We start from the raw sequence: 144,179 nt of genomic DNA, 5'->3' as shown, positions 1-144,179 counted from the left end.
AATTTATTATATCATTTTTTGCCTTTTTCGAGTTTCACAAAGAAACATCAACAGAAAACCATATTCATTCTCAAAAGTTTGTTTTGTATTTACATGAAGGCTACTCATCTGGACTCAAACAATTGCACACAAACCTATTGAAATTGGCAGAAAGAGAAAAGAACACACAGTTGCATACTGCACTAGTAACAATATGCTATGTTTGCAATAAATACCACAGAAAAGGCGCAAACAAAAAAAGAATGTCAATAAATGCTGTAGAAAAAGATGCATACAAATACAGAATAGCATTCTGCACTAATGACATCTTTTGCTCAAAATACCTGTGTCAGACACACATTCCACTATTACTGTACACGTATCTCTCACGCAATCACCGCATCAGCGCGCCAGACCGCAGTAGCACAGTTCGTATGGGACGAACAAACAAAGTTTGGACATGTACCCGGGTATATTGTGGTGAATTTTGACACACTGTCCGAGATCCAAGTACTGAGCCTTCTACTTTGAGCAATTTCAGTTGGTTCAATTCAAATGATCACCAATGTCGATGGACATTTATACAGCGTGCATTATGATATTCACTCCAATGTTGTGTAGACCTCCAAGAAAACACATGAAAATACTGATAGCGTGGAAACACATACTGTACAGAATAGTATTGATAGAAACCATCATCTTTCAGAGTCAGGTTATCATTAGGCCACATATCAGTTCCTTCATTCATGCTTGACTAGACAACCGGAAACACACATGTTGTTTTTGTCCACACCAAAGGTATAAATATTACATGCATACATGGGTTCAATAGAACCGCCAACTATAGATCATCTACAACAATCACAGCCTTTCAGGACTCACTTGTCTGGCAAAATATTTCTTTTTGTCACACTTCAGGGCCGTGAGAATTTCAAAGGGGTAACAACCAAACTTCCCAATAAAAAAAACTTGTTTTTAAAGACACTGGACACTATTGGTAATTGTCAAAGACTAGTCTTGACAGTCAGTGTATCTCAACATACGCATAAAATAACAAACCTGTGAAAATTTGAGTTCAATCGGTCATCGAGAAGTTGTGAGATAACTATGAAAGAAAAAACATCCCCTGTCACACGAAGTTGTGTGCTTTCTGATGCTTGATTTCGAGACATCAAATTCTAAATCCGAGGTCTCGAAGTCAAATTCGTGGATAATTACTTTTTTCTTGAAAACTACGTTACTTCAGAGGGAGCTGTTTCTCACAATGTTTTATACTATCCACAGTTACCCATTACTCGTAACCAAGAAAGGTTTTATGCTAATAATTATTTTGAGTAATTACCAATAGTGTCCACTGCCTTTAAGTATTACTCTTCCTGCATGAACATTTTCGCTCCAGATTTTGGGCGATACCTAAAAACGTGACCAGCTTTTACAATGCCATTTTCACAAATGTTAATTTTTAAAGGTTTACATCTACATTCATATTGGATTAAAACAATTGAACAGTTCCAAAAACAAAAGCAACACTTTGCCTTTAAACAGTGACGTGTATAGGGAGCCATAGTGAACATTGAGATTATCATGATGTGGTAGTCGAATCTTATCTAACAACAATAAAGTTTACTGTCATTTTCTGAATTGAGAAGCAACTGAAATGTAATTGTACTTCCATCCTAGCCTTCACTCAGTTTTCTGTGGTTTCTACTTTAAAAAAATACACCTCCATTGTTGTTCTTTCTTTATCGCATTGTAATTTTCTCAGGAAAAATCTTGTTATTATAAAAGTAAAAATGCATTAACTTGAAAGTGCAGAAAATTTGCTTTCTTTGTGGAGTTAGGATCTTGGATGTCAAGTAGTGTATCTACGTGTACGTCAAGGCAATAACCATTTTAAATGATGATTGGTCATTTTCCCTGCCAAGATACTTTTACAAATCATTCCAAATGGGTCAAAAAAGTATTTTTATTACTTTTTCATGATTCAGTAATGCACAAAGACAATTTGACTAGAGCTGGATGTGAACCAACTACCTCAGGTTTACCGTGCTATTTAATAATCATTTAGCTGACGTTTTTTTTTTCATTCATTTTTTTCTCGCAACTTCAATGACCAATTGAGCCCAAGTTTTCAGTTTTGTCCTTTTATGCAAATGTTGGAATACTGTTGGGATGTTGAGGAAACTGGTCTTTTACGATAACCAAAAGTATACACACACTATGCCTTTATCCAAACATCTACATCAAAACATAAAATAAGCTCAAGTTAGTCAAACATTTCTATTTGTTGAATTTCAAATACATTACATGTACACCCAGAAACCTAAAACGTAGATTAAGATTTATTTATGTATGCAAGGTTTTCTGAATAGTCATCAACAAACCAAACATCTGGGCATACATAATGTCACTGCAGTGATTGCATGTAGACTGCACGGTACATCATTGTACATGTTCAAATGGTGCAGGGCTGAATATACGAAGTATGGGGACAAAATTTCATGATATTGTTGTCATCACAAAATCCTGACTACATGTACAATGTATGCACTCCTTATGAATCTAAAGGCACTGGACACTATTGGTAATCAAAACAATTGTTAGAATAAAAACTTACTTTATAACGTGCAATGGAGAGCTGTTGATAGTATACAACATTGTGAGAAACAACTCCCTCTGAAGTAACAGAGTTTTTGAGAAAGAGGTAATTTTTCACTCAAATAATCAAAGACTTTGAACTGGCCTGAATGAGAGAGCATACCAATTTTTACAACAAAGATGTTTTGCCATTCATTTTTCTCTTAATAATAATTATAACATGCATTTGTACAACGCTGAATACAAGGTTTCTAAGCGCCGAACAGGAAGTGTAAGATAACAAAATAAGATGGCAACTTCGATGACCAATTGACTAAAATTGTTCACAGATTAATTATTTTTCGCTAATGTTGGGATACACCGTGTGAGAATGGTCTTTGACAATTACCGAAGGTGTCCAGTGCCTTTAATTAACAACAGTGATTGCATGTAAATTAAACTGCACATCATGTCCAAACCATGCAGGGCTGAATAAATTGAGTAAGCAGACGACAACTTCATGATAATATTGCCATCAATGATTCTGACTACATACATGTAACATGTACACACCCTCCTGATGAATCTTAACAAAAGAGCACCCAGACATGTCGTTTGTACCGCTCTCCATGTTGCAGATGAAATGTGCACACGCGTTAACTCTACTAGCCTCATGTAATCAAGGACGAACCAAACTGATTAATAAGACTGGGGATGTTTGCCTTAGACATAAGTGATCAATTATTAAAGTACATGACACTCGCTACGTTGCTGGATATATTTGCAAGGGATGATGGCTACATCATGTGATTAATATTAGGAGAGTTTATAGTCTTACCAGATGACCACATGATACAAAGGAGTGTGATTGTACAGAAATGATCAACCCTAGAAATTGATACGGTCACCCCCTAGTTTACAGGTTGAACCCCTCACATTCCCGGATGTCTCATTTTAGAGAGTTTGAGGTTTGGACACAAGGCTACATCTTCCTTTCCTCTATTAATTTCGACAAGGTTCAAGGTGATTTCTTAACAAAACATCTACATATTTGACAATTCCCAGACATTGTTAATGTTATAAGAGGCCTGCATTTGTGTATTACCTCAAACTCCACCAAAAACTAACAGAGCATGAACGTATCTACATTCATGAGCATTCCATCTGGTCGAACTGACAAACCTTCTGTAGGAATTTCTCTCCTTTTTTGAGGTCAAATCTTTCGACTCACTGCATCTACATTCAGATGTTTCTTTTAGAAACATTTTTCAATCTATTAATGTGCCTGAATCATGACTGAGCCAGGTTGTCAACTTTGAATGGAAATCTCACATCTCAATGAAAGTTTGAAATAGAGGACCATCCTTCCCAATACGCCTAAATCATACATAAAACACAGTAAAGCCCGGTTCATACTTCCTGTGAATGCTTAGCGAAATTGACGTGAACTTGACGTCACAACTCTCCTTTCGTAGTGTTTTTCTTAAGTGAGTTGAGCAATGTTGGCCTGCTGCGAATTGTTTGTTGCGAATTTGTGCTGTCAACATTCGCTTCGGTTCGCATTCGCAGGAAGCATGAACCGGGCTTAGGTAATCAAGCATGGCCATTCAAACAAAACTTCCTCAGTTCCTGTCAAAAATTGAGTGTAACAAGACTTAAGAGTAAAATATTTCCTAAGTTATTACCTCCTGTGTCCCTTGTCTGGGTGTGTTGGGTGGGTCCACAGAGAGTATAGCAATACATTGGTCCACATTGCCCAACCATCTCAGATTGGAAAGATCTTCAGAGCCTGTACACTTGGTCTCATTGCGTCTTGTACAGCTACAACATCATAAGGAAAATTCAAGGGGAAAAAAACATAATTAGTCTACAGCATTACAAATATGTTAATATTTAACAGCTGAACTTACTACTTTAAAGGCAGTGGACACTATTGGTAATTGTCAAAGACCAGATTCTCACTTGTTGTATCTCAAAATATGCATAAAATAACAAACCTGTGAAAATTTGAGCTCAATCGGTCATCGAACTTTCGAGATAATAATAAAAGAAAAAATACCCTTGTCACACAAAGTTGTGTACGTTTAGATGGTTGATTTCGAGACCTCAAGTTCTAAACTTGAGGTCTCGAAATCAAATTCGTGGAAAATTACTTCTCTCTCGAAAACTATGGCACTACAGAGGGAGCCATTTCTCACAATGTTTTTTACCATCAACCTCTCCCCATTACTGGTCACCAAGAAAGGTTTTATGCTAATAATTATTTTGAGTGCTAACCAATAGTGTTCACTGCCTTTAAAACAGAAATCGGCAGCTTATCAATTGCGATTTGGGTTTTGTAAAAGAGCACATTGTGGTATAACAAAATGTTCAACAGATATTTATTCTTTGATTCTATTGTGCATGATTTATAAGTACAAGGGTTGGCCTACATGTACACATGGTGTAGGCTCTTACAGTTACACAGACTTTTCAGCCTATTTAATAACAATTTGTCAGGTTTTTTTTTTTTTTTTTTTTTTCAGAGGCCCCCAACAAATCAGAAATAAGACCCCCAAAAAGAACGAAAAAATATAATGCCTGTAGAGAGAACGATAACTCAACCCAGACACAGTGAGTGGATTTTACAAATCTAATCATGTGGGGTTCCTGCAGATGTTACATCCGCATGGAAAGATCAGGTTTTCCTTCTAATAACATGAATGTTATTATTGTAAACATTCATGTACGTGTATCTCTAACAGCATGTATGTATATCAAAATAATTGCAGTTTTAATCTGACTGGATAAAGCGCAAACGCTCTGCTTGTGGTCATCCTATACCAGACTTGTTCAATTTAACAACAGTGTTGTTATTTCTGTAACAACAACAGTGTTGTTATTTCTGTAACAACAACAGTGTTGTTATTTCTGTAACAACAACAGTGTTGTTATTTCTGTAACAACAACAGTGTTGTTATTTCTGTAACAACAGTGTTGTTATTTCTGTAACAACAACAGTGTTGTTATTTCTGTAACAACAACAGTGTTGTTATTTCTGTAACAACAGTGTTGTTATTTCTGTAACACCCCACCCTAACAAATTCAGCAGATTTTTGCAATCAAAACAAGACTTTACTTTCATGTGTAACTGCAGATTTATATAAAAATATAAAATTAAAAAAAATAAAACATCACTTATTTTTATTTAAGGAGAGGATAAACCTTTGGGAGTTACTCAAAAAGTCATTGATCATACACTGTAAAAACTTTATTTAGTAAGAAGCATTTACGGTGACACATAAGAATTTGGGAAACAAATTATTTTTTTATGGAATGTTGATTCAGAGAAAGGGAATCAAACAAATTTCAATCTGAGAAACATTTCTGCTTAATACATTTCTCAGACTGTGTATTATCCTTCTTGCATGGTCAAAACCGCTCCAGTGTTTTTATTTAGTGATATCTCAAAATAAACACCTTTTGAAATAAATTTTTCACAGGTTAGTTTGATTGTATTTTGACTAGGTTTATAAATGCCTATGATGAAGTTTTAAATATTAAAATGCAGTTACAAAAGGTACATGTACAATTGAAAGCTGGTCAACGATTAACCTTGGGTACAGCATATTTAATAACCTTGAAGAAAAATGAACTGATACAAAAACATATTAATGTGAAAATGATTACTGCTTAGACATTAAATAATGTTCATGAATTATAGGCATACAGTTTTGAAACCATGTACATGTAACATGAACATGTTCAACACCAGATGTACATTTCTAGTTCTCATTTGGGCTGTCTTCACTTGGCACATGGCCCAGAATTCCTCCCAAATGAGTTGCCCTAATAAAATCCACCACATTCCAACATGCATAAACTCCATGTACACATACTGTCATATTCATGCAGTCGGTAGTCCCTTTCATAAAATGGTAACCAACCCCTCTAGGCCTCCAGGTATGTATGTATTTCTAATGCATATATCCCTGTACATGTATGTCAGCGACGACGACAACGAGACGGAGCCAAGATCCAACCCCTGACCTGCCAGACTCAGGGATGTTGTCAATGACTAGTAACAGTCTGGAGTACATTACAACAACCCAGTCAGTACCTAAGCAACTACCTGGCTAACAGGCCTGGGGGGCAAGCGTTTCCCATTTCTATATTTACATTTCCAGGAAGTTAAGAATTGTTTCCCATATTCATGATCATGGAGGAGGGGGTGTTGGGTTATTTCACTTGAAGCAACCTCCTGCTGTAGAAGCCATTCTCTGGCCTCTTGCTACTGTTATTAGAGTTGGATGAATGACAGCTAGATTACTGGGTCTCCAGTAGAGTAGGAATGTTTACCTTCTCAAGGTAACATGTGTGTAGTATGTGTAGGAAATCTAAACTATGTGGATAACAAAATCAGGGAGCTCATAAGTTTAAACGACTCACATATAATTTTAAAAAGCACCCATGTTCCTTTCTGCAGTAATTTTGAGCTTCGTTAATTCATGTATTTTTCACACATGGTACATTAAACCTTAGGAAATGTTAAACCGTTCAAACAAACTATCAACAAATAATGCATCAAATTCCAGTATTAATTATTCTACTTCCTGCATGTACATCTCCCTGCTGCGGATTTTCTGCAGTAACTCTTAAACGCGTCCACCTTTCAAAATTTTCACAAGTTGGGTTTATGGTTATTATGTCCTATAGGATTAAAACAATCAAATGGTGCAAAAAAAACAAAGTAAGGTAGAGGCCCATTTTGCCCTTAAGTAGGAAGAATATTATGCCTGACTGAGTGGTAAACCAACTATTACATCAGGGTCCAATTTCATGGCTCTGCTTACCGAAAGAGGCACTTACGGAAAGCAGGGAGTTCTGTGCTTACGGCAAGCGTATTTTAGTGGTGGCGAATTTTGGCTTCTGCGCGTGATTCTCCACGTTCCTAGGCATTCTAGGCTTACGCAGAACTTTGGCGCTTGCATGTTAGCTGGGAATTGTGATTGTAAGCGCAGAATTCGGCGGTAAGCAGAGCCATGACATTGGTCCCAGGTGAATTGGATCAGTGTACTTTTTAATGATTTTGCTTCCAGACCAAATATTTTGTCTTTAAATGAGAGTCAAGAAACCAAGTAACTCTTTTCAATTTAAATCAAGTTGCTTGCTTTGTCCAGAAAGAAAAAGAATCAGCTATCGACTCATACATCAGTTAGGCCTACTGGTTTACAAAAGCACTGAACTACAGTCAAATTTTCAGATAATCCTGGAGAACCTGTCCGTCTGGGAGATATAAAAAAAAGCAAGACTTTAAAGTGAATTTTTTTATTTCCAGTGGCACAGTTGAGAAAGTAGTAAAAACAAGGAAGTCAGTTGATGAGCTGAAAAGTGGCAAGCCTGATGATCTGGCGCCTGCCCATTAATGACAGCTCATAAAAGACACCCAGACTCATCAATCATGTACTGTACCAGCAACCCACTTAGAGACCCAGATACATAACAAGATTCTAAAAAATGCAGGATGTAGTGGTTTAGAGCATCGAATTCAAATTCTGGTGTTTAAGACATCGGAGTGTGGGTTCAAATCCCCATCATGACACTTCATGTCTTTGCGCAAGATGCTTTACTGCTTCTCTTCACCAAAAGGTATAAATGGGTACCTGTTAGGGCAGAGATGGTTCTTGTGATTGATTTAGCTTTGTGCGCTACATACTCAGCAACACAGGCTGTATACTCCCAAGGGAGCTGAGATGGTTTAATTAAGGAGTGAAATCAAATGGCCAAGCGGCCAGGGGTAATGTTGTTGAAGCGCGATGAGCGTCACTAAGTGACGAACCTGAGCGCTTTATAAGAAGCAGTTATAATTTTAAGCTGATAAATTATACCTCTTTTGTAGAGAACACCAGCCACAATAGGGATCTCCAGTGCCGTTTCCTACACCCAAACAGCTCTCACATGAAGTGTATTGAGAACAGTTCTCCACTGGTATCTTATGGATCTGCACAAAGCGGGAAAAATACAATAAAAATGTTATTGATAAAAATATCAATTAATGAACTAAAAGTTACAGTTATAGATTCACATAGTGTGTATTGAAGACAGTTTACCTTCCCAACATTTTACAAATCAATTCTGGTTTTTAATTAATTAATTAATTAAGTGTCTTGCTCAATGGCACAAGTGTCATGACCAAGATTCATGGCCGGGTATCGAACCCACACTCTGCTGCTGACAACACCTGGGGTCCATTTCACAAAGAGTCAGGAATAGTCCTAGGAGAAATCCAAAAAATTAAGGCTAGTCTTAAGTTAGGACAAGTAACTCGTCCTAACCCGAGATAAGACTAGTCTTAACTCTTTGTAAAATCCACCCTAGAGATTGGGTCTAGTGGATCTCTCCTCGGTCACGACACACTACAAAAGGTTGATATGATAAAAGGTTGGTCCTTTAATAACACTTGGAATAACACTTGGTATGCTATTGTACCAAGATTCCCCTTTAAATTATTCCAGACATGATCAGTGATGACTTGCAGGCGCTGCATGTGCATCATCCAAATATTTCCTGTGTTGAAACCAACCACAGTGGCTGCCAAAAAAAAGTTACCGCTTAAAAACCAAGTAACAAACAGGTCTGTGTATCCTTTGTTGGGGTTCCCACCCCCCTCACAACATCACTTCCCTAATTAATCTCCCTTGGGTCACCCCCCCCCCTTGCCATCAAGTATAACTTCCCCTCCTATAGTCAGAATCTAGAGAATGCCAAGGAGCAATCATGACATGGATTGTTGTGGTATTGGCCTTTTTTTTTCTTTTTTCTCTGAGGTGGTGACCCAGATGATGGTCTTGGGCTAGTCTTGGTGCAAGACATTCTCGTCGAGCTAGTCAACCTCTATAGTTAGGCCCCCATTCATTAAACGCTACACACGCCGCGACACCAATAGAGGGTGTCTACGCCCCGATCCCGCCAACAAGTGGTGTGGGTGGGGTGATCTGGAAGTTCTTAAACAACGCCCGATATCGTCCGGTGTGCGGCGAGGAGAAGTAGAGCGGAGCATCGCGATAGTTGAGTGATAGTAAATAGCAACGTCTTGCATCATGACTAGTCCTAGGCCTCCCTTGATGTTTGAAAAAGGTTACCTTGAATACATTTACCCACACCATTTTTTTCTTCCAGGCAACCTAGGTCCCTAGATTTAGGATATCCTTCTGACATTTCAAAATGCCCCCAATTTTTTCCCCTTAAATTTATTACATTTCCTCAGGTCTCTAGGCAACCAACAAAAGTAAATTGGTGACTATCCATAAATATAAGAAAACATGTGGCAAGGATGGTTGCTGTACTCGACTTGGTAATATCTTTAAATAGCAATAATAACTTTCTTTTAGTTTGTTTTCCAACAAAAAAAAACTTCAGTGATGTGACACTGGGATAGCATTAAGCTTCTCTTAAATGGTTATTTTGTTAGTGTGTTACCGTTTCTGAATACTCGTCGCCCATTAAAAAAAATGGGCATTTAAAAAAAACGAAACAAATCTTAAAATACACCATAAAATAATCTTTTTGTTCATTCGTGGTATTCTAAATCATTCAGTAAAATCTTGCACTTTTGTACTTGTAATCTAAAATTTCTGTGAAACTGTGCTCTATCGCCCCGTGCTGTCAACGGCTTTGCATACGTGCCAGCAATGATGTATGTTGCAGTCTCAAGGGGAAAAAAGGTCTCTCCAGAGCATGCGCAAATTGGTCATGGCATTCGTAACTAGTTTTTGTGTGCTGTTGCATAATATGCTGGTATATTTCACCAATGTTGTGACTGCAATGTGGTCAGAGTTTCCCATCCCTGTCAAGTGAATTGTTTTTATGGTTGTCCAAGCCATAAAAAAAATCAATGATTCATTATTCATAAATACCTCAGACAGTTTCGCTATTTCTATTGGTGGAGAGCGCGTCACGTGGGGGTGTTTAAACCTTTGATAATGACCAGTGTTTATTAGCTGTTGTGATCAGATACTCGGGGGCTAGTCTTGGTGCAAGACGTTTCTTGTTACGGCGGTGCGAGCCCTGTCGGTGAGCTGGCCGCGCTGAGTGTGAAAGGAAAACGAGAACGTGTTGCACAAAGACTATACGCGCACGAACAGAACTGGAAACTGTCCGAAATAGGCGTCTCAGTCATAACAATGCAACACACGACAGCGTACATGTACATTGTACATACAGAGCTCAATCGTGTCGGAAACGGATAAGTTTTTTACTTTATTACGACTTTTAACCAAAAAGGCATTTATGAATGGGAATAGCAGAGTAGTGACTCGTTCTTTAATGGCCGTTTCAAACCTTGCAGGGTTGTTGCCGTGTGATAAAAGCCCTGCCGGCACGGCAACGACCCTGCCTGTATTAAATGGCTGTGAAAGAACTGTCGCTACACTTTTATTCCCTTATTCAATCCCTGTGTAACTGTGTAACTGGCACAGGCTTGTAGAAGTTGCATCTGATCAATTTGTCTTTATTGCTGACAACAAAATAAGTGTGTAGACTAGTCACAAGTCTTTTTTGCTACAAGGACATTCTGCTTGATAATGAGAGCTCACTGTCACATTAAGTTACATAGACCACCATTCACATGTTGTATGTCACTATGTTTACACGTACATGTAGTTTATCAAAGAGCAAAACCTACTGTAGCAGGGTTGCTGAAATTGTTTTTAAAGTAAATTGCGATTCTATCATAGTGTCATGTTTGTAACTGTTCAACCATGGTTCAACATTCCTCACTTAAAGCATGGGTAGAGCTGCTTACATGTAGAAAGACTCCAGTATTAATAAACCTGAAGTCCATGTGCACCAGCCAGGTGGTCATCATTGTTTTCTTAGCAAGGTTCTACTGTATACCTTCCCTTTAAATCCTTCAGGGTATCGCTTGGTTGCCACCCTTCCTTTTCTCATTTCGCGACATCCTTCTCTCTCTCTATAACTTCCCCCAAGAGATTTTACAGATCCAAAAGCCATTTCCAATGTTCTTTCTCATTTTGTGGATTTTCGAATCCAGCCAATACTTATATTGCTAGTTGCTGTAGCGTAGAATTATATTTAGGAGTGGATTCACCATTGAACAATGCTTTGTATGATAACAAGATTGGTTTGCTAGCATCCAGCTGAGAAGACCACTGCATTGTTTACATTGTATTTAATGATAGACTTTTTCTTTTTATGGTTCCTTTTCTTGTTATGTGATTCTTTGGAATATGGAGGTTCGAAGCAGACATGAAGCCGACTATCTGAAGTTGTCACATCTTGTTTACAAAACCCCAACTTAAGAGAGGTACATTACATTTGTAGAAACCTAAAGAATAGAGCCCTGATAGCTCAGTTGAATATTCAATTTGTAAAATGTAGAGCCTGACTACTTCAAAACTGCATCTCTGTGACTGCCATATACATGTATGTACACTGTACTGTAGCCCTTTTTCGAAACCACGGCTTCGGCCGCTAGCGGTTGTTTTAACAATTGTGTGTGTTTCGCGAAAGTGCTCAGGGCATCAGACGAGAGAACGGAGCCTGAAACCGAATCCAAATCCGAAGTCGGTGATTCGAAAAGGGCCACAGTATGGACTAAGGCCGTGTCCGAATTGGCGACTTCGGCTACAGCTACGGCTAGGGCCCGCGCGTCTGCTATTCTTCAACACTGACAGACGCGCTGATCTAGCCGTAGCTGTAGCCAAAGTCGCTAATTCGGACACGGCCTAACATAGGTTTAATTCAGCAGGAACTCATAGATTTAAATGATTTTTCTCCTATGCTACTTTAAGTTCTGATTGGCACCCCTGAACCAAGATATTGAAAAATAAGGATCCGCCAACATAGGGATCTATAGCTCAATTGGTAGAGTGCTGGCACGTTAATCTTGAGGACATTGGTTCGAATCCCGCTCTAGTAAATTTTTCTTTGTTGAACCCTAAATGTTTTTAAAAACCTATAGTTTAGCATAATGTAATAAGTGTGTACAGGAACCTCCCATTCCATTGATTTAAAGGCAGTGGACACTATTGGTAATTGTCAAAGACTAGCCTTCACAGTTGGTGGGTCTCAACATATGCATAAAATAACGAACCTGTGAAAAATTTAGCTCAAGCGGTCATAGAACTTGCGAGATATGAATGAAAGAAAAAAAAATTCTTGTCACACAAAGGTGTGTGCGTTTAGATGGTTGATTTCGAGACCTCAAGTTCTAAATCTGAGGTATCGAAATCAAATTCGTGGAAAATTACTTCTTTCTCGAAAACTATGGCACTATGGTGCCGTTTGTCACAATGTTTTATACCATCAACCTCTCCCTATTACTCGTCACCAAGAAAGGTTTTATGCTAATAATTATTTTGAGTAATTACCAATAGTGGCCACTGCCTTTAAGCCTGACAGACATGCCTGTGGATTTGGCACATAACACAAGCCTTGGATCAAGGTTTCTGAAACGACATACCACATAGCTGAGACAAAGATGTTGAAGAGATCAGTTCCTCTTTGATGCTTTTCATATGATTTCAATCAAAAAGGTGCATCCTGTCTAAGATATCCATTTGGACTGATCATTCAAAACTTCATAATTGCAACCATTTGAAGGTCAATTGTAAAAATGTGTTACCACACTGTGTGGTGATACCACACTGACTCCTGGACATCCCCTGGTTATGTTTACTTGAAACCTAACAAACATCACATGGCCTTGGCATATTTTTTTTCCTTTCTAATATCCACCTCAGATGGCCAAATCATAATGGAAGGTCCTTATTCCATAGTGAAACCATGGTGAAAGCCACTGGCCTTCAAGCCTGAAGGAACAACAAAGTCTTTGATGCATTTCTAGTACACAGTGCACCACTTTCAGATTTTATGGTTATTTACTTTATTTATGTCCTTTTTCACATCCAACAGCACCATTAGTGCCAGATGTGGTAGACTGAAAACTCACTCGCCATGCAAGGCTCCCGTCTGAGGCAGGATTCGAACCCGGGTCCAAAGAGGTAAAAGACAGGGGAAAGAAACTGAAACCTCATCCCCTGTTGTACATGTAACGTCCATTTTTTGACAACAGTTTTATATACGGATAAGCAGGTGAAACTGGTTATGTTTCTGTCTGTTTGCTTGTTTTTCATCTTGGTAATTACCTTATGAAAGAGACCATATTTGCAGTACCCTTCTGTGTCCACTTGACATAAATGCCCACAAAAACAGCTCAGCTGGTAAACATACCCATTCTCCTCCAAACCCATTTAAAAAAATCAAACAAATCTTTATGTAAAAATTATTCACAAATCATACATACAACTTCCTCAAAAATTTGGGGGCTGGGATGCCCTTCTATCAAAGAAAACCTTGCCTTGCCCTTACAAAAACCAAGTTTTAGTATTGGTGTCTTTAAAACTAATAGTGCAATACAGTCCAATACAGTCTTGTAATACAAGTAATTTTAATGATAGTGAGACTGGCAGTTAGTATTTCGTCAGACTGAGGGATCTGTTTCTATAAATAAATAAAAATCAATGAAAAACATTTTCAATTTAATCAACAATGGTTTTTCTTCTGGAAATTGGAAGCTACTCTGACGGAATAATTAGAAGCGATGATTAATACTCATATCAATTCCCCCTCAATATCGAGTAAGGTTGCCAACTTTGCAGACAATAATCTGATAATTTTAAAAGCAGACACTGGCTGGCATAGATCTGCACTTTCCACCCATGTTTTCTTCATGAGGTTGTGTATAATGAGTAACGATATAAACCATGATCCAGAACGTTTAAATGGCACGTTATAAAATATGCAAACAGACTGATGAGGAAACAAGATCTAGAGTAGTCTTTTTCCTTGAATGTTGACACAGTTATTTCTCATGAAACTAAATAAATTGTTATCATGCCAATGTGCGTATACAATAAGAACTATATAAAACATGAAAGACAAATGTATATACTCAGATCCGATACGTGCACACATACTGTGTCAAAACCAGGAAGGAAATGGTTAAATAGTTATAATTTTCATGCTCTTTTGAACACGACGCCTTTAAAGGTAATGATGTATGCAAATGAGCATGGATTACTCATCTTGGCTAGCCCATAAATGAATTATGGGGGTATAGGAACAGGCTCTGGATACTCGGTTGTGGACAATCTAGGCACTGCCTGTCCCTCTATTTACACGCTGACTGGTGGTCAATGTGCCAATTATGGTGTTTTTACATATGTCCGATGGGTTATTAGATCTCGTATCACTTAATCCATAGGGCAAGGAATGCTTTTAAAATTTCTAAGATCCATAAAGACTACTTATCCACTTTGACCAGAAGCTTCAATGAAGTGGAACAAATGCAGATTTAGAGCAAAACAAGAACTATATTATTAATATTACATTGGAACATTCAATAGTTGTGACCTATGTATCCATTCTGAATACTTCTATAAATAAAGCTTTGTTGATATTATTTAATTTAAAAAAAAAACCTCTTCAAATCATGTTTTAAGTCCATCCATTCTTCCTGCCAATAAGAACGAACAATTTCAACAGCTCAAAAAACATTTGCAGCGTAAACAGAGCTGTGGCGTCAACTTCAGGAAACATGAACCAGGCTATAGAATGCATGGAGAAGTTCGCTCAACACATCCCAAAAGATCACCAAATACCAGATCTACATTGTATATGCATTGAGATATTGTGTAATCAACTGAAACGAAAGTGATCTTCCTAATGCCATACTTCCATGAACAACAAAATGCTGGTTCTCTGCTATTATGTAATGTTGAAGAGCCATTCTCTCAATCCACCAACAAACCACCGATTCACATTTATTTGTTTTACCTGAACAAAGAGGTTTTTGAGTGTTTTTTTCCAACCAGATAATGTGGTCAAGTATTTACTCAGCTGCCCACAGGTCACTACCTATAGCCATGCTCTAGCCATTACCAAATACAATGGTGACACAACCTAAGCACAACCCTTGCTCTATGGTTTAATATGGACTTCAATGCATTGATCATCTACACCTGCCGCCGTCTTACAGGTAAACTGCTGATGAAACAATTAAAAACGCACAGATTTGTTTGCGATTTATACGCGCAGCGCATAGGACCTCTAGGTGAGGGCGCCCTACTCAAATGACATCATATGCATCAGATAGCAATCCTATATCACAGGGAACGATTTCAGAGTATGTAGACGGAACAATTTGTGTGCACACTCAATGCTAACACTGAGTAGCAAATGGTACGTTTTGAGTAGCAACTGACCCATTTTGCGTAGCAAAATGCAAGGGAAATCAGTCACTGTATCAGCCACAGTATGGGACTACAACAAGACCACACTGAAGACTGGAAACATACACATAGCCCTCTAGCTGTTCAGTAGTTCTGTTTGTCATAAAAAAAAAAAAACCAGCCATTCCTTGACCACCCACTATGCATTTTTGTAGAAGAAAAAAAAAAACAGTTAGCTCCATTTTGCTGGTAATTGTTGTCGGTGGATTTGAGATTTAAAAAAATCAAAAGTTGAAAGAATTCATGTAGTTATTTTCGACTTGTGGTTGTGTTATTTAAAGCATTTGGGTTTAATAATCGCTACTGACCCTATTCACATGAATGATATCATCATCAGAATAATCTTGGATGCACCATTTTGGTGGTCAATGTCAACGTGCGTTAATAAACAGTGAAGTGCGTTTACACGCAAACCTATTGACCACCAAAGATGGTGAGCATGGCACATTCGCAGCGTGTGATGTGCGTGCAAAGGGTCAATAGCGAAGTCTATATTTGAAAGCAGACTTGTTGTTATGAAGGTATTGTTCGTATTCATCATCCAGAGACACAGCGATGTCTTCAGGAGGACTACATACAGTGTACATGTACATGTATGTAAATCATGTTGTATATATCATCACAATATGAATACTGTGTCGGGATAGAACTGCACCGAAAGAACAAGCAATTTTTGAAATCTCGGATTCAATTTAACCGGGTGATATTCACAAGTGTACATGTACTAGATTCTCATGGCGGAAGGTGTATTTTACTTCCTCCATGGTATTACCCTACGTACATGGACATTGTAGAAATATTTCTACCTTTTTGGCATTTAACTAGCAAGTAATAAGTGTTTAAAAGAATATTGAGGAAAACATGTTCTGCTTTAATTCTATGCATCAACTTGTAATGAGAGCAGAGGGCTACAAATATACAAGTCCTCAAGCTGTCATTGAATAATCTGTTTGTTTGTACAGGTTACAGTGTTACACTCTCTGCAGACTGCAGACATCTTTCATTACATTGCAATAACATTAAATTCAAATGTCACTTTTGGCTGCTCTCTCACTACGTATTAGAACCATCTGAGACATTGTGATAGTTCTTCAAAACGCTCATCATTCCCACCAGACACATCTGGCATGACAATCATATTTATTCCGACCTGGGTCTTATACAATTTCTAGGGAACCCATGCTTGGCCGATTGTCCATAATTGCCCCAGCGCAAAATGTTTGTGTTCAGGGCCCCTGCTGAAGGAAAAAGCTAATGATGCGTAGATAATACTACACAGGTTGCAGAGCTTAAAATCTTGTCTGACCTTAGGCAGGGGGGAGACTGTGGTTGGAGTCTGGTTTGATATTTTGCGCTAGCTGCCGCTTTTAAGGGATGAACATGTGCAAGTTTGAAAACTTGTTGTCAGAAGGATTTCCAACCACTTTGTCAAAAGAATTCTTTCCTGTCAATGATTTAGGGATGTTTTGAGAGGTTCCAAAAAACCAGAAACATGCATTGTGTCAATTTTGGATGTTGTTGGTTTAATTGAGAACAAGTCAGGCAGCACAATGCTGTACACTTGGTGTCTTTCAAAAATATATAAAGGATATAGGCCTACCTGTACCTTACATATTGGTAAGATTGTCAAGTGTAAATTTCATTCCAAAAGTTCAGCAAAACAAGCAACAAAAATTTGTGAAAAGTAGGGGGGGGGGGAATAAACATTCCGGCCTAGCAAAAATTGATAGCTACAAGAACTGTTGGGTAGTTAAAATGTTCTTGAAACCTGACCATTGGTTTCTGAATATGCAAAAACTACAGACAGGGCCCTATTTGCTAAACTCTCCCTTTAAAACGGCATATTCAGTCACTTCAGATTAAGGCTTTCTAATTTTTGCCTTTTCTGGAAAGTTTTGGCAGATGTTTTCTGTGGTTCAATGTTTGCGCTTCCTGCCCCGTCTGGGGACTCGGTAAACATTTAACTCTGACTGCATTTGACATTGGCAAACAAAGTCAGTTGGAAAACCTGCCCTAACTGATTTGATGGCCGGACCCCGAACACTAACGCTTAAATTTGATATAGTTTGTTATCCTGGTAATTGATTTATTGATGAGCTGCGGTTGTATTTCATCTGCACAAAAAGGAAAAGGGTGTTGTGAACAAATTGTTTAGATGTATGAATAGGCCTATAATATTACACTACAAAACATTGCCTAGACCAACAGTAAAGTACCAGTAAGTTCTTAGCCAGAGAATAGGCCTATGATGTTACACTACAAAACATTGCCTAGACCAGCAGTAAAGTACCAGTAAGTTCTTAGCCTGATGACTCCCCGTGCAGTGAACTGCAAACAAGCAAATCACCGTACACCGTCAAATTGTCATATTTAAGACAAACGCATGCCAGCTAAAAGAATTCATTTAAAAAGGGTATCCGATGAGAGGCAAATGAAAAATAATGATCACTAAATTGAATAAACAAAGAGAAATTCTTAAAAACCTTACTTGCTCATGAGTATTCCGACAGATGACCAATAAACGATCTATTCACACATGTGGGTCATTAAGGCAAAGAATACACATGTAAAATTACTGATAAATAAAACACAGTTAAGGCAATCAATTTAACACAAATTATTATTTTCACGATTTAATTCAAAATTTACTAGCCTGGAATTTCATCTTCAAAAGAGGGCAAGGCCATTTTCATTTTAAAAAGGGCCCTTCTAGTGGGAAATCTTTAAGTCTGTTGGGAACATTTGAAGGAGCAACAAGGCCAGGACCAAGAGTGGACATCCGAAATGCTGGACTGAAATGTCCACTAATCCACCTGTTGTGGCTGCGGCCAACAATTACACACATAAACAGAACTGGTTTTCTAATCAACTGTTGATTTCTCTTGGTACTGGATTACCATGGGTATAGCCACTGGGAGTGCTGATGAGGTATTTAATCAGACTTTAACTTGCATCTCACTAAGCTGTTCACCATGAAATGTTGGACCAGGCTTAATCAGTAAAACTACAGCTGATGGGCTTGTTTGTAGAGGCTTGGCGTATGCTCAAATGAAAGTGGACTGTGAATCAGTTTTTATGGTTTGGTTAACTACTTCTTTATAAAAAATAAATAAATAAAAATATAAAAAAAGTCATGCATGTAGATCAGTAAATACCCCAAAAATGTATTATGTACCATAAAAACTTAATAGGTGATAAGCACTTCAGCTGCTGATAGTTCAGAATGAACAATGTGAGGGATTCCCCTTTAAAGTATTATAGTTTGGATAATTTGTTGACCCAAAAACATTTCAATCTGTCAACACATCTTCATGCATGAATTGTTACTCAGTTTTCTGAGGGCGGCCAGAGATGCAGATGGAACCCGCTGTCACCTCGCTAAATGTGGATGGATTCAACATTCTTGTGAAAAAACTTGTGATACTTTTTCTGTTTTCTCAGCAAGTAGACACTGTAATCAGCTGAAATGTTTACTTTTATTGTACGGTGTATCTTTCTTTATAATTTTGCCTATAAATCAGCATAACTCGAACCAATCTATGACTCTAACAAAGGCACAAGCTTATATCAAAAACAACTGCCGAAATTCCTTGCTTAACAAAGGTGACACTAACCGTTAATAAAAAATAAACATGACCAGATCTCTGTGGTGTGATCGCAGGTTTCCTATTCAACTGTAAGATTTGCATTGTGATCCAGAAAAACAGGTCATCCATGGAGTCTTTGTTGAAGGTACATGTTTGCCCACTTAACAATATGATATTATACATACATGATCAATTTGGATGTGAGTAAAACTGTGTATTCTGATTCTTATTCGCATGAGCACTGTGAAGGTTTCACTTTCGGACTATATTCTCACACACCTCAGACAATGGCGGCAAAATAAATCCAATCATTTCAAATCTTGTTTGGGAAAAACAACTCTGGTAATGTTACAACGTGCAAACTACATGTACATGTACAACACAATTTGGACTTTAGACGTGTCAAGAATAGGCCTACACAAGTATGTAATCAATCATACATATAATATAATGTACAATTCATTTTGCAATCATGTCTACAGTTTTGTTTGCAATTGTACTGTACAGGTCGGTGCTAGTGTAAAAACAAAATACACTGTATGAATTTTGATTTATGGAAAACAACAAAATGTCCAAAATATTTGTCAGCAGTTTTCCCAGAAGTGTAACAAAATACTATAAAAACTAAATTGGTTTGTTTGATCAAATTATCATTTAACAATTTAAATGCACACAGTATAAACTGAATTTGGGTTGAAGCAAAGAAACAACACAGACTAGAGCGGGAAATGAGCCTGCAACTTCCTGTTTTATGTGCAGGCGCTCTAAGAACTGAAAGATAAACCCATCAGAACATGGAGGAAAAAGAATTTTGTCAAAGAAACTTTCTGTCGATTTGGGGAAACTTGGAAGCTCTACTGTATATGTAAGCTTAGATACACCATAGATACACTGAGGCAAATATTTGGTTTAACTCATCACAACATGGAAAAATGTGTTCATTTTCAGGAAACTTTCTGCACAATCATGGACAGTTGGCAGCTTTGTGTACTAAGATTAAATCCACCAGGCAACTATTCTTTTAACTCATCAGATCATGGAAAGATTTATTTATTTTCAGGAACTTTTTGCCAGCTCTGTATTACACTATTTAGCATATTGGCATGGCCTTGAATACACCTGGACAAGTAATCATTTTAATAGTGGTCACGATCTAAATAGGTCAGTGGTTTGAACTTTTCACTAAATATTGTATTTGTACGGTATTAACCATTTAGCCACTGTACCGCCCAGCCGCCTCTATGCGGTACGAGGAAACCTCCCTAGCTTGTGTTTGTAGAAAAAAAGGAACATCAAAAGAAACTCGATAGTCATTAGTAGGTCTACGCATTTGTTAATATATCTAGTTGTTATAGATCGTTATTAATTCTCCCTCCACAGTTGACTTGTCGAAGCTAATGATGATGAAATAATTTAGCTCTTACGAAGAAAAGAAAAACGCTCATTAGTAAACAGGAAATTGTTCATCATTTATGATGATAGTGTCGAAAATTGACGCCTTCGCATTCAATCAGTATGAGCATTGAGCCAGGCAAAAGCCTTGGAAAGCTATTGTGTCCATTTCATCCGTGCACAAAAAATATTTGCCATAAAAATTACCGTAGACGTTTAACGAGAGGCATTTATTGTTCCCATGAGAACTTGTACTTTTATACAAATATTACCGAAAGGGTAAAACATTGTACATACATATTAAGCCATGGCTATCTTTTAAAATGCGAACTACGATTCAGTAATTTACTGCAAGAATCTTGAGAAATTGGTTTTCAGCAAACTCGGGCGGTGCAGGGACTAAAGGGTTAAATAATCTTTGTGTGAAGCGATGATTATGTTTGAGTTGTGATGTGTTTTTGAGCCAAGTTGCCTTGGTCACCCTATACCTTCCCATTCTGTCATACTAGAGCTATAATAAACAGCGAGTATGTGTGTGTGTGTGTTTATCTGTCTGCCCAGCGGGGACAGCATTTCAACTCATTCATTAAAAAAACTTACCCTTCAAGGCAATGGCAAAGCAGCTTAGAAACTGCTGGAACAATACAGTAGCATGCCACTCTCTCCCCTACCACTACCCTTCAACCCTAACTTAGCTCTCAGGAGCCACTGGGAAATTATAATGTGTACAAGAGGGGGAGCGTGGCAAGCATTTGAACTTGCCCAGTAAGGTCAGGTAGCATTGCTATTTCTGAGCTCTCTGTGTACGTCAACACCAAGGAGTTGAATGGCATTTTCATATGTGGAGGCTCTCTAAATATCAAAACTCTAGCGCAGTCGTGCTATGTACACATGTAGATGAATAAAATAAGGGGCCTCCATGAAATGTGAAAGTTTCAGGCTTACAGTAGGCCTACAGAGAGGAGAACGTTCAAATTCATTATTTCAGTGCATTACATTTTGTAACAACAAACAACAAGTTTGGCCAAGTACTATATTGGAAGTTTGGGTGACGGATAATAGTTCAAATGTATTTCAAATGTCTAATAGTTCAAATGTCTGTTTTTGTTTATTTACAGGATATAAATGCTGGTTAAATATTATTATTATTATTAAATAGCCAATCTCTCTTACACAAAAATTGGTTGAAAACATCTATGATTATGAATTGCACAAATCAAAAATTGTAATATTTTTATTTTAGTCTTTATGAAATCAGCAGTCAGTTTGATAGGATTGGAACCCACAACCTTGTGATTACATGTCCTCCAGCCTACCACTGGGCACTAGAGCATCCCAAAGATGATGAGGGACATAAATTAACTCAGGACAAGATCATTTGCAACACTCTTCTTGCAACTTCATTGTACATGAATCATGTATGCATAGCCCACATTTTATACGCTTACAGACAGTACTGCAGTTCTGTAGAGGCACAATGCATGTATCAAAACAGCGCCAAAAATATAACCTCCTTGGTAAAACATGCCTAGCTACATGTACCATACCAGATACAAATAAATTGTTGAAAGCATGAAGTATGTTTTGAAGCATTATATCTGTACTGTTTATCCCAAGGGTGTTTTAACTGCTGTTTTCCATGTGGACTCTGCTACCACATACAGCCAGACAAGGGATCATCTAATAAACTCAGTACATACACAACCTGTGATAATCAAGTCTGCATAATTCTCTATGGTCTACAGTACGCTGGTTGTGATCAGACATTCCAATCAGTTTTGTAACTTAAAGAATAGACTTGTTCCACAATTTCACATGTCAAGAACGACTTTTGTGGCAAAAGAGCAAGAATTCCTTTGAATATGTGTCATTCTTTTAAAATGTATTAGTTGGTAGACATGACAAGTTAAAGTGTACAGTATATATAGGTGGATTATATCAAACAGCATGCATGATACGGATGTGTACAATGTCTGAATGTAAATAATTACACACACTGTATGCGGGTAACACTTGTGTTGCAACAGTTCACAATTTAGCACTTAAATGCAGTGAACACTATTGGTAATAACTCAAAATAATTATAAATTAGCACAAAACCGTATGGTAACAAATAATGGGGAGAGGTTGATAGCATCAAACATTGTGAGAAACGGCTCCCTCTGAAGTACATGTCCGGTAGTTTTTGGGAAAGAAGTAATTTTCCACAAAGTTGATTTCGAGACCTCAGATTTAGAATTTGAGGTCTCAAAATCAAGCATCTCAAAGCACACAGCTTCAGGTGACATTGGGTGTTTCTTCTTTTATTATTATCTTGCAACTTGTACAACCAATTGAGCTCAAATGTTCACAGGGTTGTTATTTTATGTATGTTGAGATACACCAAGTGAGGAGACAATTACCAATAGTGTCCAGTGTCTTTAAACATGTGTTATATTTTTATGCCAGTGAAAAGTCTAACAAAATAAATGTATGCCTAAAACTACATGATGTACAGCAGGGTAGTTTAAAAGTTGATATTCAACACAACATGCAATTTAGTCAAGCAACACATTTATGGCAACACATCAATATTGAGTATCGAATCATCATTTTTGACTAGCAACTGATACAATTTGTCTAGCTGTAGCTCTGCTATACAAGGGAAATCACTCGCTAGTACACTACTACATGTAGTATGTAAATGTTTGTCTAGTTTCCCAACGGAGCATTTATATCGAACGTACAGTGTACACACTGAAAGCGGACTACATTGTATATTAGCAGTCAGTCACCATGAATAATCTTGTCAGCACTTGTAAGCAAAACTTTGACATTGTTGTGAGCTTCAATAAAAACTGGGCTACAAAACTCCCATGATACATGTACATGTAGCAGTTCAAACATACATAAAAGACAATGCTAAAATGGGTCAGAGGAGCCCACATGAGCAATCTTATTGACCTACATGTGGAAGGAGAAGGAAGAATTAACAAAGATCACATGGCATGTCTAATCCACTGTAGTTGTCTTGTGGAACGACGACAACTAACAGAAAAACTGTCAATGACAGTCTATCTATAAACAGCTTTGTACAGTTATCAAAACATTTTATTGTGCACCTTTCCCCAACCCCCAACCCCCTCCCCCCAAAAGAGACAAACAAAAAACGAGCCACTTCAGGCCTGATACTTCACAAAGGCAACGAAGGCGATTGCCTCTATGCCCCCTTGTCATTGCCTTGGTGCCCTTGAAATGCTATGTAGAAATTTACGATTTTCTGATACATGTACATGTACATGTTCATGTAGGGTGCCCTTTTTACCAAGTAGAAAATGACTTGGTGCCTTTGCCCTTTCGAAAACAAAGCGTACAGGCCCCCAACTTCTTGCACCAACAATTACGAATATAACATGCTAGACCTGGCAGGTGTTGACTCATCATACGTCAACTTGAACAAACAGCAACCCAAACCCCTCTGAAAATTCCAGGTATTGACTCCATTGTGAGTCCTTCCATCAGTTTAAAAAAAAACAGTTGATTTTGGAAATCCCCAGAGAATGTCCCCTACTTCATAAATGAACATACATGTACCCATAACACTCAACTGTTGTAGACGGTGCATACGGAATTTCAATGCAATTTCATGAGTGTACAACTGGGATCTTCATATCAGAGGAGTTTACCAACATGATGTAGCAGGGCTCAAGTATGGGTGAAACATTCACAAGACCAAAGGGCTTGTTGCTCAATTGTTCTAACAAGACTTCAACAGTTTAACGTGAAGACTTCTTTTATTTGAAGAAGTTTTATCTCATTTGTCTGTGGGTATATTTCATTACTCAATAGAATTGACATTTGAACATAACTTGTTTTTGTCTAAGCTATTACACAGTGTCAGTGAGATGTTTTTTTTTAATTCAATTGAAAAACGCAAGACTGCTATTTTTTATTAATTATTATTTTTTTTTTTTTTTGGGGGGGGGGGGGATTTCGTCAACTTACCTTCCTAACAGTCATGAAGTAGATAAAATTCTTATCCACGCTGAATAAAATCCCGTTCTGTACGACTGGCTTCTGGTTTGCAAGAATAACTTCTTCTTCGTACAACTCAGCTTTGGAGGGTTCAACTACACGAAGCTAAAAAGACAAAATATAAAGAAAATAGACAAAAATAAAAAAAAAGGTTTTCAGACTCATTTCTTGTATACATAAAGCTTCACCAATCCTACATGTATAACATTTCAGTGATCACAAAATAAAGGCTAAATGTTTTGTTTGTTAAACTTTACTCAGTAAAAAAGTTGATTAGAATCGTCACTTTCTCTGAATAAAAAGTTTTAAATTTGAAAATTGCCCCCTGGTTTAACGGCGCTTTTGTTTTCGTTCATTTTCTCCCTCAATGTTCAATTCATGAAAATCCAACAGATGGTCACAGGTTCAATACCTGCTTCAGTAATTTGGATTTGTTCAGATGTCTACACTTCTCAAATCAAGAATTACCCTTTTCCAATCAAAGGTTTTACCATTTCCCAATTGAAGTTTAATCTTCTCTAATCCAACGTCCACCCTTCTCTAATCCAAGGTTTACCCTTTTCCAATCCTAGTTGTACCCTCTCCCAATTGAAGAACAACCCTTTTCCAATCCAAACTTTACGCCGCCCCCCAAAAAAAAAATATATATTAAAAAAAAATTAAAATTTTTTTTAAAAACTTCATGAAACTGATGAAAACATGTAGGACAATGATCTCGTAATGTCCACCCAACCGACACCGCATCAATTTCCCTTGCTAGTTAACTTTACCTTTTTCAGATGGCCATGATGATCTCCAAGGAATAAAACGGTCTCTTCAAGGTGTGCTGTGGCTGCAATCGCTGTGAGAATTGAGTTATCTGTATAGATGGCCTGGGCTGGGATGGGATTTTTACCACCAAGGGGATGAGCCTGATCCCATGTGTGGCAGTATTCTGTTCCGGCTGCATCAATATGGTCTACCTATAGCAGTTTAAAATTCACAAACAAACCAGAAAAACAATGATTGTATAGTTAGTCAGCAAGGGACGGGGAGTGTATTCTAATAGTCAGTGTCATACCAAATTTCTAAGCCCTTCAATGAGCAGGCCACTTTATTACAAAATAATTTACTATTACCGGCTGTAAATACTGTGTCTTATGACATAAGGACAAAATCAAAGCACAACTCTATTATCAAAACAATGTTTATTTAACAAATGCACAGAGGTAAAGTGTACTTATTTGAAAATGAGGGAAACCTTCACTGTCAAAGCTGATTCTAACCTTATCAAAACATTGCATGTCAAAATTGTACAACTAACGTGTTCAGGGTTTTGACGATTCTCCATAATTTGTAGACAAAATCTAACAGTACTTTTACGATATTTTCCTCTCAACTATAAAATAAATTTAGGAAAATAAGTTTAAAAACTTTCTTGGAGGAATGAAATACTAACCAGATAGGGGGAATCTTCACAATCAGCATTGCGTAGCCAATTGAGATCTGTTACGGCCGTTTCTCCTTTCGCGCATTCTTTCCTGCGATCGATAAAATATTGGTTGATACTTTTGATAGAGTACATACAGACGGCGGATGCTTCCACAGGCTCCAGTTGGTTCACTACCGACTCGGAAAAAGTGACAATCAAGACTCTCTCCCCAACTTGAAAGCCATTTGCCGATGCCAACTTGGACCCAATGGTTGTCACAGTGGCAGACTGTGCAACTTTGTAATCTTTTCCTCCTTTATAGCATGCTAAGGGTAACTCACTGTAGGATGCATATTTATTATCTTGCTGACAGATCTGGACTATTTTTGTGTAGTAAGGACTTTTCATTACTCTGTAATCCAGTGGCTGAACAGCAACAAAGTAACTAAAGTTGGTATTCGAAAATCCATAGATGTAATAAATGTTGAAGGGAACACCTTGCCCTGCTGACAAGACTTCAGCAGGAACGTTAATTTCTAATTTACGTAGTTCCTGAGTGTTTGTCAGTATGGAAAACAATGTAGAGACGTTATTCTCTCGTGGTAGTATTCGGCTTGACACAGTTGGTACTGCCTTGTCAAGCCAGTCTGCCAATGATGTAGCAATATAAAGTACATTCTCATTATATGGTCCTTGAGCTATGAATCCGACTGAAGTTCCATTAGCAGTATTTGGGACTATTTCTTCATAACTATCGTTTCCAAGAAGACCTAAATCATCCAAACGCCTGATGTTACAGCTTCCTTGGTAGATGCTGCCACAGACAAACAAACGATCCTGATCTACTACCAATAGCTTATTGATGTTATCTGTTGTTTCCCTTTCGAACGGACAAGATACAGGTGGTGCTACACATTTCGTAGTGTCCTGCCGGGGACCAGTAGCAATTGTTGCCTCGATGTCAAGCTCCCCTGAAAGTTTGTACAACCGGTTAACAGAACCAACGTACAGTGCACCGGTGCTGGGATCTAGAACCATGTTCTTTAACTTAATGACATTGTTCTCTGGTTGGTAAGCTTCCTCAAAAACTAAATACTGATGCTGAGATGCAACTATCGATACAAGCAGTTGATACAACAACAGACACCTGGTGAAAGTTGGGATTATGTTCAGGCTACAGTCTGCCATTTTGAATGTTGCTCTTCTTACTTCTTCAGAGCTGGGTGATTTACATGGGGAGGGGGGGGGTCTTCACAACCCTTGAGAATAACCTGTGTGGTCACTGAAGCACATCAGCAAGTGAAGAGTACATCAGGTGGAGTCATCACAAGGTTTTTGCAGCCCCTGTCATGGAGTCAGCTTCACTCGTCGTCTGATGTTTTGTCTCTGTAAAGAAAAAGCAAACAAAGTTAACTACTGTACACTTTCTTTCAGCATGAGGAAAACAAACAAAAACACAAGTTCATAGTGTACAGGCCTTGAATGAACCACTGGCATCGACAGCAATGGGAGACTTTCTGGGACGATAGAGGGCAGCAGACTTACCGGGGAAATCCATTGTTCTCAGACTTATGCGCATGTTCAGAACTACGTAAACAATGGAAATTTACCCGGTATGTCTGCTGCCACCTAGCGTTGGAAAGTCTCCTATTGGCATGCTGCCCTTCGCAAGGTTTCAATTAAAAATTATTATTTTCCTTATAGAAGCGCCCCTTACCCGAGGAAAAATTGCTGAGCCCCTTCAAGAGCAAAATTCAAGGCCTTGTGTACTACATGTATAAGTAGGAACTCCATGAATATCAGTTTGCAATAACGATTGGTCCTTTCTCTATGGCAATACAAGTTTTGATATTTTCAAGACTACTTCTTGGTGTTGATTGAAAGCGAGGAATGATAGCAAAACCAGATTTACCAATCTACAATGATTGATAGACTGCTTCCTACATATCATCACTTTGTAAGTTATACCTGCATGATGTGCCAACCATTCTCATATAACTTCTACTCCAGGTCATTGTCTCATCTGGTTTTTACCCTTGGATGAAGCCTCACTAAAAGACAACCTTTTATTGTTTCAAACTCAGTGCAGATTACTGCAAAAAGTCCCCGAGTGGGTGATTTGGATTGAAGATTTGCTTGTAAGTAATGTAGGTATCAAATTTAAGGGATTTAAAAAATAATGCGGTTATTACTAATGACTCAAATAAATCATCAAACACTATTTTAAAGGAACATGTTGCCTTGGATCGGTGGAGTTGGTCTGTGAAAAGCGTTTGTAACCATTTGTTATGAAATGCACAATTGGTTAGAAAGATGTTTTAAAAGTAAAATACAAGGATCCATACATACATGTTTTTTTCTTTTACTTTGCGAACTAACACAGTCGGCCATTTATGGGAGTACAAAATTTGACTCCCATAGATGGCCGCCCGTGTTTGTCAACAAGGTAAAAGGAAAACCACGCAATTTTGAGTGATACTTGTGTGGATCATTATATTTCACTTTTAAAACATCTTTCCAACCATATGCATTTTATAATAAACGGTTACAAACGCTTTTCAAAGACCAACTCGACCGATCCAAGGCAAGGTGTTCCTCAAATACCATGTGGTTACTAATGGTTAATCGAAGTGACGTGGTACAGTATACAATTGTTGCACATTGTGACGGGGTCCATGGTGTTTTGTACATTCGAGGGGGAAAATGGAACCCGAGGCGAAGCCGAGGGTGCCATTTACCCTCGAGGGTGTACAAAACCAATAGACCCCAGTCACAGCGTGCAACAATTGTTTTGTTATACCTTTGTATAATTTTTATTCCTCTTCTCGAAGTTCTGTTGTCATCTTCAAACATTATTACGAAGGACTATTCATTGTTAATTTAGCAGACGAACGAGAAACAATTCCCTCGTACCCGCTGTTGTTTCAGACACAGCGCTTCAAATCGACCAACGCTGTGAACGATCAAGGTGATGTACACCGCTGTACATCACTTTGATGTACACCGCTGTACATCACATTTCATGTTACCCGGCCCGTCGAGCCATGTAACATGCGTTTTTGTTGCACGTCACATGATTGGTTCTCGACCAATCAAACTTCACAGTTTGTTACCGAGGTATCACAATGCACAATGTACATGTAGGCCTACATGTACAAATAAGATGATGTCAACTCATAGAGAACCAATGTTTCTATGATTGACCATGGGTTCGGTTGACCGAAGGTCATGTGACAAGTTCAAATACAGTGGTTCCGTTTTCAATTTCAGAGGTTTTACATGCAAGTAAGATTTGAAATTGTGCGTGGTGGGAGCACAATCAGGTTTGTTTCAGAACCACCACTACATTGAGAGATGTTTTAGGACAAATTAAAAAAATAACAGTTGATTGTCCCTGCCCGCATCCTTTTTGGGGGGGCCGCATCCTTTTTTTTAAACTTTTTTTTTTACTTTTTTTTTTTTTAAGAAAAAAAAGAAAAAGGAAAGAAAAGAACTTTTATTTTATTTTGTTAAATCCATCCTTTCAGAAGGACTGGCCTAGAGGATTTTCCCGAATCTAACGTGCTGCTCTCAAACACATGTGAACGTCTGTATCATTAACAAAATTAGTGAATGACTAATGTCCAACTGCTTACAAATTTGAATGTATTCTCAAGCCGTTCCAAAGAAGAACACTGAACACTAAGAACACCAAGTATGCACGTGTTACAATGTACAATACAATGTACAGTACAATTTTATACATTCTTCCTTATACTGTGTTTTTCTAAACCTAATAAATGCACAGGCTATCATAATATAGGTGACAACATACATGTTTGGCCAATGCATGCATGTACTGTACATTGTACGACTCCACTGTAAACTGTAAACAAATGAGCACATCTGGAATTAAAATCAGGTCAGCAAATTAACACTAAGTGGCTTACTTGTGTGGATACTTGTAAGGACTGTCTGAGCTTCCTTGCTCTATGGTCTGAGTGTAGTCTGAGAGCTTTGATTCATTGAGGATTTAATTCACAATTCTTACTCTGTCCTTCCCTGTCCAATTTCAGCACTAATGAATTTAATAATATTCCTAACATGTGATACCCTTGTATCTACGTACCCTTGCTTTAAAATAACAGTTAGCTCCACTGTTATTTAGTATGCAGCAAGCCGTGGATTGTAGTACTTTTGGTAAATTCACCTACATTACACATCTCTTATTTGCGCCACAGAACTTAGAAGGGAGCCGAGTTTACAAATGAAAGTTGCAAACATGTGTAACCACACCCACTATACATGGACTGAAAAAAAATTACTTATAAAACAAACAGTGTTTTTACAGCTACCCTTCCTTTCCTCACAAGTTGTTTGTTGGGTTGTTTCAATTTAGGACTTCAACCATCCTGTGTACATTTGCTCTACTACATACAATACATGTACATCATTACATGTTTGTTATGATGGGAATATCTCTACATGAAATACATGAAATGTCATCGAGTGTGATATAAGTCTACACAGTACAGAGACCCCCTTGCAATGACATCACACATCGCCGTGGTTACTGTCTGCCCATAGTCTGTCATTTTTAGAGTCAAATAACGTACAGAATAAAGATATGGCATTCATCTTCTGGTACACCACGGACGCATCTCCTAAACAAAATGCCCTCTGCACAGTAGCAACACTGCAAATCTTGAAAAAAAAATGGCGACAGCAACATTTACATACTGTACCAGTGCTGTTGATTTTGATTCTGGTCATGCAAATTAAAGCCTGGTCCAGTAAAGATTCTGAGCTACAAGTCCTTTGGTCATTGTGGACTTTTGGGCCAAAATTCAAGCCCTGTAGACTCTGTGCAATCAAATGTTTTAGTGTGATGACCTCTTGACTTCAGCTCAGCACCGCCCACCTAGAAGGACACATGACTAAGGACACTTTAGGAAAAATCAAACTTGTTGTTTTTCCTGTCCCTGTCGACATCGGCAGAAAGTCCATGTTGACATGGGTATTGCAGCAGGATCTTCCTGTACATGGTTCTAGGAAGGAAAGGCTTGGGGAACATTCCTGACACTAAACATTGTAGCGTAGGTCAATGATCTTTCAAACGGGCCATCTACACATACAGTACTAGGAGTATACTGCGCTTGCTGATTTTCTTGACCTCAAGATGAAATATGAGCATCACTATTCGCATACTGGTATGGATGTCACCAAAACATAACAAAACAAGTGTCCCTCCCGCTTTGTACAACCATTGAACGTGTTGTTAATACGTGTAAACATTCGTTGAATATGCTCATACAGTAATTGTTTTCCTTCCAAGGGTGTGTACAGTATCACATTGAGAGATTACAAAATTAAAGGCAGTGGACACTCTTGGTAATTACTCAAAATATTTATTAGCATAAAACCTTTCTTGGTGACGAGTAACAGGGCAAGTTTGATGGTATGAAACATTGTGAGAAACGGCTCCCTCTGAAGTGCCATAATTTTCGAGAAAGAAGTAATTTTCCACGAATTTGATTTCGAGACCTCAGATTTAGAACTTGAGGTCTCGAAATCAACCATCTAAACGCACACAACTTCGTGTGACAAGGGTGTTTTTCTCTTTCATTATTATCTCGCAATTTCGCTGCCAGTTAGTGTCCACTGCCTTTAAACACACCATACAAAAATACATCATTTAACCTAGATGTATTATGTATGTAAATTTGTAGAAAAAATAATTATGTACATGTATGATGATGTTCTTGTAGTATCTAGGGCCTGCCCAGTTTACATAATTTGTTCCACTAAGAAACCCATCTCGAACTGTAAGGCCGGACAGACTCTTGGAACAGTGTACATGGGTCCTAGCTCTATGGTATTACTTAGTCAAATAGTTCAGGTGACCATTACTGTATAATACAAAATATCTTCTATTTCGACATGAAGCAGAAACCTTTCAGTCAGTTCAAAAATGTATCGTAGGTAAATGTACACTGGAGTTGCGCATGTCAGAGATGATCAGAGCATGTATGTACTACATCATAAATGCAGATGGAGCTAAATGTAAAGTGCATGAAAGGTCTGTTCTATAACCATGGCCATGGTTGGAGCATGGCGGTCTACTTCAGTGATCTAACCCATGGTCTAACTTGAAGAACATTGAACTGGGTGATCCCACAGCGAGTCCGCCTTGTGTAATACATTGTAGCTCCGAGCACAGCGAAAAGGACGGTCACTCACAGGAGGGATGTACTATGTATACCTTCTACATGTATTATTCACCGCTGCTGTAAATGCAATTGGGAGGTGTTGACAAAAACTGTCAGTGGATGTGTATTAGCAAGCCCTGATACAGATGGGCATTCATTCCACGTGTTATGTGTATACGGGGGTACTAGGGCTGCAACAGTCCTAACTTCTGTATTTATATTAAAGAAAGTGAATCACAACTACTGTATACGCAATGTGTATTACTGTCAGCAGTGTAATAATTGTAAAACTCTTAGTAGAAGAGTACAATACAAAGAAATAACAAATTTCTTTGATACTATAAACTTAAAACTGAGAGCAGATAATGGCTGAGACTTCAGTCATGTATCATGATTACTTAATAGACCGCTCCAGTAAGCCCCGCCCCATTACATATTGACCAATCACAACCCATTACGGAACAAGGTCTGACATGCGTGCGCGTATGCTTGGCGCGCGCGACAGAGTTGTGCAGAAAGACATTGGAGAGGCTCACGTGTTCTTGCTCACACGTGCGCCGTGGGCAGAGCCTAATGGATCGGTCTTTTGAGGGAGGACCTGATCTGAACATTAATCATGAATTATTAATAACACACTTTTCCTTTGAAATAACAAAAAAAAAATCATATTTCTAACAGTCTAATTTGTTTTAGCAAAGATCAATCATGTACATGTATGTAACCTAAGTTGTTTATAACAAGAGTGACCTTACACATTTGAGGGCATTTCCTGGCAGGAAAGAATACTACTGGTCTTTACCTGAAATTGTTCAGTAGGTTTGTCTTAATTTACACTGTCATCAATTCAACTTTCAAGAGTTATAAAAAATAACAGCTGAATAAGTTTTGAGAAGTGCCCTCTTTCTTCATATCATAGAGTAAGGACACCTTACTCTATGTTCATATCAACAGCAACAAGTAAACTCTAGCTAGGCTTAGTGGCTCTTTTGTAAACATGAGGCATTGCAGGTCACATGGTCTAAACGAAAGCATTGATTTGCATCTCCCTGAAAAATGCCATCCTTGATTATTAATGAGCTTAAAATATTGAGCGGATGAGAGGAAAAGATCAGATTACTTAATACCCAGAATTAAATAATCCATGTCACTAATCTTTGACACCAACACCATTATTGCAGCAGAAAATGCTTTGTGGAGGGTACAATGTATGTAATACCATAGAGCAACGGTAATACATGGCAGGGTTGTATTTTTTTTCTTCAAATGAAACAGTGTAGATATAATGTTTTTCAGCACTGAACTACAAGCCTAGGGTGGATTTCACAATAACTTAAGACTAGTCTTATCTCAAGTTAGGGCAAGTAACTGAATGCACAAGAGATAAGACAAAGATTTTGTGTAAGTTTTCCCTGGATTATTTATAAGTAAGCATAAATTATATAAGCATAAAAGCTATAGCACATAGTATAATTAGACCATGGTTTTGCAGAGTTTCAAACATTGGTGTCTGGAAAAGCATGTTGTTTTACTCCCTTCACATGCCAAAGAAATGTGCAGTATGTAGGGCATATGGATAGGAACTTAGCATTCCCCAAAATGTTCAAATACCTACAAGACTTGCAAGGTTCCAACAAGCATGGAGGAAGAAAATAGAGTAAGCCTACATCATTCTAGACAGGTATGTACATCTGTATTGAATAAAGATCATTCAAAGAGCAAGACCTCCATGGTTAGGATTAGTTTCATGGTACTGTACAAATAAGGAGAATTTAGTTTTACTATCCAAAATGGTTTGCCCTTAACTTTTTCAGTGACTAGCGATCAGGACCAGTTAAGCTTGTCATTTCAAATGTCCCCCAGTTTTGTTTACACTGAATGTAGCCAGGACAACTTGGAGTGAGTGTTGACCGGTCCTCCTACTTTTTAACTTTACTCTAGCAGATTCACAAGAACCTTACATGTAACTGTACACAGATAGCTTCTTACCTACTTGCTAGTGTATGGAATGATTTATGGCTAAAAAATAACCTGTCAGCCACAATCATAAACACCATAAAACAAAATGGGCAACTGGGATGGAGTTGTCATCCTGCTTTGACTCTTGACATGCTCTATAAAACAGGCTTGGCAATAATATAGGACTCAATGTGTACAGTATTTGATAACAACTGACCTGTGGAAGTTTCAAGTACGACAATTGCATCGCTGACAACGTGTACATTGTACAGTAGGCAGTACCATGGCAGTACATAGAATAACTTCAGATAAATCTGATGAAATAAACCCATGATAAACCATTGCACTCTGTGATAAAACCAGACATTGCTGGCACTGGCAGAAGAAAACTAGTCACCTTGTTTACAATTAGAATGACCTTGTGCATTCCACAACATTTCCTGACAATCAAAATACAATACAAAGCATCTCATAGAGCAAGTCTTTGCTCTGTACGTACACTGCAGACATTGGTCTAGAAATGTAATATTCCACATCAAGAATTGTAAAAGTTTATCCAAATCATATGGCTTTCTAAGTGTAAACTAAAAATTGGGTTTAACAGTCCTTCCCTTGAACGAGACAGGAAGTCTAGATTTATTGTGGCTCTTTTGGATTTGATGTCAACTTTACAAGACGTGTAGGAGTCACTTGTATCATTCATGTATAATAAAAGAAACAGGCACATCATACATACCAAACAACCAGACAATGAACAAGAAAAGCAATTCCATCATTTATAAAAAAAATTGTCTATCATGTGATGTCTGTAAAGTAAAAAATAAATTTCAATTTACATGCAATTATAAAATCTTGTTATTAAAAAATTCAGCAGATGTTATTTTGGGAAAACAAGTAGCATTTAGAACGTGTAGTACATACAGTTTTATATTAATAATTGACACCATTTGATCTATTTACTGGCATTTTTAAAAACAGAAGTTATAATGTTTTGAGCAAAAATGTACAAGAGCAGGCTTTGAACCAACAACGCTTTTAAAATAAGTCGACACTCAATTAACTGAGATACATGTATTTAACCCTATGTTGATGGGCTTCATATTTTGTCTGCAAGTAAAATTTTAATAAAAATGTTTCACTTTACTGAAAACTGGTCATTTCAGGGCGTTTCTTGTTTTCCTGTCAATCAATGTAAGTTGTGTTTTAAAAACCAAAGAATACATTTTTCAATCATAATTAAGACTTGCACACAGGTTCTTGAGAATAAATATTCCATTACTCACCACCAGATTTTGATTACATGCGTACCTGTCAATAAATGCATTAAACACTTCACCAGACAGCTTTAAATAAACTTGCAATCCTACACTTCAGTGAATGACCAACTATTCTTTGGACCTTTTCAAAGTGAAGTGGTGATATGCCAAGAATGCAAACACTATCCCATAATACTTATCTAAGACTGTCCACACACAATGTGAATAATCACGCTGATTGTGTCAGTAGATAAAAGAAAAACCTTGTACATGTTTCTTCACAAAGTTGGTCTGTTCATTGAGCTGTCAATAGTCACAACAAAGAAATCTTAACCATTGTGGAAAGCTGGAAATCACTTGACAAGTCTCCTTCATGTAATTTGTCCTACTTTTTATACAAAGGCAATTATTTCATCATCAACAAAATGTGCTTACATGTAACATCGTTGGTCTTTTTTCATGTTGCATGATGTGTGGTCCACCATATCTGTCCATAGTTTACCCTTGCTCTAGGTTTAACAAAATAAAAATGTTCATATTCACTGTTGATTTTACAAAGCTGTGGGCATTCTGGACCCAAATTTTTTTGTCAGGTTGGCCAAAGTGCGCTGAATTCAAACAAGGTCATTGTAAAGGTTTTTTGCACACAATGTACATGTACTTGATGTTTAAGTTTGGTTTAATTAATGTGAATCTGGATAAATTCAAATGGTTTTATCTAATGTTTTTTATCACTTTTTATATATTTTTATATTGTACCATTATAGTTTGCAGTACACTAGTTTGTGCATGGGGGACAACCAAAGTATAAATTGATATTATTTAATCATAAATAGACTGTTAATTGTAACATTTCTACACATTCCAACTGTACATATTATGTGCAGCATTGTAAAATAACAGAATGTGTATATACATCAGTCCACTTAAATGCATGTATACAACCATACAAGGTACTGCATATAATCAACACTTTTCATGGACCATGTATAATCTAAACCAACACGTACAGTTCAAGATGCAATCTTTACAGACCATGTCTGGTCTGGCGAGGTAAAAATGTGAAGTACAACGCTTCTAGCATTATGCCACAGCCCAACCCCTGCCCACTCAAGCTGAAAACTTAATAGGCTTACAAAGCAGTAAAAACCTCACCAATCATTGCATACTGACACTTGATGTGTGCCCCAGGCTTTGTGATCACACACTGAATAGCACCCGCCACAAATATTGAAATTCATGCATGGAAAAACAAATTTCAGTTTACTCTCAATAGGCTAATTGTAGTGTACACCAGGCTGGAAATTTACCATATGATATTGTCATGATATTCGATAACAAAGCAGCCTGGTTACATGTTGTTTGTGTGTTATCAATATTGTGATTCTATTTGGAGAAGTACGGTTTCTTACACAAAGACAAAACATCAATCTAGTTAAACTTGAAAAATGTTTTTGATATAAAATAATAATGAGGGCCAGCTTGGTGAGGACATCATAGCAACCATCATGTCGCTCTGATTTTGAAGCAATGCAGGACACAAAATAAAACCTACATACAATTAGAGCATGAATATTTATGAAACATAAAAACTAGAGTAAGGTATCCATTTGGCGACTCACTTGGTAAAACACTGTGGAGATGGTTCACACTGATAACTTGATATTTTACATTTTTTAGTTGTAACCGCCCAAACTATTTAGTCTTGTTTTTAGAGCTAAAAAAAAGCACAAAATAAAATGAAGAAAATCACACTTTGACATAAATTCAGAAACGCCAAGTGTGAATGATTACACAACCCACAAACATTGCAGTTTCTTTCATAGAAGCTCCCCGAGCCAATCGCAATAGAGCCATTCAGTGTAACAATCGCTCATCTGTCATGAGTTCGTGTTACTTGATACTGAATCCTTCGACCCCCTCACTCCCCCATTCCAAGGAAGAAGTTTGCTTCAATATGAAGGTACATGTTCATAATGAAGGTTCCACAGTTAATGCACACACCAGGTTTAAGGGTTAAGCCAGGGCTCTAGTGCCTGGAGTCAGTAAAGCCTGCTCCTTAAAGAGACATTCTCGTTTCAATGTCTCCAGACAGTGGCAGATTCCTCCATAGTTAAGGCTCTTAATAACGACTGGTTTTGATTCAGGCTACATGAATGTATTCACACATTATAAAACATATTTCTTACCCAACCATTGAAGATTCATGAATAAAGCCTGGTTCATACTTCCTGCAAATGCGTCATAGGAACCGAATTTGCTGTAACAGCTCTGTTTTCGCTGTGAATGTTTTGCAGAAGTTCAGCAAAGGGCAACCTTTCCAAGTTGTTTGTTGGGAATTTCGCAGGAAGTATGAACCGGGAAAAAGGCCTAGATAAACAATTTCACCTTCAAAGAAGGTTTACAGGTACACAGAATTGTATCCAGTCGGTTCATCATAGTGATTTTCTTTTAAAACATACTCTTCAACCAGCTTGCCTCTTTAAGACAGTCCTGCAATTTCAATCACGGAGAGATGGAGGGGACAGCATTTGGAGCTAGCAGCTTCCAATTAATGGTTAAGCCTTGGCGATGAATGCAGCTTATCTGGGTCTTCCTTTCAAACTCTGACAGCTCTTCATATTTGAAACTACTTTATCTCAAAAATATTTTCATTTCTTTCTAAATACCTTTACTTCACAAGCTATTAGGTTATTTGTCATTCTATATATTAAATTTTACTTTGCTTACATGTACATACATTTTTGTTTAAAACAAACATGCACACAAAAAATATCAATAACTTAAGTGATTCAAAATAATATACTTTAAAACATAAAGTACAGATCTAAACCAAAAGTTAAAGAAATATTTATTTCTATTAGTAAATTATTTGTTTCTCTCTAATCTTCATGTCAAATTTGACATTAATTATTGTACTATACTGTGGTCTAATTCCTTCAATGCAGGCCCAGAATAACATGGAGGTCACGGAGGTCATGGCCTCTCTCCCCCTGCTCTTTAACTTGGTGCCCCTTCCAACAGTTTCCAACAGTTGAGTTTTTAAAAATTCAAAAAATTAAAATGGCACTTGTTCATTCAAAGATGAAATTCAAGGCATGATTGAAAAATGCAAAAAATCAAGTTGTAAATAATTTTATTTTATTTTTGCCAAAAGGCCGCTTCATACTTAATTTGTTTCGCGAATGCAAAACAAATTATCTTGCCTAACAATTAGAAAAACAGCAATGTAGGCCTAATGATTATTGGATTAGCTTTCCAATGAAATATAAATCGGGCTAACATAACAATTCAGCGCTCGGTTACTGCCAATAACAGGAAGGGTAGAGATCCATGTACATGTATGTGCATTTGGACATGAAGGGATTGTTACTAGAAGGGAAACCATAATGACAATTCAAACACATAGTACCTATTCCCTAAGCTTGGGCGATATCGATTCATTTTATTCACGATATATCACCGACAATATATTGCGATATTCGATATAGTCGCGATTAATTAAATTTGACATCATCAGTCTTCAAACTCCCAGTGAAAGTTGTAGAAGAGACAGTCATAGCATATTATAGAGGTGTTCTAATGACCTATTCTTCTGGTTTTACTGCAAACCTATGGGGTGCAAGATGTCTCAGCTAGGAAATACATCGCAATATTGCGATACTTAATCGATATCGCGATATATCGCAATATATCTTTTTTTGTATTTTTGTATTTTTTATTTTTTGATGGTTGTAAATTTCTCTGTGTAATTTGTACCGTTTATCTTTTTATGGTTCTTCCTTTCTTGTTACCATTTTATCTCCTTTCAGTGTTTTTATTGTATGATGCACACTGGAAAACAATTTTCATGTTTTTTAACGTGACGTTTATAATAAATAATAAATAATAATAAATCGATATTGCGATTAAAACCAAATCGATCCGATATCAAATTCGTTTCCAAATTAGTATTGCCATATTTGATAATATCGTGATATCACCCATAAAGACAATGAATGTTTCTGTGCTACAATGGGAGGTGGCTAGACCACAAAAGTAAAAAAAATAATAATAATAATAATTAATTTACATTACATGTACAAGAATGACAGCATAATGGTAAAAAATACAAACTTGATTCATACAGACTTTCTGATTTTGATTTGTATAGTGAACCAGTGTTGTGCTTTCCTATTCCTATAAATGTATTCAATATAGTTTCAAGATGATTGGCAAGTCATGCTACAACATGTTTGATATGTCATGCTTGAAAAAAACTCAAATGACATACAATTATAAGCTTGTAAGCAAGAAATATGTTGATTTTTAACTGCCAAAGTCCGTCTGACATGACACCCAAATTACTCAAATTAAAATGATACTGGTTGAATAAAAGTTGTGTCACATGGTCACAAACAAATAAAAAAGGAACACATCACACTATACAGCAGCAGATGCCAGCCTCATTCTGCATATCTCAAAATAATCCAACATGACCAATGACCATGCGGAACATAATGTACAATCTTTCTGTTCATAACATCAGGCAGAAGGGGAAGAAAAAAAAGGGACAAAATTCCATCTCTATTTTCTATCTGTACCTCCCTTAGACCAAGTTAGAGTACTTTTAAATTGTGCACGTATAAATACTTGAGTCGTAATCCTGATGTCAACTGCGAGCCAGTAACTACAAAGCCTACAATGTTTCAGTTATAATTCAACAGACAAATATGATTCAATTGTGCATAATATCTGTGTGGGGACAAATCGCACTGTGCTGTAGACTTGAGAACAGTGTATCAAATTAGATTACATCCTATGTGGTCGTCATGCATACTGTCACTCAGTTGGCAAAAACACACACATCACGTTGCCAGCCTGAGTGTGGACAGAGGAAAGACTAATGTATGCTCTTACACTGGGCTCAACCATTTTGTTTTGCTTAACTGCCTGATGACCGGGCAAGCTTTGATCACAGGCTGTCGGCCCAAACTTGCCCAAAAGACACCGTTGAGGCTCATGCCTTTTAACAAATTTGACAGCAAATTGAGTGTCAACATTTCTAAACATTGACTTATGTATCCTCACTTTTTAATTAACATGGCTTAGTATCATAGAATGTACAATTTAGATTAAAGGCATTGGACACTATTGGTAAAATTATTATTATTAGCATAAAACCTTACTCGGTAACGATTAATGACCAGCTGTTGATAGAATAAAACATTGTGAGAAACGACTCCCTCTGAAGTAACAGAGTTTTTGAGAAAGAGGTAATTTTCCACAAATTTGATTTTGAGACCTCAGTATCAGAGTTTGAAGTCTTGAAATCAAGCATCTGAATGCACACAACTTCTTTCATTATTATCTGGCAACTTCGATGACCAATTGAAGTAAAATTTTCACAGGTTTGTTATTTTATGCATGTAGAGATACACCAAGTGAGAAGACTGGTCTTTGACAATTACCAATACTAAGTGTCCAGTGTCTTTAAACTCTGTCAGCATTCACAACACTGAACTGGCAAGCTGATGAAATGGACATCTTTGCACTGTACGTAATCATGATGCTGAGTACCAACGATGTATTTTTTTCCAAAATGGGTTTCAATGAAACCAACTGTCTGGTGACTGCTGGTATACCACTTAGTGTAAACCAGGTATTATTAAATATTGACAGTGTTAACAATATTACCTGACTGGTAACCATTACCACTCGTGTAACCAGTACTTCTCTTCACTCGGGCAATACGCCTCTCTTATGCATCACGTCATAATTCTTACCCAAAATGAGGCTATGGGCGCAAGTCCCCCCATCACTTGCAGTGACTGCGCCCATCACCTCGTTTTGGGTTAGCATTGAGACGTACCTCATGCATAAATATTAAGAGAGGCGTATACGGTGGGATGACAAGACCACGAGTCGTCGGGCCTACATCATGTACAGTTTGCATACATGTTATAGATAGGGAAGCCAGTGTCAGTTCAGATGGCAGGACCTCAACATTCTTGACATTTTGAAGAGATTTTTACGACCTAAGACTTTACTAATAGCTTTGAATACTTGTTGAAGATCACAAGTGTAATTCAACAGTAATTATTTGTTTAAATAATATCTGACTCATCTAGTTTGAGCCCCTAATTTGCCTGATCAAGTAGACCAATCAGCTGTCCAGGATGCCAAACAAAATTTCACAATATTCCAGCGATTTCTTGAGGCCTGCCTTTCAGTCACCATTAAACATGTGTACATGAAACCATTATAATTTTAAAACAAAAGAATAGCATGATCTAATCAGTTAAAATGTAAACGTTCTCAGAACTAGAAGTATTTACAAAAAGTCCTGACTCTTATCAATTAAGCCATACAGTATAAAGCTGTAACTCAATCTACCTTGGGCCTACATACATGTACATGGTAATAAGGCAAAAGTACTGGAGTTTACTGTATGTCAGTATCAGGTGGTATGAGGAATTAAATGGATTCAGTGATTCATAAACATTCTAGTACACATAACAAATACTGTACAACTTCAGTACGACTATACCCCTCTGGCTGGAGGGATCATTGGAAGATACATGAGACAGACTCTTAGCACAATGCGCAAAGCATTTTACAATCTAGACTGTCTGCCATTCAGTCAAATAGGGACTTTTCGTTTTCGACGACGGATGGTTCTGCGACAGGATAAGAAGACATTTGGCGTCATCTGCGCATGCGTCGGCTTTGAGGACGGTCGTCCCTCAATTTCTACGACAGTACTTGGGATGAATCTTCGTTGTGCTGAAAACGACAACGTTTAGCTGAACAACCGTCGCAGAACCATCCGTCGCCGAAACGAAAAGTCCCTAGTATGCATACAACGGCAATGAATCACAAAATGGCGAAGGTGCATTCCGCACTGGCAAGGGGTTTATTAGATGCACAATGAGTTGGGAACATAATTGCACAATATAAATCACAAGGTAAAATCTGGACTAAAGCATTCCATTTCATGAGGAAAAGCCGTATGAAATGGAAAAGTCGTATTAAACTCACATATATTATTATATGAAGATGTTTGTCATTTGAATTTTTTTTTTGACAATAAAACACATTATAAACAAGGAAACTTACAAGTTGATTTTGGTACAAAAGTGTACCCCCAGCATGCCCAGCCACGAAAAAAAAACCCACAAAACTCTTATCAAGAAGACTTTAAATTACCTATCATTTTATAAGATTAAGAAGTTATTATTTTGGAAAAAGAAAATAATGCTGCTTGGCTTTTCTATTTAAACATGTTTAACTTTAAAGAGAAGGTACACATTTGGAATATACTCAAAACAAATATTAACTTAAAAACTGACTTGGTAACAAGCATTGGAGAGCTGTTGATAGTATAAAACATTGTTGGAAACGACTCCCTCGGAAGTAACGTAGTTTCTGAGAAAGAGGTAATTTCTCACTAAAATAATACAAGACTTCTAGCTAGAAGTCTTTTATTCCTCTCTGAAAGCACACAAATTCGTCCAACAAGGCTGTTTTTTCTTTCATCATGTCCTCGCAACTTCGATGACTGATTGAGCCCAAATTTTCACAGGATTGTTAATTTATGCTTATGATGGGATACACCAAGTGAGAACACTGGTCTTTGACAATTACCAAACATGTACCTTCCCTTTAAATGTGTTTGATGTTTTTATAAACGCGTTTGACAAAATATTAATTATTTATGGCATTGCGGATTAAGTTCGTAACCTCAGAATTTGTGTCATGATTTTGGAAAGTGGTAAAAATGGGGCAAATCTGGTGACTAGCTGTCGAAATTGTACCTGTTGGACCAGATCAACCGTTTCCGCTCGAAACAAACTCGTAACCCTCCGGCCTGGCGGCCGTCGGGAGGAGGGTTACGTTATCGCAACTAAATATTAATAATAATAGGCCTACTGTTGAATGGGAGTAAATTAGTGGTGGGTCTGTCTCAAAAACCTTGTGCAGGGTCATCGTGGCCTTGCAATTAAAACAAAAAGACCTCGCCTTCACTAAAAAAATCACTCCACTCTTCAAAGTTCAGCTTGCCTTGGTTGGTCCTTTTATTTTTTTTAATTTTAAAACATCGCACGACCAGTTATATTTAGATGGGCGTTTATTTAGACCTTGTCACCGCTCATTTAATGACCAATATATTAATCCCTGACAATAGCTAACATTTTAATATAGTGAAGTCCCAACAATAAATGGAGCACAACATTACAGTTTATCACGAAATAGATGCAATGACGTTACTTATCAGTCATGGGACTCATGTCAGTGCTTTCACATCATCAGCAAAAATAGTCAACAGGATTCAGGAAGAAAAGATACCCAAACTGGCATGACCAGCAATTTCGTCTAACACAAAACGCAGTTACAGAAACATGAAACAAGTCCTCAAATGTCACTCGAATTATTGTGACTTACCGAATTCAAATAGAAGACCAACAAACTTGAAGATGAAGTGATGCAAAAGTTGAGTTTGTCTTTTTGTCAGCGGTGTTTGTACACAAGATCTAGACTCATCGACTACACGTAATATCCAAGTACATCACGGTACGGCGGCGCACACACACAATGATGATTTATCAGACGATAATGCAATGCAACATTAGTAAAGTATCGCTGGTATGTTCGGCTATCCCCTCCGTTCCTGTTTACAGTACAGCGGGAACCCACGAACTATTTTGCTTTACTTCGTAAAGAGTTTGCTGCCCTCTGTTGCTCATTTTGATGTCCATGTTTTCATGAACTTTATAATGTCAAAAACAAAGTGTTTTTTTTTATCGACCGTGAATTCCAATAAAATAAAGTGAAATTATAATAATAACAATTATAGTGAGTTCAATTTGAACATTAAGGTAGATCGCCCTGATGGGCCTTTATGTAACTTTTCCCCTCAATCATAACTGTAGCCGTTACTCTGTCAAAACTGCTCTGGGGTAGTGTAAAATCACAATCCTATCTCTCTCCTTGAGTTTGTAAAATAATTGCATTATTTTTTAAGTGAAAGGCAAAACTATTTGCTACAATTCATATAGCCCCACATGTATTATTCCCAGTGAATACTATATCAATCAGAGTTAGAAGGCCAAAATAAGCGATGCGAGTGTCCCCAATACTGATACAAATGTTACCAAACCGAGGCTGGAACAACAAGTTTAATAGTCTGGTTTATTGTAATTGCAAAATGATTACTATCATTCATTGTTGTTATGAACATGAACAAGATGGAGGCAGCATAAAAAAGGTCTATTAAAACAATATTTAAGGGATTGACCGATTGATCATCTAAAACCCTGATCATGTAATAATAATAATAATAGTACAAATATATATAGCGCCATATCCATCGAAAACAATGCTCCATGGCGCTAGTACAGAGAAAAATGTCTTGTTGCCCCACCCTTGGTCCCGGTCAATAAATAATGTGAACTTAATGTGCGATCTGTACTCCACCACAGCAGAGGGTGTGTATGTGGGTAGGCCTGTGACCATCCACCCCCCCCCCCCCCCCCATGGCGAAGAAATGGAGAGAGAACTCCCAATCGTATGAGAACAGACACCTTTACATCACTATGTGCCCGATCGGGTGGTGGCTGGCAAGACAGACGCGTGTGACACAATACCGGTGTGGCAGGAGATTCTGTCCCCCCCCCCCCCCCTTCAAGGGTGCATGCAACTAAATGGGAGACTTTGGGGACGCTTGGTGGCAGCAGACCTACCAGGTAAAATCCATTGTTCTCGGTCATGTGCGCACGCTCAGAACTACGTAAACAAGTTAAATTTACCTGGTAAGTCTGCTGCCACCTAGCGTCCAAAAGTCTCCCATTGGATGGAGAACAGAGAGCGTCGATCGAGCCATCGATCTCATTAACTTTGTGAAGGCCCTCAATACTAAGTTTGTGATGAGCCAAAGGAAAGGAATAACAGATTCACAGTGTAAAGATGTTGCCCAATATTGAGACCTGGGGGGGGTTGACTTCCAACTTGAGGTGTTTTGGATGACATGGGCCTTGAAATAAATGGTCCTATTTTCCGGGATGTGTATTAAATATTACACTAGTGTGGGTGTTTTTATTTTGGGGAGAATTACTCGACGGGCACTGGGACTCCCCACATTAAATTTAGCACAGGATTAATCAAGAGTCCAAAAATGATTCCCTTTTAACTGTAAATCTGTGAGACATTATGTATGTTTGTGTGTTTTTTAATGTTAATATTGCGCACTTGAAGTTTTTAAGTGGGGGTGCACCCACAATGCGAACTGTGTACAAACTTATTCTGATATAGCGCCCTCTTTTGAAACATCCTCATCCAACTCAAGTTTTCCCGTTGGGGGACAAAATCCCTGGCGACGGACAAAATTTCCTCGAACACCTGCCCTATCACTGCCCTATACCTTGCCACTGCCTCACAATATACCCATCACCCACAAATCCAAAGACCATGCAGATCCAGAGGCGATGCAAAACACTGCGTGAACCACATGCAAAACGAAATGTTTCTATAGCCTATACAGGCAAAAAATACAAAAAAAAGTTGTTATTCATTTGAAAATCAGAATCTTGACGCGAAGGTGATACGAAACCACAATAAACCAACTGCCGAATGATATAATTGGCTTATTATTTTAACTTATTCCATTACACCAAGAAAACTTCAAAAACAAATCTTTCTTGTTCTTAGTCGAGCTAAAGTAATTAAACCACCGAACAACGCAGTCAGATAGCGGAGCACGGGATAAACACACTTTACACGTTTTTGTTAACATCATGAATTACTGAAAATTGTATTGGACACATTCGGCTGCCTACGACCAGTTTCTCACTTGTTATCACAAACATTATGCACAAAATAACAAATCTGTTAACATTAATTGGGCTCAATCTTAGTCATCCAAGTTACAAAAGAATAATGAAAGTTACAAACACACTAGATGCACAACTGTGTGCTAGATGCCTGATAAAGGCTTCAGGTATGACGTTTTGTTTGTATAATGAGTCAGGATAATATTCACATCTTTCTCATAAACTACGTTACTTCGGAGGGAGTCGTTTCTGACAATGGTTTATACTATCAACAGCTTTCCTTTGCCTGAACCAAGTAGTTTGTATGTTAACAAATATTGAGTAATCACCAATGTGTCCAGTGCTAGAAGCAAGATGATTTTAGTTAATAACAGATTGAAATTTGGGATGGTGGCGGCCTTTGCGGGGGGGGGGGGGGGGTTCTCACAGCCGGGGAAAGAAAGTTAGTAAAGTGCTTCTTGAGAATTGTTTACTTCTCATTAGTCTTCTGCTCCTGTCCATTGAACATACTTTTATGGAACGGGGAGCTCGAAGAGCCAAAGGAGCAATATTCCTCCTCCATACGACAACATCATTTTGACGAGCGCCCTCAATGCAACATTGTCCAGATAACACCTTGATGGGATGGTGATCGACTCATCTGTTTATTATCGGTGTATACGGGTAGATCGCTCATCATTTCGCAACACGTTAGCTATCAGTGCGGATGGTCATCTTGCTCGTTCTAAAAGATAAGCAAATTTCACCAACCTATACTCTGTGGATTTACGAAGGACTGGTGGAGTTCTGTTTCTCGTTTTGACAGTGTCGGATGAGGGAAATCACAAATCGGTTTTCCCTTTCCCTTTGCTCTCCACTTATTATGTGAACATATTTGCCTCAAAGGTAAGTTAATAAATAATTGTATTAATAACAAAAAATATTTTGTAATTTTAAAAGGCAAAATGAAAATTTATGTATTTTATTTACCTTATTATTTTTAAGCGAGAAGTATTATTTTACATCAACTCGTGGAATTGGTTGTTTGAGTTAAATTAATTTTATAATAATACATTGATTCGCTGCAGCAGTGTCGCAAAAGGAAATTTTCATCCCGAACTAATTCTCTTCTCCTTTGGTTTTGTAACTTGATAGAAACCTGTATTCGAAACGACTCGAACAAAAAATTAGTTGACAATAATTATAGGGATTTCAGATAACTCAGTTGGTAGAGCGCCGGCACTTAAATCCGTGGATCGCATGTTCAAGTTACGCCTTAGTAAACTTCAAATCCCAAACGTTTATGTTCTTCATGTAAAATAACCACAGTCCTCCAGGACACGGGGCCGTTTTACGGGGGCCTCAACCACGAGCTGTAGTGGGTTTATTTTTGTAATGTGCACGGCAGTGATATTATTGAGGGTCCAAGAAACAATCATGTCGACACAATTTCAAAACTTTGACGGCTATAATGAGGTGATAATCCTAATTGCAATTACGATTTCAAGCAAGTGACAGATTTTATAATCTCAATGATAGAAGAGGTCCGGTAAAAATGATGAGCCCTTGAATAAAAAACAAAATTCTCATCGGACGCAGAACATCCATGCCGCCTGAGAGAACATCTGATTGAAGTCGAAAAATTCACATTCCAGTCAACATAAAATTCGGCATAAAGTAATAATGTTGAAAATAATGCGCAGGTCCACGAAACTGAATAACTTTTGGATTCCAGGTGATCAAATGCAGATCAATAGTCCACGCGACTGAACCAAAGGATTAAATACTTTGCGGTGGGCCATGGTCACTGATCTCTTTGGCGGGGTGTGTGCGGATAATAATTTTTGGACAAAGCGCGCAACTCATTGAAATAAACGGTCGCCCTCTATTGTTGGGAGCGACCACACTAGTCACACCGCGCGAGCTGATGATGGGAGTTGATTATAAACACTATTGTGTACAATTGCTATACAGCATTGTGTGATCTAGACCTTGTCATTACGGATGTATATCTCGTCTTGATAGAGTACCATGTAGGCTTACAATTAATTGTAAACACAGCTAGGACTTGCTAGATTTATCTTCAGAGGATCCTAACTGTAAGTGATGTAAGTATTAGCGTAGTAGCATTTGATGTTGTGTTCAGTATTTGTAAAATACCCGTCAAAGCAATGTGTTTGGCTAGATTACAACTGATTGGCGACGTTGCCGAGAACGATTGTAATGTAGGCAACACAGCTCAATAATTACTATTTTGAATGTGGTGAGACTATTGTCGACTGACAGTCGTTTGACATTAATACAATGTGCACTTGTTGTGTGTCATTGTTACATTAAATATTCAACAAATGGAACGTTGATCAATCAATTGGATGTAGACTGTTGGCTGTTGCATCTTGGTGGAATGTGTTAAGGCTCAACTCCAAGCAAGGAAGTCTAACTTCAGGGTTTCACTCACAACAGGTCCATCCGCTGTCTATCTATAGCCATATGCCTTCGGTGTCGCCGTTGGGAGGAGGGTTATGTTATCGCAATTAGTTTATGGGCTACATATTTTGTTTTTAAAATATTACATGATTACTAGCCATAATTTAGCTGATTAATTACTACAAATTTAGTTAAGGGTTTGGTTATTGTTTTAATTCTCAAATATTAAGTGGTTTAGCTATGATTATGATGAGTACCATGCCCAAGGTTCACAAAAATGAAGTAAACAAATAATGATAATAAATCATCTTTGCGTTTTGAACCCTGCCATCTTATCTAGTCAGTTATAAAACATCTTTTTGGGTTCAACACTAAACCTGTTGCGTCAGGGAGTATACATCAATGGCCGTACTGTTTTTTTTGGGTCAGCAATTCTATACAAATTGTGTTGTTGTAGGGCCAATTGCATCCAGTAATAAGATTTCAGTTTGAATCCAATTGGAGGTGATCACTTCCAATCGCAAAATTTGAAAATAAAAAGAAGTAGAATTCAATAGACAAGGTCAGAGCAAATGGAAAAATGCCGCTGTAAATTTGACCTCAAAATTGATGAAAATTTTTCTTAGATCAAAAATCAGAACTACTGCATCTTTTAACTGTAAATACTACAAATCCAATTTCGACGAATGAGAGCCATTTCGTGTGTTCATACCATAATTTTATAAGCAAAACTGCATATATATATTGACTTCAGAAAATTTTCTCTAGAAATTCCCCAGTTTAAACAAGGAGTTTGTGCTTTTAAATGTAAAAGAATTAACTCCAAATTCTGCCAAGAGGATGTATATGTTTGACCTGGTTCATGGTTGGTGGTGCATCAAGAGATTGGGACTAAAATATCATTCAGTACAGGACGAAACATAGACTGCTTCAACAGCAGCCTAAGCCCAGCTGTTACATGACCTTAGTCAGGCAGTCTACCTTCTGTCTCGATGACCTTCTGCCTTGTTATAATATGCATGGTTGGCTTGTGTTTCTATGGTGTTTGTGACAATTTGTAGTGAAAATTATAGATACTGTGCAAACAATACTATAGATGGTTGGGTGTCTAATATTTAAAATCTTATGTTATCAAAGCTTCTTGTCAGCATTTTGGGAATCCCTGTCCATTCAGAGTTTTTATTTTATTTGATTACACATCCAGCCATACAATTAGCGCCTATTACAAAGTGAAACAAGAAGAACATTTTAGAATTAGATGTGGGAGGAAAACCCCAATAATAGGGAAAACACAGTCAATCAGATGGGGACTAAAAACTAAATTCAATTATATGCAATGCTCCGGTCTGAGGTGGGATCCGAACCAGAGTCCACAGAGGTGAAAGGCAAGGAAAGAAACCACTGAGCAAACCTGAGTTGTTTGTTAACATTTGTTGTATGAGTGATACAATATATTACATATTAAGACAAGCAAGTTAACAAGTCTCCCCTTGAACAAATATTATCTTATTTCTAAGATATTTTGACCATTAATGGTAGAACAGTCACCACTTTCATATCAAAAAATAATGTAAGTAAGCAATTATGCAAATAGGGCTATCATTTATGGTAAACCTTTTTTTTTTTTAAACCACCTTGTATAATTTATGTTATTATGACATTGTAATTTATAATTGGTACATGTTCCAACTTCTAAAATACAACATTGTCCAGACTTGAATTGTAAATATTTAATGTGTTTCATATTACAATTAGTTATAATATCAGTGCTATGCTCAGTAGTACCAAACACGTTAGCTTCTTATCTTCCTGTCATTAGTTCAGCAATTAGATTCAGCAATAAAATGCAACATTTTGTAAACAACATTTTGCCTCTAAGTAATCAAAGAAATCAGTCTGTTTTTTCGATAACTTTTGGATTCAAGTTCTATAACTTTCAGATTCAGGAAAGGACTTTGAAGTTATAAAAAGAAAGAAATATAAGCCTTTCACCCCTGTGGATTTGGGATTCAATTATTTTTGTAAAGTAGATTTGGTTTTCCACCCCCCTGATTGTAGTTTTGGCCTAATTTCCTTATTTTAGGTTAACCTACCACATCTTCATTATTCTAGCTGAGCATTTTTTTGTCATCTTCTCTAAATAGGTAGGTCTAATGCTATGTCAGATTTTTTGCCCCAAACAATAAAAAATTGATTTTTTTTGAGTGAATGGTACTTCAAAGAGTATCACCCGCTCTAACGAAAAAAAATGTAACTTTTACTTTTAATGGTCAGGAACCATTAATTTTTTTTTAAACGTTTCTTATAAAACACATAAGACAAAAAGTTATTTGAGCACTTTATTTCCCTGCTACTAATAATTGACGGACTTTTTCGAGCAATGGCTGAAATGAAAGCTTGTAACTTTCTCGACCCCCATCAAAACACCTAATGAATTTTAAATCAAATTTTTGGGGTCAAATCGGCCAAAAATCTGACATAGCATCTTTAAGTCTAATCAGTAACAGCTGAAAATTACTATCAGAATCCCATGGTTTCTTTCTGAGATAGATAATAATAAATGTAATGCCTTTTCGTAACTTTCTTCTCAATAACACGAAGTACATTGAATTACGGAGAGTTTTGTAAAAGCTGAAATGCACCTTGCCCTACCTTTAATCCCTCAAGTTAAATCGAATTTGAACTGTTGTTAATATTGTTCAGATTGAATGCAGACCTGAATTACACACATTGTATGTAAATGCCTCTTTGTTTTTATGCCTAGTTGGTTTTCATTACATTTGATAGCGCCACTGTGCCAATGTCCTACAAAGTTATTCTATGATTTCCAGATGTGGTCACTAAGGAATAATTCTGCGAAATCAAGATGAAGTCATTCAGGAGTTTGTTTGCTGAATGGTTGAACTTTGTTTTAGTCAGGTTGTCATTCTTTTAAAATTGCCTTGATATTTCACTCATAAATTTATTATGCTGATGATATTTTTTTCTTTTTGTCTTTTCTGCTTGTATTTGTAATTGTTTAATGGCCAAATAAAGAATAAGATAAGATGTGCCTGAAAGAAGGAAGTGCAGCTCTACACCGTCTTCCATGCAGGCACACTGAATTCCTTGGTCCCCCCCCCCCCCCCAGTAATGAAAGGCAGTAAAGCAATGGCTCCTGAAAAAAAAGAATTACTGGTACATTTTGGATGCTAGAAATACCCCTTTAGTAACTTTTAGTATGACTACTTAGACTAATTAATATACATTGGAATTTGATTCTTTTACCTTTCTCCGTATGGTCTGTTTGATGCAGTCGTAATGTTAGAGACATAGTGCATTGTGTAAACCAATTACATTGCAGAATATACTGACCATAGGTTAATATTTTGCTCATTGGTAATTTTATGAATGATTAATTCTTGGCAAAGGATGGGCCTTGAGTGAGTAACTCAAATTCAAATTTTGGTAACTCAACTGCCTCAACCTTGTTTTTTTTTACCTGTGTTTATTTCAATATGTTTAAATATGTATAAAAACAGCTCATGGGTCTGTTACAGTTGAGTCAATAAAAATATATATTATAGGCTAATAATGGTAACAAACAAGATTCATAAACTGTACAACATGCAGTCAAGTATGAGGATCACATTAGGGAAAAGCAAATAATTTAAAAGAAACTTTAATTGTATTAAAAACACACGTATAGAATGTACACTGAGAGATAAAGTAATTTTTTTGAGGCTCATACTAAAGGAATGGGCATGCTGGGCATTTCCATGGTAACCCGTACTTGTGGTGCATTCAGCACTTAACCACGTAATCTCAACAAATTATTTGAAGACTTGATGTCTTGACATTTACAAAATTTTAAAATAATTGACAGAACTACATTTCTGATAATCATACCTCCATTTTTATATAAAAAAAAACAAAGATGAATAATGTTGCATCACAAGGCAATACTGATGACGTGGTTGTATTATAATGTGAGTGACACATTGCCCACTTCTATTGAAAAGATCCTAAATTTGTGCTTTGAAAAATAATGCGGAAATTGATTTTTTTCTTTTTTTTTCCCACTGAAATTTCAAAGTGTGATTGTTATTTGCAAGATCAAGTTTATCCCCCAAATGACCCTTGTTTTGAGGCAGTTCTGTTTGGCAACTGATCTCGTTCATCCTCATGTCTTATCAAAACAAAATTCAGTTTAGACTTGACATTACAGATCACAACTGTGATTCACCCCTAGTGTCTGTCATATTCCACATGGAGTGCTATGAGACTGTGCAGTCTGAGGCACCAAAAGGGTTCAAAACTATAGATTGTTACAGGTTTGTTTGCTGAAAGGTTAAACTTGTTTTAGTTGTCATCATTTACAAGTTCTCTCGTTTTTCACTCATAAATATATTATGCAGTCTGTATGATAATTGTTTTATAAGATAAGCAAAATATACTTGTCATAATAATAATAATAATAATAACCGTATTTATAATGCGCCTTTTGCCAAAGGATACAAAGCGCATGTGTCATGTGTCTGGAAGAAGGAGGAATGCACACAAAGTATTTTTTCCTAGTTGCAAAAGGCTGTAAAAAACTACAGATTGTAAACAGAAAACAAGGGCAAATGTAGATGTGAGTTTTAGATGAAGTTGGTGAATGGACTGACTGGCTAATTGTAATTGGTTCATTCAGTCACTGGTTTTCATTTCACTTCATTTATTCTGGTTGTGAAGCCAAGTACTCTCAGAAAAGTGAACTTAGTCGCTGTACTAGCCAAGAACCCAATGGAGAGAAGACAAGGAAGGAAGTTTCAGTTTTAAATGTGGGAGGAAAACCCCACCAAGGACTCTCAGTAAAGTGAACTTAGTCACTGTACTAGCCAAGAACCCAATGGAGAGAAAACAAGGAAGGAAGTTTTGGTTGTAGATGTAGGAGGAAAAGAAATTGAAAATTATTCCAGGGAAACTTACACAGTCAGGTATGGACTGAAAACCCAATCTCCTAGACCAATAATGGTTCATTGTCTTGCTTTAAGGACACAAGTGTTGAGACCAGGACTTGAACCCACACTCTGCTGACCAGAAAACCCCAAAGCTTTAGAGGAGTCCGATGCTATTGACCGCTCGGCCACAACATGCCTAAAACGGAGAGAAACTACTCCACTATATAAATTATTCAGCTACCAATCTGTCGCTATAATCAGCAAAAGAACAGCCATCAACACAAGCTTTTAAGAATTGGAGGACAGTAATTAGTAATATGCACACTAGCTGATAGGAAGACCAAGTAAAGTGTAGGTGTGTGTTGAATGATTGAATCTTTAGCTTCAAGTCATAAGTCAACTAATAAGCTACACCTCGTCATGGTTGGTTATCATAAATTTAATTCTCATTCAAAACTGCGCTTGCATAGAATTTTTAGATCAAGGGAGCCCCCTTTCTGCTTTCGAATACAAAACGGCATCCAAGCTCCTAGTCCCGTCACTTTACCCTGAAGGGTGGATCGATACCCTAGTCTGTTTTCTCATAGGTTCAGCATATTTTTGCCTTTGAGAGTCAAGTGTAAGAGACAGGGTTACAGACTGAAAGGAATATTAGCGGACAGAGATTTAACAGATTTATGGAAGGTTGGAGGGTAGTGAGGAGGCGTTTAATGAAATCACTTTTGATTCTATTTATGTCGGTGTTAAATGAAAAGCCTGCTTTTCACTATATTCTTGTATAGAGAAGTAGAAATGGCATTGATGTATGTGGGGACAATGTGGAGACAAATGCCGGTTTTGTTCTGTAGCTTCCATTTTATGTATATCCTACATTGTCGCAGTGTTGTTTTTGAGTGGCAGACCATATTTTCCTTATTTTTTAGCAACACCATTAGTTTATAAGGACAATTCTCACGTACAACATCCATATGTTTAGAAGGATAAGAACACTCAATATAGAGTGTTTTTGTTCTTGGATTGTTTCCCCAATGATGTTGCGATTAGGGGCCTATTTCTTTTTCCCTAAATGGTGAGTATTTTGTTCACCTTAGATTATTACTGTGTTCAAATCATACCAGAAATGATCATACTGGGAATGTGTTTAGGTTTCAAAGCTTCCAATCATTTTATTTGAAGTGTGATTGTAAGAATTGCTAATTATTCATTCATTCACTCATTAATTCTTTTTTTTATAAATTGTCATATTGGTAAAAAATAACATGAAAACAAATTGTTGGTCATATGTAATGTAGTGTGTACAAATAGTAAGAATTCAAGCAAATACATACAAGATCAATAGCCATTACTTATTAAGTTTAAAAGGCACTAACCATAAAGGTAATATTCAAAAGCTTTTGGAAAAGCACTGATAACAAATTTAATTTAAAAAATACTTTTTGAAAATAGGAACAGCCACTAAAGACCTAAGGGAAAAAATCCTAAAATTCTGGGCTTTCAAGCATCCAGCTGACAAAAAAAAGAGCAATAAGTCATGTGTGTTGAAAAGCCTCATTAACAAATTCCCTTTGTGAAATACGCAATGTTAATAAACAAGTAATGTGTAATGTTTGATTAAATGGCCGACTGTGTTAGTCGAAGAGGTCAAAGGAAAACCGTGCAATTTCGAGGCATGTTTGTGTGATAAAAAAGGGTTACATACGCTTTTTATAGACCAACTCGTCCGATCCAAGGCAACGTGTTCCTTTAACCTTATGTTGTAAGCAGATGAGAATAGTGGATCAATGTTGAATAGCTAGACGCATGTACTAAGAACGTGTTCCTTTAACCTTATGCTGTAAGCAGATGAGAATAGTGGATCAATGTTGAATAGCTAGACGCATGTACTAAGAAAGAGAAAGATATATTTATAGATAATACATTGCCAACCTTGACAAGACCTAATTACTAGGTCACCACTTTAGGCAGGTTCTCAGTAGTCTTTCTTAAGGAGTTCTAAGTCAACAGAACTAGGTTATGGAAGCAAATCGCCCCAGTCTTAAAATAACATTCAATGCCCCTGACAAGAATCCACCCTGTAAGCCTTTAACATAATTAGGCTCAAATTAGCCGTAATAAGCTGGAACAAATTGTGATGATCAATTAGTGTAGTGAACAGATAGTAATCACAGTGCGTAACGAGTCCAGATTCTTATTGCTGTCCCAGCAGCCTATATTCAGTCTCTTATACAGTCATCAATCATTTATTATTAAAGATGCTATGTCAAATTTTTGGCCGATTTGACCCGAGATGGGGGTCGAGAAAGTTACAAGCTTTCATTTGAGCCATTGCTCGAAAAAGTCCACCAATTATTAATAGCAGTGAAATAAAGTGCTCAAAATTAGTTTTTGTCTGGATCCTGACAATATATCACGTGACCAACTCTTATGTGTTTTATAAGAAACGTTTTAAATTTTTGTCATGGTTCCTGACCATTAAAATGAAAAAGTTTTCGTTAGAGCGGGTGATACTCTTTGGAATACCATTCACTCAAAAAAAAAAATTGTTAATAAAAAAATCTGACATAGCATCTTGAAAGCCATTATACACTTTCAGTAAACAGTATTGTCCAAGTCCCACCCATTGTGTATCACAACTTAAAAATTATTATTATTATTATTATTTATTCAAAATAACAAACCTGTGAAAATTTAGGCTCAATCGGTCATCGGAGTCGGGAGAAAATAATGGGAAAACCCACTCTTGTTTCGCCGTGTCATGACATGTGTTTATAATAAATCCGTAATTCTCACTATCGAGAATTGATATTGTTTAATGTTTTCTCAAAAAGTAAAGCATTTTATGGAACAATATTTCATGAGAAGTCTTTCACCATTACCTTCTGTAAACTCTGTAAATTATTTGTAAATCTGTGAACTTTTTTTTTTCTGTACCGAAGGTGTATAATGGCTTTACTTGGTAATTCCTCAAAAATATATATTAGCGTACAAATTTACTTGTAATGCGCAAAGGAGAGCTCTTGATAGTATAAAACATTTTAATAAGCGACCTTGCTCTATGGGTATATACAATACATTTTGGAATAGACTTGCATATGTCTAGCACACATGGCTGGAACTCAAACTAAGACTATATATTTTTCTTTGAAATCAAACATACTTTTTAAATTTTACAAAATTCCCAAAGCAATTTTTTTTTGAAGAAATCATTTGCTAAATTTAACATTGAATTGAAAAATCAAACTTGGGACTCAATTGCGTTTTTTTAGAAACCCCTTTTGCCAACCACTCCCAAATTTGTGCTACTAATGCATGGGTTTATTTATAACATTATATTGAGGAGTTTATACAAGGCATTTCTGGTTAATTTTTATAAATTGTAAATATTTTCACTTGGCAAATATAAATTCTACAAAATATGTAGGCGAAAGCTTGAACTTTCTTGAAGATCATTTGAAGGTCAGGTGATGTACGTATAGCTGCCAAGTGCCAATCGATGCAAAATTCTGTCCAATTTATTTGGCTTATAGGACTCTGTCAGGCTTGAATGTAATTCACTCCCAAAATGAATCCAACACATTGAGAGCTTCATCACAAAAGTTCACTGTCCTTTAGCTAATAATCTTACCAATTATAAGCCAACCCCCCCCCCCCCAGAAGTAGGCTTGATCATGAATGAATAAGTATTAAGTTTCAAAACAGCGATCTTTGCCTCTTTTTCACTTTTAAGTTGAAGCGGAAAAAAGGAACAGACTGAATTTAAGTTGATGCATCACTACCATCAAACAGAGACAGACAAATTGATGTCTGGTTATATTATGTTCATGTTTCATTGAACTGATTCTAATTGATGGTTTGGGAATACTAGGTGCTTGTACTCCACACTGTAGGTTTTCTTTTTGAATTCAAGAAAGAAATATAGCGGGTTGATAAAGGTGTTGCACAGAACTGCCATCCATAGCTGTAAGTGCTGATATAATTGATTGTACCTCTAACAAGTTTCCATCAATCAAGACCTATTGAGGCATGGGTGGATGGGAGTTATTGTTGCTTGATGAAAGCAGATGTTTCTTTCAGATGAATAATGCAACATTCTCCAGCTGCCAATACCAGAAATTGTAGCAATTTATGTGTACTATTGTTAAAAAGAAATACTAGTATTGAGCATAGACAATAATTCACTGAATTAGTGGTAGTGAAAAAAAAGGTGGAATATTTAATAGCACAAAGCGGTTGCAAGTGCGTTTAATCCTAATAATGTAACAGTCTACAGCTGCTGACTATAAAAGGTCTTTGTAACTTTTGTAGGACAAAATACTACGTGCTGAGGTGCTGTAGTTTTGGGGAAATGAGTAAAACAATGTCATGAAAATAATTTTCATCTCATGAGGCGAAAATGATTTTAATCATTTACAAACAGATTTTCATGACATTGTTTTACTCATTTCTCAAAAACTACAGCACCTCAGTAAGTAATATTTGAAGGGAAGCTTTCCACTATCATTACGTTCAAACACTGTAAGTTTAATGTAAATCTATGGACATTTTGAAAAGGTATCCAAATCCTTTAGTGCAAATGAATCCAAGAGACTCTGGTATGCATGTTCTGTTGATAAATGATGTTATCCACCACAAGCAATGTATTACCTCACCCTAGCCTAGCATAAAAACGCTCTCTTGCTTCATGTGAAATGAGCCATGTTACTCCTTCGTCTGTTTACCTTGATATCAAGAAGGAGACTTCATCCATAATAATGTATGTGCTTTCTCCTTCTATGATGTATTCACTAAAAGTGTTATGTATCGTCACACTCCAGAATGATGAATAAGTGTTAGGGTTCGTTTCTCGCTGTTGAGTGGTAAAGCTTAAAGGAGATACCATCTTTACAGACGAATGCTGAAAAACGCTTCTTGAACCGGAGGGCATGTGCTTAGCAAACTCAAAGTACATATCCTCCCTACTGTTTTAAAAAAATCCTTTTTATATTAAAAAAAAAATGTTGTGTATAGGAGAGAATAACTTCAGATCTTCTTGCCTACATTATCACTATATTTGACATAATCAGCCAAATGTTACAAGGGCTACACTTAAAGCAATCGCACAACATCGGTAAACAGTATTGTCCAAAGGCCCACACTTTGTGTATCACAACTTAAAATAACAAACATGTATAAATTTAGGCTCAATCGGTCATCGGAGTCGGGAAAAAAAAAACTCTTGTTTCCGCACGTTTCACTGTGTCATGACATGTGTTTAAAATAAATCCGATATTCTCGATATCGAGAATTGATAATTTTTTTAATGTTTTCTCAAAAAGTAAAGCATTTCATGGAATAATATTTTAATGGAAGTCTTTCATCATTACCTTCTGTAAACCATGTAAGTTATTTGTATATCTGTGAACTTTTAATTTTTGTTCTGTTACGGAAGTGTCCAATGGCTTTAAATGATTAAATATTCCTTCCATACATGTAGCAGAGTTTCTTGGAATCATGAAAGGAATGATATGGATGCATTGGCACTACAACCTTAGGTGCTGAATATTCTTACGCTCAGGTTTTTCATTGAGTGGTCATGAAGCACATAGAGTGCACCATGTCTTAATATCAAAATCAAATAAAGGGGGGGTCATTGGGAAGAAATTTCAATGGTTATGTATACATGTACATGAAGATACATGTACATGAAGCACTGGACGAAGCTACATGTACTGCATGGTGGTTTACCTTCACACACATTTCCCACATTAATTTTGAGTACAATGTCGCAATAAGCAGTTCTAAATGTGTTTACACGGTCTGTAGTGCTGAAGACAATAACCAAATAAATATGGAAATGTTTTTGATGTATTGTCAAAAATAGATGTAAGTAAAGGTTCTTTAGTGTCAAGTCTGAGTTGTACTATACCCTAGTTCAACTCACTGAATTTCTTAGTTGCAGTAGCCTAGTCCAATTTAAGTCCTAGTCCGACTCTTTTACTGATGTAACTCACAAGTTGTATCCCCTTGAGGTGATCCCCTGGCTGCCACTTCCCAGGTTATATCAGAAGCTGGGGTATGATGCCTGGCTTCCTGGCAGTTTACGGAGCCTGTATGGCCTCTAACTGGCACCCTCAAACAAAGACATTGACAAAATATAGAGCCATTGCATGTTGGTTCAAATCCCGCTCTAGTCAATTTGTTCTTTGCTCAATCCCAATCATTAAAAATGATTCCCTTGTGGTTTATTTTGTTGATGAGTTGAATTTGTGTGACATGCTCTAGTCATAGTCCCAGAATTGTTTCTCACTCAGGATGTATGTGCATTGTGAGAAATTTATTGAAAATCAATAATGTAAAATTATATAATTTATTTATTTTTCTATTTGTCAACAATAAAGCTTTTAAAAATCCCTTCTAAATTTGTCGGTTGATTGAAAACAGGAGATTTTTAATTACTTTACTCTTCCAGATATATTTCCGCTTGAACTGTCTGCATGTTAGTGTGTCCTGATTACGCAGCAGAATAAATCACATGTAAATACTCAACAGGCTTTACTATTACACGTTGAAACATGATGACTGTGTAATGGAGGAAGGTTTTTTGGCCCTTAAGAAGTCTGTATTAATCATCAGTTAATTACATACACCTAACAGAGCCCAACAACCACAGCCAATTGTATTGCAATATAAAAATCTAGTAAACATGGCAACCTTGAAGTGCATTAGGGTGGAAACCTGACTTTCATTGATGCGTTGCCATGGCAATGCCTCTCAATCTGTTCTCATTTTTAGCCTTGTCCTTAAGATGGAAGCCTCATCAGCGTAACGGTTTGATTTGGAATAATAAGTGATGATGATGTGAAAATGCAGATATTCATTTGTCCAATTGCAGTCAATTTCATCAGAAATACTTGGTTTCAACAGAGTGGAAATCTGTTTTTAGATATTAAGGAATAGGAATTTGGTAGATTTTTTGATTGTGTGTTAGTTCTAAAACTGATAATAAATACAATCAATCTGTGAACATTTTCATCAGAAATAATTTGTTAAGAAAACAGGGATTTTGTATACAAATAAATTTAAGAACTTTGGACATTTTTGAAACCAAATAAAACAATTGTGCTTTAAATGCTTGTGTCTTTGGTAAAGAGGAAAAGGCTATAATAGAAAAACAAGAAACTGTACTGTAGTCCAAAGACTAAACAAGTCATAAATAAAATTGAGCACTGAACGAGATTTGAATGACAGTTTATTTTTTTTAAACCACAAAGTAACGGCATTGTCTGGCTGTTTCATTTCCTTTAATAGTCCTCTTAATTTCGGCCTTCTTCCGGAGTCCTACACAATGTTATTGTTTATTTCTCATGAGATCAGTCTCAACGTTCTTACATGTGGCTTATAATAAATCCCATCTTCATCCGACCTAGACAGGGAAGGCTCAAGCATGCAAATATTCCCTCGTTACCGACGGGAAAATAGCGTTCTGTTATTCCCCCCAGATGTAAATACCTTAAAGGTTCTGTTTGCAGAACACAGACCAGATCAATTCCATTCTCTACTAATGTGGATTTTTCATCTCTTTTGTAAAGAAAAAGAAAAATGCCAGAAACTGAATAAACAAAAGTATGGGAAATCCAATCCAGGCGTGACACCTTTATACAGTGTTTATTGGTAAGAGCGTGTTGTGTTTCATTGGATGGTTCGTTGTCAGTATAGCATGGAACTTTGCCCATGGACCCATCCAATGTTTGTTTAGGTACTTATTATTCTATTAGGGACCAGACTCAATTGGTTTCTCTGTGTAGTGTTGCACTTGAGATGCCTTTGTGGCTAAATACAAAAAGTCAGCGTTGTTTTTTTCTTCCGAGATTAAAGGCACTGAACACATTTGATAGTTTTTAAAGTCCAGTATTCTCACTTGGCGTGTTTAAACGTGCATAAAATCAGTGAAAACTTTTGCTCAATTGGTCGTCAAAGTTGCAAGAAAATAATGAAAGAAAAAACACTCTCGTTGCACAAATTTGTGTGCTTCCAGATGCCTGAATGAAGCGTCAGGTCTTTCTCAGTTTTAAAGATTTATGTGATAAATTACCTCTTTCTCAGTCACTACGAATCCTCAGAGAGAGTCTCTTCTCACAATTTGTTTATACTGTCGACTTGCTTGTTACCAAGTAAGTTTTTTATGCTAATATATAGTTGGTTAGTAGTTAAAACCAGATGTGTCCAGTGCCTTTAAACATAAATATAAGGATGGCACACAATCCTGGGTTAAATTTAAAGATGTATGGTTCGAATGTGAGTGTAATCTCTATCCAAGGATGATTTTCTCTCAGTAATGCACATTTATAAATGTTTAATTTATCGAAGAAATTCACCATTATGAAAAATTAATATTGTTGTTGTGGAAGCGGTAGTAGTAATGCATAATAATGCCAAACATGTTTGCGGTAAGTCCAAACTCTATCCCGAATGTCAAATGAAATGTAGTTCAAGTTAAAGATCGCATATATTTTTCTGTCTAAAAAAAGTGAAGGACCACAAAAATCACTGCTGCTTTGTTTCAATTGCTGCAACTGTAAGCCCTTTTAGGATTAGTATATGGTTGTGTCAACCTTTCTCCTATGTATTAAAACACTTTTAGAAACAATTCTTTTCTAAGAAATGAGTTTTTAATAGAAAGCGGGTTCAAAACAGTTTCAGTCTGAGAAATGATTCATGCACAAAACATTTGTCAGATTGTGTAATCTAATCACAGGTCATTCTTCTTGTGCAGACATAATCGCCTCAGTTTTCCAGCGGCAGTACCCCAAAAAGCGTTACCTTTTGAAATGAAATTTTCACAGGTTTAACCGTTGTACATGTATTTTTGGTAAATATCTTTATTTTATATGGGATCAAAACAATGGAACTGTTCCCAAAGCCAGAAGGTATACTTTGGTTTTTTTTGGTCGTCAAGAATATAACTTCCACACTTGGGCCCAAATAAACAGTGCTGCATAATCAGACTATATTGTTTAAAACAATCTTACTTGACAGAAATGAGCATAATACAGTCACACATTTTTTAACCTACATACAAGGCGGCAATTTACTTCATTCACCACAGAGAGTAAGTGGATGTCTTCAATAATTCCAAGGCTGACTACTGATGGAGCAATGTCTGCAAGGCGCCTTCATTTTTATACATAATAATCTTGATTGCAATAGGTGAATGTTTGTCATTTGGTTTTTCTTAGTACTCCTCACTAATGATGGCTTATTCTTTTGGCAAGACCTCAAAGTCGAGAGGATAGGAAAAAACACTAGTGTGTTACTGCTGAAAGCTTTGTCGGTCAACGCCCAGCTTCTGGTCAGTTTCTTGGCTAAGTTGCATCAACCGCAAAGCATCAGTCATTTTGAAAAAGCTGGATGTTGATTAGCGAAACTGTTTGCAGTAAAATGTAGTATTTTCTGATCCTTTTGACTTTGCAGTCTTGTAAGAAGAGGGAAAAAACACATAGTTATTATAAGATGAACCTGATGAGCCTCTGGACTATCTCTTCATGTTATAAATAAGCAATGCCAGGGCTTCATGAATGTCGCGAAAATTTCATGAAAATTCACAAGATTTTAGTGCTTGTAGCTCAAAAAGTTGACTGGACCAAATTTGTTCATACAAGACGAGAATAAAAATGAGAAAAGCTTCCTGAAACAGTTTAACATGCACTTAACTTTTCATATTCAAACAAGCAGTAAGACGTTTAGAAAAGATTGATATCATTATCTCTAAAATGGGTTTACTTCATTACTCAATAGAGCTTAAAGTAACTTATCAAGACTTGAAATTTATGTAGCAGTCAGTAACAAGCAGTCAGTATCCATAGTTTATATGGACTGCTGACCTTACTTGGGGTTGAGTCAAGTTCTTTGCTCTTTGCTATGTCGTCAGGAGTGATTAGAGGGATTTATTTTTAAACAAAATGAGCTCACTCTAAATTAAATGCCAGTTCGGTTTCAAGAGGTATATAATTTGAGTCACATTCATAGATCATGACTGAGGAAAAAAATTAACTTTTGCAGAACTTTAACTATGCCGAGTGTTTTGCATTATACAAATCTTTATTAGTATAAAAAAAAGTATTTTCAAATGTTATCACAGTTTAATCCGTGCATTTCTCAGACTGTGTTATGAAAGCACGTCTTCAGTAGATACAAGACACACGTTATGTTATGATGATTACTACTTACTAACCACCAGATGGAACTTCATTTTCAAGATTGAGTGGCTTGTCATGTGACAGAATCAAAGCTAATCCACACATTTGTCTTAAGCCTTGAGTAAAGTCTTCCGGTCATGATTTATGTAATGTTATTGTAATATATCTTCGGTGTATCAGTCACGCATCTTTGCGCATAGTGTGTTGGCTCATAAATCAGTAGTGAACAGAAGCGTGACTGTAAAGAGTCCTGTCCCTCCAGCCCCCATTGTATTATATGAATTACCCCGTCCTTAAATACAAGATTTTTATTCATTAATAGATTGCTATTCATTAAAGGCAGTGGACACTATTGGTAATTACTCAATATAATTATTATCATAAAACCTGACTTGGTAACAAGTAATGGGGAGAAGTTGATAGTAAAAAACATTGTGAGAAACGGCTCCCTCTGAAGTGACAGGGTTTTCGAGAAAGAAGTAATTTTCCATTCTTAGAATTCAAGACCTCAGATTTAGAATTTGAGGTCCCGAAATCAAGCATCTGAAAGCACATAAACTTTGTGTGACATGGGTGGTTTTTTTTTTCATTATAATTATCTCGCAACCTCAATGTCCAATTGAGCTAAAAATTTTCACAGGTTTGTTATTTTAGGCACTTGTTGAGATACACCTAGTGAGAAGACTGGTCTTTGACAATTACCAATAGTGTCCAGTGTCTTTAATAAATGAAACATTGAATTGAGAGTGGGACAGACATATCAATGCAAATAACAGTTATCTTTAACATTTCAGATACACAATAATAAATTTAAGATGTTAATTTTGCTTAAAAAAAGGGTGTAGTTTTGTTTTTTACCATGACATTGATGTGGACAAGCACTGTGTACTCGGTACTTTCCCAAATTCTGTGAAAAATGTCACAGGCAAATCTTTCGGGTGGGGGTGGGATTCAAACCCACGACCTTTGCATTGCTAGAGCAGATATCTACCACTAGAACACCGAGCTAGCCCGGTGGTTGTATTATCAAGCAGTTCTTGAAATACAAGGTAAACTGTCAATGTGGACTTGAAAGTGGGTTTTGCTTTCCTTGAAGATTATGTACAAAAAAACATTAAGCACTAGAGAACTATTTCTTATGGTGATTGACAAACTCACTTTACAAATCAGGGATGAAATTATTATTTTGGATGTTATCGATAGCAATTTTTGATCTGCTAGAATCATTCCTATGTATTACAGTCTTAAATTTTTGAAATCTCACTTGTTTTTTTTTGCATATGGAGCGCGAGAGGTGTTTTTTTTTCTTCAGAGAGAGTGGAGTTAAAATAGGCGTGAAGGAAGCCATTCATAACCAACACGTTATTTGTCTTTGGACTGTGGACTTTGAACTGATAGTAACGAAGACTTTGCTTTGAGCAAAGTGGCTTCAGTATGCTATCTTTAATCTTGAGGGTTCATGGTGATGGTAGATTTGAAAAAGAGAATGAATAAGATAATGACCTGTCTCAGGCATGGGACCTCATGCATCTTCAGTGTCAACCTCATTCCCAGTTATGATCTCGCTACGCCACTCCCCATGCCTTGTCAGTATCAACCTCATTCCCTGTGGGGACGATCTCGCTCTGCCACTCCCCATGCTTTGCGCAATCATAGCACCTTGAAGTGCGACTTTGAAATATCCAAATAAATATCAAAAAAAATTACAGACCCCCCACCCCCCCCCCCCCCTCCCCGAAAAAAGCATTAGGATATATTGCACCTTCAGCCGATTTCACGAAACGCTAGGATTAATCCTTTCTCGAGTCAGGACGAGTAACTTCGGATATGGAATTTAATTCTTACTAAGTCCTAGGATAAATCCTAAGTTAGGAAGAGTTTGGTAAAATCTATGCAGGTTCCTTGTTCCTTGTTGAAAAGGATTGCGTCAAATATTTGCATTTTCACATACACAAGCACCAAATAAGGTTTTAACATTGATGGATGCAGAGCAGTCTCTTTTGGATCATCTGGAAGCTCACTGATTTTAAAGTTCATAGTACTAATTCTCCAAGGAGCTGTTTCCATCTGAAAGCTCACTGATTGCAAAGTTCATACCAGTACCAATCCTCCAAAGAAATATTTCCATTTGAACGCTAATATAACAGTTCATAACAGTCCCAATCTTAATTTTGTTTTTTTACCCATACACTGGTGTGTGTTAGCACTGTATGCTCAGTACTTTCCCAAGTCCTGTAAAAAAAATGCACCTAGGCATTTTACCAAGGTGGGTTTCAAACCCACGATCCTTGCAATTCTAGAGCAGTGTCTTACTAACTAGACTAACGAGAATGCCTGGTAGTTAGAGGCAGCGGGTACCGCAATGATAAAATAGTACCAATCTTCTAAAGAAATATATTCGTCTGAAAGTTCACTCTGACAAACAAAGCTCATACCAGTATCCTCCAGAGAATTATGTCCATCTTGAATCACACCAATAGCAATCCTCCAGAGAGGAATTGATGTCACAATTACTATGAATTACTATTCTCAATTCAAGGAAATGTCATTTGAAGACCAATAAAACCACAATTGAAAATATTGAGTGGACAGTCAGCCCGATATGAATGCACAAACAATGAATGACAAAACATAAAACAAAATTACATGGCCGCTGAATTTGAAGGAGTTAATTGGCATTAATCTTTCAAAAACAAGTCTACTTTCTCTTTAAAGGCAAAGCATACCTTTGGTTTTAGAACCGCTTGATTGTCTTCATTCAATATAAATGTATATATGATACAATACAAAATAAGAATCTGTGAAAATTTCAGTTCAAAAGGTGATAGCGTTTTTAAAATTTCATCGAAAAATCTGGAGCGGTTATGGCGAGACGGGAAGAATAAACCGTAATTGAAAACATACAATATGACAAACTTTCAAATGGATTCAGAACTGACTCAACCAGACTTGCTACAATAAAAAAGGTTTCTTAATCAGGAATTTAATTTGAACCGAAACTTGAATCTCATTTCTCGGAAGTAATTTTTAAAATAGACTGTTTCGCTTTACAAACTGTGCAGCATATGCAATGTAGAGGATAAATTGTTATATGAAGCACAACTGCTGACTAAGTGAACACACGTGCCCATTATCATTACCTCATGAGCAGCTGTTCTCGTATAATGAAATGATTGCCATGGACAAATGCATCTGCAACTATGAATTACTAGCAGACTTAGATTTACAGATGTGTGTTTGATGAAGAAGAGAAGAGGCTGGTTGTCTGAGAGGGATGTTCTTGTGATGTTTGTCTCATCATTTTGAGATTTGATGTTCAAACTTATAACTGGGATGCAGTCAGTCCTGGATGCAGCGTCTCTAGGAGTAATGAAGTCAGTTGTGACCTCATTTAGAGACGTAAAGAAGTGAGCTGTTGAACATTTTCGAGAGTGATTGAGTCCAACAGAAATGTCAATGGTAAAACCTGAATAGCCTAGGTGATGTGAAGATGTGGTTAATATAATTTGAAAGACATTGATTGTCATGTTTTAAGTCGGTGAGTTAAAGAATTGCCAGGCCACATTATCAATCTTACCGTCAAATGTTACATATAGGTTGTAGAAAAGATGAAATGCAAAAAACAATGTCCGCAAGTTGCTCTCAACATACAAAATTGTCTATAAATTGTTTTTTGATTACGCTGTTTTAGTTTTTACAGAGCGGTGAAAAAAGGAAACTCATTCTCAGGATCTCATTACATGTTTCTCCAATTCACCATTTCAATCAGCATTAGTAGGTGCAGGTCGAGTGGGGTGAGGGATGCTGTACTCTTCCATTTGTAAATGTTAATCCTGCGCCATCACGTATAGTGTCGCTACAGACCTAAGATAATATGGAAGTAACAGTTCCATGTCCAGCCTCATTAATCAGCTTCATGATCAGATCACGTCTCAATGTCATTTATTATCCTTTCTCTCACCTCTGATTTGCAGGAGTAGCAATGCTTCTACATCAATGATATCACTACACACACCACACCCAGTAAGAAGCACACGATGCATGGTGAAGCACCCGAGGCGACGTTAACCATGCCGGACTGTGACGAGTCTAATAGTTCTCGGTCCACGGCACCGTTGTCCGTGGCGCGAATGTCTCGCAGCTCCCGGAGTTCCAGTTCCCCGGAGTTGCGCTACACCTCCCTGGAGCCCTCTCTGTCGACCCCGGTCCCCGCTGATCATTCTCATCTGGACAGCATCCAGTCCGATCTCCAACGAATGCCCAACCCAGCCACGCCGGTTCGGAAAGTATCCAATGTGCCAAGTAAGCCCAAGTATGACCTACAGTGTTGTACCCTGCCGGTGTGCCTCGTTACATTACAGCTGTTGTTAGGCTTTACCATCATGGTCTTTGGAGTCACAATGCACTTGATGACGCCATCCGTCAAGACAAGGGATGCCCCGTACTGGGCAGGTATTGTGGTAAGTCAACAAACTTATAGGTTTCAGGGCTCGAACTTTTTACTGGACCACTGACCCGAGGCCAGTGATTTCAGTGTAGGGCCATCTTTGTCTATAAAAAAAGATGTTCAAACATTGAGTCCGAGTCTCACAGATATCTTTCAATTATGCAGAGTATGAAGGGATTTATGTCTTAAACTCGTTTCAACATTTTCAGCAATTGCTTGAAAATATTTGACAATATAAGGGCTTTCATAAATAAGGCACAAAAAACGAATGATTCTCTTCCTTTAGCTCACACTAAAGACACCTGGAGAAAAGATCATAAAAGCAAACGACCCTTTATTCGCTCTTGTCCTTGTCCTTGATCAGACATCATCTTGTTAATCTTGATTGTTTCCAATATTGAACGTGTCCTTGAGTTTCTTCATATTGTAACAGTCTTTGACTGCTGAGTACTCTTAGATGTTCCAACCCCGTGCAAACACAGAGTACCCATGCAGAAGCAATCATAAACCGAAGAGGAAGTCATTATCATATATTTGCATAAACTGTCAAGCTTAGAATCTACATTCTCCTGATGATGAGTAGAGCAGGCTAGTCGAAACGTTGAGACCATTAAGAGTTCACTCCTTGTGGCAATGAAGTTAATAACAAAAGTCCCCTCAATCCACTAAGCAGGAGTAGTAGTCCCGGCTGGATTTTCTACCTTCCGGCCTGCTAGTAGTTAATAAACAGCTCTCTTCAGATGTCTCCGGAAATCAGAAAATCTACTCAGGTCTCCCGAATTCCAAGAAAAAGCAAGACATGTTCTTTAAAGAACACAATCTACACAACAAAGTACACATCCATTAACAGCAAACCAATAATATACATTGATACCTCACCATGCATGCCAGTGCGAGGATGCAGTCATATGGAAGAAGACTAAGAACCATGATCATCATACAGAAGCTGTGTAGAGTGCTCCCGCGAGATTAAATTTACATGGTACAATTCTTTAGTTGTATTGATAGAACAATAACTTGGATCTATGCAACAGGAGCAAACGAGGATAAATTGATTTCTTAATCTTAACTGATTGAAAAGTCAAGATTGTCCATGTTCTCGTTTTCAAAGTAATTTACTTTCTATACTTCAGTAGAATTATAGTCTTTTCTACAAAACTTCATGCTATCATGCAGGGCAGTTTCTATTTAAAGTAATCAGTGTTTGTAGTTAAAACCATCAGTGACAACATTGTCTAGCTTACTATAAGGTGCACAAATATACTTTCGTATAACACCACCAGAATGGATTTACTTTTTTAATATTAGCTACAAAAAGTGGTTAATTTTAAAGCCATTATACACTTTTGGTACAGAACAAAAATAAAAGTTCACAGATTTACAAATAATTTACAGGGTTTACAGAAGGTAATGGTGAAACACTTCTCTTGAAATATTATTCCATAAATGCTTTACTTTTTGAGAAAACATTAAAACAATAATATTATCAATTCTCGATATCGAGAATTACCGATTTATTTTAAACACATGTCATGACACGGCGAAACGTGCGGAAACCAAGGGTGGGTTTTCCCATTATTTTCTCCCGACTCCGATGACCGATTGAGCCTAAATTTTCACAGGTTTGTTATTTTATGTATAAGTTATGATACACGAAGTGTGGGACTTGGACAATACTGTTTACCGAAAGTGTCCAATGACTTTAAAAGTGTAAATGTTTGAAAATTTTGTTCTTTGATTTGGGTACAGACCACAGGACTTACAATTACAAGCTTGTGGGTTTAAACCCCCCAAGCTAACATCTGATTTCACAATGGCTTCAATAAGTATTGTCGTCTTGTTTATGAATCACAATTTCTTGATTTTGTGCAATTCATAATCATAAACATTAAATCAATTTTTGTATGAGAGAGATTTGCTGATGTTGGCAGCTTAGTGTTTATATCCCACTGGGAGAGTTTGCCGAGTTCCCTTGATGGGAAGATCTCTAAACAAATGTACAAGTGAACAAACAAACCAACAAACAAACAAACAAACAATGTCTTGAAACCGTTAGGCAGGTCCTCAACAGACCGTCTAGCGTTATCCGCTAACTCAGCTCTATTTAGGTTATGTCTGGTTGATTGTTGAGTTGTTTTCATCTCGTTGATTGTCCGTCATGTCCGTCATGTCCGTTCGCTCGAAAAATCCAGACAATAATATTACTGAAAGCATTTCCAGCAGCAAACCGAGACGCGAAGATATAATTAAGTTTTTGCCAAGAAGCCTGCGTAAGAGTGACCCCGGCCTTTGTATATGCGCCAGCCCAGCCACTGTTGACTTGTCATCTGCGCCAAGATTCAAGAAACGTGCAATAATAACATTTAGACAGCGAACCCGAATGAAATGGAAAGCAGGTGTCATCATCTGGGTGTTGCGCCTGTCCATCAATTGCGTGTTTACAGACAAAATATCACATAGGAAAGTTGAGAACAAACTGGAAGGGGGGGGGGGGACACACGACGACAGGACTGTGATGGCTGGCACCAGGGGGAAAAAATGTGCCAGTAATATAAAGTGCAGATCACATCACTTGGAGTTAGCGCGTCTTATCACATCAAAATATTGGTAAAGGCTAAGTGGTCATTGTAATATGACCAACATTTGTCTAGCACAAACAAATTTGATAAAGGTGTTGTCTTGGGGGTGGGGGGGGGGTGTAAAAACCTTTAAACAAACAGCCCTGGTAACTCTTATAGGAAAAGAATATTTACAAGGGGAGGGGGGGGGCAGATGCAGATGCAGCAGTATTGAGCCACCGTACAGTATGTACACAATAAATGATCTGCTTTAAAAAACAAAAACACTAGAGTGTTCTTCCTCTATGTGTGATGTGGAATAACATTGCTAAAAAACTCAGAAGGGACCATTTTTAAGCCACTGCTTAAAGCCGTTATACACTTTCGGTACAGAAAAGAAGAACAAAAGTTCACAGATTTACAAATAACTTACAGGGTTTACAGAAGGTAATAGTGAAAGACTCTCTTGAAATATTATTCCTTGAAATGCTTTACTTTTTGAGAAAACATTAAAACAATATCAATTCTCGAGAATAACAGATTTATTTTAAACATAATATGTCATGACAGGGCGAAACATGCGGAAACAAGAGTGGGTTTTCCCGGTATTTTCTCCCGACTCCGATGACGCCTAAATTTTCACAGGTTTGTTATTTTATATATAAGTTGTGATACACAAAGTGTGGGACTTGGACAATACTATTTATCGAAAGTGTATAATGGCTTTAACACGCTTTTGTTAACACATCATCATTTCGGCATGGAATTGAGTCTGTGGCCACCTCACCCTCAAAGTGTGATGGGTGCTTACACCACAACGTAAAATGAATTTTTAGCACAGAATACATAAAGCATCTAGCCATGCAATTGGGCTAATGGATCTATAATCATAAAGAAAAGTGTTTTCTTCCATAATACAAGTTATTGCCTGTGATATTGACATCTCATCTTAAGATGCACAAAGTACATCATTGTTTTAGGGAAGAGTTGATTATCATTTCTTGCTCTCTAGTTTTCAGTAAACACATTCAATCCTTCGGACAACTAACCTGTGGCAAACCGACTGGTCTAACACTGAATAAACAGTTTATGTTATGTTAGGATTTTCAGGCAGGTTCTTATTATCAGGCTTATTTTGATTGCGACAATCAAAATAAGCAGTTGGTATAGGCTGCAAGTCTTGTGCGTGCTTGAACTTTGGGGCCCTGTAAAAGTGCGCCAGTTTGTTTCCTTCATGTGTTAACAGGTCTGGAATTACAATGAGGCCACAGAAGCAATGGTCCCTGTAATGTTGCCCCTGTTTTGGCCTTGGTGCCCTTTCATATAAGCTTCCCATTGACATCAAGATTTTGCAATGGAAGTGCTCTTAGCAAAGTGAAAATAGCCTTGCCCTTTTAGAATTGATATTCCAGGCCTGACACAACGGACCAAAGTAGTTCCAAAAAGTTTTGAAGGTGTGCAAAGACTTGCATCCATGTGAAGGGTCTTCGATTGACCGTTCCAGCAATTTTGACAATTACCCAGACAGAATTTTACTCGGATGATTGTTAGCGTGAACTTCTACATTCATCGACAGTTCATACTGAAATCATGTCAGTAATAACAAAATATACCTACATCTCTTATCGTTGACATCTCTTTATCGTTGCGGTACCCGCTGCCAAAACATAGGATTCGAACTGCCTGGGCAACCACGGTAGTCTATTATAGTTGGTAAGACACTGCTCTAGAATTGCAAGGGTCGTGGGTTTGAACCCCACCCCAGTAATATGCCTGTGATATTTTTTCACAGGACTCAGGAAAGTACTGAGTATATACAGTGCTAACACACATCGGTGTATGGGTAAAAACCAAAATTAATATTCTTTATCCCTGATGCAAATTTAACATATCTTATAAAATATACCTACATTTACACGAGCATGGACTATTATAAAATGGTCAGTGTGCAGGTACCAGCAACTTGCGTTGAAACATGACTGTAGGTTTTACATAACAGTGAATATTGTTTTGATAGAGTGCAACTATGAGGGGAGGCACATTCCCCCACATCACACACTTAACACTGGATGTTATTTTCATATTTAAATTGATAGACCTACTTCTACATATACTGGAGAGTCAAAAGGCATCCATGTAGAAAGCCAAACATGAAAATGCAAGTTAAACCGACTGGTTTGACACTCACATTGAAAATCATGGTGACATGTTCATAATTTGTAATCCAGCATCTTTTGGCTCTAAGCAGATCAACTCGTTACTAGTCCAGTTTGATTAGAGACCTGCCACAGCTTACTACGCAGTCAAATAGTTCACTTGGAAAAATGCCGTCAACACGTAATCTTTATTTGTTAGGTATTGCCTCTAGGCATGGGTGATTGACCTTTTGGTTAGCCACGTACATCAGCAGTTTGGTTGATTACGCTTAGAATGCTCGGGGCTAGACAGTACAGTTAAACCCTGGCTCCTGCTGCTACGCTCAAATGCTAACTTTTGTAATTTCCTATTTATGAGGATTAAAGCATTTGATCGCCTGAGTGTAATTCATACAACGTCATGTGCAGTGGATCAGATTCTTTTTCGGGGGTTGATGCTTTAATCTGACTGAATTAATTTTCTTTTTTAAGAACTTGGAGCATACCTCTAATAGTAAACAACAAGGAGTTTTTATATAGGATTTGAGGCATTGCATGGTGAGGTATCAATGTATATTTGGTTTGCGGTAACACCATGTGTGTATCTACTTGCCAGGTAGAGTTGTTCTTAGGGAACTGTCTTGCTTTATTCTACTGTAAGGAGTTTTTACATAATACGTGGTTACAATTTGAAACCCTTCTCAAGAACATGATTTAATTCATGGTGACTCTTAATCAATTGTGAAAGAAGACTTGAATTAAGAATAGAGGATGTAAATGTCTTCTCACTTGCAGTATCTCAGCATATGCATAAAATAACAAACCTGTGAAAATTTGAGCTCAATCGGTCATCGAATCTTCGAGATAATAATGAAAGAAAAAACACCCTTGTCACACGGACTTGTGTGCCTTGTCACACGGACTTGTGTGCCTTGTCACACGGACTTGTGTGCCTTGTCACACGGACTTGTGTGCCTTGTCACACGGACTTGTGTGCCTTGTCACACGGACTTGTGTGCCTTGTCACACGGACTTGTGTGCCTTGTCACACGGACTTGTGTGCCTTGTCACACGGACTTGTGTGCCTTGTCACACGGACTTGTGTGCCTTGTCACACGGACTTGTGTGCCTTGTCACACAGACTTGTGTGCTTTCAACTTGATGTCGAGACCTCAAATTCTAAACGTGTGGTCTAGAAATCAAATACGTGTAAAATTTCTTACAATGTTTTATACTGTCAACCTCTCCCCATAACTTAAGGTTTTATGCTAATAATTATTTTGATTAATTACCAATAGTGTCCCTTCAACCATAATTGCTTCAGAAAAGTTGGGAAGCTATTAGTGCATTTTATAACACCCCTTACCAATATTCTGCCTTTTCATTGGTTTAGAGCGCGTCACATGATATGTCTTTGTTTTACTAGACGACGGCGGTGTGATAGTGCATCGGTTTGCCGTGCGCTAGTCCGAAGACTATCACACGGCCTGCAGTACCCAGACGTCCGTTGCATGTACGAGGATGATAAATTAATAGTCTGTATTAACCATTTCGGATTACATGACACTACATGCAGCACAGTAAAAGTTTTCGCAATCTGTATTCGCGTCGTCCGTTGATGGTAGCATTCAGGTCTGTAACTTAATAGTACAGTATTTAGAAATGTTTTGGGTGTTATAAAACAAATATTGACTGCTTTTGCTCGTGCAATGGTTTAAACTATGACTCCCTCGCTGATCCCCGGAGCATTCTATTTTCCCTCGGCTTCTCCTCGGGAAAATAGAACGCTCCGGGGATCACCTCGGGAGTCATAGTTTTAACCATAGCTCGAAGCAGTCAATATTTGTATACTGTCAACATTCTGCTCTAATACTGGATGATACCTATGCCTAGGTACATCTTTACGGACTGTGAAGGGGTAACCCTGTTTCAGACACAGGAGCAAGTGATCTGCAATGTGCCCCTGGATACAGTTGATTTGGGTCGATACCCCAAATCAGTTTTGTAGCCTTCATCTTAAAATGGTCATTGGGCATTGCGGTGTAATAGCAGTCTCTCAAAAAAATTGTGAAAAATGACAACACAACATGCCTACACATACAGACAAACGCATTGTAAAATATGTCTACTTTACTGCTGTTTGGGACACTATCATTGTCATTTTGCCTTTCAGGAATATTTTGCTAGGTAGAAATGTCATGTCATTCACGATTGTTTTTCTTTTTATAAAAATGAAATACCAGTACACAAGTTTTTAGCCTGAAAAAACTCAATGTAAATTAGACAGAACTAAAACGTGGTTTTATTGAAAAAAATTGTAAATAACTAACTAGAAAGATTTTTTTTTAAATAATTAACTAGAAAGAAAAAAAAAAACCACACAATTAAAAGTATTAATTATTTACAGAATCGTGTTGAGTATTTGAACTACCAGCTTAAAAATCTGTCAATCATGAGAGGGACGGAAAGTTTTATGGGAATAATAAACCAACAGAGAGATGTGACGTCCATATATTGCAGCAGGTCATTTTTATTGTAGTTTTATTCAAATATTGGCTGATGAGTGCATTGTTGCAGGTTGCATCACAAGGTGAAGAATGGACTCCATTGGAAAAGCTGTGACATACAGAAAAGCCATATTTTTCTGAGTGAATATGTTGTATGCAACTATGCATGAATGAAACGCATTCCATATTAGTTTTATACAACTCACACATAGATCCTTGTAGTTTATAATCTTGTTCGCTATCAATGCCCAAAAAGACACAGAAAATTTGTCCACCCCATACTCTGAAAATTCTTCAAAATTCTGATAACAATTGTGGCAACATTGTAGACACTAACCTTGTCCGACGTGACTTGACCTTGCCTCGTTGGATAACCAGGCCGGGAAAGATTCTTTTGAATGACGCTTTTAAGAAGCCAAAACGTCCTATAATTGTCCATAAAGGACTTCTATATAAAAATCACTAGCCTTAGTTAAGGCCTGAAGCTAAAATCACTGGCCTTGGACCTGGAAGCCGTGCCTAATGCTCAAGTCACTGGCATAACTTGCCCCCAAAAAATCCAGAATGCCCCACAGTTTTGGAAAATACTTATTTGGATTATTTATATAACAGTAGCTAATTTGTGGGATGAGCAAAATGCTAATTATTAGGCCCTATACATGGAGTATTTAGTATTGTCCTTGTTGAGTACCATATTTTAGTCCGGTCGTCCTCAAACATTGAGTTAGTACCATAGTCTAGTTAGCATCCTCTCAATTCATTGAGTTTAGTACCTTATTCTAGTGAGTATTGTCCCCATTCAATGAATAATAATCTAGTATTGCCCTCATTGAGTTAGTACCATGTTCTAGTGAGTAATGCCATCATTCATGGAGTTGCAAGTTAGTATTTTCTTGATACATTAAGTTACTACCATATTCTCCTCACTCAAGACACTAACAAATTGGCTACTGATGCGAGGTGTTGTTTTAGTACCTTATTCTAGTGAGTATTGTCCCCATTCAATGAATAATATTCTAGTTGAGTTAGTACCATGTTCTAGTGAGTAATGCCATCATTCATGGAGTTGCTAGTTAGTATTTTCTTGATACATTAAGTTACTACCATATTCTCGACACTCAAGATACTAAAATATTGGCTACTGATGCGAGGTGTTGTTTTAGTACCTTATTCTAGTGAGTATTGTCCCCATTCAATGAATAATATTCTAGTTGAGTTAGTACCATGTTCTAGTGAGTAATGCCATCATTCATGGAGTTGCTAGTTAGTATTTTCTCGACATTTTTGTCGTCATTCAAGACTAATATGAAGCAGTGGCTACTGATGCAAGGTGTTGTAGTACCATATTCTAAAATTTAGTTAGTATTGTCCTCCTTTATTGAGTTAGTACTATTGTTTATTGAGTTAGTACTATTGTTTTATTGCAAAGTATCGCCCCATACATGAGTTACATGTACTACTATCTTCTCATTCAAGACACTAATATGAAGCAGTGGCTACTGATGCAAGGTGTTATAATACCATATTCTAAAATTTAGTTAGTATTGTCCTCCTTTATTGAGTTAGTACTATTGTTTATTGAGTTAGTACTATTGTTCTGTTGCATTGAGTTAGTACAAAGTATCGCCCCATACATGAGTTACTACTATCTTCTCATTCAAGACACTAATATGAAGCAGTGGCTACTGATGCAAGGTGTTATAATACCATATTCTAAAATTTAGTTAGTATTGTCCTCCTTTATTGAGTTAGTACTATTGTCCTATTGCATTGAGTTAGTACAAAGTATCGCCCCATACATGAGTAACTACTATATTCTCCTCATTCATGACACTTATATTAAAGGAACACGTTGCCTTGGATCGGACGAGTTGGTCTATGAAAGGCGTTTGAAACAGTTTGTTATGAAATACATATGGTTAGAAAGATGTTATAAAAGTAGAATATAATGATCCACACAAGTATCACTCAAAATTGAACGGTTTTCATTTTACGTCGCGAACTAACACGGTCGGCCATTTATGGGAGTCAAAGTTTTGACTCCCATAAATGGCCGACCGTGATTGTCGACGAGGTAAAACGAAAACCGTGCAATTTTGAGTGATACTTGTGTGGATCATTATATTCTACTTTTAAAACATCTTTCTAACCATATCGATTTTATAACAAATGGTTACAGGACGCTTTTCAAAGACCAACTCGACCGATCCAAGGCAACGTGTTCCTTTAAGCAGTGGCTACTGATGCAAGGTGCTGTAGTACCATATTCTAGGTAGTATTGCCTCATACATTGACTTACTACCATATTCTCCTCATTCACGACTCTAACATTAGGCATTGGCAACTGATGCAAGGTGTTGTTTTAGTACGAGAGTACGAGGGGGCAAATTCACTCCAAATTATGTGAGGTGCATAATAACGGTTGTGAAGTAAGGCAGTATGCTTCGTTCTGATGCAGACGAGAAAACACGATGGAAACAAATAAAGATAGTCACTCTTTTACCTCCACCTAAAACAGAATCATTAAATGAGTGCGCCAGTGGATGTTGAACTCCTATCATGGTTGTAGAAAGCGTGTATTGGGGGTATGGGTGTTAATTGTGTGAACGGCTACATGATATTGATTGTGCATGAATTCACCCATCAGCACCGCACAATAAAGTATGAATTTTTCCGGGGGATGTAAGCGTATCCCCATGGTGCATAATTTCGCAGCCATGGAAGGCACGCAGTGACACAGAGAACAGTATTCAGCGCCTGTACTTCAAAGAAGTAATAAAGGGTTCTACTTTGGTTATGTTATTCACACCACTGTATGAAGCCCATGGATATTTGTTTCTAATAGAAAGGCCCCTTGAATTAAGACTACTTCATAACTTGGTCACGCCATGGATTCTCAAGTTTGTTTTTTGCTTATGAATTTCTTATAGATGTTATGTATTTGGTCTATTCAATTCAACTCAACATTTAATTCATTACTACTTTTCTCAAGATTAAATCACATAGAAACAAATATTACAGATAAGTAAAATAATACACACAGAATATGGAGAGACAAGAGTTAATCTATGTATACCAAAATAAAGAGCGTTTATGAGGCTGTCAGATTATTTAAGCCAGGCTTGTTGAAGACAGCCTAGACAGACAAACTACAAGTTCATTGTTTTAATAATTCCTTATATTTCAGATTCAAAATCAGGGAAAAATCCTGCTATTATTATTATTATTATCATTATTTAGCAGTCATTCAACTGTGTTATAGGCAGCCAGTCTTGTCTAGTTACAAGTTTACTGGCCAAATGAAATAAAATCACTGGCCAGTGCAGTCCAGTGTAATCAAATCAAGCCCTGGTATTTATAAAAAAAAAACAGTCTATATCTAAGCTTGGGAGGTACCACCATATTATTAAATATCGCGATACTAATTTGGAAACAATTTCGATATCGGATCGATTTGGTTTTAATCGAAATATCAATATATCTGGATATTGATTAAGTATTGCGATGTGTTTCCTAGCTAAAACATCCTGCACCCAATAGGTTTGGAGTAAAACCAGAAGAATAGGTCATTAGAACACCTCTGTTATGCTATGACTGTCTCTTCTCCACTTTTCACTGGGAGTTTATAGAATAAATCAATATCGCCCAAGCTTATCTATATCCGGATGCAATTAGTTCACAAGTTAAAATTTACAAGACAGTCAAAACTGTTTTGCACAAAGTTTTGTTTGAGTTCTATAGAAAAAAATGGAAAAACTTTAAATTACTCCCATTAAGTAAAGTAAATTCTACAGAGAGACTGAGGTCGTGTCTGAATTGGTGACTTTGGCTACAGCTACGGCTAGATCAGCGCGTCTATCAGTGTTTAAGACGCGCGCGCCCTAGCCGTAGCTGTAGCCGAAGTCGCCAATTCGGACACGGCCTCATTTAAGGACTTAATATGGAGACTGATATAAACAATACTCTTCATTATTTCTGGTATAAATGCACCCCAGTGCCCAAGCACTATTTTAATCCAACTTAACCTTTATAAAAACACTAGTACCTCCATGAATTGATGATTTTTCATCGTGAAATGCAAGCGTTTTCATCTTCACCACGGCCCATGGGACTTGTCTTCATTCATGACCCAGGGGAGTTTGCCTTATTCTCGTGCAATATTGGGCTTAATTTCTGTCAGAGACAGCTTTGTGTTGATGTTTCCCTTGTGAATTGTAAAGAAACCAGAGTGACCTGTGCGCATCGCTTTAGGTCTTTTGTTGGCATGCTTTTCTTTCTTTTTCACAAATTTGATGCAAATGAATGGAAATGTCAGACGGTTTAATCACATTAGTTCGTAGAAAGGTGGGCGAATGAGAGAATTGGGGAAAATGTTTTGTGCTAGTTCATTTGTATGTATGGATTGTATCCATCGTCCTGTACATTGTCACGTAAATGAAAATGACGAGTCACCTCAATGAACTACAAAAATTGATTATTATGGAACGTACTAAATCCTGAGATGTAGGATATAATAGTTTTTGAGAAGAATTGGGAAAAATTCAATTGTTTGTGTGTTTTGGCGAAAAGGTGCGACTATGAAATTGCTTTAAAGACACTGTACACGTTTGGTAATTGTCAAAGACCAGTGTTCTCACTTGGTGTACCCCATCATAACCATAAATCAACGAATTTGTGTGCTTGCAGATAGGAATAAAAGACTTCTAGCTAGCTACCTCTTTCTCAAAAACTACATTACTTCAGAGGGAGCCGTTTCTCACAATGTTTTATACTTGTTACCATGGAGCTGTAAATGTTGTTACGAAGTCAGTTTTTAAGTTAATGTTTGTTTTGAGTAATTACCAAATGTGTCCCTTCCCTTTAAACACTATGACAACAAATTGTATTGTTTCACAACCCAGGGCCCAATTTCATGGCTCTGTTTATGACAAAATTCTGCCCTTCTTTAGCCATCTGGAAAATCTGGAGACAAAAACTCATCAACTGAATTGTGCTCGGTAGCTGCCTTGTAATTACTCAAGTCTATCTGCTTATTGTTGACAATGCTATACACAATGCAGTATAATATGTCTTCAGTAGAGTACATGTTATTAATGATATCTCATTATCCCTGGCAATCACGTAATTAATTACAGAATATTGCAATCATTTATCTTAGACTGCCAGGTAAGGTATGGTGCAGACTTAATTTGCTATAGAGCATAGGCACGTACACAGGACCTAACATTAGAGAGGATTTTAAAGGCAGTGGACACTATTGGTAACTACTCAAAATAATGATTAGCATAAAACCTTTCTTGATTACGAGCAATGGGGAGAGGTTGATAGTATAAAACATTGTGAGAAACGGCTCCCTATGAAGTGACGTAGTTTTCATCGAATTTGATTTCGAGACCTCAAGTTTAGAATTTGAGGTCTCGAAATCAAGCATCAGAAAGCACACAACTTGATTGAGCTCAAATTTTTCACAGGTTTGTTATTTTATGCATATGTTGAGGTACACCAACTGTGAAGACTAGTCATGACAATTACCAATAGTGTCTGCTTTCTTTAAGTGAGTAATTTAGCAATGGTAAGGGTTGTGTTACACCTGGCTACTTATCCTAACATTCTGCATGTAAAGCACTTTCTTTGTGTACAAGTCATTTATACAATTGTGTAACTGTGAAAAATCAAATTCTTAAGGTGAATTATGTCAGTGGTTTTTGGAATAAAAAACATTATAACTGTAGGCCTATATAAAAAATAAATAAATATGAAATGGGAGGAAAGTAACGTAGGGCTGTATACCTGCATATTTATGTACTCACTGACCCACACAAATATTCATATGTGTTGTTTATTAATAAAATCATCATTTGCAATTTTGTTTCTTGTTTTCCATTTTATGTTTTTGGGTTAATTTAATTTTTTTTTTTTTTTTTACTTTACTTCATTTAAACAGTTTTGTTTTGCTTTAGATTGTGTTCCAACATAAACAGGTGTCCAGTTATTTATTCTTTTATAGAAAAGTAGGGTGACCACTTTATGCTGCCTATTGTTTTATTGATCTTTGGTTATAGAAGATTATCAACACCCATAGTACTGCTTGACTTGGAATTTATGCTGTGCATAGAGAAATGTTCTGTATAAATCTGTGGTAAATAGCTCTATGACAATGGGCTATTGACTAAGACAAATATAACATGGTTATTTTGACCTAGTTGATGGCTCAGATACATGAAGCATATTATTCTGGGTTAAGTTTTTGTTCTTAAGGGGATTCAAGGTGAAATTCTGCTTTGTAATGTACTTAATTTTTTTTTCAGGAAACAGAGGCCTTATATATATTTACATGGGTGTTTGGGGGAAAAGACAGAGACTGGAATTTTATGAAGGAACAGAGAGTAAACTTACAAAGACATTAAGAAAATTGTTTGCCATCCTAACATTGATTCACAAAAAGGTTTTGTTTTTTGGGCCTACTGAATATTTATGCTCAATCCAAGCATCCAATCAAGTGGTTCCTCCTCATTGGGCCTACTGAATATTCATGCTTAATCTGAGCCTCATTGGGCCTACTGAATATTCATCCTCATTCTGAGCCTCATTGGGCCTACTGAATATTCACGCTTAATCCAAGCCTCATTGGGCCTACTGAATATTCATCCTCATTCCAAACCTCATTGGGCCTACTGAATATTCATGCTCAATCCAAGCCTCATTGGGCCTACTGAATATTCATCCTCATTCCAAACCTCATTGGGCCTACTGAATATTCATGCTCAATCCAAGCCTCATTGGGCCTACTGAATATTCATCCTCATTCCAAACCTCATTGGGCCTACTGAATATTCATGCTCAATCCAAGCCTCATTGGGCCTACTGAATATTCATCCTCATTCCAAACCTCATTGGGCCTACTGAATATTCATGCTCAATCCAAGCCTCATTGGGCCTACTGAATATTCATCCTCATTCCAAACCTCATTGGGCCTACTGAATATTCATGCTCAATCCAAGCCTCATTGGGCCTACTGAATATTCATCCTCATTCCAAACCTCATTGGGCCTACTGAATATTCATGCTCAATCCAAGCCTCATTGGGCCTACTGAATATTCATCCTCATTCCAAACCTCATTGGGCCTACTGAATATTCATGCTCAATCCAAGCCTCATTGGGCCTACTGAATATTCATCCTCATTTCAAACCTCATTGGGCCTGGTGAATATTCATGCTCAGTCCAAGCGTCCAATCAAATGGTTCCTCCTCACACACAGTGTTCTTTCCTCCATGCTTCCTTCATGGTCAATTAGTACTTCAAAGTACATTGTCCTGTCAGCTTTTAGCAAGTGTTATTATCATCCAACCACTCATAAACACCATAATTACCAATAATCTCTTCTGAATGTGTACTTGGGATACCTAACTGTTGACAGTTGTGTCATTAAATACACCATGTATGTAATCCTCTTAAACCAGCCATTTGGAACCAGCCTCAAGACCATGGTTTCTTCCCTGGTTGTTACGGATTAAAAAGCATTTTTATCGTGGGTATGTCAGATCTGTTGATTGAAAGGTTGTTCTTTGACCAAACGATGATCTAAAATATAAAAAATACTTTAAAACTTTCTGTCGGAAGACTACAAAGGCATTATAACTTACTAGTTAACGCTAGGCCAATTTTATGGTTATCCCACTTTTCATGTTTTATTAATGAACACATTTTACGATTTTCAACTAGGAGCCTATTATGATGGTTGTTCCAATTTTCATGTTTTATTAATGAGCACATTTTTTTTAATGATTTTCAACTAGGAACCTATTTCTATAGTTATTCCACTTTCCATGTTTTATTAATGAACACAATTTATGGTTTTCAACTAGGAGCCTAATATTATGGTTGTTCCAATGTTCATGTTTTATTAATGAACACCTTTTAAGGTTTCCAACACCGGAGCCTTTGATGATATTTGCAAAAGTACTTTGCAAATGAAAGAGGACATTTCTTTAATTATCTTAAGATCTATCTCTGAGAAACAGATGGGGAACTTTTATAGCTTGTGATGACATTTCACACAATTTTTCGAAAGGAATCAAATCTGTATCAGTCACAACTACACTAAGCACTAGAGGGCAGTATTCACTCCAGAAGTGGATTTACTGATATTGTTGTTTTTTTTTCCTTTCTAATTATTTAACAAATTCACATGCAAAATAATATATTCAATTAATATTTCCACCAGAAATATTTTCAAAACATCAACAATAGCTTACTTACTTACTTTTACAGCATTTATGTGAGGCGCCTTTTTCCCGAGGTTACAAAGCATCGGTTACAGAAGATTCAACAAAGAACTCAAGATGTTCCTATGTAAAGTGAAATAAAACAGTTAAGTCTTTCTGTAGTATAAATGAGTCTTAGCTGGGTTTAGTCCCCAAGAAAAGCAGACCATAACAGAAGGAAATCACTAAATGAGGTTGACAAACAAACAGACAAAATATTTAAACATGGCCCTGAAATAATTATTAAAAGTAGGTATTTTTTTTTTAAATACCTGATGTAACAATATTACTTCAATCAGAATATGTTTGGCTTGTTAGATGTCCCAGGCGAGATGAAGTTCATGACTTTTTGAAATTTCAAGAATGTTCATGTTCAGACCATGAACATGCATCAACCGTGCGTAACATGTTCATCACTGCAGTTTATAAACCAAGTTCATGAACTGTTCACCCCTTCAAAGAATGAACTTTAAGTGAACTTTTATGAACTTCATGAATGTTCATGAAAGTTCATCTCAGCTTTCTTTGCAGTTTCATCAATTTTTTCTTATGATCAATAGGTTCTTGAATTATTGTAATATATACTGTTTTGAAGACAGGAATGCAGCCATCATCTTACCCATCAAATAAAATTTACATGTTTGGTACATGTGTATCATTTATATGTTTACAGAATATTAAATCTCTTCATATAACGATCAATGTTTCTTGACCTCATTTTGGGAAACATTAAGAAACAAGCTATTATAATTTTGTCCTCACACTAATTCTTCTGCATCTTGATCTTTAACACTGAGTGAAGAATGACATAAACATTGATCTAAGACACACATTGTCAAACGCACACAACCAACTGATTCACTGTAAAAACTAAATCAAATACTTTTCAAGGAACACCGTTTTGATTCAGTCTTTAAAAAGCCAATAAAGGATGATCTCAAATGTATATAGATATTACAGTTTTCTAAAAGCTGGAGTCTGAGTCTCTTACCTCGCATTAAAACATGGTAAAAATGGTTTTATCACAGAACGCTTCTAGCAAAATTTCTGAAAAACACGGGGTCAAACAAACCTGCACGACAAAGGAATCATGACGTCAGTGGCGGCTATTTGGTGTGGAAAGTAGGGCCCTCAGTTTGCCAAAGCTGGAGAACTGTGTTCACACCCAACTAGGGGAATATCGTCACTGGCGTCAAGACGTCATTATAATAGATAAGCTGTTTTTGACTCACGGCTGAAAAAGCCGTGCGACCGGGTGCATTTTTGACCCAAGTTATTCGTTACTAAATGCAAGTTTTGAGAGTAAAATGGTTATTAACCGGTATCTACGATGTCTATTTGGCCATAAAAAGGTAATAGTTGAAATATTGAGATCATCCTTTATTGGCGCTTTAAAGGATTTGGGTAATTTTAGTAACACAAAACACAATGTCCACAGATTTACATTAAACTTACACCGTTTGAAGATAATTGATAGTAGAAAGCGTACCTTAAAATATTAGTTGCTCAGTTGCTGCAGTTTTTGAGAAATGAGTAAAACATTGAAAGTAATATTTTTTTCTTAGGGAAGCTTTCTACCATTATTATCTTCAAACTGTGTAAGATTATTGTAAATCTGTGGACATTGTGTTTTGTGTCCTACAAAAAGTACCCAGACACAATCATTGCTTTACAAAAAGAGAGAGAGAGAGAAAGCCTGACCAGTGTCTTATGGTTGTCCTACTTTGTGATGATGAAAATGGTATCTCTTAGATGTGTCTTGTCTCTAAGAGTTCTTTTGCCCACGGAAATTAAATATGACAATTTAAATTGGGATTTTCCTGAGCAGGTTCAGACCCGAATACCCGGTGAGAATAAAACGACTCTTACTCAACAAGCAAACTCTGCCAAAACAACATACCCTGTCTCAAGATAACTGTCTCAAGATAACTGTACATTTCATACCTAATAAAGATAGGGTGATGTGATTGCGTTTGCTCACATTTTTGTGCTGATTTTGTCTGCTCTATCTTTCTAAGAGGTGCTTAAGTTCACACTGTCGTTGAGAATGGTATTTTGATCAGTAATCTAATATTTCTTCCTACTAATACAATATTCCCTCGGTCAAAATCATTCCAACTGAAAGTAATCTTTAAATTGACTTTGAAGGTGTTGTTTGTAACATCTGTATTAATACCAAGATTGCTAATATTTCCATCTGGATTTGTGTTTTTTTTTTACTGTCTGGCAAGACGATTGAGCTGAGCATTTTAACATTGTTCAAATTGGTCACCTAGGATAAAAAGAAATGGCATTTTCTTCAAGTGAAATTCTCACAGGTTAGGCCAACTTTTGTATGGTTTTTTTTTTAAACTTATAGTAATAAAAATGGAATTTGCTTTTCCCTAAAATTAATAGTGAACCACTGTGGTATAGTGTTTTTCTGGTGGACTTGACTTACCAAACAAAAGGGCCCATGGCGCCCAAAAAAAGTTAAAGGATTGAAGCAGTCATTCACGAAGGCTAACTTCAGGATTCGAGATAGATCCTGCTAGGGTATACATCAGGCTATTCAAATAGGTAAAACCAAACCCCTCCCACATTCTTTTTGTTTTATTCCTTGATGAAATGAGATGTAGGCCCTCTAAAATAGTTCTAGTACAAAGCAGATGACCTATTTTAATTGGGCATTATTGCTAACGATACCAAATGGTTCTCAATATTTAGGACTGTTAATCAACAGACCCTTGATATCCTCAGTGCTTGTACAACGAGCTGCAATCAATTAACCCAAAACCGTGTCTGCCCATAAACTTAAAACTTCCTCCAAAATGTAACACAATATTCTATCGGGGTTAGATCTAAAGAAACTAATGGTTCCTCGTGGGCAAGAATACATCTGCATGATAACTGCTCCTGGTATGGCACCAAACAAGTTGCTGAGCCAGACTCTCTGCCCTAGCTATTAGCGCAGAGTCAGTCATCACAATTTACCTCGGACTACCCTTGGGGGCACCTCATCATCCTTGTCAACAATGATGCAGTCATAAGAGCATGGAGGAGGAATCAAAGGACTTGGATAAAGATGGTTTGAGGGAGAGTTCAGTCTATTTCAGGAACCGATGGGTTGAGCATCAAAAGTTACGCTTTATCAGGTCATTTCCCTAAATGGGTTTGGTACCTTTTGTAGATTTTTTTGGCATGACCTTTATCCTTACTCACAGTGAATGAAGATGTATGTAATATCATTTACCTGTAGAAGTTTCAGCTTCAATAGTTCTCAAAATTTTGAGAGAAAAAAAAGTACAAACCACAGAGCAAATTGTTTTCAGTAGAGTCATGTAAATCTCTTGTACATGCTAAAATATTTGTTTGTCTCACTGAGACAAAAATTATTTTGGTGACATTATTTTACTAGATTCTCAACAAAAACTACTGCTCCTCAGCAAGTACTATCTTAAGGGAAGCTTCTGCCATCACCATGCAAGTTTAATGTAAATCTGTGGACTTTTGTGTCATGTGTCTTACAAAAAGTAGCTATATGGAATTTATTTTTTTGTGAGGCAGTTATTCTCACCAAAATGGTGCAGCATTTTTAGAAGGAAATAATAAAAGAATTGTGTGACACCGTGCTCCATATTGACAAATCGTGTCCGAAGGCCATTTTGCTATAAATGACAAGTTTTTAGTGCAAAATACAGTTTTTAATAATTGCTCTCCCCATGGCTTTCGTTAAGTCCTCTATTGCTGGAACAAGATAGTTTGAGACACCTGCCTTAGGCTTAAATGTCTCTGATAAACGCCACAGTGTCATGCACTGACAGCCTTAAGAAGGATGACCTGTCATGAGAAGATAGATTCCCCCTCATTGTGATATTACTATGAGGCCAGAACCTTTCTCTCTCTCTCTACCCTGGATCTTTGGTCAGCATTTTGTATATCTTAGTGGAGCGCTGTTTATTTTGCTCTTGAGTTTAATCAAGGATAATGGACACATTATTTTGATGCAGTAGGGAGTGGATCCCACTGGTATACAAATACTGACCCCCTCTTAGTTATCTGTAACGAGTACCGGTATGTACATATTTAAACTGAGGCGCTTGCATCACATAATTCTTACTCCATCCCTTTTCCGTAATGCATTGGTGACTCGCCTATATAATTAATGCTTGCAGCTGACGCCAAGTGACAATGTTACATAAAAGTTTCACAGGCTATATGTGTTGGAATATTACTTATGGATGAAGCTCACTTGTTGATGCAACACGACGGTTACTCATCAGTTTTAATTTTGGATGTTAAGGTGTTTGCAATGTTGTAATTACAACATCAATTATGCAAGTTTTTGGGAGTTGGTGTACATAATTTATCAAGTGTGTGTTGGAGCTTGAAATTGTTAATGCTTTGGGAGATGGATGTTCACTTTTGGGTTTGTGAATAACTGAAAGGAAAACTGTAAATGAATAAATAAATTAAATTTATCAAAAAAGACTATATACAACATGTACAAAAGGTCCCTGTACAGAATTCTGTTAATATCACATAAATGTAATTCTTTGCCCTAGTCCATATAACTGTTCTGCAGAAAGCTTACCTGCTAAGCACAAAATTAGCATGTGATAAGCATACATTAGAATTTGCTCAACACAAAGTAGCATTTGCTAAGCACTTGCCCAACACAAAGTAGCATTTGCTAAGCACTTACTAGTAGAGAATCAGTCACAAGGACTGTGCATTAGCTGATATAGAAATCATTAGCTGATAATTGCTGGTAACCAATAGAAAAAGAAAAGGTTTGTGTTGATTTGATTTTTTTTTTCCCATAGAGTTAAACTGTATATTTTCCCCTAAGCTCATAAATAAACATGTCACTTTAGGCCTATTGTTCACACTTGAAATTTTACAACTTCACAATTGTACAAACAGTTTTTAAACTGAACGACAGTCTAAAAACTGTCATTCAATATTTGAAAAAGTACAACCGTCCTTCAAAAAGGAAAACGGATGCTGACAAAATCAACAAAGATATCAATTGGTAAATGATTGGTCTTAATAACAATCATGTAAAACGAGAAGAAAAAAAAAACCTGTCAGTTTCAAAATGATTGCTCAGTTTAAATAAAAACATGCTCCATTACCCATCTGTTTAAATAGTCCACCATATGGCGTGCATGTTAAATGATATACACTCAAATAGATGCACAAAATTAGCCTGCTTTCGTCTGGGGGTTCAACATGTAAAGGTTGGCTGACATTCAAGTTGGTTTAGTGGTTTCATGTCCTGCCCTGGTTAATCTCTGTGGATTGCATGTTGACTGGATTGCTATACATTACCTGATTAAGTGAGGTTTAAAAAAACAAAGTTATCAACATCTTCTCTTTGCAGTACCGGCATGTTTACAGGGTGCCCTGCTTTTATTACCAGAAAGATGCAATTCAAAAAGCATATTGGTATTGAAATATCCTGGGTTTGCATGAACATACAGTCCCCTTTTTGTTGGCCCCGTTTTTTTTTTTATACTAATAGCACTTTTCAGCAGACAGAAAAAATAGAAATTTCCTTTATGTTTGTGAAATATAACAAAATGAGCCTTGTGTGAAAGGACATACATTGTTTACATGTTATACATTCATTGCAAACATTTCTCAAACTTTGTGAAATTTTGTGTATCACGCTAACAATCTCAACCATCTCATCCGGAACTGTGTGTTCAAGACTGGTATTAGTGCATAATGATTAATAAAAAAGATCAATAGTTCAATGGTACCCAGCTAAATTTGTACTCTCGCATGAAATAACGGTCACTTCATAACCGGTGTCATATTAAAGCAGACCCGTTAAAGCTTGGGAAAACTCTGAAGCATGAGATGAGAAGTAAACAATCCGCGCTCGTAAATTCATCACTAGGAATCTAGGTTTCAGAGGATCATGTGATATGGGGTTACGATGACCCCTTTTCTTCGGATGACCGACAGATTTCTAGTATAGCCGGACCTCAAATCAGACGCCACGCACACATGATGAGAAAAACAGTCAGAAAGGAATTACCGGTTCTAAAAATAAACAAATTAAGCACCGCTCTGGAGACAACAAGTGTAAGGCCATCTACACAAAGTGCAAATGAAAGAAGAGTCCGTTTTGCATACTGATCAGTGCAGATATCACTGGGGAGAAAAACAAACCAACCTCTTGATTCCGTTTTCAGCCGGGTGAACTTCTTTTTCTTCTTGAGAACCCCATGCACAGTGCAGCGTGCCTGCGTGTTTGCCACCGATTCTCAAATCCATTTTCTGAAACTTGAACCGCCGCCGATATTTTCTTGGCAAATGTCGACGGAGCCCCAAGATGATGTCTCCACTGAGGAATGGTGCCCAGTTGTGGAAAATTAGGGTTCGCCTAGAAAAAAAAGTGAATGGGCAAATCTTGATTGTTAGTATTCACATGTATAAGGCGAAGAACTATCAGTCTGTTGGTAAATATGTATTACTGAGAATCTTTCTGTAGTAGACCATGTTTTGATAAAAGAAATGTGAAAAAAATGATTAAAATGCCACATGGATGAACAAACTCCATAACATAATCAATAAACTATAGCCCAGTCTGATCAGGTAGTTGTCAAAAATAAATAACAATGGAAAAGTAGAAAACATTGTAAAAGAGGTAAGCAAACATGATCAATAAAGACAACAACATTCCAGTTAGAACAGATAGATGTCAGGGATAAACAACCATGTAAGCCTAGAAAACAAAGAAAAAGGGGCACCATATGTTCGAACATTTTTTTGTAACAGTATTAATGTAAATCTGGGACAAGTGAGCAATTAGTACAGAAATTATTCTGTGAAAGATTCAGCGCAATGTATGGATTGGTAAGAAATGTTTTCAACAGGTTTTCTAACGATATTTTAGCGATATTTTAGAGCACCCGGAGAATATCTGCAGTGCTTTATAATCACCCCTGAACAAATATTGACTAAAAGGGAGACCAGCAACATAGGGCTTGATAGATCAGTTGGTTGAGCGTCGATATGCTAATCCGTGAGTCGTAGGTTCACATCTCGCTCCAGTCAATATTTCTTTGATTAAACCCTGACATTTTATAATTAGTGGATTTTCAGGCTGAGGTTTGTAATAATTTTCAGATAATTACAGCTCTTTTGACTTCTTCACGTTGCCCTGGATCAGACAAGTTTGTCTTTAAAAAGCGTTTGTATCTGTTTGTTATAAAATACTTGGAAAGATGTTGTAAAAGTAGAATACAATGATCTACACAAATAGGCCTATGCCTCAAAATTGCATGGTTTTCCTTTTACTTTGCGAACTAACACGGTCCGCCATTTATGGTACTCAAAAATTTGACTCCCACAAATTGCCGACCGTTTTAGTCAACGATTTAAAGGAAAACCATGCACTGGTTTGAGGCATATTTGTGTGGATCATTGTATTCTAGTTTTAAAACATCTTTCTAACCATACATTTTATAACAAACGGTTAGAAACGCTTTTCAAAGACCGACTTGTCCATCCAAGGCAATATGTCCCTTTAAAACTTTCATTGTGTGGTTCTTTTCCCATCGTAAATTGCACAATCTTTCTCTGATGCGATATGACAGTATGTTTTTGCTTTTTATCATATCAGTTAATCCTCGCATGTTTTTTTCTTTTTATCATTTCAGTTAATCCTAGCGGGTGGCATTGGTCTGTATTTCAGTGCAACCAGAGAACAGGCCTACTCAGGAAGCATCAAAGCCTTCATTATTAAGGTAAGAAATCAAATTTAGGAAGTGGCAAGTGTCAGAAATTATTTCATTGTGACATTCAAGTTTTATTTACAGAGTAGGCTTATTACTTTTTTGTAAGTACAATTAAACATAAAAAGAGAACAATTATCTCTTATGGGAACTCCATTTCATTATAAACATAGTGTTTGGCAAAGATCTTTATGCTAAAGAGCCTATAAGGTTGACAGGTTACGCATGATTTCTGACCGATCATTTTGACATGTCGAGAAAATAAAAAGAAATACATAATACACAATTTTCAGGCATTTGGTTTTTCCCTGGCAACGTCTCGTTTTTTTAAAATCATGTTTAACACCTTTTTTTCAAGGAGACCAGTTTGCTGGGCCAGCCTCACATTTCTCAACAATTTTGTTTACATTGAGATTAGTTTGATGGGCCAGCACAATTTTGTTTCTACCATCCAAAGGGCAAAGGTGTAGCTTTTTGTCACAATTTCTTTTCAATGAGAACAGTTGGTAGGCTGGAGCCATTTTTCTACCGTCCCAAAGGGCCAACCTAGTTTTGTTTGATTCTCCTGGATCTTGAAGAGATATCAGCCATTGATTTCCAGTGAGACTTTAGAAAAAGTACCATTCTGTGGATCACATTGAATATCCCATGCTAAATTGTCCATCATGAGGGACTAGAGTCTGGATAAAAGAGTTTGGTTTGGGAACAATTAGTGTAATTATTTCCCCGCAATTTCCCTCGGTATTGTCCAGTATTGAGGCAAGGTTTGTTTTACTTCTGCTGAAGATCACAATATAAAACTTTATTTTGTCGATAGACAACGAATGTTTTATTAAGTAGGCCTTAGCCTCTCACATGATTGAAAAGCTTCATGATTTACAAAAATCGTCAGCTTTGAGTTTAATAGTTGGTAAGACAGTGCACTAGAATTGCATAGGTTGTGGGTTTGAATCCCACCCCAGTATTATATGTCTGATTTTTTCACAGAACTTGGGAAAGTAATGAGTATACAGTGCTAACTACCCTTACACCAATGTGAGTTACTCAATAGGTGTGCAAACCAAACATTTTGGCTTTTTCTCCAAACTAAATAAATCAGGCTCTTTGGTCTACTTTTCTAGCACTGGGGACACTTACTATAAAAGCTCCTTGGAATCTATAACTCCAGGGGTTATCAAAAGTTGTACATATATGCCACCACTTCTACATACATTCTAAGATCTGGATCCCAATTTCAACCTTTTTTTTAACCCTGAAGTAACATGAGAATCACAGTCAATAGATAGATTGCACATGACATCATCACCTAACGACCACCATCTTTGATGAAACATGCGCTCGTCACCTAAGGCTATCATTGGCTGAGACGTGTAAACAGCGTGACACTCATGCACTTTTCCATTGTTTATCATCAAACATGGCGGTCGATGTTGCTATGTGCGATATAGGATACAAATGAAGTATTACACCAGGGTTTTTTTCCAGTGGAAGAATATTTACAGCGGTTCTGATCGAGATCTCAGGTTTATTCATACATGTAGTAGATGATCTATTTTTACTTTCGAAACTGAGATTTTTTGTAAAGTTTATAGTTGTATTCTCCTAGGATTTTGAACCACTTAACGTCTTGATTGCTAATAAAGACTATCCACTAGTCTTCATTTCTTCAAATCAATTTCCTTGCACCATTCCTCATTTCTATGGAGCTGTTGCTTTTTGTCTGCTCCTTAGAAAAATATAAGACCCTCTGATGCTCATCAATGGCAATCCAATAATTCTAACAATAAGGGATGTGAGCATGCAAGGGAAACTGATTGGGTAAATCTTAATTAGTTTTGGGTTGAACAAACAGAAATTTACCAAAGCAGGACTTTAGGTGATCCATCTCATAATGCTTCTCAGGTTGTATCGCAAACTTGGGTGTGATCTCTGGTTTATGGAAGTAACCTAGGTCGAAGGGCTCTAGCTGACTGGTACCCCTGAAGAAAGATTTGACGAAATATAGGGAGATCGCGCACATGAGGACTGCAATGGGAATGCCCTCATATGAATCTGTGGGTCACAGGTATAAATCCGGATCTAGTAAATTTGTCTTTGTTCCACCCCAAATTATGTTTATTTATGATACATTTTGTAGTGATCCATCTTTAATCTTTATTTATCTGCCAGTATAAAAATAAGCAAGCATGAATGGAAACAAACAAACAAACAAACAAACAAACAAACAAACAACCAAACAAACAACCAAACAAACAAACAAACACACAAACAAACAAACAAACAAACAAACAAACAAACAAACAAACAAACAAACAAACAAACAAACAAACAAACATGGAATGTTCTTTTAAGAAGGCTCTAGAAAGTGAAATTCCCCCGAGTGTTACATGATCAACAAATCCATTGAAATGTATTATTAAATTCTAAAGGTCTGTAACAAGAATCTGTTATTTTTTAAGTTTCTGTTCCTTTCAAGTAAATTAAAACCTAAAGATATGAGGAATACAGACCATCTGCCAGGTGTGCTGATGGATTCTATTCACTAAGACTGAAATCTAATAAGAGCAACGTGGTATTAAAACTACGTTAGAAGTATTATACAGGATTGGCCGAGCTGACAAAATAGTCGCAGACAGTGTTTGTGTGAAATAACAAACCTGTGAAAATTTGGGCCTAATCCGTTTTGTGAGTCTGGAGAAAAATAATGGTCGAAAGCAGTGCACAATGTACAGCATGTCAACACATTTTCCTAAATTTTTGTAACAATCAAAATCAGCTTTTGCTTCTTCTTTTTTTAGAGGGGGAGGGGGGTTCAGACACAGTTTTCTGGACATTCCAGAGAGGAAGCATTTCACAAAACAGTTGGTTCTTGTGAAGAAAAAAAAAAAAAACCTTAATTATCAGTAAGCTTTCAGGCTAAAACGTAGTAATCACTTTTGGTATCCTCACATATCCTGGGTATTTATACCAGTGAATTGACCATATTCTACATCAACTTTTCAACAGATTTCTTTGTCAGTAATTGAATACTTAGTACTTTCTTGATAAATGAGAAGGAAAAAAAACATAAGAAGAGATAATGTCAATGTTCATTTTGGTTGGAACTAAATAAATCACAGGTCTGGTGCTTATGATTAAATAAATCACAATTGAACAGAATTTTAATGCATGATCTGTAGACTATAAGGCAATCCTGCATTCTCCCGTTGCGGTAACACTACATTATAAGGCCATTAAGAAGAATGTCGTCATAAATACTCATTCAAATGTCAAGTTGGACCATACTGACTATTCTTGGAACACTGCAATGCCTTTTTATAAGAAGGTGTTTATTCGATGTGTTAAAGGCAGTGGACACTATTGGTAATTAATCAAAATAATTATTATCATAAAACCTTTCTTGATTACGAGTAATGGGGAGAGGTTGATAGTATCAAACATTGTGAGAAACAGCTCCCTCTGAAGTGACGTAGTTTTCGAGAAGGAAGTAATTTTCCACGAATTTGACTTTGAGACCTCAGATTTATAATTTGAGGTTTGTTATTTTATGCCTATGTTGAGATACACCAAGTGAGATACACCAAGTGAGAAGACTAGCCTTTGACAATAACCAATAGGGTCCAATGTCTTTAACCACAAGCCTTCAAATAATGACATGATTCTCTTCTTTGATCTATGGGTAGGGAATTATCACTGCTTATACATTGTAAAAAGCTTCTTGAATCGTACATATATAAGGCTGGGGACAAAAGAGCTTTTTGCTGTTTTTATTATATTTTTTTCAAAAATGACACTGACAAAAGATAGAAAACTGTGTGCAAATGATCTGTACTTTAAAGCACCTTCATTTCAGACAATAACAACACAACAGTTAGTACTAACCAGCATTTGTTTAATGCATTCATTTTGACTGATATATTTATCTCCGAAATGTTTTTACAAACATAACACAAATTTGTGTGTAATTGTCACTAAAAAAACCCAGCAATTTCAAAGTGTTTAATTTGTGTAGACATTCTCTTTTTTAAGCCAAGAGATTTACAAAACTCTTTCAGAATTCACCCTTTTTCTCCCCTTCCCAGTTCCATAAGGCTGTTTTTAGAACTATGCAGTCATTAGTGGCAATACACAATCTAATCAAAAGGTCCTTTCATGAACAATTTAGAATAAACTTTAAAAAAAGAGAGAACATTTAACTTGGAAAATGCATGTTTCTTTTTTGCCAAACAAAATCCTGAAGACCATCCACTCTTGATCAATAAACCCCATTTACCAAGAGCTCCAATTATACGTAAGCATTTTTGCGAAATCCTTACAAATTGTACTAAAGACCTTATATAGTTCTGAGCAGACAATGTTATGTACATGCAAAGAAAGTGGCTTAAGTTCTGTCTACGTGAGATTATGCAGAAATAGGGCATTTTGTGAAGATGAAGGAATTGTTTTGTGTTTGCGAGAGAATCTAGAAGTACAGTGAATGGCACCTCTGAGGTTGGCCAGCGATGCTAGTGGCATATAGCAGGTAATGACAGGTGAGGTCTAGCATCTGTTTGTGTTTGCATGTACCCACAAGAAGTAAATAGGTTAATACATGCATGAGATGCATTATTCATGCGAATAAATTAAACCTGTCTGTATGTGAGAGAGATTTAGTGATACTACTGTATGTAAATGAGGCGGTTTGTCCTATTTTACAAAGGTTTGAAAGAGATTTAGTTGGACAGGCTGAGGAGCGGAATTCACACTGTATTCAAATCAGTTGGTTGTTTATACTTCAAGGCATCAGTTAGTGTTACTTTATTTACATTTGTTTGTGTTTGAGAAATTCTTCTTTATAAGTACATTGACTTTTGGATAAATCTTTTAGCCAGTAAGAAGGGTTTAAGACGAGATTATAAATTTTGTCAATGGAAGCTTACAAGAGATACATTTCATATCATAAAATTGTTCTTAACTTTGCTCGTCAATGTCTTAAAATGTACACAGAATCTGAACACATAATAATAGCAATATGGTCATTAATGAGTATCATTGTTAATTAACATTGTTTGACTGACTCTCTAACAATAACAATGATGATTTATATTGCGTCCATTCCATAAATTGTACACAAGCCCGCAACAAAATATTCAATAATAACTAAAAAACAACAGCAGCAAAAAGTCGGATATAAGTCACACTGAAGTAAATAATAGAAAATGTAAATTGCTAGAAAACGTAACTTGATAGGAATTTCATCTCGAGGGATACAATCTATTCATAGTTTAAGAAGTTCTGTTCGTGTAGAGAAAGAAAGAGAGAAATAGAGAAAAAAAAACACTAATCCTTTACTGTTTGTCTTTACCGCTTTCAAAAAGATAAACCTGTCCACCCACATATCCTTTCCCACAAAATATCTGCCAAATAGAAAGAGTCTCATATTACACAAACAAATCAATTCCTGTGACTACCCCCTCTCATTTTGAACTTGATGGTTCTTCAGTTTGTCATATAGAATCTAGACATTAGGGTGTTAGGAGATTGATACATTCATACCTATACAGAAGGTTTTTTTTAATGGTACAATTCATTAAGAATTGATTACCAGTCCTTGGGGTTTTGTATGAATGCAAGTTCATTTTGAGGGGGTTGGTGGTTGGGGGTTGGAGTCGGTTTAAAGTCCCCTCATAATTGCTTTCCTGATTGAATTATCATTGGAAGAGGGAAAAAGTATCAAGTTTTGCAATTGATTTTGAAAGGTTGGTTATTGCTGATATCCTTGGCATTTCAAGCTAGAACATTTACCAGGGAAAGTTGTGTTTTTTCTTTTTTTTCTTCGTTTCTACTGTGTTTTCTCCTCTGCCCTATAAAAATCATCAGTGATGAATAATATAGACAGACAATAACATAGACATGGTACAGTTACTCCAAGCTAGAGAAATTCAATAGACCCTTCCCATGAAATATGTAAATTGCACATAGCGCGTGCGCACTCACGTTTTGGTTGGCAAAATGAGGGAACATTGCGCTGTTTTGTACCCGGCTAATGGGTGCGTGATGCAGACGCGATTGCGCGTCTGCTTTAATGAACGTTACGGTTCCTGGATAGTTCGTCAAGTCTCAGATAATAGTAATAATAAGAATAATAATAAGAATAATAATAGGATTATAATTTATATAGCGATGCAAGGTGCTGAAAGGAAAAGAAGAATACAAACAAACTGGGGAAAAAAAACAAGCAAACAGATGAAAAGATAAGCTTTCAAATGACAGTTATACCCAATTAGGCCTTTTTAGGAACATTTCGGAGCTTATAGAATATTAAAGGCATTAATGCTGATGGTTGCCTTGACTTTTAATGGCAGTTTTTCAATTTATGGGAATTGAATTATGGTTTGAGTATGGCCATGGGCGCCACATTAATAAAAAGGCAGTGCGTCATGAATTAAATGAACACAACATTGTGTAGCCACTGAAACTCGAGTCTTGGTGCCAAACGTGTTAAAAACCTTGGACGGTGACAATACAATTTTAATTTAGTGGAGGTACGCCACGTCTCAAATATTGTGAACCAACTTCATTATTGTACTTGTAAGGCAGATTAGTCGTTAACTTGTGTGAAGGAAGCCATGATATTGGGCCTTGATCTAGGATTTATATCTTACCTCTCGTTCTTATTCAACTTAGAGGAAGTGTTAGGCCTTCATTGGTGAGGATGTCATTTAGCATACCATCCTCCTCAATGAATTTGACAACTTCATTATCAAGCTATGAACATGTCTAAAGATTTTACACATCATGGTAACTGTGGTAGTTGTCTACAAGCATGAAATATCTTGTCATTGATGTTGTTTTGTATCTACCCATCATATTGATGCTGCTGCTACCCTTCAAATGAAATTGCAACTTATTTGATGCACTTTGACCTTGACTTTGACCTTAAGGGAGACTAAAACAATGGAGAAGATACTTTCCTACAACGAGTTAAAAGAGAGAGAACGATACAACCCACAAGAAGATTCAAAAGACTACAAGGAATTTAACAAAGCAAGAGGAATTTCAAAGTGCACAATTTCTCAAGTTTGGCGAACCTCAACCCTGGTAACTGTTGTCAATAAAATCACTGTTTTAGTAAGAAACCAAACTTAATACTGAGAATGAAACAATTATAGTAGACTTGTTGGTAGTTCATTACAGACTGCTATTAGGCTATGTAGGGCATATAGTTTCTAAGTGTTATCTCTCCCTACCTTTGGTATAATCCATATTTGCTATTTTTTAAAGGAACACGTTGCCGTGGATCGGTCGAGTTGGTCTTTGAAAAGGGTTTGTAACCATTTGTTATAAAATGCATATGATTAGAAAGATATTTTAAAAGTAGGATATAATGATCCACACAAGTATCACTCAAAATTGCGTGGTTTTCCTCTTACCTCGTCGCAAACACGGTCGGCCATTTATGGGAGTCAAATTTTTGACTCCCATAAATGGTCGACCGTGTTAGTTCGCAAAGTTAAAAGAAAACCACGCAATTTCAAAGCAAATATGTGTGGATCATTGTATTCTACTTTTAAAACATCTTTCCAACCATATGCATTTTATATAAAAAAACGGTTACCAACGCTTTTGATAGACCAACTCGTCCGATCCAAGGCAACGTGTTCCTTTAAGGCTTTGAACTCCGCTTTTGACAGGGCACAAGCAATTTTTTCTTTGGTAAGGGGTACCTCTATGAGGGAACAACAGTAATAGCACAAGGCACCATGACAATAGACCTTATTGCAAATACCAATGCGCAAGCGCAGACTGTTGAATGAGGTGCATTGTGGGATAGATATCGATCAAATTTGGATACCAGCTAGACCACAATGCACCTAATTCCAAGCTTTACCTGCGCACCCCAGTATTTGCGAAAAGGTCTATGCTGTTGATGCCTGTTGATGACGTGGGTTCATTCAAGACAGGATTTTGTATTTGTTTTGTCGCTATATGGGTTCCTACAAATCAAAACATAATGATTGGCAAGCCAATAAGAGGGGAGTTAAATAACCAGGCCAACCCCCTCGCTACCATACTAATTAAAAACATTATTGAAAACAAAGATCCCACACCTTATGCTGCGACAGGTTGACATGAATGAATACCCAAACGGCAGACATAGAATACTTCACATAACGATAGTTTGTAGGGATACGCTCCATGCATGAACACAATCGGCACCAGGTGTGACTCCATCGATTGGCATGTCAACTTTTAATAATGGTCCACAGTTCCTGCATACATTTTAATTATAATAATATTGATCCAGAATTTTGTTCGTTCTTCTGGCAATTGGATCTCCGGTGGGAGTTTTAGCCGCGGACGCAGCAGGGTTCTTACAAGGTATAACGGTGGATAGGAACCATTTACCCCATTACACTACGCCCCCCCCCCCCCCCCCCCCCCCCGGGGAAATTAATTCCTGCAGCAAGTAATTTGGAAGGCGTGAGCCCATGCTGTATGATAACAAGTGAGTTATGGAATGATCTTAATTGGTTTGACAAGTAGCAGGTTAAAAGTTTGGAATGTCAGATGATCATTGTGGAGATATTGAATACAAATCAGATTCATCCTTCAAGGGTACATTCCCTTGATAACTGGAATCATAAGGGAGATTAGTGTATACCCTTGTAGTCCTCCTGTCCATATTAAACTCTATCATCGTCGGTTTTTGTCAGCATCACAGTGTTAAGGAGATGTGGGGGAGACATGGGAAGATGAAATAGTCGTTTGGGTGCAAAAGCATATCTGCTACTGTTAAATACGAGTTTGAAATTGTCAAAATGTTGTTTCTCAATAGTCAGGACGACACACAAAACAAGTATGCGCCGAGACCCAATGTGTTTAGCATGCAGCCTGTTGGTGCCTTTTTAAAATTAAAATAATAATATCGAAGTCTTATATAGCGCACGTATCTACCAAACAAGGTACTCAAGGCACTGAGTATATACAAACTTCCAGAAAGATATGTTATTGGAGTGATGAATTCGGAGACCCAATTATTTAGCACCTTCTTATGGTTTACAGGGTTTACAAGGTGTTACGTTGCATACAGCAGCCACAGCCTAGAACACCGGGGCGAACCCCTTCTCTTTTCGATAAGTGCACTGGGTTCTTTTACATGCGTTACACAACACACGGGACCAACGAAGAAAGAAGCAATCACCAAGCAACTAACCCTCTCTCCTCACCACTCCCCCTTTCTCTGTCCTTCCAGAGTTCCGTTCCAACCCTCTACATGAACCCCCCTCAGTCTTAGTCACAAGTCTCAGTTATTTTCCTTTCTATCATTTCCACTTCTCATCTTCGTTCCAAACTTCCTTCTTCTACACCCATCTGGTCAAGCAAGAATGGAACAAAGTGCAGAGAACATTACAATGGATGATTCAAATAGGTGTTTAGTGCTTTCAACTCAATCAGTATACATCTTTGTTGCAGCTTTTTGATAAAAAGACCCGTAGAAGCCTCAAGTTTTTCTCCAATATTATCATAAAATCCTTAATATCATCAAAGTTGGGGAAACGTATGTGTCAATTGGATCGAGAAATTTTGAAATTTGAACTACCATCAGCTATCAGCAATGGGTGGTTGGTATCTTTCCTCGCCTTCCACCTCTAGGACCTCAATTCGAATCATGCTGGGGCACTATGAGGATTGGGTTTCCAGTCCCTACCTGGCTGTGTGGGTTTTCCCCTGGAATAATTCTCTGGGGTTTTCCCTCCCGTATCTTAAGTTGAAACTTGTCTTTTCTCAATTAGATCCGATCCAATTCAATTCAATTCAATTCAATTCAATTCAATTCAATTCAATTCAATTCAATGCTTATTCCATACTCTTGTTGGGAAAAAATGAACAATTATTGGCAAGTAATTGTTTTGACAAGTTCAGTGATTAAGTTTGCTTTTCTGAGAGTCCTTTTGGCTACACGACTAGAAAAAAATGCAACAAAATTTAATCAAGTGTACCAGATAGATGTTATCCTTTCTAATGTAGCATAGATGGACTGAGGAGCAAAAGAATAAAGTATGAGAACAAATACTAACCAAGCTTGGGCGATATTGTTTTTATTATCTTCCATAGTATTGTCAACAAAATAGCGCAATATTCGATTATATCGCGATTTATATTTGAAGTCTAAAATTCTGACGTCTCACAATGACATACTGTAAACTAAATAATAAATCAAGGTATCCATCTGTCGGGTGTACTGTACTGTCTTTCCATAGTGTGAAAACCTGGGCCTTTCAATTACACACACATAAAGTGTAATTTAAAGTGTCTACTGCGCATGTGTGTTCTTACATGTGTGCATAATTAGCTAGATCCGATTTTCGATAGTGTCGAGATATCGCCCAAATCTTAATACTAACAATTGACAGAGATTCAGAAAGTGGAATGTTTGAAGTTGCTCCGCTGTATCTTGTTTCCCTTCAGATGGAATAATCTGAAGTCATGAACACAACAATAATAATGTGAAAGAAAGGTTATGATCAATGATGTGTAGCCTTCCTCTCAAGTCTGTCACACTGTCAAGCTGTACTTGAAGAAGCGACTATTTGAACAATTCCAAGGCTGTTCGTAAGATGTATTTGTCCATCAAGCCTTCACCGGTAGTGTCTTCTTTCTATGTCCAATCAAGAGCCTATGACCTTCCCTACCCTTCACATGTGACAAACAGTTTGCCGCTGACGTGTTTGTGTTTGCTCCAAACATCTTTTCTTCGTCCCGAGCCGTAATGATGAAAATTGCACCAAAGACGCCTGCAGCAGCCAAGAAGCTAATTCAAGTCTAATGTAATTTACCGCTCTGCGCATTTCGCAAAGGGAGGTGACAAACGCTATTTTAGGGAATGGAATTCAATTGCGTCAATTTTCCCCGACGCGAAATGAGGAACATGTCGTACATGCTATTATTAAAGAGTGCTATAGCGCAGGGTGAAATCTTGCCTCATTTACGGGCTCTACTCTCGGGGCATTTTCATTTTCTGTGCTCGGCTGTTTTTAATCATTTTTTACTTATTTTTGTGTTATAGTTTGTGACAGTCTTGTTGTTGGGAAGATCCAATGCGATTGATCAAGCATGGCAGAATACTCATAAGCAGTTGCACAGCATGTATGCATCAATACATCACTGACAAGCATATCTCCATGGCATGTTGCAGTCATTCATTAAAAGGCACAGTACATCATTTTTGTTGTTGCAATAAGCACACCACAAAGCAGGGTTTCTGCATATACTTAAAAAGTATTAAAAAGTCTTAAATTGAACCACTGGCTTAGCATTAAATTTAATGACGAGAGGTCTTAAAAAAAAATTGATGAAGCGTGTACAGAATTTTCCTCTCAACATGTAAAGATCCAAGTACGCTGCATGTAAAAAAAAAATTGCATAAAATGTGAGCATGGGTATAGCTGTTTCCTCCCCTGCGGAGGCCCTAATTCACCTAATTTGTTGTTTGAAATTTTTGTTAAGGGCAACATTAAAAAAGGTTTAACGTGGTCACTAACAAAAGATGCTGGTTATCATTTGAGATGCAGCAAGTTACAACGAATGTTTGATTTTGTCCTTAATTTACTGTCGACTTATTTGCAACCTTGCTTGTGCCTTAGTGTGATACATTAATCAGAATCCCTTTACTTCCCGTTTATGTCGCATCTCTTGGAGAATGGCAAACTCAACTCTATAGGGAGTGTTGATAATGTGTAACCAAACCCACAATCTTGTAGACTATCGATCAGAGTGTACTTTTCTTTCACTTTCATTACAACCCAGCCCTTCTTCCTGGGACCCTTTATTATTACCGGTTATCAGTTATAACTGATCATCAGCAATTAAATTCCTGTCTGTTTAGTCCTGAGTTACAGTCTGGGGAACCTTGTCTCTTTACTCAGCCGGTGTTCTTCCACCCTAGTCGTCATTCCTCACCCTCCCTCCATCTTCTTTATCTACCTCCATCAGTCATATTGTAATCTAACCCCTTAGAATTGTCTCAGACCCTTTCTTCAAAGTCACCAGAATCCAATCAATTCCCATTTGTTCTTTCTCTCCCCGTCCTGATGATGTTGTCGCCAGCTTGATTTAAAGAGAAGACACCAGGCAGCGTGATGGTTTAGAATCATTGTCTATGGAGCGATGTAATACTACAGAAATGGTGTTAATCATTTCCCTGAGGGAGTTACAACACGCTCTGATCATTCTCCAATTTGAATGGCAGAAATAAATTGTTTAACTTACAAGGCAGTTTGTACGGGTTACATAATTGTTTAAACACCTCGCAGATGTCAGCACATCAATACAGCATGTTCAGATTGACAAATGTGGAAAAAATACCCCAAAACACAAATCTAACAAAATGTGTTTCTACCTTTTGGCCGAAATTGTTCAGTATATTACAGTTCAATCTTATTTGCTTGGCACTATGCCAAACCAGTTTCATAAAATTCCTATAGAAATTTTAATAGGGACCTCAAGTTCCGAACAGTCAAATTTAATTTTCTTTGAGTTTTAGGTGACAATGGAAATTCACAGACTACATTAATTTGTCATTTCCAAACAGCTAGCAATAAATTGAATTTGTTTAGTGAGTGTTTTGTCCGTTTCAATCAAAAGCCATTTATAGTTTTACAAGGCTGTAGTTTGGGACACCAATGAATGAGCCAACAATCTTTCTCCTATCCTAGGACATCAATTAGCGATAAAGTTAAACAATTATTGCAGATTAATTCAACTTCTCAAGTTTGTTTTAGTGGAGAATTTCCCACCCGAGAGATTCAATTCAATTCAATTTAAACATTGACAATTACTCGTGTTGACAATAGCAATTTATATGTACATGTATAAATAGGATGAGAACAGATGTTTTATTATGAACTTGGAGAACAATCACTATTCTATGCATACAGGAAGACTACATGTGCATTATCAACTAGGAAAAACACATATAAACTGATTTTATATTGCATTGTTTAACATCATCAGAATAATTTGAATGATTGTGAAACGTTAGTTTCATTTGGAGAGTGTAAGTGTGTGTTGAACTCGTCTGTTTTGGCAATGTGACTAAAGTTAAAAGTTAAACCAGAACCAATCTGCCACCAAACATTTCCTCCTTTAATGCCGTTTGTAATTGTATGTCCATTTCAAGACTCTCCCAAGGTTTTTCATTCTGTGAGCATTTTTTTTTTACTTTTACATTGAAAGCAGGCTGTAAAACTAATCATTAAAGGAACACGTTGCCTTTGATCGGACGAGTTTGTCTATGAAAAGCGTTTGAAACCGTTTGTTATAAAATGCATATGGTGAGAAAGATGTTTTAAAAGTAGAATATAATGATCCACACAAGTATCAATCAAAATTGCACGGTTTTCCTTTTACTTCGCGAACTAACACGGTCGGCCATTTATGGGAGTCAAAGTTTTGACTCCCATAAATGGCCGACCGTGTTTGTCGACGAGGTAACACGAAAACCACGCAATTTCGAGGCATATTTGTGTAGATCATTGTATTCTACTTTTACAACATCTTTCTAACCATGTCAATTTTGTAACAAACGGTTACAGGATGTTTCCAAAGACCAACTCGACCGATCCAAGGCAACGTGTTCCTTTAAAGGCAGTGATCACTATTGGTAAATACTCAAAATAATTATTGGCATAAAGCCTTACTTGGCAATGAGTAATGGGAAGAGGTTGATAGTATAAAACATTGTGAGAAACGGCTCCCTCTGAAGGGACATAGTTTTCGAGAAAAGAAGTAGTTTGCCAAGAATTTGATTGCGAGACCTCAGATTTAGAATTTGAGGTCGTGAATCAAGCATCTGAAAGCACACAATTTCGTTAGGAAATATCTGGAAATAGGCATCTCAGACAGAGTTTCTTACTTTATTATGCCTTTTAACCTAAAAGGCATTTATGAATGGGAATAAAAGAGTAGTGACTCGTTCTTTTTGGCCGTTAAAAACCTTGCATGGTCAATGCCGTGTGATAAAGGCCCTTGCCTTCGTCTTCGTCTCGGGCCTTTATCACACAGCAACGACCTTGCTGGTTCTAAACCGCCGTTAAACATGGTGAACAAAAATTTTCTCCGAAATACTCCAAGCCAAAATTCTGAAAAACGTGAGGTCAAACAAACCCGCGCAACAAAGGACTCTTGAATTTATCGATGCCTATTTGATATGGAAAATAGCGCCCTCAATTTGCCAAAGCTGCAGAACTGTGCACAAACTGAATTGGTCATTGCATATCATTGTCATAGATACGTATTTTTTTACTCTGGGCTGAAAAAGCCGCACGGAGGGGTGCATTTTTTACTTTAATTATTTTTTACTAAATGCAAGTTGGTTGTTAACCGGTATAATGGTTATTAACCAGTATCTTCGATATCTATTAGGCTAAAAAAAGGTAATATTAGTTAAAATATTGAGATACTCCTGTAGCCCCTGTTTAAACCCCTCATAATACAGGTTTCCGTTTTGTCTTCAAACCATTTATTCCCTTTGCACTCCCCTGTACAGTGATCAGTAACCGCAATATTTAAATTGTTGTTCAGGGATCCTTTATGTCAATATTAACCACTCAGACATGAAGTTCTTTGCCAAACATTTCCTAGAATTGATCTTCAGTGTGGATGTGGAGGATGGGAAATGACCGCAATTCTCTACGAGTAATACATACATTATCACTTCCTGGATTTCAATCTGAAAGCTTACTGATTATCTATCAAGAAGAAATAATTCCATCTTAAAGCTCACTGTTTATCAAGTTCACACAAATACCAATCCTTTAAAGAAATAATTCCATCTGAAAGCTCACTGATTATCAGGTTCACACAAATACCAATCCTTTAAAGAAATGATTCCATCTCAAAGCTCACTGATTATCAAGTTCACACAAATACCAATCCTAAAGAAATGATTCCATCTTAAAGCTCACTGATTATCAAGTTCACACAAATACCAATCCTAAAGAAATGATTCCATCTTAAAGCTCACTGATTATCAAGTTCACACAAATACCAATCCTAAAGAAATGATTCCATCTGAAAGCTCACTGTTTATCAAGTTCACACAAATACCAATCCTTTAAAGAAATAATTCCATCTGAAAGCTCACTGTTTATCAAGTTCACACAAATACCAATCCTTTAAAGAAATAATTCCATCTGAAAGCTCACTGTTTATCAAGTTGACATAAGTACCAATCCTTTAAAGAAATATTCATAAATACCTCAGACAGTTTCGCTATTCCTATTGGTGGAGAGCGCGTCACGTGGGTGTGTATAAACCTTTGTTTATGACCGGTAAAAAGTTTTTATTCATGGGCGTGACACGCGACCATGCACCTGTTCTTATGAGACAGTTTCTTCATTCCTATTGGTCGAGAGCACCGGCTGAAACAGTTGTGCCACATCACGTGATACGCGCACAGCATTCCCCTATAAGGAGTTGTTAACCCGAGGGCGGCGGAGGGCTTTACCATTTCATAGCTGGAGGGGTGTTGTGTTGAAAGAAATCATTTAACAATTATAATTTTTGCATTTATTTTACTTTTTGACCAAAAAGTGATGATGTTTTTTACCGAAAAGGTATTTATGAATGGGAATCAAAGTGTGTTGAATTGGTTTTCAACTAGTGGTTTAAACCCACCGAGGCCTGGTTCTTTATAATTTACCTCGACTTCGTCTCTGTAAAATTATCAAGAACCAGGCCTCGTTGGGATTATACCACTAGTTGAAAACCTCTTCTTCCATCTGAAAGCTCACTGATTATCAAGTTCACACAAGTACCAATCCTTTAAAGAAATAATTCCATCTGAAAGCTCACTGATTATCAAGTTCACACAAGTACCAATCCTTTAAAGAAATAATTCCATCTGAAAGCTCACTGATTATCAAGTTTACACGGTTTAAAGAAACTGATGGTGAAATATAACTTGCTGAGGTGCCGTAATTTTTGAGAAACTAATAAAACAATGCCACCAAAAAAATTGTGTCTGAGTGAGACAAACATTATTATTTAAACATGTACCATTCCCCAAAATAAAGTATTTCCATCTGAAGCTCACAGATTATCAAGTTCACACCGGAATCAATTCTTTGAAGAAATATTTCCATCTAAAAGCTCACTGCCTTTAAAGTTCACAACTGTACACAATGGGCTGCCTAGTGAAATAAAACACTATCACCAGAGGCCCATGTCACTCTGACCCAAAACAACAACAATGATAATCTCAACCAGAACACAAGCAAACACACAAAGAACGGCGAATAGACAAGCACCATCAACAAACTGGGAATCCTGAACAAAGCAATGTCATGCGTTTCCCTTCCTTGATGTTCGCTGATCATCGTCACATTAGATTGCTCTTTAAGAGTTTTGAGGCGCTATTATTACTCCTCTACAATAAAAATGGTTTTACATCATGAAGGTTGACTTCCTTAAGATGATCACTTCAATCGATGCATGTCGTCCAGCCATGTAAAGTTTATTATAAATGATAAATGCTTCATGTTTGTTAGTCAGTGAAAGGTTTTAAAGTTCGGCACCTTTGCATCTAATGTAATATCACTCCTCCATAATGTTTCTCCCACTAAGAATCTAGAACTGTGAGGATGTTGCACCCGTCTTCAATTTCATTAGCCATAAAGCCTCGATATCCGGCCATATGAAAGACTTTCCCTTTGATGTGGCCATGTCTGTTGCTTCAAGTTCGTCCCAGCATCCGTCAATTGGTAATACAACCGAGACCGTTTCCTCTCCTTTAGCCCAAGTGGGGAGACAGAAATCACAATGGAAGTAATTGCACAGGCTCTGTGTTAATTGAGACTGCCTAATGAAGCAGCGGGAAGGCATGCTGGCTAGCAGTGTGCCTGATCGATAGTATTGAACGATGTAGCTCAACCAAGCTGACACCGCCGACAATGCTATGACTTTCCCCCAAAACATCTATGATGCTCCTTTTTTTTCGCCTGCCTTCTTCTTCATCTCGATGTTGTGAAGGGCAGCTTTCTTGCTCTTGTACGCTACGGGTGATTGAGAGCAAGAGGAGGTCTTGTGAATCGGTTATTGAAAACCGATTATGGGCCCAAACAGAAGAGGAAGTCGATAGAGCAGCAATAGGGAACGATGGAGCAAGAAGGGAAAAACGGCAGAGAAAAAAAAAGAGAGAAAATCAATTGGTTAGTGAAGCTTGGATGCCGCTAGACTTGCCAGAGTGATCTCTCTCTCTCTTGTAGTTGCAGTCAGTGTTACACAGCTACGAGGCCTTGCTCGATTTATGGGCCAGCATTTGTGACATCTTTTAAATGTTATCTTGAACGATGGCTGACCAACTTATGTAAGAATATGAACTAAAGGAGTAACAAACTTGACCTTTCTGTTGTTACAAGATGATTCTGTTCCAGAATTGTCCCAAATCAGATACTTCTTTGAATCAAACTAGCCTACCAAACTCTCCATCTCAAATATTTCTCAATACCCATGTAAAAATTTCATATTGACAGACAAAAATTAGGCCTGTAATCCCGTTTGGTCAAGTCATTTTGTAAGAATTTTATAGATGACAATTAAGTGTTTAAACATATCAACATAAGCTTTGATTTTTTACTGAAAATTATTTACTGGTTTCATGGGTTTTGTTATATGAAGTATAAATGAACCCTATTTTTGCTGTTATTCTAATTACTTTCTTTGCAAATTGGGTGTCTTTCAGGTCGATTTGGGCGTTTTGATATCACACATATAGCGTGTTTTATAATTGTATAGTTTGTTGTTCGTTGAATGGTTGGTTGAATGGTGTACAGAAATCTTTCTATCAATTCAAAAACATTTTAAGCACTATTTTCAACTCAACGCACAGTAAAAACTGTTAGACTTTGCTGACTTCTATTTAAATTATACAAAGAGGCACCAGTGAATTTGAGTAGGCATTTATTTGAACTGCCTTTTTCTTAAGAATTTTTTGACAGACATTTGGTTGTTTTCCAATTACTTTGATACATTTGATGGAGAACATTTGACATTGGAGAACTGTGTACAATTTATTCCGAAAAGCACAAGTTAAATGATTGAATTACCACATACCCTGCCCTACTTACGACAGAACTGACCAATAGAACACTCTGTTCATGAGAACAAATTCCCTTCAAGGCACCCATGCATCATCTTAAAGAACCAATTACCTCATCAATTTACCCAAAGCCTACATGGTAGTTGTGCATATCTCCTGATGCAACACCCCCCCCCCCCGCCCCGCCCCCCCCCCCCCCCCCCTGACAAGGCGCACCATTTCCACATGGCTAGCCGCAACGCCTGGTTCCATACCGGCAGAGTCCACACCGTGGCTGGCATTCTGCGGCTTTTCAGCTATTTTAATGGGAAATCAGGTTGCTTTGCTGATGTCATCGTTGCCGTGGTAACCGGCTTGTTCAGGTCAGTTGAGAACATGATGAAGGGGAACACTTCCTGAGTTACAAAGGCTGAGGTTCCTCTAAAGAGACTTCTGCTTCTCTATTCAAGTCGCCTCAAACCCTCTGCCCTCGCTTAGAAAACACTGGGATCAAATTGTCTGCATAATTTGCGTATTATTTTTTACGTTTTATTGGAAACTTTAGCCTGCCTGTTGGGATTATGTGTTTATGTATGAAAGGATGTGTAGATAATTGTTCCATTGTACTTAATGGATTACAATTTATTAAATGGGGTTGAGATACTATTCAAGAAAGGTAGCTAGTACAAGTCTCATGTCAATACAGTATCATAATAAAGAATGAAGGCGCTTATGGGGAAGCAGGACATTGAATGGCAACATGTTGCCAAGGAGCAAAAACTTGTGGTACTCAAAACATCATAATTGTAGTTCACTCCTTAATATCCAGTTATGTGCTATACTCTCAGTTTTCTGTATTAGAATGCCATGATACGGTCGTTTTATTTTGTTTACGGAAGGTCAAAAAGAAAAATACCAAAGATTAACATATCCCACGGCATATTTATTTCCTGCCAAAGCATTATCTAAATTGAGGAAGATATAAAATATGATTGCTTCCAAAACCATGCTGTCTGTAACAGATCAGATTGAACTTTAGAAATTTGACCGATCTATATACATTTTTGGTAAGAACTGTTGGACGGTCGATTATTAAGGCAGTACTGCTTTTTCAGTAAATTGCTTTATACTCAGAATTTATAAAAAAAGAATTGTAACTGTAGTAGCTTTTTAGTTTAGCTTGAAATGATCAGAAAAAAGGGTACTGAGAATGTGACACAATAGCTTACTAATAAATAGTAGACTTAACAACTCCTACTGGACTGTGGGTCAATATAAATGGGGAATTTTTGAAGACAGACTTACAGCAAACACAGAACACACATTGTAGGTAACGTACCCCCACTTTGAAATCACTAGCAATTAGGTGGACATTTGTTGGTCAACATCAAATGCAAGGTATAGAAAACTCACTATTCTGTCCCCAAACATCATGCGACAGTAGGTGAAATATTGATATATTTGATAATGGTAGCCATATCTTCTGCGAGCAGATTAGGCAAGTAATATGAACAGGATATTCCCCCACTATATATATTTCAAAAACAATATTTGTTTTACCTTTACTTTGTTCTTTACTATTGTATATATATTTCACCATCTTTTTAAGTATTCAAAAAATTCAATAACAAATACAATACATAACATAAGAGTATCATTTGTTATATTATTCGCTTACTTGGCTTGCAGAAGATATGGTTACCGCTATTACATGGTGACCGTTTCAAATCAATTATTGGGGAGTAATTAATAACACCCTGTTCAGGTATACAGACAGTCATTGATCGATCAGCTATTGTTCTCATAAAATAACCCCATTGTCTTGCTGAACAATAGAGCCACTAACAGTGTTTTACACCTTTGTATCCTTAAAAAGGTTTGTGTACCAAAGCAGACAGCTGTTGGTCTTAGTACATTGATGGGTAGCTGATTGGGGTTGCTGAAGCATGATCAATTACAGAACAAGTTTTGTTTTTATTTAACACTACAGTAATTTTGTGTTTACACTACAGTAATTTTGTGTTTACACTACAGTAATTTTGTATTAGAAGATGCGCTTCATAAGTTTGTATTATTACCATTATCATTTAGGGAACAAGCTGATAATGTTCGTTATCACACAAGCATGAGTGCACATTTGATAATGGTTGTCTTCAAGCGAACTTAGCACGCAGATGAACGCAATACGTGGTGCTGGAACAGCGTTTTGCTTAGACTTACACTGAGCAAGTTGATATTATTATATTATTATTAGTAGATATTATCACTCAAGCAGGAGTGTACATTTAATAATGAGTTTGTCTTTGAGGGAACTTTTGAGGATACAGCCTAAAATAGTGAAATACGCAAAGTTTGATCATCAGTACACAGGGTGTGATATGGAGTGAGTGATGTTTTCACTCCTTATTGTTATGGAACCACCAATCGAAATCAAGCATTCATGTTTGCTTGAAGATAAATTTGAATCAAGGATTCATGCTTGCTTGAAGATAAATTTTAATTTACCATGTATGATATCTTCATTCAATGATTCAATCATGGAGGAAGTCTCCACCTAGGCAGGTTAGGTTTGAAGCAGCAATATACAGCAGCGCAACAGTATAACAGATGTTCAAATAGAAAAGTGTTATTGTGCACCTTTTTTGGTAATAAGCATAATCAAGTAAATCTGTAAAAATTTGGATTCCACTGTTCATCGGGGTTGCAAGAGGGTAATGAAGCAATTCCCCATCCTCTACATGTACATGTTGTTGTTTAATACACACTCCCTACAGTCAACCTGTTGTCACTGTTTGTCAGGGACTTTGTACACAGTCATGTCAGGTTTATTTTATTGTGGCAATCAAAATAAGCAAAGGTCAGGCCTTGAACTTCACACTTGAAGGGGCATTGCCATTTTCCTCTGGTAAAGTGCCCTCCATGAGGAAAATTTTGAACTTTGCAAAGGGCATTACAGCAAAGCACGGGGCACTACGGTAGTTGCTGTGGGTGCCGTGGCCTGTGGCTTATCTCGAGGCCTGAAAGGTAATATTTGAAGGTCTTTAAATCCAAGATTTTTCAACCTTGACAATATTACTTATTGAAATATCTTTTAGGAGGATTGGTACTGGTATGAATTTTATGATCAGTTAGCTTCCAGATGGAAATATTTCTTTGGAGGATTGTGACTGGTATGCATATATTTTCAGTTTGCTTTCAACCGGAAATATTTATTTGGAGGATTTGTGCTGGTACAAACTGTATAATCAATGAGCTCTCAGGTAGAAACATTTGTTTGGAGGATTGGTAATGGTATAAAGTTTATAATCAGTGAACTTTCAAATTTTCAGATTGAAATATTTTTTTGGAGGGTTGGTACTGGTATGAATTTATCCTTTTGTTTATCAACTCTTTGCTAGACGCTATATATTTGTGATGCATTAGCTTGACATGCTTGGACCCACCCAAATTTAGTTCTGTATAATTTGCATTCGGCTCATGTCAAAGGCCACACCATGACATGCATTCCCAGGGATAGTAAAAAAAAAATTCCAATAGGGCAGCTCCTTTAAAGTCCCACGCCAAATACGACATCCTATCCAAGTTACATTTGTTAATTTAAAAAAAAAAATCCTAAGTCAAAGCGAAGTCCCATATAACGCTGGCCTAGAATTAGTATAAGCCAATAAAGACCATCATGAATTATCGTTTTTTTCTCATCTGAAATTTTAAAATGCCTCCTGACTCATGAAATACTTACCATCTGTTACCAGCACTAGTTCATGGTCAGATGGATTAATTAACTTGCTGTAGATGACTCTAGCTTGTAATTGTTTTTGTCTGACGTGATGACCCGCACGTCCTTGAGATAGACAATCTTTTTTTGTTTTAAAGCTTCATACCTCGATGCATGGTTATCAAATTCTATTCCAGCTGGTATTTGTTTTATTGGTGAATAAAAATGTGCCTGAAGCTTCATGACAATTTGTTGTCTGAGCTGTCTAATGTAAGACTTCATCCTGCGTACAGCGCAGGGATGTACGAGGGAGCCCTACACACGTCTAAGAGAGTGTGTCCTTGGGATGTGGACTTTGGGTTTATTTAATTTAGGTAATGATTGCATCGGGGGATAAAGTACAATAATGTTTTGGTTTTAGACTTGCAACAATTTCTGATGAGTACTGGAAACTCATTGCTTTCCATGTCCTGCGGAAAAGAAGTGCTAATTGTTAACTGGAAATTGGGTTCCCTGAAGCACATACAGTAGAGAGGCAGTTAACTTTGGTAGCAGTACAGTACATGCTGATGGCTACATGTAACGAGCTTGCATATTTTTTATAAAGAATACTTTTAATAATAAAAGTTGAGTTTTGTTTTGTTTTTACCAAGATTTATTAGTGTCAAAGTTGCAACTTATTGAATCGTGACTATAGTCAGGTAGTGATTTAATTTTTGATTCTTTTCATTTTAGAAACATGATCTCCTCCAATTTCACTGGTCACCTAGGCCTATATTCCAAATGAAATGTGTTAAGTGGTCAAGCAGTCTAGTGCATCAGACTTGACTTATGTAGTTGCAGAGTGAGGGTTCGAGTCCCTGTCATGACAGTGACACCTCTGTTTGCTTTAAGATTGGACAGAAGCCTTATATTAAGTCCTGTGTTGTGTAATGCATTTAAACGAATCGTGCAGCACACTTATCATTAACTGAAGGCAGTTGTGCCCGTGTTTTGGGCATGGTTGGCTGCAGATTGCAGCATTAAAAAGTACTTTATTAATGGGTCTCATTCAATGCTTTGTGATGCCTAGTCAGGCGTAGATAAAGCACTACTATTAAGAAATGCACACTTTCATTAATAATGTGGAAAATTGTGCAAATAGTGTGCAAAAGTCTGAACATTTTTTCTTCTTCTGCCCTTCATTAGTCATAGCAGGAAAGTTTAATTCCACATGTGAATGTAAACATGTGTCATCTGAGTACTTCTTGCAACAAACAAACAGTAGTGTGTGTCGTTTTTTTTCATATTGTAAGCAGCCAATTTATTGCTTCTGACCTTCTGCTGAGATAAAATGTTGTTTCTCAGCATGTCTAGTATGGAAGGTCAGAGACACTTTCCTCATTCTGTTCAACACCTGATGTTTTTTCAATATAGTGGCAATTGACAACTCATTCTCAATCTCGTGCTATATATATAGAGCAAGCTAGTCGAAACGTTGAGGCCAATTCAAAAACTGACTCTGCGGTAGAAGATTTTTGACCTCATACGTTGTCTTACTAATACTAATGGTCTCAAGCTTTCCTGAATTTGTAAGGTACAACTTTGGTATCCGCAGACAATAATATTTACTTTTCGATTGCACAACAGCACAAGACCTGGAATTATACGTAGAGCCATGGCTCCTGTTACCCCTTTGCCGTGGTGCCCCTTTAAAAGTTTTGCATAGACTTTAAGATGTTCTAGTGAAAGTGCCCTATTGCAATAAGAAAATGACCTTGCTCTCTCAAAGATACAACTTCAGGCCTGTAACAAATGTTGATTTTCTCAAAAACCTTTTTGCTTTCTTGGACTTCTCTTGTAATACTTAAGCTTGTTTTTCATTCTTTACATGGTTTCACTCATAGGTATATTTGTCAATTAATTGCCTCAGTGCTACAAGGGTTAGTCTTCAAGGTGTCTCTAATAGATCATCCACTTCTTCATTACTGATTGTTCCCCAAACCCAAAACGATGTAGGAGACATAGCGTTTTCTCATGCTGTTATGCTAACTTTAGAACAACCTGCCTCTAAATAAAGTCATCTATAGATGCATTAAGTTCGAAATGGGCATTCAAAACCCACCTTTTGAGTCCACTGCTGCTTTTCAATAAGTATTTGTGTTTTCATTCTTTGCGCCATGACTATCAATTGTGATGAATACCAGTGCATTAGGAGTGTTCTTATTACAAGGCAAAGCATGGCTTCTAATGCATCTAAGGAATGTTCCACTCTATTGGTCCTTAACACAGTGCAGAACTTCATCCTAAACATTATTTGATATTGCTGCATTAATAAACAAGGCATGACATTTCAGGGTTGGTTGAGCTATACACATAAATTGTGCTGCCCAGCATCTGAACAGTATCAGTGACGACAACTTAAAGCCATTGGACACTTTCGGTAAACAGTACAACTTAAAGCCATTGGACACTTTCGGTAAACAGTATTGTCCAAGGCCCACACTTTGTGTATCACAACTTTTATATAAAAAAACAAACCTGCGAAAATTTAGGCTCAATCGGTCATTGGAGTCCCACCCTGGTTTCCGCACGTTTCGCCGTGTCATAACATGTGTTTACTATAAATCCGTAATTCTCGATGTCGAGAATTGGTAATTGTTTTAATGTTTTCTCAAAAAGTAAAGCATTTCATGGAATAATATTTCAAGAGAATTCTTTTACCATTACCTTCTGTAAACCCTGTAAGTTATTTGTAAATCTGTGATTTTTTTTTTTCTGTTCCGAAACTGTATAATGGGCTTTAAATGTCAAAACAAAAGATGGACACTGGATTATAACTCTACATCAACCTCTATGTTTAGCTTCCTTGTAACTGTATCAGGGAGGAAAGTTGAGCTCAATAAAACCTTCTGTCAGTGGGATTACAAAGTAAAATCACCTTTGTATAAGAAGAGTAGAAAATTTATTCAACAACTGTGTGTGTGTGTGTTTTTATTTTGTATTGCATGTACATGTTCAATGTTGCATCAGTTAGTTGCTCTGCAGGGAATTCAATGTTTGTAAAATGAAGACACGCTTCAATTCCTTTGAGCTTTTATCATAATGGTATTAATGTGAAGCTTCCTGACAACTTGTTCCTTCTTAAGAGCCCACACCCACACGTTTTACAATGGTTAAAGGAACTAATAAATAAGAAGGCTTCTGGTCGTAGGAGAAGAATTTGTATTTTGATTAGTGGGGAAGATCTGATGGTGTTCCGTTTCATTTAGAATTTTACCTGCCCAACCAAATCTTTTTTACATCACAACGAAATAGAATGCGTTTCTGTACATCCAGGCAATTAAATGTCCAGAGAAAAAAGGGAATTATCATAAAACACCCATGCCTTTACCTCGTGGTGTGTTTGGCGCAATCTCCTCAAGGGGCAATTGGCACTTTGTGGTGTGTGGTCTTGAAGCAGCTCGGCAGTGTTTTAGCACTGCACCTACGGGAGGTGTAAGCTTAAGTCCAAAGGGTGTAAAACTGCATCTCTGTGCAGGGTAGTGATACAGCGCAATGTGCCTTAGGTAACTCATTCTCATCTTCACCACATAACAGGGGGCTGTTTGTGTTATTATATCCCTCAAGAGATATTACTGTTGTTTTTGTCGCCTGAATTGAAGTGTGAAGCAGCGGTCTATATATAAAAAAAGTCTCAGCATGTATTCTTAAGAAAACTTGTGTTAACTCCTTTTAATATACTGATTTGAAGGAAACGGACTAACTTAACAAACACATGCAAATTCGACATATGTTGAGGAATGGGTATTGTAGTTTTGAGGAACTCTAGTAGATTGCAAAAAGCTTAGTAAAATCTATTAAGGATTTCATTTTTAAAGTAGTCTTTTATGCAATCCTTACACTAGACTGGTATGTTGTCTTGCTAAAGGGTTTGGGTACAAACAATTTTCGTCTCGGCGAGAAGAAGACTAATTTAACATGTACAACGGATTTACGCAACTCTCAAAAACTTGTTGACTAACGAAACTGAAACTTCTTAAAGTAGTTGTTTTACCTACATCTTGATTCACAGTGAAAAGGTATTCATGTGAAGGCAAAATCTTGGTCTTCAAAAGGAATCAAAACCCTTTAAAGCCCAGCATTGCCGGTAGCGTCACCTATATTTTTCTCAATATATTTAACTACAACCCCAGGAGTAAGGCTTTTGGATTGGACTTCAGTGCATGATGTGCACATTTTTGAATGTCAAGGGGTACACTCCATTTAGATGTGATAAAAGTAGAAATCATCCTTACGATCTGCTTCTATTCCTCTCACTATAGTCCGAGGCTTGTTTGCCTCCAGCCGTCATCTAAAGAAGGTTTAGACAGATCTGTGTTGAGGATGACAGGAATCCGCACTGTTATTTTGAGATGCCTCGTGTGTTTACTCAGTGAATAAGTAACTAGGGTATTGGCCAGTCAAGATACTTGAGTTTTTTTATCAGGTTGAGAAGAAGGTGTTAGTGGTGTCCACTTGTAACATTGCGTGGGTATGACTTTCGTAGCTGCAGGTTTGCCTATTAGGTCATTCACTGACAGATAATCAATCACCTATTGCAAAGGGACCAAGCGGTGAACTTTCAGAGTGAAGAATGCAAAGGAAAAGTGATATTCTGAAGTTTTAGGTCAACAGAATTGGAAGGTTTACTCCTGAGTTGTCTAAACTCCATCTGCTGATAACAAGTTGTGTTTTTACTATTTGGATGCACAGTTAAAGGCAGTGGACACTATTGGTAATTACTCAAAATAATCATTACCTTAAAACCTTACTTGGTAACGAGTAATGGGGAGAGGTTGATAGTACAAAACATTGTGAGAAACAAGTGATGTAGTTTTCGAGAAAGAAGTAATTTCCGAGAATTTGATTTTGAGACCTCAGATTTAGAATTTGGGGTGTGGAAATCAAGCATCTGAAAGCACACAACTTTGTGTGACAAGGGTGTTTTTATTTTCATAGTTATCTTTCAACTGCGACGACCAATCACTTTGGGTTTGTTATTTTATGCATAGTTTGAGATACACCAAGTGAGAAGAGTGGTCTTTGACAATTACCAATAACTCTGTTTTATTGAAACAGACTTTTTCATTTAGTTGAGACGTTCTGGGACAAATCCCTGGTACCCAGAAATGATAACACCTAAAGTGTGAGGCCTTGATTTTCATGCATTTGAGAAGGCAAATCTTCCAGTTTTTAGGAATTTTTTTAAGGGGCACCAAGGCATAGACTAAGGCAAACAAAGGGCCTCCGTGTAATTTCTGGCGCAAAAGATTACAAATCCTTCAGTTTAATTTTGATGTTAAACACTGAAAGTTTACTTCTGGAGAGTAGCTTTGGTTTCACATTGGTGAAGAACGAAACAGTTTTCGTTTTTACTGTTTTTGGAAGGGTAAATTAATTTCAATTGTATAGTTTTCTCTAGTCAACACACAGAATAACATTACAACCAACCTGTACAAAACGTTGCTAAATCAATTTTAATGCCTTTGTGAAAAAAACAAAAAACAGTCGGTATTCCGTTCATATCAGACTTATTTCAATTATATTTTAAGTATAAGCGCGATTTAAAGGGCATTTGAATGCATTTTCCTTGACTTATAAAGTTTTTGTGACGTCCACATTTTTACATAGCAATGGTACTTGTAATAGGACTTTATAATAAGTGAGCTGTTCAATTTTATGCCCTGATAATTAAAAATGATGTACTTTGTATGTAAATGCAAATGCTATTGATAAGCACTGGTAGTGGAATGAAATTTGGCCTGATTGAATCAAGGTGTCATACAGAAAAACTAGCTTGCCCTTACAGCTGCTTTATATACATAGTACACCCGATGAAGTAAAGAATAGTGACTGCTACATAAGCTTGTTTCTTCAACCGGTAGAATCAGTAATGGAAAGTTGAAGCCATGTAGGTCCTACTTGTAATGACTAAGGTTGATTTGCTCACCGCTGTACATGATTTATTTTGTAATGTAGTTGAGAGAAACAGCAGGTTCATTGGAGAAAGGGGGAATTTATTGCTGCCCTTAATATAGTAATTTAGATGCAGCCATTATTTATGCTGTTTAAATCGACATGTCTGTTATTATTAAAAGATGAGCTTGTTATCAAGTGAATTAAACAAGTACCCTCTTCACATGCACACATTCGTCTCAGGTAGTTTTCACTTCATCTTTGGCAAATTATTTTTTGACTTCACATTTTTGTTTGCCCAGAAGCGTATTTTTGCCTGATTTGTTGTATTCAACCCTGTTGTCTCATTATGCACTTAACTTATTTGTTATATTGATTTTTTCAATGAGACATTGCCTTTATCACAAGGCTGCATGGGCATTTTAAGATGAGGGCTTCACTTAACTGATTAAGGCTATTGACCCAAATCAACTGCTACCAGGGGCACATTGTCACCAACTGTGTCTGAAACAAGGTTACCCCCTTCACAGTCTATAAGGATGTAGGCAAGGGTATCATCCACTAGGAGCCTGGCTGGTACAGCAGAATGCACTACCTTCCCAACTTTTTACAAAGTGCTTATTGCGACGAGGTTTTGCCTGGTACTAAGATTCACCTTCTCTAAATACCGCATTCTTGACTCGGCTCAAGAACAATATCCAGCAGCTTTGGCCATGAAGGCAAACTTGCAATGTTTTTTATCCCTACGGTATATTTCTGCATACTGTGTGTAGAGACTCATGAGGTGTTGATTTTGATTAAACGTACACACATGAGCGTCTTATGTCAAGTTTGAGATTATGCAGACCTTATGTTGATCATTTGTTATTGTTCAACAAATTCAGACTAAAAACGGATGGGTAATATTTGATTTAACAATAAAGAGAGAATGTTCACCATTAGTATTGGTGTTTCTGAACATCTCTCTTTAAAATAATTTACAGCAAAACCAGCAAGACTGATGGTCTTATTTTGATGGCCACCATCGCTGTCAAGAACACGGGATGTTTCATCTATAAGCAGAGAAAACATGCCTTTCTTGCAAATGTTATTCACATTCTTTAACCATTTTGTGACAATTTTTCATAAAGCATGTAAGCTTAACAAATTGCTAAGCATGGAAAAATCTTGTTTAGAAGAAATAGGTAGCCAGCCAAAATACAATACAGTTTACATTGCTGCAACTGGTACCCCACTCAATTGTCGCTTAGCAAATTATATATTTGCTGAGCAGAATTATCTGCTGCACAACTGTAAGAAATTGGTCCCTGTTATCGTTAAAGGTGCTTCATTTACTGCATTAGTGATGAACGTGAATGATTGCAAGTCAAGTGCAATGTATGTACGATCCCTCCCCCATCAGTTCATATTCATAACTACATTACATTTTTGTTTGTGTTTTTCAGGCTACGTTCTTCATACTCTCCGTGATTTCTTTGTTTGTCAGCACCATAGCCAGCGCCTTCTGTGGAATACAGGGAGATAACATAGATGGAATGATTAACAGTAAAGAAGGCTGCCAAAGAGAATCCAATACGTGTCACTGCACCAAAGAAGAAAGCGACGGACTGACGAGGATTTACACATTCTTAGATATCATAGACTGCACGTCATTCTTGCTCAACTTGAAGACTTACATGTTCATCCAGTGCATACTGAATGCGCTGGGCGGCATGACGTCCTTCTTAGTCGTCATCCTAATGTGGAGAAACCGCTATATGGATTTTCATTCGGGGCTGCGTTTCTACTCGTACAGTGCAAGCATCCCTAATCACCCATGGTCAGATCCCCAGACTCCACCCTACACAAACTATATCATGGCGAATGGTGACAACAGACAGGATCGGTTTGTCTTTGACACATGACCAGATACCAGACAGACTATGGTGTAAACAATGGCGGTTTTTGGTCTTGAACAATGTTTGCTGATGAGCATCAGCGTTGAGACAACAGACATGACATCGTTGAGACAACGGACATGATTGTGTGATGCAAGAGGAATAGCCAAAATGGAATTAACTATAACGGTTTCTAATGAGACCACACAGTGTATCGACTCGGTACTGATTAATATTGCATTCTTAGTTACTGAAGGTATTATATGAATATTTCATAGAATACCTTTTTTTCCCTTATCTTTTGTTTTTATTTTACAATTGCTTATTTCTATTTTATGTTGTTAGAGTCTATATTGATTAGGATATTACTACATTAGGGCCCTATATAGCTCCTGACACTGCACAGCAATCAAAAGTCATTGACAACGGTGCTTGCTTAAATTATGTCAATAGGTTCAGACATTATTCACAAATAACAATGTAATAGCACAAAGAGGTCGTTCAGGCACAGTTGGTTGAACTCATTTTTCAACCCGATCAAGTTCAACTCTGTGTGTCTGAACGGTTCTAAAGTTACAGACCGAATGGGGTCTAACCCAGAAAAGTTAGACTGTCAAGCTGGGGGTTATCTTTAGACCGCTTCTGGTTTATGTTTTAACACTGTGTGTGGACAGAAAAAAGAAGAAGATTACATCCGGTTTAACTCTCAGTGACCCAGGAACAGCAGCATGCGGTTCCAACAGTACTCTAGAGGCTTTAGTGGTACCTCCATGCAACTTACAGATTTGAAAAGCTGTATAACAATTTCTAAGATTTAAACATCACTGAAGGACCGCAGTAGAAAAATCCATGACTCCTGATTTGAATTCTTAGCATTTTTATTTTGATACTGACACAAGCAGTGTCATCTTTCTGAAGCCGATAAACAATTTACTAAAACGAGTGAACAGTATCAACTATGTTTGCAGTTGTGTACAATCAACCAGCTGAAGTGCTTAGCGATTATACATTGCTTAATTCATAGAGCTGCTTACCATGGTAGTATGTGCTTATCAAACTTAAAGGGTTGCACTGAATTCCTGATTTACACAGCTCACTGCAAAATCAAACTGTAAGCGGAAATGTTGAAGCTGTACTTTTAAAAGGGCCAAGTCACACAGGCCAATTTAGAGGCAACCAGTTCCAGACAATCTACGAGAAGAAAAGGCAGTCACATTTGAATGTTCACAGATTTTTCTTTTGGAAATTGTTAAAAAAATAACTTATTTGCTACAAAAGTGATTCTGTAGCTTACACTGCAGTTGGTTGCCTCTAAGTTACCTGGAAAAGTTGCCTCATGTGACAAGGCACTAGATTCTCATACTAAGGAGGATTCTGAAATGAGCCTATGATAAGTGAATATGACTTTTCTTATTACATCGTTTGTTCCACTTGATAGCTCCGTGTGTAAATTAGATGGATTTCTTTTATTGATCAAAACTTCACTTTCTTATTCAGGTATGAATGAATTTCTCATTCAGAAATTAGCAAGTAGTTAGAATCACATCAATTTTTACCGATAAATGATAGATACCATGTTGTACTAATACAACATTTGAGACATTTTGAGATGTTCAGGGATTTGGATATTTGGCATCAAACTTTTCAAAGGTTGAGTGTGTCAACACTTTGTGGTCTTACACTGTATAATGTAAATTATAGTCATTTTAGTCACTGTATATATTGGAAGGGGATGCAGGCTCTGCTCAGATGTTAAGATTGTTATGTAAAAAGCTGCCATCTATTTGTGCTTTCATTGGACGCTTTACATCTAATTGGTACCTTTAGGTCTCTTAAGGTAAGGGGCAAGTGAGAATAACAATGAATGAGATTTTTGACATTGCATGGTGGGGTTTCAAAGGTTCTGCTGTCGTTTTTACCAGACTCTCTCAACTTGGGATTAACCTTAGAACTTGGGTTAGTTAAGTTCTATAACCATAGACATTAGGACGCATTGAACCCATCCTAACTTAGGATGAGTGACACGTCCTAACTCGAGAAAGGATTAATCCTAACGTTTCGTGAAATCGGCTGCAGGTGTGAAATAACATCATGCAATGTTATCTTATTTCCTTGGGTATAATGTAGTTCTGATAACAACTGGTCCTGCTATCTGATACTCTGGAGTAGTATAGTGGATCGGGTGTGAGTGGGAGACTTCTCATTAATGTTTTCACTATCCCTGAGAGAGAGAGAGAGAGAGATAGCAGTCTGCATTTTGACTATAGCCATTAAAATACCCCCACTCTATAAGATGTAATAGGTGATTAGTTATATGCCATAGTAGAACTGTCAGGGAATCCAAGGTGTGAATTTGTTGCATCAATTTGTGTGGTGAAAGTTTAACAAAATTTTATCTTTAAATAAGAAGTTAGCATTTTGACTTTCCCCTTCTACTTATCTTAGAAGGGATACAAATATCAGATTGTTTTAAGTCTTTCTAATCCGATGATGTTTGCGTAAAATTTCCATCATAACTGTACAATTTGTGAATAACATTTTTTCAAGTTGGTCATTTGACATTTTTAAATAGTTTTTTTTCATTGGCTTTCAAAACTCTTTAACATTCCATCTGTACATAAATCAAAGGTTTAAAAGATTTATACGTTGTTCATTGCTAGAAGCTAAAGATGTTGTTAGATTACTTTTTGTACCACTTTGGTGATTGAGGGAAGCTGATTGGTCACTCAGATATCTCAGTTGGTGGCCCCTGCCCATGGATAAGTAGGAGTGTTATATATCTACTCTACGATTGTATTGTTAACATACCAGTGTACAGTAATTAAATAGATGAGATTTAGCCCTATTATCTTTCCATACTGTTATACAAGATTTGATAGTTGAACTTTAAGTTATAGCTAATCACAAAAAAAAAAATTACTCCAAAACCAGGGGTGTTAGAAGTGTGCCTAGATGGAGAAGTAGTGTGGCGACGACCCTCAAAATTACATCCCTGGAAACATTTGATAGAATGAAAATACACGGTTGTCTTTTGAAACTGCTCCCACCTTGATATAAACACCCATCCTGATTCTCACATAACACGATTGAATGATACGTTTGCCATTTGACGAGGCACGTATATGGATATCACATTCATCCTCATGTTAATGTTGTGCTACAGTAGTTACCCAATCCCCCATAGGTCGCATTGTATCATCCTTGTCAACAAACGACACTACAAAGTATGTGGTTTGAACAAAATTAAAGATTTGATGTAAGATTATTCAGTTTATTATAAGAATAGGGCCTATAATTCTTTTGCTGAAGCATTTTGTTTTTTCTTTCATTCAAGTTTTATTTTGATACTTTTACTCTGATGATGAATGTTTGAGAAGTAATATTTTAATTTTATTTTTGTAGAATAGCCAAATATATAAGCTATGAATAGTACTATAGAGACTTCTGCTGATGTCCAAACTATGCTAAACTGCAATGGTGGCCCAAAGCTTTGACTGGTACTTTAGAAGCTGTAGTGGTATCTCCAGCTGTTTTAGACTGCATTGCAGTTCCCAAGCTTCAAATATTACTAGTAACTATAGAAGCTTTGGTGGTATATCGTGATGTGCTAGACTTCAATGCCAATTCCAAGCTATAGTGGTATCTCCATGCTATGCTAGTTCCAAAGTTTGACTATAGGGGAAGCTATAATACTATAGAGGCTACAGTGCTGTCTCCAAGCTGTGCTAGACTGCATTGCAGTTCCCAAGTTGGACTAATACTTGAAGCTACAGTGGTATCTCTATGCTATGCTAGACTGCAATGCTGATCTTAGCTTTGACTAGTACTACAGAAGTGTGTACATGTACTATAGAAGCTATAGTGGTATATCCATGCTGTGCTAGACTACATTGCAGTTCCCAAGCTTCGACTATTACCAAAAGTTGTAGTACTAATAAAGCTACTTGGAATCTCTATGCTATGCTAGACTGCATTGCAGTTCCCAAGCTTTGACTATACTGTAGAGGTTGTAGTGCTATGGATATGAACGCTATAGTGGGATTTCCATCCTATGCTAGAAGCTATAGTGGTATATCCATGCTGTGCTAGACTACATTGCAGTTCCCAAGCTTCGACTATTACCAAAAGTTGTAGTACTAATAAAGCTACTTGGAATCTCTATGCTATGCTAGGCTGCATTTCAGTTCCCAAGCTTTGACTATACTGTAGAGGTTGTAGTGCTATGGATATGAACGCTATAGTGGGATTTCCATCCTATGCTAGAAGCTATAGTGGTATATCCATGCTGTGCTAGACTACATTGCAGTTCCCAAGCTTCGACTATTACCAAAAGTTGTTGTACTATAAAAGCTACTTGGAATCTCTATGCTATGCTAGACTGCATTGCAGTTCCCAAGATTTGACTATACTGTAGAGGTTGTAGTGCTATGGATATGAATGCTATAGTGGGATTTCCATCCTATGCTAGACTGCATTGCAGTTCCCAAGCTTAGACTATTACCAAACGTTCATAGTACTGTAAAAGCTATAGTGGTATCTCCATGTTACGTTAGACTGCAATGCTGATCCTAAGCTAACGATTTTACACTTGAATGTGCCAAACTAAACAAAACATTGGAAAGATTCAACTCAGAGATTGAATTGACATCACAAGTGCATCACAGTGCCCCCACTAAGATTAATGATGACCTGTCATTGTGTGGCACATACGCGCATTCAAATTTCCATCGATTCACCTCAGCAGTAGCGACCAAAGCAAGGGTTCATAGGTCAGCTTCATTTGCATCATGTTATCCATGTATTGGCGGTTTAGCACAATTGTTTCTAGTGAGTTACTATCAATAAAAATGATCAATAAGTTTGGATTGGCTGCCCTCTTTGTTGTCTTTCATACTGTGGAAATATTTTTTATCAGAGTTTTAATAAGTCTGACATCATTTATATGTAGAGTGTTCCCTTATTATGTTCATGTGTGTGTGTTTCAGACTTGAGTTATAGCAGCTTTTAATGTTTATTGTTTATACAATTGACTGATCTAATTAAAAAATATATCAACATATTCAGTTTTTTTCTTCCATTGTGGAAAGTTGAATTATGGTAAATTGTTTTTAATATTTGAGAAATAAATGGGCATTATTCAGACCATTTGCACAGGTCGATTACTTGTGGTTCTGAAAAGAAACTGTGTTGTAAGAGCTCATCCATTGTATAGATTACTCTGCTCATCTTAACGAGCAAATTTCTTTACATTTCCACCAAATTGTTCAATCATAAAATTTACAATATCTAAGCTTTATGGGTTTTGGGTTTTTGTGCATCATATATAAGTTGTAATAAGCCTGATCAGCTAATAAATTCTAATTTAGAAATTGGATGCCAATAAAAGAGGCTCATAATAATTAATATTATTTCACATTCAGCTAGTTTAAAAACATAATGAAGGAGTCTAATCATTGTCTTTAAAGTAACAAAACAATTACATGTATAATAGATGTTAAATTTGCATCGGGGATAAAGAATATTAATTTTGGTTTTTACCCATACACCGATGTGTGTTAGCACTGTATACTCAGTACTTTCCCGAGTCCTGTGAAAAAATATCACAGGCATGTTACTCGGGTGGGATTCGAACCCACGACCCTTGCAATTCTAGAGCAGTGTCTTACCAACTAGACTACCAAGGTTACCCGGCAGCTAGAGGCAGTTCGAATCCTATGTTTTGGCAGCGGGTAATTACATGTATGCTACATATACCTCTTAAATGGTTACTGTACCATTGGTTTTTGGAAGGCTAAACTCAATCCTCTTTAGTTTCTCAACATATACAATGTACAACCAAGTTGTGGAAATACCATCAACAATTTCATTAAACAAAACTCTGGTTTGTGATATGTGAGAGCCTATTTAATCAGTTGCTTCAAGTGAAATAATAACTTGAATTTGGGTGTTCTTTGACAGTAATTCAGATGGAAAAAAAAAATGTTTCTGTGGAGGATTGGTACTGATAGGAACTTTTGAATCAGTGAGCTTTCAGATGGAAGTATTTATGTGGAGCTTTGTTACATGGCCCAATTTGATGGCACAGAATCAGCGCATGAAGCAGGGAATTCTGCGTTACGGCAAGCGTATTTCAAGGTTAGTGGCGAATTTTGGCTTCTGCGCGTGCGTACTCCACGTTCCTAGGCATTCTACGCTTACATGGCTAGCGCAGAAACTTGCACGTAAGCGATAACCTCGTTCCCAGGGGGTGATCGATCTCGACGCGCCATTTTTTCCCAGCATGCCTTGCTCGATCATAACCCCTGGAAATGTAACTCCAAAATATCCAAATATATGGGATATTACAATTAGTCCTGTGGTTGATCCGTTCTGTGTTGGGCGTTAGTTGCGCACGCGCTGGTTGCGCTGTGTGTAATAAAAGTCATAAACTTGCCTTGGCGTTCAGTGTTGCGTGACAAAAAAATTGAATACGTACATCTTTATACGCACGCGTTTCGGCGTACAGATTTTTTGGACACGCACAGCGTTTCAAATATTGCGGGTTTATATGATGGCCAATCAAAGACACGGTTCTGAGTTTCCCTCCCAGGGGTTAGAGACGTACTCAGAGCTAGCTGGTGATACGGCGCGCTGCCCAAGGTAGCGAGGTTGCGTAAGCAGAAAATTGTGATCGTAAGCACAGAATTTCGGCGGTAAGCAGAGCCATGAAATTGGGCCCAGGTATGAACATAATCAGTGCATTTTCAATTTGAAACTCAACTGAACAATCCTTCTTCTGTTAATGTTTGCTGATAACATTCTCTGCCTTTAAAAGGGATCATGTGGATAACTCACTTTACCTCAACTTTCTGTAAAATAATATTGATAAAAGTGTTTTTGAAGTACTCGTTGTCAATCAAATTGTCTCTGTTATACTCCATCACAAGAAACATAATATCTTACTCTCAGTGGTGATTAAAAGCAGCAATGCATTCAGGAGATTGAAATCAAAAAGACAGTTTATAATCAAAATTCCAATGCTAGAAGACTCCCATTTTGTCATCTTAATTAAAATATAGCAATTATCTGCTTGAGCTTATCCATGACTGATTGCTATGCTTTGATAATCATTATGTAGCTTTCTCACTGTAATAAAAGGCTTGCTACAACATTGGCATTAATACAAGCTCAAAGTGGCTCAAGCTTTAAAACTCGTTCGGCTTTGTCGGTAAATTTAACTAAAATCAAGCTGATTATGGTTCTCTACCACACCTCATTGATCCTTGTAATCTGAAACACAAAGTCACTAATGGCAATTTCATGGTCCAGGGTGAGTTTTTACAAGAGGGCAAAGAGGAATGCATAAACATAGATATTGCTTCAAGTCAAGTAAATGAATCAATACTTTACACAAATTGACAATAATATTATTGCTGTCACGTTGATAGAGAGCTAGCTAAGTAGTTAGATATTAAAGATTAACAAGCATGATTAATCAAATGCATCTCTAGTTAGAAATTTGATTAAAACATGCCTACCATCCTTCAAACGGAGACAGACAAAAAAACACAATTGTTGGTTTAACAAAGCGCACTGTTATACTATGCAAGCCTTCTAGCTTTTTTCACTTGGCCTTGCTGTATATATTAACCAAAAATACAATTGCATTATTATCTTTGTTTGTGAATCTGACCTTGAAGTGGTGGAATCAAGATTGAGAGGAAGGCTTTTGAGCAGGTTTCATTCATCAGATATGCATTCTAATGTAAATAATTCATGTAAATTGTATAACATTCTTGTAAAGAATCTTATTATTAGTGAACCAAAGACAGGGTTAGATGAGGGATGTGCGACGGGCTCCATGGTGTATGTGCAATCTTAATGATGTAGTCAACTGTTAAAATACGAATCAATTGTGGAAATTTAACTGCCATTGTTTCAATGTGTCGTGTGATCAACATGGGTATTGTCTCTGTTATGGTTTATATGCTACCATGTTTTTTTGTACTGCTTTATATGCACAAAGAATGCCTTCTTTTAAATTCAAACAGCTTCATGACAATTTAAATGATTGATTGGATTTTGTTTTAGCTCAATAGCTTAGCTTTACTGCATCATACTGCTTGATAAAAGGATAGTGATGATTGTGATAGAATGATTGGTAGCTGTTAAATTATAGTTTAACAGATCAATTGTAAAGGCATTGGACACTATTGGTAATTACTCAAAATAATTATTATCATAAAACTTAGGCTACTTGTTAATGAGTAATGGAGAGCTGTTGATAAAATAAAACATTGTGACAAACGGCTCCCTCTGAAGTGATGTAGTTTTCAAGAAAGAAGTTATTTTCCACGAGTTTGATTTCGAGACCTCAGGTTTTAGAATTTGAGGTCTCGAAATCAAGCATCTGAAAGCACACAACTTTGTGTGACACGGGTGTTTTTTTTTATTCCATTCATATCTCGCAACTTGACGATCAATTGAGCTCAAATGTTCACAGGTTGGTTATTTTATGCATATGTTGAGATACACCAAGTGAGAAGACTGGTCTTTGACAATTACCAATAGTGTCCAGTGTCTTTAAAGGGTGTGCCCAGAATTGGTAAGATTGAAAACATCAATCTTCAAAGGGCTACTCTCTTAACTTACTTGGGATATCAAGATGTTAAAGGTAGTAAAGACGTCCCTTGAAAAAGTTTGGTCTGAAATGCTATTGTTTTATAAAAATAAATAAATCACCTTTGATCTTGCTAGTTCAACATAAGATGTTTCAGTCAAAACAGTGCTGTAGTTTTTCCCACTATTTTTCCTGTGACTCTGATGGCCGAGTCACACAAAGTGCAGATACTGGTCATTGACAGCTACAAATGTTGGCTGCAGGCTTTGAAAAGAACAGCTGTATGTCTTATAATGTAATCCTTCATAACAAAGAAATAATTTTCCTGCTTATAATGGCGTTAACATTTTTACATTGGGTCTTGCATGGTTGTTATTCATTCTAAATCGTCACATTTTAATTTTAATTCGTAAACATTTCTCTTGTTTCGAAAGACTTTCATTGAAATTTGTCATGGCATGCTTTGTGGTAGTCAAGCAATTCTCTCTCTGATGTAGATGATAAGTAGTCTATACGGCTCTACAGACTACTACTGCCATCACAGTCCAAATGACTTGGTGTGAGATTAGTGTGTTGTGTATAGTACCTCACCTTAGGGCTTTTAACAAGTCTTGTTGGACTAACAAAAATTGGTGAAGGTGGATTTAGGATTAGGCAGGGAATTAGAGAGGGATAGGCCAATCATGTCAATGTTGGAAACCTCAAAATCAATGAGAAGTGGGACCTAACAAGTGGATAATGTGAATGGGCACACAGGTGGCCGCAGAATTTGGTACTGACAATAAAAAACATTGAGTGATTTAAAAAAAAAAAAAAAAAAAGGGTTTGTTTTAAATAATTTTAGAAGTGTAACTGAAGGCTACCTCTGAATGACTCATCGATGAAGAATACGATATAAAAATACAGCTTCTATGATGTATGCTAAACTTATTTCAGTAACATCAAGATTAAAAGCATCATTGATATTCTTTTTAATTGATTTTTTATGTTTGGAAGCACACAATTCCTTGTAAAAAAGCATAGTGAACAATCTAATATGACATAAAAACCACTAAAGTTGTATACTTTCCTGTATGGCATGCTTAGTAAGTAATTAGGTTTTTTTTTCTCAAACTCGAATCAACTTTAAAAGGTCTTGTGACATTTACTTAAAACTTACTGGATTTATTACCCTGGCTGTTTCTGCGAAAGGGAGAGTATCATACTAACTATCTCCAAGAACTTTACTCAAAATTTAAACAAAACGTAAACAGTTACAATAATATGAGTATTTGGAAAATTTGAAAAAAAAATTTCTATGAAGTCGATTTAAATGCATTGTTGGAATACAAGTATTGAATCTTGTTATACAAAGAAGGCGTCATATTAAAAAAGAGCATGTCAAAGGTCATGTGGGTTTCCTTTAGCATTACTTATCATTCATGTTCAATTTAAAAGTTGATTCTTGTCTATGTAAATTCCCAAGATATATCAATGAAATAAAAACTCAAGTTTAAATGCTTTCATCTATACTGAATATAATACAACGATTAAAGGAACACGTTGCCTTGGATCGGTCGTGTTGGTTTTGAAAAGCGTTTGTAACCGTTTGTTATAAAATGCATATGGTTAGAAAGATGTTTTAAAAGTATAATACATTGATCCGCACGGTCTTCCTTTTACCTCGTCAACTAACACGGTCGGCCATTTATGGGAGTCAATAACACGGTCGGCCATTTATGGGAGTCAATTTGACTCCCATAAATGGCCGACCGTGTTAGTTGACGAGGTAAAAGGAAAACCAAATTTCGAGGCATAGTTGTGTGGATCATTGTATTCTACTTTTAAAACATCTTTCTAACCATATGCATTTTATAAACAAACGCTTTTCAAATACCAACACGACCGATCCAAGGCAACGTGTTCCTTTAAATTGAACAATGTGAAAAGATCAAACATTTTATCCCCTTTGAATGTTTAAATCTCGTTATGCATTTCTCAGATAAGTAGAACTTTTAAATAAAACTTAACCCACCTCCAGATTTAAAATGGTTTTCAACTATCTCATGTTTAAAAGGAAATTAAGCAAGTTTTTATTCGACTGGTTAAATATAAAGAAAAGTTACTATACAGAAATAGATACTCTGCCTCAATTTGTTAAAAATGTTGAATGGGTATTTTGTTTACAAACCTCAAGATGAAGTAGTGTATTAGACATACAGTAAATATAGTGTATAAATCATTTATTTGAAATGTTTTAATAATTTACATTGGTGTCAAGACATTTTGTGTAAGTTACATTTTCATTTGGTTTTTAATTTTAATTATGCTCAAGTATAAAAATAACATGTATAATACCATCTGTTTAGACTTTTTGTATTATACGCACATGGTGTTAAATATAAATTTTCAAATTGTTCTGATTTAAATTTGTTAAACTGTCAATTGAAAAAAAAATAACTGGTGTCTATTGTGTGATTTTTAATGAGTGATTTTTTAGAATGTGGTCCTTTTCAAAACTAAATTTATATCCTCTAGCTCTCAAGTAATACGAACAAACGTGTATCACTTTGGAAAGAGTGTGGGTTCGAGTCCTGCTCATGACACTTGTGACCTTGAGCAAGGCACTCAACCATACATGCTTTGTAAACAATTGGGGAGGTAGTTCTGTCTGTTCCTTATAGACTGAAGAGAGAGTGGGGTGGTTTGGGGGGGGGGGGGGAGCCCCGTGTCAGCCCAATGAGTAGACTGCACTGTGCCACTGCTGGCATTTGATGCCCAGCCCAATGAGTAGACTGCACTGTGCCACTGCTGGCATTTGATGCCCCTGGTAATGTTCCCCCGGTAAAAGTTGATTTGGGTCAATAGCCCAAATCAAATAAGTGTAGCCCTCACTTTTGAAGTGGCTATCCGGCCTATTTTCAATGGACGTTATGCATATATGACGTCGATGAATATTGCTCTATCATGTGCTCTATTCGTACAAAAGTCGTGACTGAGTTTGTGGCTACAGCTTTGGCTGTAAGCCTTAAATGCATCAACTCAAATCAACATGACAATCAAGCCTAAGCCGCTTTTTCCGGACTTGGTCATTGCATTGCACTTTACTTCCAAGATGGCGGCAGGTGGCATCAATGCATTATGTTGCGATGATTCAAGTTCTAGAAATGGGTCTAGAATAAAACCCCAATAGATAGTGTTCTCTTCCCTTTGACCTTTTCATCACCCAGTCTCATTCTTTGATATAGGCCTACTGTAACGTCATAGTAGAATTCTGTCGATGAACTTCGCAATTCAATAGTAACATAAGCTCTTTTTATATTGGTCAATCTCTCCTCAAGGCAATAAAATTGTCTGCAAAGCTCCCACTGTGCTTCCCAGACATACCTACGTATTAGAATGAGTTACTATTCTATGTAAGTGGTATAAACATCACTTCATTTAGTTCTCTTCCTTGCATGTCTGCATCTGAATAATGTTCCAGCTGGCCAATGCCAGTTTGCCAATAAGGATTTATTTTAGTTACATTGGTATGATGTTTTTTGCAACTGAAGAAATTGCTGAGATTTGCACATGCAATACATAAATTCATGACTTCATTTCAAATCAACTGCTTACTATTTCATTTCATATTGAAGCCCTGTGGTGGGTAGGCCTATACAAACTCCTATACAAAATCTCTCCTCCATCCTTTAAAAAAAAATCTTCATAAAAGAACACATTCCTTGGAAGAAGTTATCCCCCACACTGATGCTAAAATTGCTCACTCAAGAAACCTTTCTTACAAACTCCACCTCTATGTGATTTTAGTGCTTAAAAATTGTTCGCTTAGCGGAAATGAGCAGGACACCAGTCACAAATTGTACATGAGACACGGTATTGTGGTTGGCAAACTTATCTAATAAGCATAATTTTGTTGTGCTAAGCTACCTTTTGTGCTTAAGCATCTCTATGAAATTAGGCCTTGCTTGGTAGATTATGTTTTTTTGAGAACTTGTCTTGCCGTACATTTCTACCACCCTATGTTGGAGACTTCATCACTGCATTAAGCTACATCTCCTCTTTACACTCGATTCCCATCTCCTTTGGGACTAGTTCATTCTCATGTGTACAAAACCCAATACTGCTCTCCCACACTCCAACTTCATGGTCACCCTTGATCAGGGAGAAAGAAAGTAGATGCATTGATACCTAGGACTACGTGCAATTACAGAGTAGTTTAAGATAAAATCTTATCTGATTTCAGGGTTGTTATCTACAATCTTTAAGGTAGTCGCCATACACTTGGGCTGTTTCCATTTTACATTGAGAGATGTAATGACGTATACTAAGCACTGTATCAATTCACAAGATCTGAAAATGTCATTCCTTAGAATCTATGAATTACATTCAACTCAGAATCAAGATGGTTTGGATAGATTAATGTATACACGTACATGCTTTACCAACGATAATATCAGCCACCACGATTCTCAGACAAGAAGATAATAAAGAACTACTTTACATATTTTGGGTCGAATCCCACCAGAACGCCATCGTGAAACAAACTGTAGAGTGGTCTTAATAAATATTTTAAGTTTTCTCCACATTAAATTTGGGTCATGGTTAGAGTTCATGTTCCCTTTGTCCATTTTTAAAACAATCACTGTCCATCTCCGTGGCAGCAAATTACTATGTTTAAATCTGTTAAGTTTAAACCCTATATCCCCAGCCCATCTTGGTCCCCCCCCCCACCTCTGGGGGCTGTTGGGGTGATTATTTGTTTGTTGGGGTGTTTGTTAGTGTGTTTTGTTCTTTTCCTGAGTTATCAGTCGGTTCCTACCGAAGATTAATGGTAACATTTAAGATGCTCTTGGTGCACCAATCTGCAACCCGATCAAATTTATCGACTATCGACACCAAGCTGAACAAACATGACACCTTGTCATAGGCCAAACAAATTATTGAAACAACGCGGTAGATGCCAACATTCTTGTTCATCAAAGGTAGCAATAAAGTATCTCCCGCGGATAAACAAATCTGATGAATTATACAGATGCGAATATACGTCAAGAATCATGGCTTTTGCTAAATATTTTAGACATCACATTAAACAAAATAATTTACACTCGGACCCACAGTTAATACCCCAAGCCTGAGACACCTGTTGGACATAACTTTAGTCTTAATAATCACTCCACTTCAGACAAGATTTTACATGGCTATGTACTTGCCTTGCTCTATGGTACTTGGTACCACAACACTGCATGCTATACGGCAACTGTTTACAGAATAAGGCATCGTTCAACCCCATGGTCTGAACATCAAACAAGGAATTTACTAATAATTTGTTGTCTTTGCCTTCTTCTTTTCCAACAAATATCTCCCTTTTTAGGTAGTAAAGAATTTTGACAGGCTTGAGCACTGTGTTGTGGCAAAGATTTGACAAAAAGTCCTTTTGTGGCAAAACAGTGAGCGGAGATACCCAAAGACGTAAAGAGTGAAAAGAGATACCCGATTAGACAAAACAGTGAACGGAGATACCCGATGAGGCAAAGAGTAAACGGAGATACCCGATAAGACAAAACAGTTAATGAACGGAGATACCCAAAGAGGTAAAGAGTGAACAGAGATACCTGGTGTGGCAAAGAGTGTACGGAGATACCCGATTAGACAAAACAGTGAACGGAGATACCCGATGAGGTAAAGAGAGAACAGAGATACCTGATGTGGCAAAGAGTGAACGGAGATACCCGATTAGACAAAACAGTGAACGGAGATACCCAAAGAGGTAAAGAGTGAACAGAGATACCTGGTGTGGCAAAGAGTGTACGGAGATACCCGATTAGACAAAACAGTGAACGGAGATACCCAAAGAGGTAAAGAGTAAACAGAGATACCTGGTGTGGCAAAGAGTGTACGGAGATACCCGATTAGACAAAACAGTGAACGGAGATACCCGATGAGGCAAAGAGAGATAATAGAGTCCTGATGTGGCAAAGAGTGAACGGAGATACCCGATGAGGCAAAGAGTGAACGGAGATACCCAAAGAGGCAAAGAGTGAACGGAGATATCCCTTAAGACAAACATTTAGCGGAAATACCATGTTATCTAAGAGTTTGATGATACAAACCCAAGTGAGTTGCAGACTGAATTACAGCACCTGCTTTTATACCATCAAGTAATAAACGGCTAATAGAATGAGACAGTCTTGTCTGGTCCAATGAGGGAGATTTGGCTTCAATGCCCCAAGGCTTTTCAAATCACCTGAAATTGTCATAAACACGAACGGCAAGAATTGGCTGCTGGACAACTATTTCCGGGAAAAAGGCTATTCGATAAGAATAGACTCATTCGGGGATCATACACATAAATATGGGATAGCAGCAGGGCATTGCGTGGGCTTTAGGAAATGGTTTTAAAATTCTAAAATGGAAAATGTTCAAACTTTACGCAGAAAATAAACAGAAAGATTTGTTTTGCCATAATAGAAATTAGGATTGTGGACTTCTTATCAATGACAAAAAACAAGCCTTTTAGTTAAACAAATGAAATGCAGCAACAGTCAAGTAATGGTCGGACACTATGTGTTTCAGCGAACCAAAATAGTTTGATTCGATTGTCATTTTGGGTGAATATTATTAGACGGTAAAAAAAGCAACTGCCCATAAGCGACATTGGTAGAAACGTTTCTCACTCTGCTCGAGAAACAGTTTGCAAAATTACATCACTTTTAAAACCAAATCGTTTTATAGTCCTTTGAAGTTTTATTTAGTGAGTAAAACTGAAAGGAAAAGGGAATAATAGAAAGTTTGAACATACGTCACATCAACTTTGACTGAAATCCCAGTGATCTAAATTTTAACTACTTTGACAAATTCTCGAACAGGAGTGTTCTCGAATCAGGATTCGTTTTAAAAAACCTTTTCAAACTGGTCAAGAGTAAAATATATTCATTTAGTAAGTGTCACGAGTTATTCAAAGTAAATCAACCTTTTTTGGAAAGCGAAGTAGATGCATTATTAACAGCTCGATCTTACTCCATGCCTATATATTTACTCAACTTGGGTTGATGCAGTTTAAGTTGCCTTGGATCGGTCGAGTTGGTCTTTGAAAAGCATTTGTAACCGTTTGTTATGAAATGCATATGGGTGGAAAGATGTTATAAAAGTAGAATACAATGATCCACACAACCATGCCTCGATATTGCGCGGTTTTCCTTTTACCTCGCCGACTAACACGGTCAGCCATTTATGGGAGTCAACTTTTTGACTCCCATAAATGGCCGACAGTGTTAGTTATTAAAGGAAAAGGAAAACCACGCAATTTCGAGGCAATGTTATGTGGATCATTGTATTCTACTTTTTAAACATCTTTCTAACCATATTCATTTTGCAACAAACGGTTACAAATGCTTTTTATAGACCAACTCGTCCGATCCAAGGCAACGTGTTCCTCTAAGCCTACATCAATATCTAATATTTCCCTCCAACGAAACGGTTTGAATCTTCAACTCCTGACTGTAGCAATTGCACTCTCCATTAAATCCTGTAGCCATATAATATTCACCTACATCTTGCCAAGCATAAATATTTGTAATCAAATCCTATCACACGATATTTTTCAAGCTCGTAATAATTTGGACCACTTTGGGTCCGGGAGAGGCGAGAGGTACACACAATGCACTAAAAAAACTCAACTAAAATAAGACATCAGCCGGACGTATCAAGCCGTCCAAATGATACTGGATGTTTCTGCCATGTCCTAAGGGCGACCAAATTTATTTCGCCTCAAATTTCCAAACAAATTCAATTTTCAAACTAATATGGTCCCGTGGCTACTTCCTAACTCCCAGTCATTGCCCTGGGTTTAGCTAGTGAGTTGGATTGAGATTTTGAAGATAACAAACTTTGCCGTTTCAAATAAACGAATCAATAGTCTATTCAGGTTCAACGGTATCACTCAAAAAGGAAGCTGTCCGACTAAAATGTCAACCTTCTCTACGTACTTTCAGTGTAACGTAAGACGAAGAAGAAGAAGAATAAGATGATGAACACATAGCCACGTTTAACTTATTTATATTAAGAGAAATATCACGAACAATTATAGTAACAGATGTTAAATTTGCACCGGGATAAAGGATATTATTTGGTTTTACCCTTATTAACTCAGTACTTTCCCGAATTCTGAGTAGAAAGGAAAACCACAGGCATTTTACTCGGGTTGGTTACGTTATATATTAAGCTATCTATATAGTCATCATATGCAGAATTTCGAAAAGTGTTGAAATGAGCGTCGCACAATTGATAACATTCGGTGGCTAAAGATAACATTTACAAGAGGAGTAGAACTCCAAGGTTGCCCCAAATAACATCAATCTATGAACTCGACACAATGAATTCCTCTGGTTCTTCCTAAAAAGCTTCTCTCGGCATCTGGCTACAAATACATCTACGTTTATGGAGACCGAAGACAAAGAAACACATTCCACAAAAGGTCTCTTAAGTCTAAGAGGGGTATTCTATCAGACATTTTTGACAAAGGTAGAATAAAATCTCAACAAAGAGATGAATGTTTGAGAAAATAAAAAGGACGCGTGTCCACACGATATCACTCCCTGCCACATTGACACTGTGTGTACATTATTATGTTCAGTATCGGGTCCACACTGGATGTGTAATTTTCGCACAAAAAGTGTGTTCTTCACTTTGTTACGTTTGGAAAATGGAGATCCAACAGAGTATTTGCTCGACCCCGCTAATGTGAACTCCATCCACCCATCCAAAGATTGTCTGAAATATCCCACTGATCAATTCCGATTGTGGCACTTCTTTCAAGATAGGACCATATCACAAACCGTGGCCCAATTACTTCAAGCCGCCTTTATTTTATATGTCACGGTCAGTTTTGAATTATTTGTGATCGTGGTGGAATCAGTCCTTCAGGGGGTTTAATTAATATCACTTTCCCTAAGACGATTTGGGAAAAGATCTGAAGACAGATTATAACCCACTCCAGTCAAATCATATCATGGAAATATTTGGTTTGTAACGGGCCGGCGGACTGCTGTGTTTTAGTGACGGGATTAAACTCGCATGACTGCGAATGGCTGCCGGCAACGTACGATGAAGAAATAGGATTGGAATTGTTTATTTCTCAATCTTAAGGTCGCACCTGCACAATTCAGAACGAGTGGAACGAGAAAAGTAGGGTGGGGGTAAATATTGCAAATTATTTCCGCCATGTTAGAGGAATATACGTTAGTTTTGCATTGGGACAAATACTATAGTTTTGTCGAGTATGTGGTTTGTTTCATAGAGAGAACCTGTTTTCACTGTTGTTTCTCGAGTACATGGTGTGTTTTCACTGTTGTTTCTCGAGTACATGGTGTGTTTTCACTGTTGTATCTCGAGGGTGTGTTTTCAGCGATACACTTCGAGTACATGGTGGGTTGTCGCGTTCATTGTGTGTTTTGAGTACATGGTGTGTTTTTCTAAGTGTTGATAATTTTCGTCATCGATCCGTTGATCTTCAATGAACCATCAGACCGTGACTGAAATTGTTTGTTGTGTGTGATTGTAACTTATGTTGGATCACGAAGCCATCTGACTTCACCCTGTGTATCCGAGGGTGTGTCCAAGTCAAAGACAGTTTCTGCAAAAAGTACCTTTATTATAGCTCACTTTAAGTTCTTATTACAGGCATCTCCCTTTGAAGCCTGATGTGATAACAAGATGATAAGAAGCAGGCCCGTCCAATTTATTTGTCAGACTGAATATAAGAGAATGCTTGTTAGAGCATCTAGTTTCATAGCTCATGAGGAGGTAAGCAATTGTAAGCCATTGCATATCTCAATCTTTCGATCATGCTCTTCAGTTTATCCATGTGTTGATGCTGCTGAAGGATTGTTTTAACTAGTTAAAACTAGTATGTGATAAGTAGGTTGTTCCTAAGTTACTAGGATGCGTGACGATGTGCTCCAAGGCGCTCACTATGGCTGTCTTAACCACTGTCATGGTAACCTAACCTGACAACCCTTAATTCCAAGCCACTGGAAGATCAAGTGGCGACTTCAAACCATCAACTTTAAAACAGGTCATGGATTTTATGACTGTTCAAGAAGTGAATGTTAATGTGTGTGCCGAGCAGCAAAAGGCATAAACCTGTACAGGTGCGTCCACAACCTTATACGATTATGGTTTTGGAAGGTCCGGCTATTGTTATTCCTTGTTCTAAAGAATCCCCTTGTGGGGTCCAAGTTGAACAAATAATTATCTTGTGGGGTCCATTGTTGTATTTTCTAAAATACCCCGTAAGGGCACTCCTAAGCCCATTATTTTTAAAGGAATCCATTGACATTAGTGACGGAGCCCTCAAGACTCCATTGAACCTAATCGGTTTGTTAACATTGGTGACTTCAGTCCTCTCTTTATCTGTACAGTCAAATAAACTCAACATCCAACCTGGAAAATGAAGTCAAAACTATTCTGTACACCCTTTGACAAAATGGACATACCCCGATTGAATATAATGAAACACAAATTTACATTCTCTGTACATTAATCATTCATAAATTTTACTCTTTCATAACTTGTCTTCAATATCACACAATCTGTTTCATCTCATTTAATTAAAATGTGTCTGTTTGTGAGCCACGCGGAATCTAATTAGACACTTCTATCTAAGAGGGCCACGTATTTGTTTAATTAACTTTGTTTAATTAACCGAGAAAAATTAATGGTGCAAGAATGGCATCATATCATCATCCATCAGTTTGCTGTTAATTGCTTTTTCCACTCCCACCGAGAGAATGTACACAGAAAAGACTACTTACTCAAATAATATTACCTGGTCTATCAATATTGGATTAGATTCACTTCCGGGTTGTGACTGCACTGAATCATATTTACTTTCATAACGAGGCCGTTAAAGGCACTGGAAACCTTCGGTAAAGGCCAGTATTCTCACTTGTTGTATTCCAATATAATTATGCACAAATAAACAAATCTGTGAAATTACTCAGTTGGTCATTGAAAGTTAACAAAATAATGACAGAAAAGACACCCTTGTTTCACAAATCGTGGTGCTTCCTGCTGCCTTAAAAAGTGCTTCAGGGTTGAAGTCTGCTAATATTTGAGTGGGAAATTATCTTAAAAACTGTTACTTCAGATGGGTCGTTGCTCTCCTTTCATTCATTCACAAAAAAGACGAAAACACAGAAATGCACCCAGGAAACAATAGAAACTTGGACACATGTAGACCCTAAACCCAAACGGAACACTCGTGAGCGGAAGAGTTGTAAAAGGACATTGAGGAATGTTTATTATGATTTTATACGCTATACGCCTCTCTTAATATTTATGCATGAGGTACGTCACAATGCTAACCCAAAACGAGGCGATGGGCGCAGCCACTGCAAGTGACAGGGGACTTGCGCCCATAGCCTCATTTTGAGTAAGAATTATGACGTTATGCATAAATATTAAGAAAGGCGTATAATTATTACTTGATACTATACAGAGATAATCTCAAAAAAATTGGCATTAGTGATTATGACGTATAGGCATCTATGATAACTATGGTTAAGTCGTCATGAATGGTGTCAATTAAGTCATACTTATGAGAGATGTAGCCATATTTATGAACTAAGTCATAATTATGAAAATGTAAGTCATAATCGTGACCTTAATTTTATTTCTGTCTCAACTGTCCCTTTAATGCTGCATGAGAAGTATGCTTTCCAGGCACAAGCCCCATCACAAACATTTCCATTTGCAATGAACTGAAACACTTTAAACACACTTAAGAATGTTTGTTGCTTAATCCACGAAAACAGTCACCCCCAAAACAACCCTATCAAAATACATTAGAGTTTGACGATTCTACTTGTATTTCCTCAATTCTGGGTCGCATTACCCAACTGCACACTGGTTACACTCCATTACTACAGCATGCCAGTATTGAAACAGATTCCCCTGGCGTCCATACTTGATACTCTAGGTGCCATTTACCCAAAACCGCCTACGCACTCACAACACAAACCCTACATTTATTGTTTACACATGCCTTGATAAATGTCACAAGCCACACCGAAGCCCAGGAATAAAAGGGGAAAAAATTTGGTTAGGTAGTGATGTCAAAGAGAGATGAGAAAATACTCCATTAATTTGATTTAGAGACAAACCACCGACTGTGATCCCACCGTTAATTATTGATTTATGTTTTGTGAGTGTCCTCTCCAGGCTCCCACGGACTGACAAACAAACACAACAATGTAAACTCCGGAAACAAAAAGATCCCACCGAGTTTAAGCTGATTATTCACAACACAGAGAGGACCCATTGAACGTGACCTACATAGCATTCTCATCAATATACGCATTTGTAAATGACTGCGATTTGAACCAGTTTTTCAGAATGCAATGCTTGACACAATTCTTTACAACCTTAACGATTTGCCTTCTGTTCAAGAGTTTAAATGTCTCTTTAAAAAGTCCCTTTTAAAATTCAACTTTTAGTTTTCAACGCAAGGAGCATTTTGTTTTGTTTAGATAATAAAATTACTCGGCACTCTTAACTTTAGGTCTATGCTGTAAAGAAAGCTAACATAACTTTATACCTTCAATAGATTTATGCAGAACCTGAAGTTATTTTAATAAAGATTTCTCACAGGCCTGCAGATATGCTATTTTTTTTAAATAAATAATATCGTCCATTATTTCGTAACAGGAAACTTTCACAGCGAGCTGTAACTCAAGTTCAGAATATCTTGTGACAAAGCGTCATGCCACGTCCCCGCGCTTTGTTTCAAGAAATTGAGAATTCATAGTTAATGAGCGACCAGTTTTCGACATTCTTCCAAAGTTTTTGAACAACCACTTTAGACAGAAGTAAAGATCTAGCAGAACACTACTTGGAACTTACCCTTTTAACGTGCTGAGAATTGTTGTGGAATGACAAAGATCGCTATATCCTGCACAAGGAAACAAAGTTTACTGTCATAACATGGCACACCGCGGGAATTTTAAAAATGGCCATGCGTCAAACAGTTTAGTTTCAGTTTTATTAGACTTTACACTAAAACAGTGCAATGTTTGTTCGCTAAAAACGCAAACTTCATTGGCGTTTTTGTAGAGAACTTTCAGAATCGATCTCCAGCAAGTATTTCACAGTGACCCACGGGAGTCGGACGGGATGAGAAATTCCATTTTAGCCCGTTAGACCAAAAGGGAGAACTATTTGTTTAACCAATACTATGTCGTAAAATATAATAACGAATAGAGACTGGGGGAACGCGGTGGGTTGTGTTAGATGGGCGGATTCATAGCTCATCGTGATTGATTGATAAAAACGTCAAATGGAGAGTATTCCTTTGATAATTACTCCAAAAGATTATAACCATAAAAAGTGTATTAATTGGAGAGATCACTTCAGAGCTGTTGAAACTATAAAAACATTGTTAGAAATAACACCCTATGGAGTAATGTAGTTTTAGAAATTTGTATTTGGTTCACTAGAACCCTTTAATCTGAAGAAGGCTTCAGCACTGGGCTTCAGACGTGAAGCCTTTCGCCAGACATCTTGAATTTGTAGGGGACGCAGCAAGGGTGGTTCTTTTCTTTCATTATTTTCTTGCAACATCGATGGTTAATTGAGCCCAGGTTTTCACAGGCTTGTAATTGTATATTTATGTAGATGGCCTTTTGACATTTTTTTCCAAAAGTAGGCCTATATTCTTTCTTTAAAGGTAGGATCAATGTTTGGTTTTAGTCCACGTAAAGTTGATTTATAAAGGCAAAGACATCGAGACAAAATAATGGCAGTATTTTATACTTACCAAAGCACATAACAGGCAGTGGTGGAGTCGCCCCTTCTGTGGCATGTGGGAGAATGAACAAAGACACCACTCACATGTTGAGATTCGGGATACAACAGGTTAGCATCCAGCTAATGTACGCCATGGTCATGCATGGCTGGTTTACTGTTACATAACCAAGTTTCATTACAATAACAGTCACTTGAAAATGTCAGTTGGATACAGTGTCTATTAATTGAGAAAAGAACCCACAAATTTCACCCTGTTGAACTGAGGAATGTTTAGCGAGGTGACAGCGGGTACCAACCGCATGTCTTGTCGTATTGAGATGAGGGCAGCATTCAAATGGACACCAGGGAAACTTCCAAAACTCGCCTGCAGATTTTTGGAGTTTTTGGGGAATCTTTGCAGATTTATTACATCTCTGGACAAGTTTTTTATTGATTTCTTATCAAGTGGGGCATTTCAGATGAACTAATTTCGTAGCATGCTTACTAACAATAACATTACCTTTTTATGTAACAAGTAGGCATAGACTTTCGGATACAAATTACATAATTTATTTTCGGGTAATTAAAATAACAAACCTATGAACATTTTTGCTG

General features: G+C 37.1%; 2 protein-coding genes and 1 long non-coding RNA gene across 4 annotated transcripts in view; 1 reads left to right on the top strand and 2 right to left on the bottom strand.

Annotated features, from left to right (window-relative positions):
• Positions 1–44,210, bottom strand: part of LOC117306761 (plexin-A2-like) — a 90,122-nt gene extending 45,912 nt beyond the window's left edge. For both annotated transcript variants that reach the window (XM_033791255.1, XM_033791256.1), the window contains exons 1-6: positions 44,077–44,210; positions 26,280–27,638; positions 25,612–25,803; positions 24,812–24,946; positions 8,424–8,536; positions 4,242–4,377 (exon numbers count right to left, since the gene is read on the bottom strand). In XM_033791255.1, coding sequence (XP_033647146.1) covers positions 4,242–4,377; positions 8,424–8,536; positions 24,812–24,946; positions 25,612–25,803; positions 26,280–27,440 — 1,737 coding nt within the window. In that variant the 5' untranslated portion in view covers positions 27,441–27,638; positions 44,077–44,210. The remainder of the gene's footprint in view (positions 1–4,241; positions 4,378–8,423; positions 8,537–24,811; positions 24,947–25,611; positions 25,804–26,279; positions 27,639–44,076) is intronic.
• A 2,952-nt stretch (positions 44,211–47,162) lies between these two features.
• Positions 47,163–126,066, top strand: LOC117307448 (sarcospan-like). Its single transcript, XM_033792201.1, has 4 exons — positions 47,163–47,345; positions 67,941–68,426; positions 91,537–91,623; positions 120,770–126,066. The coding sequence occupies exons 2-4, from the start codon at positions 68,004–68,006 to the stop codon at positions 121,226–121,228; spliced, it is 969 nt and encodes a 322-aa protein (XP_033648092.1). The 5' UTR covers positions 47,163–47,345; positions 67,941–68,003; the 3' UTR covers positions 121,229–126,066.
• On the bottom strand, positions 123,338–143,684 carry LOC117307449. The gene is made up of 3 exons (XR_004521093.1): positions 143,596–143,684; positions 142,683–142,731; positions 123,338–123,422 (listed from the first exon to the last, which is right to left on the bottom strand). It is a non-coding gene; the product is annotated as an uncharacterized LOC117307449 (long non-coding RNA).
• Between the last annotated feature and the right edge of the window lie 495 nt (positions 143,685–144,179).

Source organism: Asterias rubens, chromosome 2, assembly GCF_902459465.1.
Source record: "Asterias rubens chromosome 2, eAstRub1.3, whole genome shotgun sequence".
NCBI classification, from domain to species: domain Eukaryota; kingdom Metazoa; phylum Echinodermata; class Asteroidea; order Forcipulatida; family Asteriidae; genus Asterias; species Asterias rubens.
The sequence above is the reverse complement of the archived record's forward strand: the minus strand, read 5'-3'. Positions and strand labels throughout refer to the sequence as shown.

Bases quoted from the DNA above. Each gene is read 5' to 3' on its own strand.
- LOC117307448 (XM_033792201.1), top strand. From the start codon at position 68,004: ATGCATGGTGAAGCACCCGAGGCGACGTTAACCATGCCGGACTGTGAC. The intron at 68,427-91,536 runs GTAAGTCAACAA...TTATCATTTCAG, and splicing joins CGTACTGGGCAGGTATTGTG to TTAATCCTAGCGGGTGGCAT. The intron at 91,624-120,769 runs GTAAGAAATCAA...TGTGTTTTTCAG, and splicing joins TCAAAGCCTTCATTATTAAG to GCTACGTTCTTCATACTCTC.